The 129,190-nt window shown below is 34.3% G+C and overlaps 2 protein-coding genes, 1 long non-coding RNA gene, 1 other non-coding gene and 2 pseudogenes across 4 annotated transcripts; all 6 read left to right on the forward strand.

Moving 5' to 3' along the window:
* Positions 1-18,105: 18,105 nt before the first annotated feature.
* Positions 18,106-43,272, forward strand: LOC131036528 (auxin response factor 24-like; annotated as a pseudogene).
* Positions 43,273-57,095: 13,823 nt separating this feature from the next.
* On the forward strand, positions 57,096-100,398 carry LOC131036527 (auxin response factor 2-like; annotated as a pseudogene).
* On the forward strand, positions 69,237-69,891 carry LOC131036526 (uncharacterized). Its single transcript, XR_009369722.1, has 3 exons — positions 69,237-69,489; positions 69,668-69,743; positions 69,860-69,891. It is a non-coding gene; the product is annotated as an uncharacterized LOC131036526 (transcript).
* LOC131871507 (auxin response factor 9-like) lies at positions 71,293-77,978 on the forward strand. Its single transcript, XM_059215988.1, has 3 exons — positions 71,293-71,368; positions 77,465-77,555; positions 77,641-77,978. The coding sequence occupies exons 1-3, from the start codon at positions 71,356-71,358 to the stop codon at positions 77,906-77,908; spliced, it is 372 nt and encodes a 123-aa protein (XP_059071971.1). The 5' UTR covers positions 71,293-71,355; the 3' UTR covers positions 77,909-77,978.
* Positions 100,399-100,588: 190 nt separating the features above from the next.
* LOC131871506 (auxin response factor 9-like) lies at positions 100,589-107,686 on the forward strand. Its single transcript, XM_059215987.1, has 3 exons — positions 100,589-101,063; positions 107,175-107,265; positions 107,351-107,686. Exons 1-3 carry the CDS (start codon positions 101,051-101,053, stop codon positions 107,616-107,618), a joined length of 372 nt encoding a protein of 123 aa, XP_059071970.1. The 5' UTR covers positions 100,589-101,050; the 3' UTR covers positions 107,619-107,686.
* An 8,827-nt stretch (positions 107,687-116,513) lies between these two features.
* On the forward strand, positions 116,514-117,052 carry LOC131036524 (uncharacterized). Its single transcript, XR_009369721.1, has 3 exons — positions 116,514-116,660; positions 116,785-116,841; positions 116,918-117,052. It is a non-coding gene; the product is annotated as an uncharacterized LOC131036524 (long non-coding RNA).
* The last annotated feature ends 12,138 nt before the right edge of the window (positions 117,053-129,190 follow it).

Here is a 129,190-nt window from a genome sequence, read left to right on the forward strand (position 1 = left end):
TGTGTGTGTGTATAAATGTGTACAAATCCAACTACTTGGAGCAAATCTCGTAAGGGATTACTGCAATACTATGAGTACACTCTGCGAATCCATTTGCTTGCAACAGATCTCGTAAGGGATTACTGCAACTTTGTGACTCTTCTCTACACACACCTACACTCATATATCATATTCCACTGTTTGCACTATATACTGCTCTCTAGTCCATAACTTTGTTACTCACATACTTCATACTCTACTACTTGTAATACGGACACACTCTATTGCTCATCCTATTACTCATCCACACAAACACACACATACTAGTAATCACATAAACCGAATGATATGTCGACCAAGCAAAAATGATTTACACAATAATACATTCCTCGAATCAACCTGTTACAAAAAAATAAGAGTAACCAAGTTGGCCTTCATTGATCTTCTACACAGTTCATTTACACGCTTTATTTATTGAAGCATACACCTTAATTACCGACACAATACAAGGGTCTACTGGACCCATGGATACACATCCATAAGCACAAATTCCAAGCACAATGACTTCCATCCTCATGATACAAATGCCATAGATTTTGGAACATAGAACACAATACAATAGACACAACTGTTACCGAAACTGGTCACAAACCATGATAAACAAAACACAAGATTTTGGAGAAGAGGATCTTCAGGAAATAACTCTAGTGGATCATACATACTTTAGTTGCTCAATGCCATTGCTCTACTTACTGCATACATTATATGTTCATTACCACTGCTCTACTCAATATTCACACAAATCTAACAAATTTAACAAGAAATTTTGACATTACTTAGGATGATATATTTTGGGTAACTATAGGCATGACACTATACCTTGTACCACACTATAGGAATGACTAATGGCTCTTGAGATTGTACAATAAAGGTTCATAGTGAGGAATACCCTATGAATATAGATCCCATCTTTATATAGAATGCTAGAAAATCTATTTGAGGTTAAAGAAAATGGTAATGAAATCCCAATCAGACCTCTCTAGTAAAAAATGAAAGAAGAATGTTGATGTTTCTCTTGTGCCCAAATTTACATGAGCACACGAGGAGAGGAGATGCACACACAACACCATTGGAAAAATAGAAAGCGTACAAGAACACAATATACAACAAAAAAGGTTGTTTCCTTTAGAAAATTGTAGTGTTATATAAGATAGAAATTGAAGTAGGTAATCTCAAGATCAAGGTCTCCTCTCAGTGATTGCCAAGTAGTTGCATATATTATATCAGTTGCCAAATCCACAATAAGATTTGGTAAAAAAGGATAATGTGAAAATCATATAACACATCCTATAAATGGATTTCGTATGATTTTCTCATAGAAATAAACAAAAGTCATTTAAAGATGATTTCATATTAAAAAGCTATGAGAATTTGAAGATTTGAAAAGAAGAGGTGACTTTGAATGAATTTAGCAATTTTTTTATGAAAGATCTAGAAAAATGAATTAGACCACAACATTAGTCGTCAAACTAGCTTTGCAATATATAACCATGAGAACCAATCATTGTCGCTATAATACAAAATGTTATTTTTTTAATATTTCAACATTGTATTAGTTGATGGAGAGAAGAGGTGTTAACGGGTGTGGAGTTAAGGTTTCTGTGGGATATGCAGATACAGATGAAGATAAAGGTTTTGATGAGGGTTCTAATCCTAGTCGCCCGGTTAGATCTAGCCTATTTTTAGTTTGGGTTTCCGTACTTTGGCTCCCTTGTGTGCGGGAAAAGTGTTTTTTATCCTCCTGTTTCATTTTTGTGGGTTGTTGTTGGGTCCTTTTGATATCTCCTCTCCCTTTTTTCAGCTGGGGGAGTTCTATCCCAGGGCTGTGATGGATTGGTGCTTGGACATCCCTATTCCTGGGTGTTTCATTTTGGTTCAACAAGTGGTTCTTTTTTCTCTTGGCTAAGGCTTTTCTATGTATTATGGTTGCTACTATGTGGGCCTATACTACACATATTGGACTTTGATCTACTTTGTTTTTTGGGTTCGTTGTTGTTGTGGTTGGTCTTCGATCTTCTTTATCTTATTGGGTGTCCCCCATGGCGCTTGGTGCTCTATGCCTCCTGATGGCCCTTCGTTGGGGTTTCCTCCAGTTCCTACGAGCTTCTTAGCTCTACGATGGGGCTTTTTCTCTTGTGTGGACTTCTAGGTATCTATGTTGCCTTTGTCATGGCATCCCCTGGATCCATTTTCTTTGTTCGCAGACTTTGTTCTCCCCCCTCCCCTTTCATTGCTACTGTTGAATGGTAGTTATTGTGCGTTGAGTATCGAGGTCTTCATTCCTATCGTGACATGGATGTGCTCGGTGCATATGTCAATTTACCACCGCACTCTCTACATGTTGTGGTTGGGTTTGCCTGAATTTTTGGTGGTGTTTGTGTTGGGATACCATATCTCTGTGGTCGGTTGTGGATATTCTTATTAGCTTCCAAATGTTGCTTCTCTGTATTGAGGATTCCTTTGTTTTGTGGTTCTCGTCCTATGGAGGGGGGCATTTTGCTTTGGATGATGGGTTCTTTCGGTGCCTAGGTCTCCGTGAGAATGAATTCTTATTTTTTCTATTTTGTGTGTCTTTCTCTTTACTCTCCTCTCCTACTTGATGAGGGGCCAAGAAGTGTTTGTTTCCTTCTCCCTTCTGGTAACCCTCTAGTGGTTGGTCGTGAAGGTGTTGTGTTCTTAAAGATGTATTATGATGCTATGAGCTAGTGGGGTGTTCTCTTTATTTTTGGTAAAGGAACAATTTCCTTTTGTAGTGGGTTTCCTTATGTTGTGGTGAATGGACCTAGAATGAATGTTGGTGGCTGGTTACCTTGTGGGTGCCTAACCAAATAAGGTTCTATTTTTTATGATTCTGCTACAATGTTGGATCCTTATTGTTTCTGGAGGTTGTTGTCTTCATGGAGGACATCTACTTTCACTCCGTCCCCTCCCTATCATTTGTGCCTTTTTGGCTTGTCCCATGGATCTTGTGCCTATGGTAGATTTTGTGATCTTTGATTCTCTATTTTTTTTGGTTGGGGGCTCTTCTCAGGTTATCCTTCTTTCTAGGTTTTTCCTCCTAAGAATTTATGTTGTGAGGTGGCTTATTGAGGGGCTTTTGACCATGCTAGGGCTAGTAAATTCAATTTTATATTATGTTTTGATGGAATGGCTAGATGTTCCTTTAATGTTTCGAGGTGCCTTTCAAAACTTGTTATTACTTTTTAGTTTTCTTGATTTTTCTTTGGTGCAAGAATTTTTTCTATGGTTATGGTTCAAGTTGCTTTCTAAAACCCCTATGTTCTAAGAGTGAAGCCTTACTAAGGGCTCGAGACTTTTTTTCTCACTTGTAAGGTGCTTTTGTATTTAGCATTGTTTTTTAAAAAGGGGATTCCTCCTTTTGGTGTCTGGGGGTTTTACTACTTGTGAGCTTCTCCTGGTTATGTAAAGGGTATGGGCCCTCTCCTACTTTTATTAATCAAAAACTAGCTTTGCAATGCTTTTGAATTTTGAAAATGAAATATGTTAATACAAAATTTATGGTCAATTTTATAAAACTACATTTTTATCTCATCATATGTGTGACATAATACCAAAGTTGTAGTGTTTAAATCCTCAAATACATCATTTTAAGCCACAAATATGTTATTTAAAGCTTCAATTGTGTCACTTTACTAATCATTAGTTTTTTTGCGCATAGGTGTGTTCTTTAAAGTTACAAATGTGATTTGTCAAAATGTATGAGATTAGAAATGAAATATAGTGTGAATATATAGGTAAGCACAAACTGTGCAAAACACACTATTGTCTCAATCTCAAAATAATTAGAGTAATATATGTATGCAATGCAAGAAATCAAATTAAAAAAAAACAGTCATGCCTTTCGAACATGCACCAAAGTTACCTTCATTTCTCTTCTCACTTTTTGAGTATGGGAAATATGTTTCTCTCAAATTTGTATTCTACCACTATTTCAGTAGCGTGATCACACAAAATCTCAAAGGCTATGGTTATTTAGGATTTATGAGACAGGTTGTTTTTATAGATTTTTTGATATTGATCAATAGTGATGATTTGATGATCATGGATGAGATTTGACGAGAAAAATCAATTGGCATAATTGATTGCATGATGGAGATAGACAAAATTTATTGATCAGTTGAACTTAATACAAGTGTTATATTTGAGTAATTGAGATGAAGAGTTAATGTTCACAATGGAAGAAAATTAAAATAATTAAACAATAAACATTATCTAATTATGTATGCAAGAAAGAATTGGTTAAGTAATGAAAAACCATTTAATTAATGTTACAAAAAATTGAAAATAATAAATAATTAAAAATTATTTAATTTATGATAAAAGAGGAAAAAATGATTTTTGAAAATTATTTAAGGGATTGATGTTTTTTATTAAGATAAAATAGGTTTTTAAGGGGCCCCGAAAACCTTACAATCAAAGATTTGTCATCAAATAATGGACTAGACTACCTAGAAGTGAACAACAGGTTTTAGAAAGGACCTGAAACCTTCTGCAGTTTTGAGTGTCTAGATCCCAAATTCCAAAGGGTACAAAAAACATAAATAAAAAATCAGAGCAACTACAACCAACCAAACAACAACCAAATATCAAGTGTAAAACATTACAAACCAGGCTAGCAAAAGAAGAGGGTCTAAGTTAGAAAACAATAGACCTCCAGAAATAGAGAACAAGGGTTTTATCAGGCACGCTTAGCTAACCAAAAATAGAAAATCCTGAACCTAACCAAAAAAAATCACTGACCAAACTAGGCCCCTAAAAATTGCTAGCATCTAGCCTTTCCCTGAGAGGAACAAAAAACATAGGGTTTTTCAAGGCTCCCTCAATATTGAGAGTGGGTTTTACAAGGCTCCCACAAAATGTGAGAGTGGGTTTTACAAGGCTCCCACAACATGTGAGAGTGTGTTTTACAAGGCTCCCACAACCAGTCAAGGCCCAACCAACAATAGCTCATCTTGAAGGCACATTCTAGGACATATGGTTTTGACAAGGCATACGAAACCTTCTACAAATCATTCCATCAGGGTTTTGATAGGCTCTCTCAACCAACAACACAAACAAGTACAATATAAAAAATCCCTTGCACCATCTCTCCACCTCAATATGAGACAAAGCCACCTCAATAGGACAAGAAAGAGAGAAAACTGACTACCTAGATAGCTCACTCTCAACAAAAACAAAACCCATGCAACCTCTCCACCTCTATAGGAGAGAAAATCTCCTTAATTAGAGATCCATGAGAATGGGCAAGAGGAGCAGAAGAAATCCTCACCAAGTAACAAGCAAGGAGAGAACAAGGAGTCCACACAAAAGAAACAGGCCCCTCATAGGCAAAAACTATCTTCACCTTCAAAGAATCAACCCCCACCTCAATAGGGGAAGAAGAGAAAGGATCCAACTAAAGGAGAAGCCAAATGATATGCAACCCAACTCCAGAGAAGTTGTTGCCCAACAACAAAGCCTCTGAACAAGAGAAACCATCTCTTCCCACAAAGGATATCTCCACCTCAATAGGAGAGTCTCCCAGTTTGACAACCACAGAGAACGAGGATGTCACAAAGTCACCCAAATCCTAGACTTTTCCACCACAATCCAATCCACCTCCATAGGAAGGGACATTAGTTCCATAGGAGTACCAGAGACAAAATCCAAGGGAAAGACAACAGAAGCCCACACAGAAAACATCCTAAGCATAGATCTCAGGACTACCCAGAGACAAACGTGGCAAAATAGTAGATTAAAATCGCACCAGAAACCTCAGATAGAGGAAGGCAATCGAAACACCACAATAGCCTTTGGACCCATTGTCATCAATCTCGAGCTATCCAACCAGACAAGAAGCCACTCTACACCCTCGTATTGGGAGGTAGCATCTACAAAGGACCCTCCATCCAACAGCACATCAATAGAGCCTTCTTCCCAAACGACCAAGTGAGATGGGTCAGCTTCATCTCCTAAATCCTCCCCATCCTCTACAACTTTAAAATCCCTAGTGCCTGCACAACACCCACACCCGCCCTTTCGCTCCATTGAAATATTTAGTGGATTGATGTTGGATTAATTAATATTAAAATTATTTAATTAAATTAAAAGAATAATTAGTAAAAATATCGTTTGTAGTTGTAGACAATTTTGAGTGGCTAGAGATCCCCCTATTGATCCCATTGTTGTAAACCCCCCTTGTGTGCATATTTCTATTTATACAAATATTATGATAAAATTTATTGGTCAAAATTTCATCATTTCTCATTAATGCAATCGGCTCTCACAATTTTTTAACCAACTCTTTTTCATCAAAGGCATCAAATCTTGCACGAATCCAAGAAAATCATTTGCCACCTAGTAATACACTTTTTTTTCTAATTATTACATACCATTTGCATGCAATTAGCACATACCTTATCCTTGATGTTAAAATAGTGTGACTCAAGTCATGCTTAAACCCCTTACTCCAAAGTACGTAGACATTTACAATAGAGATGTTTGTCACCAGACAATACATGTTGTTAAGCATTGAGTATAAGACCTTCATGAATGCTCAAAATTTGTGTTATACACTACCACCATACCACCTACAATTGTCATTTCTGCACCACAACTGAAATAGTTTCACTTATCTAGATTTTCTTCATCCCTAAATGCTTCCATCATCTTGCACTAATCTTAGAATTTGGGAAAAAATCATAAGATAAACACAAATGTTTATAATTTTTTAATGATCTACTTAAAGCTTATAGAATTTAAGAAACAAATTTGACCTTTTTAAATCATCAAACAGCTTAGAAAAAAAATCTCTTGATGAATATAAATGGTGATGAATTAGAAGATTAAATGATTAACTTTAAGAGAGTGAATTCAAGAAGCTTTTGCAATCAACTTGTATGGAGACGCACACATCTTTCACCTAATAATCCCTAATTTGAGATAAAGGTAGGAGAATAAGGCACAAGAAATAATCGACAAGATTCTTTTTCTTTATGTTTTGGAAAGAATCAACAACACTTGCCATTATCACAATGTTTTTTGTATTGAGGTTTATCTTTTGTCAGGTTTTCATTATTGCTTAAATCATTGCCTTAGAACCATTTCCACAAAATAGCATGTTCAATTCCATACACTTGCACACAAATTCACTTACACATGTAGTATGTTTTCATTGCCTTTTAAGAGCTTTTCACAAATTAACTCAAGTTTTATTCTTTTTGGAGACATGGCCATATACATCTAATCAATGAACTATGACACATATGTAGTTACGAAATTGCAGATTTTTAAAATATCTTATTTTTTTAAAACTTATTTTAGATGGCTAAAGATCATCCTAGTATCAAATTTCAAAGGTAATATATTCATTTCTTTTTTTCTACCTTCTATGATATATCATAAAAAGTCAAAATTTGGGTCTAATAAATTTAAAGTGTTTGAATATTAGACAATGGATAATCAATTGGTTGGATAATTAATTGGTTCTTATTAGAGTTTTCAATCATTAATTTTTATGGGTATGCTCCAGTTGATTACCAACAATATCATGTTATGTTTGCAATATGTGGACAAGGAGATCAATTTATATATAAATAAGTAGGAAAAGAGAGAGGAGAGAGAACTAGGGAGATATAAAAGAAGCAATTGATAGTGAGAGAGAGAGGGAGGGATACATAGGGATAAAGAGAAGGAGAGATAAGGATATAAAGGAGAGTTAGAGATATAAATGTAAGTTGGAAAATATTGAGGGTGAGAGGGTGTGAGAGGGAGAGTGTGGGAGATGGAGAGAGAGTGAGAGATAGGGGGGAGATGGAGACATAAAAGGAGAAAGATACAAGAAGTGATATAGAGATAGGGAGGGAGAAATAGGGAGCATATTGAGATAGATATGGGTAGTGAGACATATTCAGATAGATATGAGTAGGAGTAGCAAGGAGTGTTTGAGTGAGAAAGATGGATAGAAGAATAGGGGATAATAAAATAAAGAGATATAGAAAGAGGAAGTAGCCAACATAGAAAGGGGAAGATTCATATCCTTAAAATAATTTGTGTATTGAATTTTGGCGAAATGGCGGCACTGGATGGCAACAGGATCAATGCTAGCGAGAAGAGCAGGGTTACTAATGTGTGTTATTCTGTCACCCAGTCTACGAAGGTTGGATCTTGGAGTGATGAAGCAGACATTGCCTTCCCCATTGAGACAGGTAGACTACATGTTGTCCACAAACTGACTAAAGTTGGGAAGGCAGATAGGTTCCAGGGCACCAAATACTCCAGTCCGCTGTTAAACTATGGAAATCCTTATTCAACTGGTAACCAGTGCCCTATTGACTCGCATAAGTGGAAGGAGAATGGTTTCATTTGGAATAATAAAGCTTGGTTTCACAAGGCTAAGAATCCCACATCCGAGGGCCCCCGAAACTGGTATCCACCACCTGAACCTAGCACTTCTGATGTGCCACTTGAGAGAGGCAATCCGCACACTGATTCTTTTTTGGTTCCCCCGACTGGTCATGGTAATTTCCAAAAGTGGAATGGGCGCTTCAGGCAAGATATGTCAAGGGTGGACCATGCCAAGTTTTGGAGATCCAAGTTTCATCCTAAAAATTGGAACCCTCGATTGAATCATGAAAGACGCCCTGACTTTGGAAGAGTAGTTTGTCTCACTTAGTGAACCCGTTTTCATAAACCGGTAAGAAAAACCTCAAGACCCACTATCTTTTTGGATGAGAATAAAATTAATTCTGCTAGGTCAAATTTGCTTGAGTCTTGCCTTTTCATCAAGTGGGGTGGTGGAAAGCGGGTTAAGGACATCTTTTAATCCTTGTGTAGAGCACAGTGGGTATAGGATATTAACATTAATCTTCTCCCGAATGATTCTATATGATTGAATTTATGAGAAATGAGGAGAAATGGCAAGCTAAAAATAAAGGTCCATATATCTTAGATGGCATTGAGGTTCACATCATTGATTGGCAGCCCAATTTCAATCCCCGAACATATGTATTGCCAGAGATCAAGGTATGGATAAGACTATATAATTGTCCCTCAGATTATTGGCATATTGATGTCATTAAAGATATATGTAAAAACCTTGGTACCTTTGTATCGGCAGACGACATCTTGGAGGATAAAATTATGGGGAAGCTTTCTAAGAATTTGTATAAGCATAGACCAAATCAACAAGATCCCCGATGAAGTTAGAATTATTGGGGCAGTGAAGATCTGGATCCAAAAGATTGATAGGGAAGATTAGCTGCATATTCATTCTAAATGCTTCTCCTTGTATCATACCAGTATTAGTTGTGATGTTTCGGCTACGATACAATGAAGTTATTCCTGTATACAATCTCCTATTGAGGAAAAACTACATCCAGAACCTCCCATTGCCTTTGACGTCGGGGAAGCCCTTTGCAACGATACTCTTGATAAGGAGAATGTTACACTCATGGAGGCAACCCCTTTAGTCATATTTCCCCTCTCCTCTGGTCAAAGCAAGAGCCAACAAGATCTTCTCACACTTCTGGAGAAGACCAAATCCCTACAGGCAGACATTGAATCCAAGTTAGCGGACTCACTTCCACCCTCCCCTTTTGTGCCTAGCAATCAACTTGAAATTGAAGATGGCAATTTGCACTCTCAGGGTATGGAGACTAGCACTATAGGGGAGATGGGAGGGCAGATCTGCTCCTCGATAGGCATTGAACTAGAAGATGGTAAAATTGAAACCTCCTCCTCGGAGGGGGAGGAAGACTTTGAACCTGACTCAAAGTTTATATTGGAGGGTACTTCAAAAGGTTTTGGAAACTTAGATTTGACTATTGACAAACCAAATTTTAAGCCAAAAGGTGTGCGGGGGTGCAAATCCAAAAAAGTTATGCTAGCAGTAGCCGGTGCTGCTAGTGGTCAAACCAAACTTAATTTAGGGAAGGGAAATACCCTTCCTGAGGAGCTATGAGACTCCTATCTTGGAATGTCAGGGGCCTCAATGCCCCTGACAAATGGCACTTGATTAAGCGCTAGATTGATGACACCAAAGGAGATATTTGGCTACTATACGAAACCAAATGGAGCAAGGCTGAGATTGATGCTAAAATGAGAGTTTAGAAATAGTGGAGTGGGCGTTTTAGGCAATCATATGGAGCCTCTGGTGGCTTGGGTATCATTTGGAACCCCATGATTATTAAGGTCTCACTTGTGGGGGAAGATAAGTATTAGCAACATTGCTTGGTCACTATTCTTGGACGGAATGAGAACTTCAATCTCTTCAATGTGTATGGACCAACTACTGTCGGTGATAAACGGGCTCTCTGGGATCTCTTATCCATCAAGCTAAATAGTATTACCGATGGTACTTTTGTGGTAGCTAGGTATTTCAATGCGATCCTTTCTGGCATTGAGAAAAGTGGGGGTATTCATAGGACTGGTACGTCCCAAAAGGACTTCTTGGATTTTGTTGAGAAGAATCACCTTTAAGACATTGTTCTAAAACAATGGAATTTCCACATTGATGAACTGGAGAGTGGGTTTTACTAATATTGCTGAACGGCTTGACAGGTTTCTTGTTTATGGTGAGTGGTTAGGACAAAAATCTAACCTTAGAATCATCGATTCTCTCACTCATCAGATCAGATGACTTCCCGATCTGTCTGGAGGTCACCTTGGCTCAACCAGAGGGAGTTACCCCATTCTGGTTTGAGAAAATGTGACTTAGAGTGCCTAAACTATATGATCTTATAGCGGCTTGGTGGAATGAACTAGTTTTTGAGAATCATTCGAGACTTCTCATTCTCAATAAGAATCTCAAGTATATTAAGGCCAAGATCAAAGAATGGAATAAGAGCCATTTCAGGAATATTCATATGGAGAAATTAAGAATTAAGGCTGAACTGGCAGACTTAACTAACTCTGTTACATCTTTAGGAATGACTAAGGATCTATTTATCAAAGAAAATACTCTCAAATCTGATCTAAATGAAATCCTTCGATGTGATGAAATCCACTAGCATCAAAATTCAAGGGAGTTATAGTTAAAGAAAGGTGATAAAAATACCAAATTATTCCACTGGTCAGCCTTTGCCAATTGAAATAGAAACAAAATATCAGAGATTATGAGACCAAATGGAGTCACTGTTAGGAATTACAAGGACATTGTGCAGGAATTTGTAAGATTCTTTGACTCTTTGTTGAATGGTGACCATCAAGTCAACCATGAAGCAAGAGCCAGAATTTTGAACTCAATCCCATCTATTATTTCCGTTAATCAAAACACAACTCTTTGTACTCCTATTTCAATTGATGAAGTAAGGAATACCACCCTCCAGCTGAAACGGGATAAGACTCCTGGCCCGGAAGGCTTCCCTGCTGCTTTCTTCCATCATTTCTAGGATATCATTGCCCACAATTTACATCTTGCAGTAGAAGAATCAAGAAAGAAGATGACCATGTTAGGGGCCATCAATCACACCTTTTTTACTCTAATCCCGAAGAAGAAAAAACCACAACAGATGAGTGACTTTAGGCCTATCACTCTATGCAACACTATATATAAGATTTTAATAAAGATCATAGCTAACATATTGAAGCCCCTCCTTAAACATGTCATATCAGATGAATAAAGTGGGTTTTCCCCTGGAAGATCCATTCTGGAAGGCATCATCGTTGCTCATGAAACACTTCACACAGCTAGGAAGACCAAGGACTCTTGTATGATTTTAAAACTGGACATCCTAAAAGCTTATGACATGGTGAACAAGGATTTCTTATTTGATGTTCTTAATAAATTTGGCTTCTACAAGGAATGGCTCTCATGGGTCACGAGTTGTCTAACTTCCCCCAAATTCTTTGTTCTGGTTAATGGCTCATCCCATGGTTTCTTCTCTTCGACAAGAGGAATCAGACAAGGTGATCCTTTATCACCTTTTTTGTTTATCATAATGGCTGAAGCTTTAGGTCGATCCATAAGAGCTCTTCAACAAGATGTTCATTGGGTTGGAGTTAACGTGGCAATAGGGGTTGAAAAAATGACTCATCTTCAATTTGTTGATGACACCATTCTATTTGGTTCACCCTAGAGGAGGGAAGCTAGAACAATCAAAACTTGCCTTAACGATTACTGTATGGCTTCCGGTCAAAAAATCAACTGGCACAAATCTGAAATGTTTTTTGCCAACACTTTGCTTAACTTGCAGGCTGTATTATCAAGGATTCTTAATCTCAGAGTTTCTAACTTCCCAGTGAAGTTTCTTGGAACCCCCCTCTTCATTGGTAGTAACAAAACTCTCTAATGGAAGCATCTCATTAATAAGTGCAAATCCAAGCTTGCAACTTGTAAAGGCAAGTGGTTATCCTCTGCTGGGAAGCTCACTATGATAAAGTTGGTCCTTTCAGTGCTACCGGTCTTCTCCATGGCTTCCCTAAGATTACCAGTGGCAATTGAAGATGAATTGATTTCTCTAATGAGGAATTTCCTTTGGAATGGTTCGGATGACAAAGGTAAATTTCCCCTAATAGCTTGGAAAAAGATCTGCCAACCAAAAAAGGTAGGTGGTGCTTGTATTCGCCAAATCTCGATTATGAATTTAGTAATGGGTGCTAAATTGGTTTGGGAAATTTGTTGCGAAGAGAAGCAAAAATGGGAAAGGCTCCTAAAATATAAATATCTAGACTCCGTAGAGCCTAAAACGATTCTGGCTATCAACAACCCTCCTAGAGGTTTGGCTATTTGGAATTTTATTATGGATAGTAGGGAAATAATAAGCAATTGGGTTACCTAGGATGTCAAGAATGGAAGGGATGCCTCCTTTTGATTTGATTCTTGGTCTGGTGAAGCTGCCCTATATCACAACCCCTCTTTGTAGCCTGTTATGGAGGAAACCTGTCGCCTCAGGGGGCACAATATCTGTGATTATGGTTATCCAATCCTAGAAAATGGTATTGCTAAATGAAAATGGAACTCCTTGGATCAGCTGGACTTGGACCAGCGTCAGAAAGACTTATTTGCTAACATTCTCAACAAAAGGATTATTTTCCCTTCCCCTCATAAGGATATTATTAGGTGGTGCAGCTCCTCCGATGGAAAATACAAGTTATGCTTTGGTTACAAGTTGAAAGAAGTGGCTATAGACAAAAAATACTAGCCTGTTAATCTTATTTGGCATCAACACCTCCTTCCCAAAGTGGGCTCCTTTGCCTGGTCAGCTTGCTAGAGAAAAATCTTAACTCAAGAAAGACTCCATTCAATGGGTATCAATGGACCCAGTAGATGTCCTTTATGTCTAGATCAGGAAGAGACTACAAATCATCTTCTTCTCCACTGCAAATTCTCCAGTCACTGTTGGTGGCATTTCATGGGAAAACTGAGAATCTTCGGCCCCTTCCCACCAGGGCTGGGGAAGTGGTTTTTGCAATGGCCTAAACTAGTAGGAAAGGCAATTTTTTTCTGATTTTTTTTTCATCCTCCCATCACTTCTGATTTGGGAAATTTGGAAAGAAAGGAACCACATAATCCTCCAGGGTAAAGAAATGAGCCTTATGTCTCTTTTTGGGAAAATTGAGAACCACCTGATTGAGCTCCTAAATGTGGTGGCCCAATCCAAAACACTTAAGAAAAATTTGTTCATGGACTGGGATTGTAAGATTAAGCTAGCTCTTCCAAACCTACTCATCCCTCTGATTTTCAGACTGGGCACTTTGGTGGATCAGACCAATCCAAGAGTGGGGGTGAATTGGGATGCGCCAGAGGTTGGGTGGAGCAAGGTAAAATTTGATGGTGCTTCTGCAGGAAATCTTGGCCAAAGTGGTATTGGTTGCATTCTAAGGGACTCTAATGGTCTCTGTATAAAAGAAATATTTGAAAAGATTGGAGTGGCTACTAATAATGAAGCAGAATTCAGAGCGGGCATTAAGAGGTCTTCAGCTAGGGAAGGAACTAGGGGTGTAAAAAATTCATTTGGAGGGAGACTCATTAAATGTCATTAATGCAATCTGCTACAATAGCATCCCTAGTTGGCACCTTAACCAGTGGCTCCAACCGATCCTGACACTCCTAGCTACATTTGATGAATTTTGGGTTAGCCATATTTACAGAGAAGGTAATGGTGAAGCTAATAGACTTTCTAAATTGGAAATTGTAGTTAGTGACCCCACCTGAATATCCTTTGATGATGATTTTCTGTTGGGCCGGTTCACATGCTCTCCTCACCCTCTAGCTAGATCTATTGATAGTTGGAGCACTCTGGTTGGGCCTATTGATAGTTGCACACTCTTTGGTTCTTTGCACAACTTCTGGTTATGAAGCAAACTGGTGCTCTGCTCCCCGGTAGCCGCAGTTCCCCCTCTCCACTTTATGGTCATGGTTTCTGATGGAGAGATCAACCGTCTACCCTGTTAACCTGTCAAGGTCTCTTCTTATCAACGTGATGTGATGCATTGCTGCCACTAATTATTAGTGTCAGTTTTTGGTTCATGGATATTAAATATAAGTGTACTTTAATATCTAGTTATGACTAGATCCTCTCAAGATTCTTTTATGATCACTTGATGCTTAAAGTTGGTCGACACCAAGTTGAGGAGCTTTGGAGCAGATGGTTAGTTGGATACCGACAGTTCATGTGTGTGGTTGTTTAATGGATATGTATTGTTTGCAGAGTGTCATATTCTGTGGTTTGATGCATTGTTATTTAACAATCGAATACCCTCTCTTCCACCAAAAATTGCTTTCCTTTCTTGGCGACTTGTTATGGAGACCCCAATCCTCCTTGAAGCTACTTGTTGCCAGATGGCTTTCCTGGGCGAAATCACGGACATACGTCTGCAAGAGGTCCTATTCTCTCGACATCCTCTTATTCTCCATAGCCTAAAGAGGATACTAGGAAAGGAATTTCTTATGGCTTACCACAGGTACAGAGCCAATGTTGATATCCCAAACTTTTTTCTTGCAATGATAATCTACATGGGGACTAGTAAGCAGAAAGAAAAACTGCTAACTCAAATGATGTTTAAGCACCACCTTTTGGGGGAAATAGATGTTGTATTGGACAATATTGATGCCAATATTAGAATTCCACATACCCAAAATCACTATATGTCACTTAGAAATGGAGCAAAGGTGAAGAATCTTGTGATTGTTAATTCCCTGGATTTCAAGTCCCTCCAAGAAACCTAGCCTGTCATCTCTAGGAATATTGATTTCCTTCTGAAAGTGGCTGGTATACAAAGCAGTTTCACATCGGATTGGAGGGCAAAATTCCTCTGTGATGAAGATCTAGCAGGGACTGATGACTTCAGGATATTGGAGAATGGAGTTCCGGTGGATGGAAATGACTGGGGTTTTGAGTTGGGTGAAGAATGGTTTCCAAAGGACTACCGACTCCCTAAGGAGAAGGCAGAATCGGCTGCTCATTTGAACTATGGCACTAATTGTCCCATTGTCCTAGATATGGCTAATGCGCTTGTGGATGATACTTCTGAAGACTCTCTTTGACTCTAGTTGTCACTAGGCCCTCCGGTCTCTCTATTTTTTGAGATTGTTTTCTTTTTGTCTTAAAACCTCTGCTTCTTTAAGAGGTTGGTATATAGTTGTACTCATCCAGCCTTCAGGGCTGGCTTCTCTTGTCTAGGGACTAGAGCTAAGGTAGGGGTTTTAATCCTTATCCTTTCCCCCTACCTCTCTTTTTGAATCAGGCCTTGTGTGTTGATGTTTTAGGTAATCCATGAGATCTAGGTGATGTTGGTAAGTTGGCCAAACACATGGGTTCCAAAGAGTATTCTCCCATGCCTTGTTCTTTGATTTTCATTTTCTACTTGAAATCCCTAAATAATGATTTAGACTTTTCTTGTTGAAGATCTGGTGCTGAGGAATTTTGTTCCTCTCTATTATGTGGAACCAAGCTATCTTGGGCTGCCCCCATAGCATTACAATGCTGAAAAGGATTATGATCAGCTGATATAGAAACCTCCTGCCCATTGTAGGGGAATTTAACACACTGGTGATAAGTGGACGGTATTGCTTGCATTTCATGTATCCAGGGTCGACCCAATAAGATATTGTATGTGAGATCTATGTCTAAGACCTAGCACATGGTATCTTTTGTATTGGTCCTACCTGAATTGGCAACACCACTGTTCCTTTAGAGGATCTTTCCTCATCATTGTATGCCTTTATAGTGATCTTTTTGCATGGATCAATAAACTCCTCAGAGAATCCTAATGCATGGATAAGTTTTAAGGTACAAATATTAAGTCCAACTCCTCCATCTATTAATAATTATTTAACTCGGTGTTTCTAGACCATGACTTCAATATGGAGTGGAGTATTGTGTGGATGGTTCAATGAGATATTATCATTCTCAGAGAAAGTGAGGCTATGAGGCCCTGTCATATGACTGACCATGGTTTGTAATTTGTCAGCATCCAGACCTTGAGGTACATTTGTTTCTAGTAATGCTTGTTCCAATATGTCTTTGTGTTTTGGCGAAAGTTTCAGCAACTCAAGTATAGATATTTGAGTAGGAGTTTTGCGTAGTTTACTGACTAGATCATATTGAATTCTGGGTATGGGGTTTTTTGTTGACATATGTCCCTTCAAGACATATTTTTGAGCTATGGTTGTTACGTTGACGAATTCATGTTCATGCCTATCTTTCATTGTGATAACATTGACTTGATTGTCCTCAGCTGATATGTGATTGATGGTGTTATTGTATATGTGATTGATACAAGCTCCACGTGTATCATTTGAGGTTGAAGCTCCATCCTTGTTGTGGTTTGGAAGAGGATTCTTGAAAGCTCTATGGTCACCATTTGTCTTGAGACCATCGACTATTAAATCACCTCTATCAATCATGTCCTGAATAAGGTTTTTCAGCCTGATGCAATCATTTGTTTGATGACCTTTGTTGCGATGAAAATCACAAAAGTGTGAGTCATTCCACCAGGGTGGTTTGATTTGTGGTTCAAAGTTGTTGATTGCGGGTAAAGAGATAATTTTGTTCGTCAGGAGTTCTCTGAATGCTAACTCCAGTGATTGCCCTAGTGGTGTATAAATATGTTTCAGAAATTTGTTTGTATTATCCCGTGAGTTTGGATTAGGTCCCCTACTGGTGTTATTGTTTTGGGTATTGTTGGTGTTGTTTGCGTTGAGTTGATCTTGATTGGTATTTGGTGCATAAGTGTTAGTGCCTAGGTTAGCACCTTTGGGATTTTTTGTAGCTTGAGGATTACCTGATAATGCGAGCACGGGCTGCTTTGATTTTGGATCATTTGATTCAATTCCTCCTTCATTTCCATTATTTTTGTTTCTGGTCCAAAATCTGGTTTTGTCCAAGTTGTTGTTGTTGTAATTGGATGAACTTGTTCCTTCTTTGAAAAATTTCAATGTTCCTTTCTTGACACATGCTTCTTCTACTTGGATGCCATTCTCAATCAATTTAGCAAAATATGGTATGCATTGGAGTTTGAGTCTGTGACTCATCTCACTATTCAAGTTGTCGATGAAAAATTCCATCTTTTCCTTTTCAGATACATCATGAGGATATCTCGAAACAATATGCCGCCAATGTTTAAGGAAGACCATGAATGTTTCATTGTTTTTCTGTTTGGTGTTACAGACATCTAACATGGTGATAGCATGTTGAATGTTATAGGAATATTGAGTTATGAATTTGTTGACTAGTTCATCGAATGATCTGACGGGAGGTGTGATTTTGGATAACCATTCCATTGTTTTCCCTCCCAAGCTTCTTGGGAATAACCTCATCAAATAGTTGTCATCATGAGAAAATTCAAGACTCATTGTACAAAATTCTTGAACATGATCATGGGGATCACTTTTCCCATCATATTTGTCAAATTTGGGAACGTCTGAGTTTGGAGGAAAAGGTACCATGTTCAATCTTCTGTCAAATGGATGACAAATTTTAGTTAATGAATACCGTACTGTTGTCCCTTGTTGCATGTCTTGCATTTGTCTTTGTAACATTTGCATTTGTTGAGTAAGAGCAATCAAAGGTGCATTATTTTGTCAAGGGAAGAATTCTTCCCTTGCATTAATTCTAGGCTAAAATGGTGTCTGGAATGGTATGTTTTACTCGGGGATGTTTTGCTTAGGTATATTTTGTTCTGGTAGATTTTGTTTAGGAATATCTTTCTCAGGGTCACGTCCCTCTTCCTCTCATTTTCATTCTTGATATTCATAATTTTGAGACCTTGTTCTAAAAATGTCCGTGTCAAAGTCTTCAAGAAGTTTAACTCCTTTGCTTGTGAGCATGAGTAGGTATTTTTCCTTGTCATTTTCCATGAGTCTTTCCACAAGTGTTTGAAATGAAGTGCTCTCTTGACATTCCTTTAAGAAGTTCTTCATAAATTTTGGTGTCCTCTAGATTCAAATGCTCGAAAGGATTTGATAATCTTGAATTCATGCTGGATTCTAGTTGCATTTTTCTTTGTTTTCTTCATTGAGATCGAGTAACAATAGGCATCTAGTAGAATCTTTCTATCACAAAAAGGAACAAACTCTTCTTCAATGTTTTGTTTAGGGGTTGGTGGTTCAAATTGTGGTATGTTGTAAGTGATGCACTCGTCGAGAAAGAATGCTGGATTGATCTTTCCTCCATGATTTATTTCTTGGCTGAATGCTGACTTTTGACAAAATACTTGACTCCTCAATAGTTCCTTGTCAAATTCATTTGTTTTGTTTTGAATATATAATCGTATATGACGAAGGAATGTTCAATGAGATTTGAAGAGTTGACGATTGATGTATAAAAATTTATTTCTTTTGGAAAGTTTCGAAGAACTCGGTTGTTGTTTCTTCAACTTTGTGTTATGATAAATATTCTTTCTTCTCAGAATATGAGGATTAGTCATGCACAAGCGATCAATGGTTTCCTTTGATTTGTTTTGGATTTAGTTTAGCTTGTTTTACTTTATCAAAGTGAAGGTTTAGATGCCCCCTCATGACAAAGTGCATCAAATGATATGGAATACAAGCTTTCCCGATATGGAAACTCAATTTGACAACTCAAAGTTTTAAACAAGTGTGTTTTGGGATAAAAATTTGTTTGATTTTAAAGGACCTATTTGCCACTTGTGATGATGTTTCCTGATTTTGATAGGATAGATATGTTTATCTTGCGACTAGTTTCTGATTTCAGAGAACTTTGCTGGATGGAAATTTACTTTTAGAAATAGATTTTGATACTTTGTTTTTTGGTTTTTTGATTGATGAAGTTCAGGCTGATGAAGGGAAGCTTCTAAAATTGTTCTCAAAATTTTCAAAATTGACCTCTGTTTTGCCCCCTGTTTTTCTAGTTTTGACAACATGCAAAAATAGAGACGCAATGCGCTATGAAAACTTCTCTATGCGCTAGACAAAAGACTCTACACGCTACGCTGCCCCATGATACACACTAACTGGTTAATTTTGTTTAACTTTCATTCAAATTTGGTTTAAAAGGCCATGCGCTAATATGGGCCACCTATGTGCTAACAATTAAACCCTACGCGCTAAAGTTTGACTTCCACGCGCTAAGTTGATGCTTCAATGTGCTAAACTGTTTTTAAAATGCACTAACTGTCACTGTTTGTTTTTAGATTCTGGTGAAGCGCTACTATTAAGACTTGACACATAAAAAGAAGGTTTAATGTGCTGAAAGATGCTTCCTATGCACTAAGAAGTTGCTCTCATGTACGAAATTGCCCTGAAATATATTGACTTGGTTGTTTTCAGGAATTTTGAAATTTTGCCTTGAGTTTCTAGTATTGATAGATGATTTTCTGAAGTAACAAATGAAAGCACGGCACCAAAGAGACAACCATTTTTCTTAATCTAAACAATAAGTGTATGCTCTACAAGGATGTGTTCAAATCCTCAATGTTTTACCAAGTTTAGATACAACATGCATTTCAATCAAAATCTTTAATCAAGGGTCATAAGCAATATCATAGCCTGCTAGTCTTGATACTCTGTTAACTCAAACAGTCCTGTCACCCCTGAGGGGGCGTCCATTTTTTTGCCTTTTACCAGAAATTAGCCCAAAGTGAATTGCTTCACAATTGAGTAGTTATCTTGGGAGATATATGGTGAGCGAACTTGGGGGTGGATTCTTCCCCACCCTTGCACTATGATATTGTAAATGTCTGGTTACCGACTCGGCTCAAATTTTCTATGCTAAGGTTCGTAATCAAGCTCCTTGTTTGGCCGTCAGTAATAAACTATTAATGGTCCTAAAATTGAGCTCCTATCTGCAAGAAATTTGTTAGAACCCTACAAAATAACAAGTAAAATTGTTAGACAATCTATGGACTTCAACAAGTCTAATTTTTTTTACATTCGGTTATAGTTTTTGGTTTTGCCTCTTTCTGTGATGCACTACAGAACAAACTATATGCGCTACTGTATAGTCAAAATGCACTAAATGATCCACCAGATGTGCTAAGCTACTTTCCAAATGCGCTAAGTTGTTATTCTTCCATGCCAAGACCTACCGGAAAAAAAGGTTAACGAGGATGATGTGCTACAATATGAACTTTACACATTGGGAAATGAGTCCCACGCTCCAAATAGTGAGCTAGATGCACTAAAAGGTCTACCAGATGGGCTAAGGGATGTTCCCTATGCGTTGATTTCTATTTCCCGCGTACCTGTACAAGTGTTTATTTTTAAAAACTGATTTGATTAATGGGGTAGAGCCCCATAGTGGGCGCCAGAAATGTATGTGGGAAAAGCGGAGCGATGAAACTTAAAATGTGAAAAATGAAGCTCAAAGAGGCTTGTCCACACACCCACATGACTTCTTGGTGCAAGTTATGGAGTCGTGAAGAATAACTCAAATTCCCAAGGATGGTTCCATGGTTCTCTATCTCACAAGGTCCCTCAAGACAATGCCTTTGCTCTCAGATCACTGAGCAAAGTGGCTTAGGCATGACAAATGCAAGAACAAGGGATGTTTATGATTAATTTAGTTATGAAAATGCATCCTATCTATGCATGATTCTACAAATGTAATAAACTAGATAATAAGATGACAAGTTTAGTAGCAAAACTATCCTAACATGATATACTAGTTTATGAGTTAAGCTAATGATAAAGGAAATAGTCTAAAATGCTTATTAGATTAATTCCTATTACAAAGAGAAGCTAGATGTGTTAATAAAATTGAGCATAAATGAGATACTAAAAGCTTGCATGGATCTAAAATGGAGGAATGAGAGCTCTATTTATAGCAAAAATAGGGCAATGGATGGTCAGGATTGAAAGAGATAATCAAGGGTCAAGTTTAAAAGTTGTGAATCCATGTTTTCAATTTTCACCAATGAAATGGTGATAATTGTCAAAATAAGGCTGGTTGAGAGGAGAGGTAAGAAGCATTAAATGCTTGAGAAGACCTCATGGTTACCCTAGGAGGTAAGGGTTAAGGTTAGGTTAGGGTTATCCATTGGATAAAGCTTTTACCCAAGAGGTAAACTCTTGTTCAAAGGTTAAAGGAATAACCATGGTCAAAGCAATAAATGCTTGATGAGACCCTTGGGTTAGATGGAGGTTAAGTTAGTCACAAAGTCTCTAACCATGCCACTAAGGGTTAGTTAACCATTAATGGTTTGAAGACTTTGGGGATAAATTTGTAAGAGTCCTTCCAAATTTGGGGGTATTCAACAAGTTAGCTTTTTGAATGGATAAAGGCTTTAATGCCTTTTAAAGACTTTACTCCAAATTTGAGAAGTGACCTTCTCAAATTTAGGGAATTTAGGGATAATGGATGGGTTTGGGGCTAGTTGATTAGGATTAGATGGATTCTAGAAAAAATTAGGAATATGGTTTAGGATGCAAGTGGAGGATGTAGGAAAATGCAAGTGGGTGAGGGAAAATAGAATTAATTAAAATAAATTACTTTATTTCAATTTGGTTGCAATTTGGGAAATTGAATAAATTAGATTTATTCAATTTGGGGTAAACTATTAATTAAATGTAAATTTAATTAAAAAGTTAGAAGAAGGGATTTAATTAAATAAAATGATTTATTCAATTAAATGACATAAAGGACTTAAGTGAATTTAACTAAATAAATTGAATAATTTACTTAATTAAATAGGGGAATGTGGGTAATTTAGTTAAATTAGATTTAACTAAAATAGAGGAATGAACATAAAATATTCATTTAGGAATATGGTCATTTTTATATGTCTACATATATAAACATTAAATATCGTGCACATGAAACACTAAATATGATGTGGAAAAACCGAGAAGGAAAAAACCATAGAAAATGTTAGTTCTGGATATGAAAACATTTATTAGGGTGACACCAGTTAAGGTGGTTTTTACAAAGATGGATCACTGTCAGAATGCTCACTCTAGGTGGGCTCCCTACCTGACTAAAATCACTAGAAAAAGAAAGAAGGGCTCAGTACCGAGAAGAAGAATGAATGAATGAAAGAAATAATCCACCACTGAAGCACATAACTGCTTGTTGGAAGAGACCTTAGGATCACTACAATTGATACCAAACAACATCAATAGACAACCATAGGGATCATTTGAAACAAAACATAACCTTTCACAAATCAACAAGAGATAGATCTTATTTTCAATCCAAAATATTTTATATCTTTCTATCATATTTCTTATTACAATCATTCTTTATGTATACTAATCTTTAAAATAGAAATTTCAAGTCTTCTAGGAAGATAAAGAAACATAATTCAAAATAGGTCACCTTCGTAAGGTGGAAAGAAATGAGAAGTGAATCATACTGCGATGCAACAATACGTTATCCAAATGTTGCAATCATCGGAGAAAACGATAGAGCATTTGGGTCAACTAGACATGAAATGATCATATCCAAAACCACAACTCTAAAGTACACCAACACGTGCTAAATTAAAATAACAAAGATAAATATATGAATAACATAAATTTAAAATCTCATCAGCACAAATAGAAATATGGAGGAATGTGGAGTTCTACAACTCCTCAAAGAAAACATCATTAATGTAAATAATTCTAGAGCACAAATTTTTGACCTCCAAAACATGAGAGTAATACCTCAAGACAATATACAACAGTTGGATCAAATTATCATGAACACATTTGCAACATATCAACAACATCGTGCAAAACCAAACACTAAAATACACAATTAGTATGCTAACATCAATGACAACCATATTGACACACCAAACATCTTCACATTTGTAACAATATACCTGTTTGTTATTGATGGCAACATTCATCAATGACAAACTCAGACTTCAACTTTCAAATCTCTCCCCCTTAGAAAAATGACTATATTTTTTCCATTAACTCCAAAACTTCTCCAAAATTATCCCCTTTTGACATCAAAGACAAAAGTGAATAGTGATTTAGCTCAGAAATCACATAGCTTGCCCTTAGAGGAAGCCTCAAACATTAGCCCAGACTGAAATATACATGAAGTTCCCTAGACCAATGCATTGCAAAATGCACTTAGTTCAAACTAAGAATGGGTATGACCCTCAACATCTATTAGAGATACTCAAAATAATCTTTGCACAAATCCTTAGTAAAGATATTTGCAACTTTCTATTTTGTAGGAACTTATTCAAGTTTTAATTCATTGTCCAAAACCTTCTCCTTTAAGAAATGATACCAAATAAAAATATTCTTTTTTATGGAATGCAGTATTGGTTTCTTAGAGATATTGGTTACACTTGTATTATCAAATATGATTGAGATCATTTCATCAAACATCACACCAATATCCCTCAATTTCTTTTTCATCTAAAGTACTTTAGTGCAACATGAAGCAACTACAATATACTTAGATTATGCGGTTGATAAAGATACAAAATCCCACTTCTTATTTAACCATGCAACTGACCAAGAGTCGGGGAAAAATGCTCCACCACTAGTACTCTATTTTTCATAAACACTAACTTCCTAATCTGTATTAGTATAAGCTTTTAGAGTAAAGTTTGATCCTCATCCGAAATCTTTTGTTCTTTTCAAATATTTGAATATCCTCTTCACTGCCACAACATGAGATTCTTTCGATTCTTGCTGTAATCTAGATGCATGAAAAACAACATACATGATATCTATCTTGGCAGCAATCAAGTTTAACAATCCTCCAATCATAGATCTATACATGCTTTCATCAACTTTAGGAGATTTATCATCATTAGTCAACTTGCATCTGGTAGTCATAAGAGTACACAGTGGTTTGGAATTCTCCATTCCAAACTTCTTCAATAGTTCTCTAGCATTCTTTGACTAAGAAATGAAAATACCTTTACTGCTTTGATTTACTTGCAATCCAAGAAAGAAATTTAATTCACCTATCATAAACATTTCAAATTACTTTTTCTTTTCACTAGGAAACATTTTGAACATTTCATCATTACCTTCAAAGATAATATCATCTACATACATAAAAATAATTATGATCTTACTTGGTTCAACTTTAAAGTAAATATTGTTGTCAGATGAACTTTTTTTTAAAACTTGATTCAGTAGATACTTGTCTAACCTTCCATACCAAGCTCTAGGTGCTTTCTCCAACCCATATGACACCTTCTTCAATTTGCAAACAACATCTGGATCATCTAATAGCTTGAATCCTTCTGATTGTTCAATGTAAACTTCTTCTTTTAACTCTCCATTTAGAAATATTGACTTCACATCCATTTAATAGACTTTGAAATCCTTAAATTTTGTAAAATCCAAAAATGTCATGATAGCCTCCATTATAGAAAACATGAGCGTATGTCTCTTCAAAATCAATTATTTCAGCTTGTGTGTATCCTTTGCATACTAAATTTGCTTTGTTTCTTACTACATTACCATTTTCATCAAACTTTTTCTAGAACACCTATTTTATTCCAATAACATTCTTATTTGCTAGTCTAGGGACTAGTTTCCAAGTCTAGTTCTTCTTAGTTTGATCTAGCTCTTCCTTCGTCGCCTTCATCCAGTTCTGATTTTTACAAGCTTCTTCAACTATCTTTGATCCATCTTTAGATAGTAAACATAAAAGAAATTGTTCTTCAACAACTTAACTTCTTGTGATAACTCCTCTATTTTTGTCTCTTATTATTTGATTCTTATAAGAATGAACTTTTTTCACATACCTAGTTTCTAGAGAACCTTGAATTTCTTTATACATGTCTTCATCCCTATTCTTGTCTTCTTTTCTACTTCTAGACTCATCAGATTCATAACCTACTTGTATACTAGTTTATTTTGAAACGTTTTCATCAACCTTCACATTTGTACTTTCAACAATTTTATTCAACCTGTTTTTATAACATCTATAAGCTTTTCTCTTTGTAGAGTAACCAATAAATATACCTTCATCAGCTCTTCTATCAAACTTTCCAAGATTTCCTTCATCTCTTCTGATATAACATTTGCTTCTGAAAAAATTGAAATACCTTATTAAGGGAATCCTTCCAAGCCATAAGTCATATGATGTCTTCCCATACTTCTTCCTGAATAGAAATTTGTTAAGGGTATACACAGTAGTGTGTTCAACTTCTCTCCAGTAAACTTTTGATAGGTTTGCTTCTTTGATCATAGTTCTTGTTGCCTCTTGAATAATCTTATTAATTCTTTCCACTACTCCATTTTGATGAGGTGTCTTTAGAGAAGATAAATATCAAGTATCAAATACATAAAAATTAAATTGTCCTCCTCTATTAGATCTTAAACATTTAATCCTTATAACAACTTCATTCTCAACTCTAGCTTTGAATATATTAAACTTTTCAAATGCCTCTGAATTTTCTCTTAGAAATGCAACCCAAGTCATTCTAGAATGATCATCTATTAAGAGCATGAAATACCTCTCACCTTGTAAACTCCTTGTTTTGGTCAAACCACAAAGATTTGTGTGTACCAAATCTGATAATCCAGTAGAATATTGTTCTTTTCCTTTGAATGTTCCTTTTGTCTCCTTTCCCACTTGAAATTCTTCGCAAATATTGTTATCTAGTTTAGTTAGTCTTGGTAAATCTATTACAACTCTTGTCATACTAATATTTATCAAATTATCAAAGTTGATGTGATACATCCACCAGTGTCAAAGCCAACTTTAATTGATCTAATATAATAAGCAATTTCTAGTAGCATCTTCCTATTGATACAAGTTTCCACCTCTCTTTTTCCCCACAATAATACCAGTTCTAGATCTCTTTCGGATTTGACAACCACCATCCTCAAAATAAAGATTGTAACCATTTTCACACATCTATCCAACACTCAAGAGATTATGATGTAATCTTCTTACGTAGTAAATATTATCAGTGTTATGCTTTCCATCAAAAGTAATAGAACCAATTCAAACAATCTGGGTAGTTTGATCATCACCAAATCTAATAGAACTACCATCATACTTTTCAAGATTTACAAATTTACTTATGTCATTGTTCATATAATTTGAACATCCACTATCAATCAACCATTAATTTCTATATCTTCTAACATGCAATGTTGAAGTAACAGTCATAAAATCCTTAGAATTATTACTAGGTTTAGGTCCATCCCTCTCTACCAAGAATAAACAATCACCATCCTCATAATATGATTCATCATCTGAAATAACAACATCATCTCTAACATAGCAGGCTTTCTTATTGAACTTTCCTTCTTTTTTCTTAAATTATTTTTTTGATCCTCTTTCCGTACATCTAGATGCATAATGACCAATCTTTCCACACTTAAAAAATTTAAGAGGTAACATACCTTTATACTTGTTGGTTCCTCTCTTCATCTTTCTCACAAAGATTGCTTCTATTTCAACTAGGCTCTCATCATCTGAATCTTCATCTACTATCTTTGATGCTTTGAATATTGTCTCAGTTTTTTTTTTTTTTACAGAACTTCATCAGCTTGAATGTTGTTAAGGTGCCATAAATTTGTTCTCTAGTAAATTTTGATAGATCATAAATTTCTTCAATAGCTGAAATCTTATCATTGTAATATTCTGGTAAAGTCCTTATTATCTTCTCTATCACATCCTTATCATACAAGGTAGCAACAAGATATTTCATCTCATTCATGAAACTATCAACCTTCTAAAAATAGCATGTTATATCTTCACCTTCTTCCATTCTCAAATTCTCATATCTGCCTTTAGCATTCTAAATCTTATCTATCTTAACTATATCATTTCCGTCATAGATATTCTTCAATCTTTCCCAAACTTAATAAGCAATATCTAATGCAACAACTTTTGCCAATTCACTTTTAGATACGGCACTAAAGATAGAATACCTTTCTCACTCATTCTCTTTAGAGGCTTCAATCTCATCTAGTGTAGTAGGTCCATTTGCTGGCTACACATACTTGGTCTCAACAACTTTCCAAGTCTTTAACTCAGAGAAATTAGGTAACTTTGCATATTCACTCTCTAGAAACTATAGTCAAATCCTTCAAAAGTAGGAATAGTGAATTTATGTGTCATTGGATCTCATTGAGCGATTAGTATCACTTTCTAGGAATCAAAACTCTAATAATAATTGTTGAATATCCGAACAAACAAGATAGGGGTTAATCAGTTGTTTATTAAAATTTAGTTTTCTTTTCCGCAGAAACAAATTTGGTAAAGTAATATCTTATTAATTAACCAAGAGAAGATATAAACATGAAAGATCATACACATGAAACACCAGATATGATGTGGAAAACACAAGAAGGGAAAAACCACAGAAAATGTTAGTTCTTAATATGAAAACACTTGTTAGGGTGACACCGATTAAGGTGATTTTTAAAAAGATGGCTCACTGTCTGGCTCAAATCTCTTGGAAAAGAAAGAAGGGCTCACTACCCAGAAGAAGAAGAAAGAAAAAAATAATCCACAGCTAAAACACACAACTCGCTTGTAGTAAGAAACCTTAGGCTAACTGGCACCAATACCAAACAACATCAAGACACAACCATACTATTCATCTGCAACCAAACATAACCTAGCACAAATTAATAGGAGATGGATCTTCTTTTCAATTCAAACTCTTCTACATCTTTCTATTATATTTCTCATTACAATTATGTTTCATTTATACTGGTCTCTAAAATAGAATTTTCAAGTTTGCCAAGGAGATAAAAAAACAAAATTCAAAATAGGTCTTCACTAAGAATTCCCATGATGGAAAGGAATGATAAGTGAACCTTACAATGATGCAACAACACCTTATCCAAATGCCACAACCACTAGAGCAAAAGATAGAGCATCTGAGGTCAACCAAACCTAAAATGATCATATCCAAAACCATGCAACTCCAGAGTACACCAACATGTACCAAATTACAATAACAAAGATAAGTTCATGAATAACATAAATTTGAAATCTCATCAACAAAACTGGCAATGGAGAGGAATGTGGATCTTTGCAACTTCTGTCTAAAAACATCATTATTGCAAAGACTTCTGAAGCACAATATTGAGACCTCTAAAATATGAGTGTTATATCTCAAGGAAATATCCAACAATCATATCAACTTATCATGAACACATCTACAACATATAAACAATACGGAGAAAAACCAAACATTGAAACACATAATCAGTACATTGACATCAATGACAACCATACTGACACACCAAACATATTTGCATTTGCAACATTATCATTTGTCGATATTATTTCATTATTTCATACCAATCCATCTTCAATCACCTCTCTTTATCAATCTAATTAAGTAATTTTGTTAATTTATCCTCTTGGCATTAGGTCCTTCCTAGGGTCAAATAATTTAATTATTTGAGTCTCTTATACTAACACATCTTCTAAGATAAATAAATAATATTTATTTAATTATCCCTTTATATATCAATTAAATAAATCTATTTTCTTTAATTGCATAATTGATAAATATAAGGAACAAGTATATTAATTATATTTACTAAATTATCATATGTATCTTCTTCTACTTGCTAATTTTAGCTAACAGTAGAGATAATTAATAAATTTTATTTATCAATTTCACCATTTATCCTCTTCTTAAGTGGAGATAATTAATAAATTTTATATATTAATTTTACCATTTATCCTCTTCTAATGTGAAGATAATTAATAAATCTTATTTATTGATTTCACCATTTATCCTCTTCTCATGTGGAGATAATTAATAAATTTAATATATTATTTTAACTATTTAACCTCTTCTCATGTGGAGTAATTAATCAATTTTATGTATTAATTTCACCATTCAACCTCTTCTCATGTGGAATAATTAATGAATTTTATTTATTAGTTCTACCTTTTTCCCTCTTCCTCCAGATAATAATGAATTTTATTATACCTCCATTTATCCTCATCTTCATGATATGCTTGATCTCTCCATCTTTTTCCATTTTAGCTCATCTTATCCCTTTCTTTGAAATAACAACTTTGAGTTGTATTCAATTATGTTCGTTCAACTTCCTAAAAATTAATTAGATCCTAGCCATTAAATAGAATTTAAATTTTTATAAATTAAGGGCTCAGTCTTCATGTGAAACAATCGTGATTTATAGTATTCTCACTATCTTTCTGTCTAAATTGTCCTTAGTTTAATTCATATTTGTGCGCTTTACAATTTGAGAGTGATATATCCACATTAGAGAAGAAAGAAGAAACAATGAGGCTTCATCAAAGGAATGTGGAACTTATGGTTTGATTTGTCTTCAATTACACTTTGTTTCGATGGTCTTATTAGTTAGATTAAGTTAATTTTCATGATTTTATGAGCTTTGTGATTCACTTTTGATCATGTTTATCTTTCATCCTAATTTCCTAGTCGATAATACTCTTTTGATTATAAGAATACTTGTTTTTGACTTTAATAACCATTTTTTCCAACATTTTTATAATGTTTGTTTATGGATTTTAGAATACGATTTGGTATGTCTTTATTTTTATTTCTTGTATGTTTATGTATAGGCCTTATTTTAAGTTCTAGGATCTTATGATAATAATGAAAATCTAAGCCAATTGAATCATAGAGTGTCGTAGATGCATCGCATGATGTCTCAAATGCATCATAAAATTCAGCTCAAATGCATCCCATAATAGCTTAGAGGAATCATAAGATGTCTCAAATGTGTGACAAAATGGCTTAAATTTGTCTGTGTTAGATGTATCATAGGATATCTCATTAATAAATTAAATAAGATTTCTTAAATACAATATTCTAACTATTAGTACTTTTTGTCTCTAAGGTAGTTTTTTATTTTATGTGAATGTTTGATGTTTTAGATATTGCAAGAAGAATCTAAATACAAATAGAAAAACAATGGCTATTTGACTCTTGACTTTAGGGTAGTAAGGCTAACGACCAAAAAGGGTCAATACATTCATTGGTATATAATTTTTCTTAGATAGTTGTGATGAAGGACAACCTAATTATTGAAGTCGGTGTATTTCCATAGTGTACTCCTAAGCAATAAAATAATGTAGGATTGTACATGCATGCTCCATTCTCAAGAGGCTGTGGCTAGGATCCAGAGGTACAAGTTCTCACCATTCCTCTTACCCAATGGTTTGAGAACCTTTTAACTAAGGGATGTTGAATGGTTGAATGAACCAAAATACTTAGAGGGTGGGTGAATTAGTATTCCCACACTTTTGAAACTTTTATTGTTAAATTAACCTTATTAATCAATCTCATCAACATGAATAAACAAATGCATAATAAGTAAACAACATAACCATAAATTGAACACTTAATTTTTATACGTGGAAAAATCAAATAGGAAAAACCATAGAGAAGGTTAACTCTCAAGATAATATAACTAGTTATATGGTGCTTACAAAAAGGATGGCTCACTGTTGAACGGTTCACTGTGAGATTACAAAGCTGCTCATTGCCAAAATGCTCACTACAATAGAACTAAATGAAATAAGGAAAGTTGCATCTCCAAATGCATGAAGTTAGTTCTAAGATAAGCTCAAATATCAACTCATAGAAACTCACAACAAACCTAGTAAAGGGTCTTCCCAAACTATCCATAACTTCTTGTAACAAATTCATTAAGGGATTATTGCAACACTATGACTACACTTTGCTAATCCAATTGCTTGTAACAAATCTTGTAAGGGATTACTGCAACACTGTGACTACACTATGATAATCCAACTTCTTGCAATAGATCTCGTAAGGGATTACTACAACATTGTGACTCTTCTACACACACCTACACTCATATATCATATTCCACTATTTGCACTATATACTGCTCTCATACTACTACTGCTCTCTAGTCCATAACTTTGTTACTCACATACTTCATACTCTATTATCTATAATAGAGACACACTTTGTTTCTCATCCTATTACTCATCCACACACAAACAAACACACATACTAGTAATCATATAAAATGAATGATATGTCCACCAAGCACAAATGATTTACACAATAATATATTTCTTGGATCAACACGTCACCAAACAAAAAGAATAACCAAGTTGGCCTTCATTGATATTCTACACACTTCATTCACACACTTTATTTATTGAATAATATACCTTAATTACCTAAACAATACAAGGGTATACTAGACCCATGCATACACATCCATAAGCATAAATTCCAAGCACAACAAAATTCTAACCTCATGATACAGATGCTATAGATTTCGTAACATAGTACCATAAATCATAATGCAATATAACTATACAAATAACAATACAATAGACACAACTGATACTGAAACTGGTTACAAACCATGATAAGCAAAACGTAAGATTCTGGAGAAGAGGATCTTTAGGAAAAAACTCTAGTGGATCATACATACTTTAGTTGCTCAATGTCACTGCTCTTCTTACTGCATACATTATATGTTCATTACCACTACTCTGCTCAATATGCTACATCTAGTCAAATTGGATCACCAAGTTTGACATCAATGACAACAATGACAATAGTCACACAAATCAGAAAAGGGATTTCGACATTAATTAGGATGATATATTTTGGGTAACAATAGGCATAATACTATACCTTGTACCACAGCATAGGAATTACTAATGGCTCTTGAGATTCTACAATAAAGGTTCATAGTGAGGCATACCCTATGAACATAGATCCTTCTCCAAGCATGATACCTATGTTCAAGAGAATTTATCTTCACCTTGTGTCTAAAATAACTAAAGGCCCCAAGGATGCACAAAACATAATGTGACTAGATTGACGTACAAGAAATTTTTTTATGCCATCTTTATATAGCATGCTAGAAAATCTATTTGAGGTTAAAGAAAATGGTAATGAAATCCCAATCGGGCCTCTCTACTAAAAAATGAACAAGAATGTTGATGTTTCTTTTGTGCCCAAATTTGCATGAGCACATGAGGGGAGAGGATGCACACACAACACCGTTGGGAAAATAGAAAGCGTACAAGAACAGAAGATACAACAAAAAGGGTTCTTTCCCTTAGAAAATTGAATTGTTATATAAGATAGAAATTGAAGTAACATAATCCTTCGAAAAAAATTGTTGGTAATCTAAAGATCAAGGTCTCCTCTCAATGATTTCCAAGTAGTCGCATATATTATATCATTTGCCAAACCCAAAATAAGATTTGATAAAAAAGGATAATGTCAAAATCATATAACACATCCTATAAATGAATTTCATATTATTTTCTCATATACTTAAAAAAAATCCATTTAAAGATGATTTCATAATAAAATTCTATGAGAAATTGAAGATTTGAAAAGAAGAAGTGACTTTGAATGAATTGAATAAATTTTTGATGAAAGATATAGAAAAATGAATTATCCCGCAACATAAGTCATCAAACTACCTTTGCAATATATAACCATGACAACCATCTTCACCTTCAAAGAATAAACCCCCACCTCATTAGGGGAAGAAGAGAAAGGATCCATCTGAAGGAGAAGCCAAGCCATATGCAGCCCAACTCTAGAGCAGCTGCTGCCCAACAACAAAGCCTCGGAACAAGAGCAACCATCTCTTCCCACAAAGGATGTCTCCACCTCAATAGGAGACTCTTCCAATTTGACAACCACAAAGAACAAGGATGTCAAAATTTCATCCAAACCCTAGACTTCTCCACCAAAATCCAATCCACATCTATAGGAAGGGACACCAACTCCGTAGGAGTAGAAGAGGGAAAAGCCAAGGCGAAGACAGTAGCAGAGGGAAAAGCCAAGGGAAAGACAACTGAAGCCCACATAGAAAACGTGCTAACCATAAATCTCAAGGTTACCAAGAGATAAACATGGCAAAACAGTAGATTAAAATCACACCAAAAATGTGGGATAGAGGAAGGTAATCGAAATGCCACAATACCTTTTGACCCATTGTCATCAATCTCAAGCTATAGAGCTAGAAAACAAGCCACTCCACACCCCCGTATTGGGAGGTAGCATCTATAGAGGACCCTCCATCCACCAACAGATCAATAGAGCCTTCTTCCTAAATGACCAAGCGAGATGGGTCGTCTTCATCTCCTTCTAAATCCTCCTCGTCCTTTGCAAATTCAGAAACCCTAGCGCCTGCACGACACCCACTACCACCCTTTCACTCCATTGAAATATTTAGAGGATTGATGTTAGGTTATTAATATTAAAATTATTTTAATTAAATTAAAATAATAATTAGTAAAAATATTGTTTGTAGTTGTGGACAATTTTGAGTGACTAGAGATCCCCTTATTAACCCCATTATCATAAACCCCCCTTGTATGCATATTTCTATTTATACGAATATTATGATAATATTTTACTGGCCAAAATTTCATAATTTCTCATTAATGCAATCGGCTCTCACATTTTAATTAACCAACTCCTTTTCATTAAAGGCATCAAATCATCCACCAATCCAAGAAAATCATTTGCCAGCTAATAATACACTCTTGTTTTCTAATTACTACATAGCATTTGCATGCAATTATCACATAGCTTATCCTTGATGTTAAAATAGTGCGACTCAAGTCATTCTTAAACCCCTTACTCCAAAGTATATGCACATTTACCATAGAGATTTTGTGTGTCAATAGACAATCCATGTTGTTAAGCATTGAGTATAAGACTTTCATCAATGCTCAAACTTTGTGTTATACACTACCACCATACCACCTACAATTGTCATTTATGCACCACAACTCAAATAGTTTGGTTTCTCTAGATTTTCTTCATCCCTGGATGCTTCCATCATCTTGCACTAATCTTAGAATTTGGGTAAAAGTCAAAAGATAAACACAAATATTTATAATTTTTTAATGATCTACTTAAAGCTTATAGAATTTAAGAAACCAATTTAACCTTTTTAAATTTTCAAACAACTTAGAAAAAAAATCTCTTGATGAATTCAAATGGTGAAGAATTAGAAGAATAGACTATTATCATTAAGAGCATGAAGTCAAGAAACTTGTGCAATCAACTGCACACATCTTTCACCTAATAATCCCCAATTTGAGGTAAAGGTAGGAAAAGAAGACACAAGAAATAATCAACATGTATAAAAATTTCATTTCTTTATTTTTTGAAAGAATCAATAACACAAGAGATATAGAAAGAGGAAGTAACAAACATAGAGAGGGAGAGATAAGAGAGAGATAAGGATATAAAGCAGGAGTTATATAGAGATATGCCAAGTTAAATTAAATGTATTACATTAATTAAAAGAAAAAGGCAAAATATAATTGTTATACAATAATTTAAAGTTTTTAAGAAGATAAATAATTTTAAATTAAATTATTATAATAAATTTTAATTAGTATTTGTAATATCACAAAAGATAAATAATTAAAAATAAATTTCAAGATTGAATATTAATTAAAAATTAAAATAGAATTCAAATATTAATAAAAAGTGTACAATTACAAACAACATTAACATTAAAATTATTTAAATTAGATCTTATATTTTGTATTATGTTATTAACTTAATGATTATTTTGGCATTCATAATACATACTTATAAAAAAGATAAGTATTGGATTAAGTAGTATTTGATTTAAAATTATTAATCAAATCACAACAATTTTTTTAAAGTTTACAATTAATTTTAAAATTATAATGGATCATAAATTTTAAAATTTATAAAATATTTATTATCTAATATAATTAAATTAAACAAAATTAAATTTTAAAATAAATCAACAATGATTAATTTTAATTTTAGGTTATGATAAAACAAAAATCTAGATTGAAAAGAAAGTTTCTATTCTATTTTATTCATTTTTCCAAGCAAGTCATCAAATATCAAATAGAAATATATTAAATCACTTTTAACAAGTTGAACCCTAACCATAATACTAAAGTAAATTAATTTGATCCAAATTAAATAGTAAGCCAAATTTTACTCAAATTGAACTATTAAATTTATAAAATCCTAACATAACATGAATCCTAATTCTTATTGAACCCTAGCCCAAATTGAACCATAATCCTAACTATAATTCCTATATGTAATCTTATTGAACCCTAACTATAATTCCTTTATGTAATCTTATTGAACCCTATGCCTAAACTAAATTTTATCATAACCTCAAAAATAAAATAAAAATTAAACCAAATGAATTCACAATGTTAAACAACAAAATTGAACAATAAACAAAACCAAGTTAAACCTAGCCCTAAGAATAAAGTAAATTAATATATTACCATGAACAAAATTAAATAGTAAGCCGAATTATACTTAAACCTTAACCTTGACTCTAAACCATATTGATCCCTACACCTAAACCTAAATAAACATTTAACAGAAATGAATCCTAACCATAAAGCTAAATTAAACTCAACACTTACCCTAAAGTTAATTGAACATTATAATAAAACTAAACTCCAAGCTTAATTTCATTAGGTTTTTTGAGTTGAATTTAGACATTAATTGAGCTACCCTAAACATAATTGAATATTATAATAAAAACTAACTCCAAGCCTAGTTTCATTAGATTTTTTTAGTTGAATTTAAACATTAATTTACACTTTCGTTCAACTATAATTAGAGCTAAAATAAGGGCAAATTTGATTATGATTACTATTGCATTAACATTAAAATTAGGATTATACTTTAATAATGGCTAAATTTCAATTGAACAATAAACCAAATAAAACACTAACCCTAAATCAAATCATATGCTAATCTAAACACTATACCTAATCTAACCCTAACCCTAAACCAAATTAGGTCCTAACTCTAACACCAAACAAAATCAAATTATACACCTTACACTAAATTAGAGGTTAATATTTTAATCCCAACCCAACCTATAATTATATATCTAATATTATTTCACCCATGATTAGACCCTAATTGAATCCTAATTAAACTATCCATAATCCTAAGTTAAAAATAATTATAACTAAACCCTAACTATAATTGTAATTAAACCTTAACCCTAACCCTAATTTTAATTGAAAAATGAAATTCTCTCGGCTTTCTTTATATATATAATTTAACATATATATAATCTAGTTTAAATTTATGGTAAAATGAATTTGTGGACCAACTTTACTTAAAAAGAAAGCTTACGCATGAAAAATAGTTAAAAATAGCTGGCACAAATGGGGCACTTTCAATTTTATTTTACCCATCTTCATTTTTCAATGAAATATTTTTATTAGATCTTAAAAGTAACAAATCATGTGATTCAATACAAAACACTTAATACTTTTTTTCATTTCACCAAATTTCTTCATCCCTAAATGCCTCCATCACTTTTTATTAATCTATACAATGAAAAAAATCAAAAGAGAAACACATATCTTTATAATTTTCAATGATCTACTTAAAAGTTTATAGAATTTAAGAACATTTAAATCTTTTTAAATCTTCAAACCAATTAGAAAAAAAAATTGATTAGAAATTCAAATGGTGAAGTATTCGAAGATTAAACTATTAATATTGAGAGAGGGGAGTCAAGAAGCTTGTGCAATCAACTTGTATGGAGAAGCACACATCCCTCACCTAATAATCTCTGTTTTGAGAGGAAGGTAGGAAAAGAGGAAAGAAGAAATAATCAAGAATTTTGAAAAAATTAAAAATTAGCTATTGTTTGTCGTTTATTTGTTTGAATGTGTTTCTTTGGGAATGGGAGGTCAAAATAAGGACTTGCTAAGCAATAGGCATGCATTAATTGATTTGATTTAAATTTAAGTTAAAATGAATTTGTGGACCAACTTCTATTAAAAAAAAATAGGATGAAAAACAGTTAAAAAATTGTTGGTGCCACTTTAGCACATTCAATTTTATTTACCCATCTTCATTTTTGAATCAAATATATCTATTATATCTAAAGGGTAACAAAACATATGATTTGGTACACAAGTATCAAGAGATTTTGAGAAACACCAAATTAAAATGCGTAACTACTAAGTGGTTTACTAAGACTCCATCTGAGCTCATTTTGAGATGCATGGCTGCTGATCCTAGGACTCCCTCTGATTCATCTTGTTGCACAGATGAGTGGTGTTATACATTGTGTGGTTTCTTTTGTGTGTTAGGATCTTTGTTCTTGTTCAGCGAGTTGGGTTTGAAGCAATCAGCTTTTGCTTTGTTTTGTGATAACAACAGTGCAATTTTTATGACTAAACATCAAACATCTCAACCGAGGTCAAAACATGTTGATATTCGCAGTCATTATGTTCGCCTTATGGTTGAAGAAGGCAAGTTTCATGTAGACAAGATTCATACCGATCTGAATATTCAGCTGATGTACGATTTCTGCCCAGCTTCTCTCAGCCTTTCCAATAATTGATAGCAGAATTAAGTGGGGGAATTCCTTCCCTGTTTGCCGCCAAAACTCTTACCTATTCATATTCTAAGCTCTATAAGAGCTGATTGTAATTCATTTTCTAAAGTTGATTGCCAAAGCTGATTGCAGCTGTGTAGATGTAAACCAGATTGGTGAATAATATAGTGATTCCCCTGCTTCAAGTGTGGATGTAGGCAATTGCCGAACCACGATAAATCTGTGTGTTCTTGTTGTTTGTGTTGTGTATATTTAATTGTGTTTATCTGCTGTTTTCAATTTGATTTCTTCATCCTAACATAAGTACTATACCACTTTGATTATTTATTTCGTAGTCAATGCGTCTTTACCTAGACATCGATTGAAATGAATGTTTGTACAAATTCGATGTTGTATTGCAGATTGAAGCATCAATAACCAAATACCTAGACATCAATAACCAGGAAGCTGAACAACAGGTGCCTTTGTATGACCTGCCCTCCAAAATTCTTTGCCTGGTGCAGGTAAATTAATATCAATTCTTTCGTGCTTATGTCGGTTGATTGACCTCATTTTGCATGGTTCAAGGCTATGGAGCTTAGCTTCCCATTCTTTGTCATTCTATTTAGCTTATGAAATTCATTACAAGTTGAACAAGATACCGATGAAGTGTTTGCTCATATTACTTTGGTTCCCGATACAGAGGTATGCTCTACAATCCTTCTTATATCTCAGACCTAAATTCACAGGAGGATGAGTGCTCATATTGTTCCATTCACAGCAGGATGACTGCTCCACCGATATGGATCCTCCGCGTCCACCCCTTCCAAGACCACCTGCGCATTCCTTTCGTAAGACTCACAGTTTCTGAGACAAGTCCACGTGGATTTTTATCTGTTCCCAAGAGACAGGCTGATCGATGCCTCGCACCTCTGGTTAGTTTTCCAAGTACACAATAGTATAAGTATTTATATTTAATTTTATATTACCTTGGGAGCTTTTTGAAGATAGTATTGATTATATTATATTCATTTATGTAATAAAAATTTTCTGCGCCGTTTTTTATAGGACAAGAGTCAACAACCTCAAGAATTAGTTGCCAAAGATCTACATGGAAATGACTGGCGTTTTCGGCATATATATCGTGGTGGGTTGCTTGTCATATTCTCTCGTAGCTTTTATTAAACTAGATTTCAAATTTAGGAAGACATGTTCAATTTTTCCGTCCAAAGTCTTATTCAATATAACCCATATAATGAAAAGATGGATGCATCTGTTTTCAGGCAATCATATTCTAGGATATGTTGTTGGTTTTCTTAGATAAACCCCAGGATCTGGATTTGGGTGTGTTTTATTCTTGGTCTGTCATGTTCCTGTCCTCGGCTGAAGGCAGCATGGTTTTCAGCCTAGATTCGAACCCTCTGTGAACTGCCCTTTTAGAAAAGCAATTCTCTGATTTTGTTTTTGTGATCACATTCCATGAAAGAATAAATAATTTTCCAAATGATATTTCTTCATTAATGGCGGAACACTTGCAGCAATGACATCATTATAATTAGGAAGCCGAGAAGAATGTGGCATTCTCTACGTTGTCAACTGCTGGATACACCTCCTATGCTTCCGCCATAGCCAGATAAACAGAGAAGCTGGGGGTTTTACGGCTTAAAAGATAATTTAGGTTTTAACTTGGAAAATGTTATAATTGTACAGCTTAGGTGGTTTTAGGTTTTGACTTTTAAATTAAGAATATTTACTAGAAATATTATTTATAGTTGTTTTGTTTATTATCTATATAATGTTATGTGGACTAGTTTCCATTTTTAGACTTATTTTTATGTGTGTTTTTCCCAATACTTGCTAATCAATAACAGTCTACTTCTATTTTGATCTTTAAATTGGATGACATTTATATGCAATGACTTCAACAGAAACAATTTTTTTTGTCTACTGAAACCAGCTGGTTCAGACATTGTTTCCAGTTTATATAGTGAAATATTGGAGTCCTGCTTTAGACTGTAAATCATTTCTCATTAATATCATTGAGTTTTTGAGTGTTTTAATTTAGTGAATTAAGAATATGTGAAAGAAGCTTTAGTGATTAATCAATGCTAAGGAGTTTTTTTGGAAAGAAAATTGTTTTAATTACTAAAACATTTTAATTTTGTTTGGTTGCAAAACATAGATGAGAAAAGGAGGCATTTGCTGACAGTTGGGTGGAGAGTCTTTGTTAACTCCAAAAGGCTTGTAGCAGGAGATGCGTTCATCTTTCTCAGGTTTCTAGGCTTGGCCATAGTCATCTGTATGGAGCTTTCGTAAAATATTATATTTTGTGTATTCTTGTCATTTATATAAGATGTTTTTGGCTTCAGGGATGAAAATGGCGAATTACGTGTAGGGGTCAGGATGCCATCTGTCAGCAAAGTAACATTCCATCCTCAATTATATCCAGTCGCAGAATGCAGATTGCTGTCCTTGCAGCTGCGTCACATGCCATTTCAAGGACGACTAATTTTAGTGTCTACTACAAGCCAAGGTGAAAACTGATGATATTTCCTGCTAGGATCTTACCACTCGATTTTTTTTCTGAAAAAATCAAAAGGACGCTGAGTAACTTTTAATATCCATGAAATTATACTGTATATATATTCAAATATACACCAATCTAATCCAGAAGCATCCAGGTAACCTGTCAAATTGTACGAACGTACAAAGCCCTGATAGATTTATGATTTGGGATGGGATGCATTTTAGTACTTTACAAAGATATCCATATTAAATACACATGGTTGCAGTAAGTACTAGGCACACGCCTGTCCTTTAGGTTATGAGATAGTTGCATGGTTGTTTAAACAAAATTTTATGAGTTTATGGGGTTCCCAAAGTAGTAGTACGTTGTACTATCACAAAATAGAGAAATGGGCACCAATTTGTTTCTTATTTCCATTTTATGAGTATTTTTCTTATAAGACATGCTTAAGTGTTGGACAGCTGCACTCCTCGTTTTCCCAGGAGCTTCCTATATTTTCTAGATTACATTGTTAAAGGAACAGTATGTTACTTGAATCTGCTTATATCATTTGCCTGTTTTAAATTTTTATTTCATCCTTTCTGATGTATGGATTTGTACATATTATGCAGAACCAACCCGTCAGAATTCATTATTCCTTATGACCAATACATGGAGGCCACGAACAGTATGGAGGCCATGAACAGTAATTTCTCAGTTGGCACGAGATTCAGGATGAGAATTGAGGGAGAAGCAGCCCCGGAGCAACGGTCTTCATATTCATCACTTTTAACTTTAAAATGGATGGATTATGATTTAATAGATAGCAAAGCATTCAATAATCGTTCTATGTTGGATTAGGATACAGTGAATTTTGAAATATGCCCAGCGCTGTAAGTTTATAAAATAGATATGTGATGTTCATTGTACTGTATTAGAGATTAGTAACTAGCAGTTGTTTGATGGCTATACACATAAGATAAATGCAATTGCATAGTAACAGGAATTTCCTTTCAAAGATGATGTATTTGTTACAGTGTGGTATGCCTGATATGTGTTTCCGTTGGACAGATTTACTGGTACTATCATTGAAATAGGTGATTCTGATCCCCTGAGGTGGCCGGGTTCAAAGTGGAGATGCCTCAAGGTATTTATGGAACAGAAGAAAGTCTTTCTTCAGTTTTAATTATCATCATCATATAATCAATACAGAACTGTGCATCTTCTTGCTTATAATCACTCTTCTAATTTTGTGAACTTCAGGTACAATGGGACGCAACATCAGCTGTTCCACGACCAGAGAAGGTCTCATCATGGAAAATAGAACCTGCCTTGACCCTGTCAGAAATTAATCCTCTGCCCCGAAAGCCAACAACAAGAGGTCCCGGCCAAAGATACTGTCTCCAGAACAAGATTTGTCAGTTCTCGGTAAGTAGTATACTTTTAATCACACATAACCAAAGAATCGTTATTAAAGTGACATTGTTGCTTTTTTTTCTCAAAAGTTCTTCTTTTGTCTGATTTTCGTCTCAGATAAGGCATTAGTTAATTTTACACAGTTGCAAAGATTTAATACAATGGTCTTGCAAGGTCAACAAGTCATGAGCTCGGGAGGATCTTTGGGTGAAAATAACATTGACAGTGTTCCGGGGACAGTTGTGTGGTGGCCAAAACTAGATGATGTCAAAACAAAAGGTGTATTCTCTCAAGGAAGATTGGTTTCTGTAAATTGGATCCCACTGCAAGGGCGTGACTCCACATATGGAAACTCGTTTCCCAGTTCTCAGGGCTTTAGTGAAATGCAAGAACTTCGTGGATCATATACTAATCGTATTGTGGAAGATCCACAACAAATGAAGCTTTCCAGAAAACCATTCCAGGAAATGAATGAGTCTAATCAGAAACAATATCTAACATCAGTGGCGCCATCTCCCAAAACCAGTGGACATATGAATTGGAATGGCTTCAATGGGTACCCACATTTGTCAAACTTGAGAATGGAAGCATCGGGAAAATGGAAAATGCATATGATGCCATGCCATTCAGAAGTTTCAGGGGCACATGGTGGTGTGGACATAAATTTAATGAGAAACATGCAAGCTAATAAACAGGGAACAACAGAGCATCAGCCTGGTTTTCCTTCACGGGAAGCTTCTAAGGATAAGAGAGTTGATGTCGTTTCAGGCCGTGCAGACAATAATCGCAAATTATCTGGTCGTCATATGATTGACTTTTTCTCAAGCAGTGAGCCAAATCCGTCAAAAAATATAGTTTCTGTCAACGAGAAAGACCTACAAGTTTCTGCTCATACCCCAAAAGAATTTCTTTCACAATTCTCCGAGGTTGACCAACAATTGGAGCCAACAAGGTTGATCAAGTCTGATACATCTGCTATGAGCTGTGAGCAAGAAACATCATCTTGGAGACCACTACAAGAAATACAATGCAGAGCTCAGAAAAGGAGCTGTACTATGTAGTAATCATTTACATTTCTGTACGACAGAGATTAGAATTTTGTAAATTTAATATATTGTTGGAAAGATTCTGACAGTTCAGAACCATATTTTTCATCACAATGAAGGTACATAAGCAGGGTAGTGATCTTGGGCGACTTCTGGATCTTACAAAATTTGTAGGATACAAAGAGCTCTTCCATGACCTTGAGGTGATGTTCAATTTTGAAGGACAACTGGAGGATCCAAACAAAGGCTGGCAAGTTGTCTACACAGATGATGAGGGAGATATGATGCTTGTAGGAGATGATCCGTGGCAGTAAGTATCAATGTCCAATATTCCACCCAAAAAAAATAGCTTGCTTCTCAATGGGTGATTCTGTTATAACGTGTCTATGTTGTAATTATTTTCTATGAACTCTTTTTTTTTTTAAATCAGGGAGTTTTGCAGCATTGTACGTAAGATTTATATATATAAACGAGACGAGGTTGAGAAAATGACTCCCGGTGGCCCTAATTTGGAGTTCAGGAGAGAGTGTGAAGAACAACCAATCACAAGCGAAATCTCTACTCTTGCAGCCACTGATGCTCACGTCGAGTCTCATCACATGTGAATTTCATGCTGTAGCCAAACGAATCTATTTTTAGAGCCGTTCATAGTTCTACTCTTAGTTCCGTAATTTTCAAATAGTTCATAGCATTGTTTAACTGCCAGTACTAATGCTGGCCGAATAATCCAAAGAGCAAGCAGAGTTTTGATTAGCCTATATTTAGCTTGCAAGAGTAGTAAACTTTCTTAGAAATTTTGCAAAATTTCTACTCCAGCAAATAAAGCATGATGTGCATGCTCCAGTAGCTACGATTTGTTTTTGATAGCAAACTGCTGTTTTCTCTTAGTCTTCGATTGTTTGCTGAGATGGAAGGATGTGTTCAGCTTCTCTGTTTTTTTGTTAAAGATTCAATAAAATTATATTGAGACTTGCGTCATTGAGTTTTACGTTGAATGCTTCTTTTTCACGAATGTTTCGGTTGGTACATCCAAGTTTTCTTATTTTATTTATTGTTTATTATTTGCCGTTACAATGCTTGATTGATTAGATAATGAAGGAATTGGATCTGGTTAAATTTTACAATAGGTATCAAAGTCCGTATTTCTTTTAGGTTAAAAATTTAGTAGTCCGAATTTTGTCAAAAAATTTATTATGTTGAATTCTTAACTCCTTGACCATCTGAGAATTTGATGGAAATGAGTATGACTATTGGTGCATTAAGAAAGATATATTTTTTTAAACAGATAGATTTGTGCAAGATTGTTGAATCAGGTTATGTAGAGTCAATTGATTAGAATACCCTCACAACCAATGATTAAACAGCCATGAAGAAGAATGTTCAAGCCTTGTTTAAGATTCAAATAGCTATTGATAAGAGCTTATTTTAAAGAATTACAAATGCAAAGACAATTGAAGGTCTATCTAGAAGACTCTAAGAGAAGTCTACCTAGGTAGTGTTCAAATCAAAGTTGTCAAGCTATAGACATTGAAGAGAGAATTCAAGAATTTGAAGATGCAAAAAGTTAGAAGTGTGAATGAATATTGTGTCAGCATAAAAGATGTGGTCAATAAGACGGCAAAAGTTGGAGAAATTGTGAACAATGAGGTTTTGAGTAGAAAGGTGTTGAGGACTCTTACCCAAAGGTGGAACCTTGTTGCTTTAACCATAAAAGAAAGGAAAAAATTGTCTACCCTTTAGTTTGATTACCTAGTGGATCTTTGATGTCTTGTAAAGAAAATTTGAGAGATTCTTTTAGAGAAAGTGACGAGAAAGATTTTTTTTCCAAATTAAAAATTACAAAGAATGAAGATGCCAAGAGTATCACCAAAAGCAATCAACGCCAAGGTAGTGGTAAAAATCAGAATCATTCAATAGGAAATAAAGGTGGATGTGGTCTAAGAGGAAGAGGTGGAGGCTGATTTTATAAAAACAAATATCCAATGTTACTATTATAACAAGTATGGACACATTGAGGGGATGACCCTTTGGTGAAATGGTGGGGCTTCTTGCTTGTAGTTCCTACAACCTATGTTCAAACCCCACGGGTTCGTCTCTACCGTGTTAACAATGAAGCATACTTTACCATGGGGAGAACCTTAGAGAAATGGTGGGGCTTCTTGCCTATAGAGCCTACATCCTCGGTTCAAACCATAAAGTTTTGGGGATGACCCTTTGGTGAAATGGTGGGGCTTCTTACTTGTAGTGCCTAGAGCCTAGGTTCAAACCCCATGGGCTACTCTCCATCGTGTTAACAATGGAGCATGCTTTACCATGGGAATAACCTTGGAGAAATGGTGGGGCTTCTTCCTTGTAGAGCCTACATCCCTAGTTCAAACCATAAAGTTTTTTAGGGATGACCCTTTGGTGAAATGGTGAGGCTTCTTGCCTATAGTGTCTACTACATAGGTTCAAACCTCGTGGGTTCATTTCTACCACTAATACATTTGGCCTAAAATTCTGACGGAGAAGGTATATTGTCATCAAATTTGATTTTTTTTGAAAAAATGCTTGATTTTGTCGGAATTTCGACAATAATGCAACATTTGGTTTCGACGGAGAAGGAATTGGCAATGACATTTGTGGTTTTTTAGAAAAAGTGCCCGCGTTCGTCAAAATTCTGACGATGTCAAGCATTATTTTAAAAAAAAAAAAAGACCAAGTCATTTCATAAATCCTGCCTCTTCATCTCGTCGACCTCTGCCATTACAAAATCCTGCCTCTTCGTCTCACCTTTGCCATTCCAAAATACCAGCTATCCTAGCTATACAACTAGTGTATGGCCCAATCAAGATGCATTCGATGGATATGTCGATGCACTCAACTAAACAAAGAGATCAGGTCAGGTGCTCTTTCTTGTATGAAAAGGGATAGGTCATTTATGCTCTCATTGGATGACTGCGGTACAAAGAGATCGGATCAGGTCATTTATGTGCTCGATCGACCGGGGAGAAAGAATAATTCCAATTCACATGACATTAGGGCTCGACCTCCTAATTGCAATCACTGCTCAGATGTCTGAAAGAGATAGCTTCTTATCATAATGCATTGTGTTCCTTGCCTACATCTCAGTTTTGGACATCCCCTGATGAACACGAAGGAGGGAGGCAGACATAGGTTCCCTGTGTCGGTTTAATCGCTGCAAGAATGTGTTTGTCAGGGTGGCCATTTCAATTATCATTGTTTCACTCTAAATTGGGCATTACAAGATCTGGTTGAAGAAAAAAGGAAGGGTATAATCAGAAAATTCATTGTTATACATATTCAAATATTTAGATTCAAATTTTATTATAGATTTATCCGATTAATTGAAAATAGCAGAGATGGTGAGAGGTTTTTGTAATATAATATGATCGATTTAAAAGAAGAATTTCTTACAAGACCTAAACCATTGAACAATCCTACAATCATGTATTAATTAAACAATGCATTTTAAATAATGAACAATATAGTAAGCTTGAAACATATTAACACTACTTTCCATATTTAAAATATATCCTAATTAAGGAGAGGGATGACCTAAACCTGCGTGATAGTTGATATGTGGGTCTTTACCCTCCCAACCACTCAACATATACCACCATGGGTCTTTACCCTCCCAAAAACACAAAGGCCAAAGGAAGATTCACCGCTGCAACACTCACTTTTTTGTGACATTCCTTACACGTTGAACAAGACACCGATGAAATGTTTGCTCATATTAGTTTGGTTCCCGAGGCATAGGTATGCTCTACAATCCTTCTTATATTAAGGCCTCTCTGGCATGTATAGGCCCATATGACCCTATATCTCAGACCTAAATTCTTAGATCTACATAATATATAGAACACCTATGCTGATATTGTTCCATTCACAGCATAATATATAGAACACCTATGCTGATATTGTTCCATTCACAGCAGGATGACTGCTCCACTGATGAATGCCTTGCACCTGTTCCCAAGAGAGAGGCTGACGAATGACTGCACCTGTGGTTAGTTTTCCAAGTATACAATTGTTCAAGCACTGTTAGTTTTCCAAGTATACAATTGTTCAAGCAGTGTTAGTTTTCCAGGTTTACAATTGTTCAATCATTGATACATTTTTATATTAAATAGTATTGAGCATACTGTTTCTTTTATGTGAAGAAAATTGTCTCGGCTGTCTTTTTATAGGACAAGAGTCAACAACCTCAAGAATTAGTTGCCAAAGATGTACATGGAAATGATTGGTGTTTCCCGCTCATCTATCGTGGTGGGTTGGTTGCCATATTATCTGGTAGCTTGTACTAAACTAGATTTCAAATTTAAGAAGAACTGTTAAATTTTTCAGTCTATTATGAAAAGATGGATGCATATGTTTTCAGCAAAAATGATGTAGGATAAGTTATTGATTTTTTCAGATAAACCCCAGGATCTGGATTTGGGTGTGGTTTTTTCTTGGTCCGGCATGTTCCTATCCTCATAACATTATTTAAATTTCAATAGTATTGAATTAATTAATTTTTTATAGTTATTTTTTTTTTATCTATATATAATGTTATGTGGACTAATTTCCATTTTTAGGCTTATATATTGTATGATTTTTATATAATCAACCCAGTTTTTTTACATTTGAACCATATTAGTAAACCTGAACCTGTCGCTTAGACTTTATAGTCATATTTGTGTAGATGATTGTGATTGAGGTGCTTGTTCTAGGGCAAACTGTTAAGCTAATTTATGTAAATTTTTTTCTCATAATCGTTAACATTCTACTTCTTTTTAATTTTTGTAATTTAATGATATTTAGCAATGACTTCAAACAAAAATGATTTTTTTTTTCTGCTGAAACCATTAGGTTCAGACATTGCTTCTAATTTTTATGGTAAAATATTGGAGTCCTACTTTAGACTGTAAATCATTTCTCATTAATATCATTGAGCTTTTGAGTGTTTTAATTTAGTGAATTAAGAATATATAAGCTTTAATGATTAATCGTTGCTAAGGATTTTTTTTGGAAAGAAATTTTTTTTTAATTACTAACACATTTTAATTTGGTATGATTAAAAAAAACACTAGGTGAGAAAAGGAGGCATTTGCTGACAGCTGGGTGGAGTCTTTGTTAACTCCGAAAGGCTTGTAGCAGGAGATGCATTCATCTTTATGAGGTTTCTAAACTTGCCCATTTTATTTACTCCAAAATGTTATATTTGGTGTATTTTTATCATTTATATAAGACGGTTTTGTCCTTAGGGATAAAAATGGCGAACTACATGTAGGGGTCGGCGTGCCATGCATCAGCGAAGTAACATTCCTGTCCGTAGTTATATCCAGTCGCAGAATGGAGATTTTTGTCCTTGCTGCTGCGTCACATGCCATTCCAGGGAGGGCTATGTTTAGAGTCTACTACAAGCCAAGGCAAAAACTGATGATATTTCCTAGTAGTCTCTTACCACTCAAATTATTTTCACATTCAACATCTAAATATCTTTTAGTGTTAATAAAATTCTACAATCCATGAAATTAGACTGTGGTAACTGCTTTTAGATTAGATTGGGTGTATATTATTTTAATATACAATCTAATCTAATCTAGAACTGATCAAATTGTACAAAACGTTTGATAATTTTATGATTGAAGATGGGATGCATTTTAGTACTTTACCAAGATATTCAAAAAATGGTAGAATATAAAATATGCAGGGCTGCAGTAATTACTAGGCGCCCGCAAGCCTTTCCTTTAGGTTATGGGATAGTTGCATTGTTATTTAAACAATTTTTTATCAGTTCATCGGGTTCCCAACTTCCCAAAGCAGTTGTACGATGCAGTCACAAAATACAGAAATGGGCAGCACTTTTGTCTTTTATTTCCATTTAATCAGCATTATTTTTATTAGCCATGTTACTTGAATCTGCTTATATTTTTCGCTTGGTCTAAAGTTTTGTTTCATCCTTTCGGATGTTTGGATCTGTACATATTAATCAGAACCAGCCCGTCAGAATTCATAATGAACAGTAATTTCTCAGTAAGCATGAAATTCGGGATGAGATTTGAGGGCCTATTGAGCACTTTATACTTTAAAATCTGATGTAGTTTAAGCAAGACAAGTATGGATAGATGGATTATGATTCAATAACCTTTTTATGTTTGATTAGGATATGGTGCATTTTGAAATATGCCTATCGTTATAAGTTTATAAAATAGATATGTGATATTCTTATGAAATTTTCTGGATTGGATTGTACGTATTTTTTTCCTATAGACATTTCGAATCACACTCCGTGATTCATGATCAGAATGAAAAGATATGTGATGTTCAGCCTACTGTATAAGAGATCAGTAATTAGCAATTGTTTGATGCCTATAGATAGCAATTGCATACTAACAGGAATTTCTTTTCAAAGATAATGTAGTTGTTTCTTTTCAAAGATAATGTAGTTGTTACAGTGTGTTATGCCTGATATGTGTGTTTCTGTTGGCCAAATATACTGGTACTATCATTGAAATAGGTGATTCTGATACCTTGAGGTGGTGTTGGCAGATAAATTAATTCTCCTCTGTGTTTATGTTTCTTTTCATGGTATCAGAGCTAATGGTATACGATCTTGAAGAGCTTGGAGAGGCAGATGAATCTGAAGGAATGTTGGTTTGAAGACAAGCTGCTTAGGAGCTGCCCAAATTGCAGGATATTGCAAGAAGAATCTAAATACAAATAAAAAAACAATGGTTATTTGACTCGACTTTAGGGTAGTAAGTCTAACGACCAAAAAGGGTCAATACATTCATTGGTATATAATATTTTTTAGATAGTTGTGATGAAGGACAACCTAATTATTGAAGTGGGTGTATTTCCATAGTGTACTCCTAAGCAATAAAATACTGTAGGATTGTACATGCATGCTCCATTCTCAAGAGGCCGTGGCTAGGATCCAGAGGTACAAGTTCTCACCATTCCTCTTACCCAATGGTTTGAGAACCTTTTAACTAAGGGATGTTGAATGGTTGAATGAACCAAAATACTTAGAGGGTGGGTGAATTAGTATTCCCAAACTTTTGAAACTTTTATTGTTAAATTAACCTTATTAATCAATCTCATCAACATGAATAAACAAATGCATAATAAGTAAACAAAATAACCATAAATTGAACACTTAATTTTTATACGTGGAAAAATCAAATAGGAAAAACCATAGAGAGGGTTAACTCTCAAGATAATATAACTAGTTATATGGTGTTTACAAAAAGGATGGCTCACTGTCGAACAGTTCACTGTGAGATTAAAAGCTGCTCATTGCCAAAATGCTCACTACAATAGAACTAAATGAACTAAGGAAAGTTGCATCTCCAAATGCATGAAGTTAGTTCTAAGATAAGCTCAAATATCAACTCATAGAAACTCACAACAAACCTAGTAAAGGGTCTTCCCAAACTATCCATAACTTCTTGCAACAAATTCAGTAAGGGATTATTGCAACACTATGACTACACTTTGCTAATCCAACTGCTTGCAACAAATCTCGTAAGGGATTACTGCAACACTGTGACTACACTATGATAATCCAACTTCTTGCAACAGATCTCGTAAGGGATTACTACAACATTGTGACTCTTCTACACACACCTACACTCATATATCATATTCCACTATTTGCACTATATACTGCTCTCATACTACTACTGCTCTCTAGTCCATAACTTTGTTACTCACATACTTCATACTATATTATCTATAATAGAGACACACTTTGTTTCTCATCCTATTACTCATCCACACACAAACAAACACACATACTAGTAATCATATAAAATGAATGATATGTCCACCAAGCACAAATGATTTACACAATACTATATTTCTTGGATCGACACATCACCAAACAAAAAGGGTAACCAAGTTGGCCTTCATTGATATTCTACACACTTCATTCACACACTTTATTTATTGAATAATATACCTTAATTACCTAAAAAATACAAGGGTATACTAGACCCATGCATACACATCCATAAGCATAAATTCCAAGCACAACAAAATTCTAACCTCATGATACAGATGCTATAGATTTCGTAACATAGTACCATAAATCATAATGCAATATAACTATACAAATAACAATACAATAGACACAACTAATACTGAAACTGGTTACAAACCATGATAAGAAAAACGTAAGATTCTGGAGAAGAGGATCTTCAGGAAATAACTCTAGTGGATCATACATAATTTAGTTGTTCAATGTCACTACTCTTCTTACTGCATACATTATATGTTCATTACCACTACTCTGCTCAATATGCTACATCTAGTCAAATTGGATCACCAAGTTTGACATCAATGACAACAACGACAATAGTCAAACAAATCAGAAAAAGGATTTCGACATTAATTAGGATGATACATGTTGGGTAACAATAGGCATAATACTATACCTTGTACCACAGTATAGGAATTACTAATGGCTTTTGAGATTCTACAATAAAGGTTCATAGTGAGGCATACCCTATGAACATAGATCCTTCTACAAGCATGATACCTATGTTCAAGTGAATTTATCCTCACCTTGTGTCTAAAATAACTAAAGGCCCCAAGGATGCACAAAACATAATGTGACTAGATTGAGGTACAAGAAAATTTTTTATCCCATCTTTATATAGCATGCTAGAAAATCTATTTGAGATTAAAGAAAATGGTAATGAAATCCCAATCAGGCCTCTCTACTAAAAAATGAACAAGAATGTTGATGTTTCTTTTGTGCCCAAATTTGCATGAGCACATGAGGGGAGAGGATGTACACACAACACCGTTGGGAAAATAGAAAGCGTACAAGAACACAAGATACAACAAAAAGGGTTCTTTCCCTTAGAAAATTGAAGTGTTATATAAGATAGAAATTGAAGTAACATAATCCTTCGAAAAAAATTGTCAGTAATCTGAAGATCAAGGTCTCCTCTCAATGATTTCCAAGTAGTTGCATATATTATATCATTTGCCAAACACAAAATAAGATTTGATAAAAAAGGATAATGTCAAAATCATATAACACATCCTATAAATGAATTTCATATTATTTTCTCATATACTTAAAAAAAATCCATTTAAAGATGATTTCATAATAAAATGCTATGAGAAATTGAAGATTTGAAAAGAAGAAGTGACTTTGAATGAATTGAATAAATTTTTGATGAAAGATATAGAAAAATGAATTATCCCGCAACATAAGTCATCAAACTACCTTTGCAATATATAACCATGACAACCATCTTCACCTTCAAAGAATAAACCCCCACCTCATTAGGGGAAGAAGAGAAAGGATCCATCTGAAGGAGAAGCCAAACCATATGCAGCCCAACTCTAGAGCAACTGCTGCCCAACAACAAAGCCTCGGAACAAGAGCAACCATCTCTTCCCATAAAGGATGTCTCCACCTCAAAAGGAGACTCTTCCAATTTGACAACCACAGAGAACATGGATGTCAAAAATTCATCCAAACCCTAGACTTCTCCACCAAAATCCAATCCACATCTATAGGAAGGGACACCAACTCCGTAGGAGTAGAAGAGGGAAAAGCCAAGGCGAAGACAGTAGCAGAGGGAAAAGCCAAGGGAAAGACAACTGAAGCCCACATAGAAAACATGCTAACCATAAATCTCAAGGTTACCAAGAGATAAACATGGCAAAACAGTAGATTAAAATCACACCAAAAATGTGGGATAGAGGAAGGTAATCGAAATGCCACAATACCTTTTGACCCATTGTCATCAATCTCAAGCTATAGAGCTAGAAAACAAGCCACTCCACACCCCCGTATTGGGAGGTAGCATCTATAGAGGACCCTCCATCCACCAACAGATCAATAGAGCCTTCTTCCTAAATGACCAAGTGAGATGGGTCATCTTCATCTGCTTCTGAATCCTCCTCGTCCTTTGCAAATTCAAAAACCCTAGCGTCTGCACGACACCGACTACCACCCTTTCACTCCATTGAAATATTTAGAGGATTGATGTTAGGTTATTAATATTAAAATTATTTAATTAAATTAAAATAATAATTAGTAAAAATATTGTTTGTAGTTGTGGACAATTTTGAGTGACTAGAGATCCCCCTATTGACCCCATTATCATAAACCCCCCTTGTATGCATATTTCTATTTATACGAATATTATGATAATATTTTACTGGCCAAAATTTCATAATTTCTCATTAATGCAATCGGCTCTCACATTTTAATTAACCAACTCCTTTTCATTAAAGGCATCAAAAAATCCACCAATCCAAGAAAATCATTTGCCAGCTAATAATACACTCTTGTTTTCTAATTACTACATAGCATTTGCATGCAATTATCACATAGCTTATCCTTGATGTTAAAATAGTGCGACTCAAGTCATTCTTAAACCCCTTACTCCAAAGTATATGCACATTTACCATAGAGATTTTGTGTGTCAACAGACAATCCATGTTGTTAAGCATTGAGTATAAGACTTTCATCAATGCTCAAACTTTGTGTTATACACTACCACCATACCACCTACAATTGTCATTTATGCACCACAACTCAAATAGTTTGGTTTCTCTAGATTTTCTTCATCCCTGGATGCTTCCATCATCTTGCACTAATCTTAGAATTTGGGTAAAAGTCAAAAGATAAACACAAATATTTATAATTTTTTAATGATCTACTTAAAGCTTATAGAATTTAAGAAACCAATTTAACCTTTTTAAATTTTCAAACAACTTAGAAGAAAAATCTCTTGATGAATTCAAATGGTGAAGAATTAGAAGAATAGACTATTAACATTAAGAGCATGAAGTCAAGAAACTTGTGCAATCAACTGCACACATCTTTCACCTAATAATCCCCAATTTGAGGTAAAGGTAGGAAAAGAAGACACAAGAAATAATCAACATGTATAAAATTTTCATTTCTTTATTTTTCGAAAGAATCAATAACACAAGAGATATAGAAAGAGGAAGTAACAAACATAGAGAGGGAGAGATAAGAGAGAGATAAGGATATAAAGCAGGAGTTATATAGAGATGTGCCAAGTTAAATTAAATGTATTACATTAATTAAAAGAAAAAGGCAAAATATAATTGTTATACAATAATTTAAAGTTTTTAAGAAGATAAATAATTTTAAATTAAATTATTATAATAAATTTTAATTAGTATTTGTAATATCACAAAAGATAAATAATTAAAAATAAATTTCAGGATTGAATATTAATTAAAAATTAAAATAGAATTGAAATATTAATAAAAAGTGTACAATTACAAACAACATTAACATTAAAATTATTTAAATTAGATCTTATATTTTGTATTATGTTATTAACTTAATGATTATTTTTGCATTCATAATACATACTTATAAAAAAGATAAGTATTGGATTAAGTAGTATTTGATTTAAAATTGTTAATCAAATCACAACAATTTTTTTAAAGTTTACAATTAATTTTAAAATTATAATGGATCATAAATTTTAAAATTTATAAAATATTTATTATCTAATATAATTAAATTAAACAAAATTAAATTTTAAAATAAATCAACAATGATTAATTTTAATTTTAGATTATGATAAAACAAAAATCTAGATTGAAAAGAAAGTTTCTATTCTATTTTATTCATTTTTCCAAGCAAATCATCAAATATCAAATAGAAATATATTAAATCACTTTTAACAAGTTGAACCCTAACCATAATACTAAAGTAAATTAATTTGATCCAAATTAAATAGTAAGCCAAATTTTACTCAAATTGAACTATTAAATTTATAAAATCCTAACATAACATGAATCCTAATTCTTATTGAACCCTAGCCCAAATTGAACCATAATCCTAACTATAATTCCTATATGTAATCTTATTGAACCCTAACTATAATTCCTTTATGTAAAGGAATTGAAACCTATAATCTTATTGAAACCTAACCCTAAGAATAAAGTAAATTAATATATTACCATGAACAAAATTAAATAGTAAGCCGAATTATACTTAAACCTTAACCTTGACTCTAAACCATATTGATCCCTACACCTAAACCTAAATAAACATTTAACAGAAATGAATCCTAACCATAAAGCTAAATTAAATTCAACACTTACCCTAAAGTTAATTGAACATTATAATAAAACTAAACTCCAAGCTTAATTTCATTAGGTTTTTTGAGTTGAATTTAGACATTAATTGAGCTACCCTAAACATAATTGAATATTATAATAAAAACTAACTCCAAGCCTAGTTTCATTAGATTTTTTTAGTTGAATTTAAACATTAATTTACACTTTCCTTCAACTATAATTAGAGCTAAAAAAAGGGCAAATTTGTTTATGATTACTATTGCATTAACATTAAAATTAGGATTATACTTTAATAATGGCTAAATTTCAATTGAACAATAAACCAAATAAAACACTAACCCTAAATCAAATCATATGCTAATCTAAACACTATACCTAATCTAACCCTAACCCTAAACCAAATTAGGTCCTAACTCTAACACCAAACAAAATCAAATTGTACACCTTACACTAAATTAGAGGTTAATATTTTAATCCCAACCCAACCTATAATTATATATCTAATACTATTTCACCCATGATTAGACCCTAATTGAATCCGAATTAAACTATCCATAATCCTAAGTTAAAAATAATTATAACTAAACCCTAACTATAATTATAATTAAACCTTAACCCTAACCCTAATTTTAATTAAAAAATGAAATTCTCTCGGCTTTCTTTATATATATAATTTAACGTATATATAATCTAGTTTAGATTTATGGTAAAATGAATTTGTGGACCAACTTTCCTTAAAAAGAAAGCTTACGCATGAAAAATAGTTAAAAATAGCTGGCACAAATGGGGCACTTTCAATTTTATTTTACCCATCTTCGTTTTTCAATGAAATATTTTTATTAGATCTTAAAAATAACAAATCATGTGATTCAATACAAAACACTTAATACTTTTTTTCATTTCACCAAATTTCTTCATCCCTAAATGCCTCCATCACTTTTTATTAATCTATACAATGAAAAAAATCAAAAGAGAAACACATATCTTTATAATTTTCAATGATCTACTTAAAAGTTTATAGAATTTAAGAACATTTAAATCTTTTTAAATCTTCAAACCAATTAGAAAAAAAAATTGATTAGAAATTCAAATGTGAAGAATTCGAAGATTAAACTATTAATATGGAGAGAGGGGAGTCAAGAAGCTTGTGCAATCAACTTGTATGGAGAAGCACACATCCCTCACCTAATAATCTCTATTTTGAGAGGAAGGTAGGAAAAGAGGAAAGAAGAAATAATCAAGAATTTTGAAAAATTAAAAATTAGCTATTGTTTGTCGTTTATTTGTTTGAATGTGTTTCTTTGGGAATGGGAGGTCAAAATAAGGACTTGCTAAGCAATAGGCATGCATTAATTGATTTGATTTAAATTTAAGTTAAAATGAATTTGTGGACCAACTTCTATTAAAAAAAATAGGATGAAAAACAGTTAAAAAATTGTTGGTGCCACTTTGGCACATTCAATTTTATTTACCCATCTTCATTTTTGAATCAAATATATCTATTAGATCTAAAGGGTAACAAAAGATATGATTTGGTACACAAGTATCAAGAGATTTTGAGAAACACCAAATTAAAATGCGTAACTACTAAGTGGTTTACTAAGACTCCATCTGAGCTCATTTTGAGATGCATGGCTGCTGATCCTAGGACTCCCTCTGATTCATCTTGTTGCACAGATGAGTGGTGTTATACATTGTGTGGTTTCTTTTGTGTGTTAGGATCTTTGTTCTTGTTCAGCGAGTTGGGTTTGAAGCAATCAGATTTTGCTTTGTTTTGTGATAACAACAGTGCAATTTTTATGAGTAAACATCAAACATCGCAGCCGAGGTCAAAACATGTTGATGTTTGCAGTCATTATGTTCGCCATATGGTTGAAGAAGGCAAGTTTCATGTAGACAAGATTCATACCGATCTGAATATTCAGCTAATGTACGATTTCTGCCCAGCTTCTCTCGGCCTTTCAAATAACTGATAACAGAATTAAGTGGGGGAATTCCTTCCTTGTTTGCCGCCAAAACTCTTAGCTATTCATATTCTTCCTGGAAGCTCTTTAAGAGCTGATTGTAATTCATTTTCTAAAGTTGATTGCCAGAGCTGATTGCAGCTGTGTAGATGTAAACCAGATTGGTGAATAATATAGTGATTCCCCTGCTTCAAGTGTGGATGTAGGCAATTGCCGAACCACGATAAATCTGTGTGTTCTTGTTGTTTGTGTTGTGTATATTTAATTGTGTTTATCTGCTGTTTTCAATTCGATTTCTTCATCCTAACATAAGTACTATACCACTCTAATTATTTATTTCGTAGTCAATGCGTCTTTACCTAGACATCGATTGAAATGAATGTTTGTACAAATTCGATGTTGTATTGCAGATTGAAGCATCAATAACCAAATACCTAGACATCAATAACCAGGAAGCTGAACAACAGGTGCCTTTGTATGACCTGCCCTCCAAAATTCTTTGCCTGGTGCAGGTAAATTAATATCAATTCTTTCGTGCTTATGTCGGTTGATTGACCTCATTTTGCATGGTTCAAGGCTATGGAGCTTAGCTTCCCATTCTTTGTCATTCTATTTAGCTTATGAAATTCATTACAAGTTGAACAAGATACCGATGAAGTGTTTGCTCATATTACTTTGGTTCCCGATACAGAGGTATGCTCTAAAATCCTTCTTATATCTCAGACCTAAATTCACAGGAGGATGAGTGCTCATATTGTTCCATTCACAGCAGGATGACTGCTCCACCGATATGGATCCTCCGCGTCCACCCCTTCCAAGACCACCTGCGCATTCCTTTCGTAAGACTCACAGTTTCTGAGACAAGTCCACGTGGATTTTTATCTGTTCCCAAGAGCCAGGCTGATCGATGCCTCGCACCTCTGGTTAGTTTTCCAAGTACACAATAGTATAAGTATTTATATTTAATTTTATATTACCTTGGGAGCTTTTTGAAGATAGTATTGATTATATTATATTCATTTATGTAATAAAAATTTTCTGCGCCGTTTTTTATAGGACAAGAGTCAACAACCTCAAGAATTAGTTGCCAAAGATCTACATGGAAATGACTGGCGTTTTCGGCATATATATCGTGGTGGGTTGCTTGTCATATTCTCTCGTAGCTTTTATTAAACTAGATTTCAAATTTAGGAAGACATGTTCAATTTTTCCGTCCAAAGTCTTATTCAATATAACCCATATAATGAAAAGATGGATGCATCTGTTTTCAGGCAATCATATTCTAGGATATGTTGTTGGTTTTCTTAGATAAACCCCAGGATCTGGATTTGGGTGTGTTTTATTCTTGGTCTGTCATGTTCCTGTCCTCGGCTGAAGGCAGCATGGTTTTCAGCCTAGATTCGAACCCTGTGTGAACTGCCCTTTTAGAAAAGCAATTCTCTGATTTTGTTTTTGTGATCACATTCCATGAAAGAATAAATAATTTTCCAAATGATATTTCTTCATTAATGGCGGAACACTTGCAGCAATGACATCATTATAATTAGGAAGCCGAGAAGAATGTGGCATTCTCTACGTTGTCAACTGCTGGATACACCTCCTATGCTTCCGCCATAGCCAGATAAACAGAGAAGCTGGGGGTTTTACGGCTTAAAAGATAATTTAGGTTTTAACTTGGAAAATGTCATAATTGTACAGCTTAGGTGGTTTTAGGTTTTGACTTTTAAATTAAGAATATTTACTAGAAATATTATTTATAGTTGTTTTGTTTATTATCTATATAATGTTATGTGGACTAGTTTCCATTTTTAGACTTATTTCTATGTGTGTTTTTCCCAATACTTGCTAATCATTAAAAGTCTACTTCTATTTTGATCTTTTAATTGGATGACATTTATATGCAATGACTTCTGTTGCTCTTTGATACTTTTGTCCTCGATGACAAGAAAATAAAAAAGGGGAAGTTGGTGTTGTTTAAGTTTCATACTTTGAGGCAAGTATATTAAGCATGTGGTTATATATTTAAAAAGCCTTTCTCACGGGCCAGTCTAGTGACACGGATACATTGATTTAGCTAACGTGTTATATGTTTAAAACGCCTTTCTCTCGAGCCAGGCTGGTGACACGAATACAGTGAATATCACTGACTTGGCATTTATTGAACAGCATCTTTGGTTTATATTATGTTTAATTTGTCTACGGACTAATAGCATATTCTTCAGAATACACTTTGTGACCGATAGATTAAAAGTTTTCTTTGGAAGCATCGTTTTTGTGTTTCATTTTTTGAACAAGTTTGAAGTCCGTCTCAAACCCTAAAACGCCATGAGAGATGCAGCCCTGTAGCTAAGGAGCTCGAGTTAGTTTGTTCGGTTGAAAAGAATGATGCAAAAGTGGACTTAACAGTGAGCTTAATGGATTTCTGGTTAGTTTGTTTTCAGTTATCAATGAGGTTGCGTTTCACAGGTATTATTCTTGTTCATATGTTTAAAAGATTCAGATTTTTCGAATCAGGTTTTTTAGTTATGCAAAATGGAAATAAGGAAACAGACCTTGCTTTATTTTTATTTTTCATGATTGGGAAATCAAGCATCTTTAGATTATCTCTCAGTTTTCTCTTTCCGTTGCACAGTTAATCAGTTATTTGGTTTCAGTTTGCATATTCCTGTAAGATTTTGGTAACCCTATACGAGGGTTATTCAGGAAGACATTTTGTGTTTTTGAGGAATAAAACAGTTTAAATACAGAACAGTTTATTCGGAAATGAGATAGAGGAGTGTGAATAAAGGGAAACACAAAGATTGTGTTGAAAGAAAAAAGAAAGTGCTATGTATAAAAAGACTATCAGAGATCTTAGATAGTCGAGGGTTTTGAGAGTTTTTACTCTGTTTTGTTGCAGAGTACATGAGACTATAATGGTTGAAGTTATTTTGTTCAGAGATTGAGTTTTTCTCTTTGATAGTGTTTGATTCCTTTAAAAGAATGTTATTATTTTATGTTTATGATTCAAAGCCTTGAAGAATATTGTTGCCAAAATCTTTTAGAGAAAATCATTTGTACAGACTGATAAAATATACTTGCTCCAACCACTGATGGTTTTGTGACTACAGAATTAAGTGCATTCATATAATTACCAGTGACTGTAGCTCGAGTTGGAATGTTTCATTGGATAAGAAAGAGGGGTTGGTGCTCCTTGAGACCTTGTGGTTTCTAAATCTTGTGAGCTGAGTTGGTGCTCTTTGAAATAATATAAGGGATCTTACCGAGTGGTTTTTCTACCCCAGGAGGGTTTTCCACTCATGAAAACTATGGTGTTATGTGCATTGTCTTGTCTCATTTTGTCTTACTGGTTTATGCTTTGATACATCATATCTTTAGCTCTTTTCATTTCGTACTCTGTTTTGTTGAATTTATGTGATGCAACCTTTGAAATACTCGTTTAGATGTTTCATGTTTTTGTAAAAGATTCAATAACATTTTATTTTCTGAAAAGTTTGAATCAAGTTTTTCAGTTGGTTCTATTGTATATTTCATGCTTCGTTAAAAGTATTATATCAAGGTGTTAAGTCTCATTTGTTCAGTCTTTTCAACTTTCAGTCATCTGTGCTTATTGTGAATCAAAAATTGTCAAGTTTATAAAAGAAGTTCTTGTTAAAAAATTTACACTCTGATTCACCCCCCCCCCCCCTCTCAGACTGTCTCCACTTCCAACAAGTGGTATCAGAGCATAGGGTCCCTCATATAGGTCTATCCTAGGGATTGTTCCTGGTCATTTGGAAGTTTTTTTATGGCTCATTCTCAAGAAGGTGCACCTTTATCAAGAGCTCCTCTTTTTGATGGCACAGATTATGTGTTCTGGAAGATCAGAATGGAAACATACTTGATTTCAGTTGATGTAAATGCGTGGAACATTGTTACTACAAAATATGTTGTTCCTACATCTATTCCTTCAGATTCTGATGCTAAAACTCAATATGAATTAAATGCTAGAGCTAAGCATGCTCTGTTATGTGGTCTCACCAAGGATGTGTTTGTTAAAGTTATGCATTGTGCATCTGCTAATGAAATATGGAGTAAGCTAGAAACCATTTATCAAGGTGATGCAAAGGTCAAGGAATCTAAAATTCTCACACTCAAGAATCAGTTTGAGTCATTGAGAATGAAAGAAGATGAGACTATTGCAAACTATTTTCTTAGAATTGATGAAGTTGTGAATTCTAGAAGGGGTCTTGGTGAAAATGTTGATGAAAAAGATGTTGTCAGAAAAGATATTAGAACATTACTTCCTAAATATGAAACTAAGGTGTCCACTTTAGAAGAAAAGAAAAGTTTTTCTACTATGTCTCTTGACAGCCTTCAAAGCATTCTTACAGCTTATGAAATGAGAATTGGTAGTAATTCATCTAATTCTAAAAAAACTTCTTTTAAGGTAGAAATGAAAGAGGAACCAGATAATGAGTCTGAACTTTTAGATGCTATAGAAGCCCTGCTAGTAAGAAAGTTAAAAAAGAAATATAAGGGAAAACTACCCTTCAAATGCTTTAATTGCGGTAAAGCCGGACACTTTGCTACTAAATGTCCCTTGAGTGATCAAAACAGTGAAGAAGAAAAATCAGAAAAAGTTTTAGAAAGAAAAAATGGAACCCTAAAAAGAAATTCAATCCATTTCAGAAAAAGAAGAGTCTTTTTATAAAAGAAGATTCTGAAAATGATTCAGATGACTCACCTTGTGAAGGTGATGAAACTTTGTTTATGGCTGAAATAGAAACTTCTTCAAAGAAAGATATAATGAACATATCAGAAGATAAATCTGATGACTTAGATCAAGGTGAAATTGATCTTGAAGGAGAATTGCTTTGTGCTCTTAAGGAAATCAAAAGACTAAAGAAGCTTGTAGTTTCTCATGAAAGTGAAATTCAAATTTTGCAAATTGAATTGAAAGATTCAAAGCAAACAGTTGAAGATTTAAAAGTTTTACTTGCTGATAGTGAATTGAAAGTTAATACTTTGGAACAGCAAACTAATTCTTTGCATAAGCAGATTGAGCAGTATGAAAGTACCTTGCATTTAAATGGAATTTTAAACAAACAAAAACTATGCAAGAATATGACAGGTGTAGGCTTTGAGAGTGCTAAATCAGCAAATCAGATTACTAAACCTACAAATAGAAACCAATTTCAGGCTTATAACAGAGTGACATCTTTTAGGTTTGGATTCTTTCATGGTTACTGTTTTTACTGCAACAAGTTTGGCCATAAGGTTAACACTTGCAGATTTTTACAACATAGAACTTCTATGATTGGATACAATCAAACCTATGGCTTTCCAAACACCGTGAAGTGCATTAAGTGTAACACCTTTGGACATAATTCTTCTCAATGCAAATCAAAGGCAAATATTCATAAGTTATGGAAACCAAAGTTTGTCCCTAGTGTTGAACAGTCTATGATAGTGCAATCTGCACTCTTTTCAAGTAAGAAGTCACTGTGGGTGTTGGACAGTGGTTGTTCACATCATATGACAGGAGACAAAAATAAATTTATTCATTTTGAAGACTTTGATGGAGGTTTTGTAAGATTTGGTGATAATTCAAGAGCTTTCGTCAGAGGTAAGGGTACATTATTACTGAATGATGATACTCCAATACATGATGTGTATTTTGTTGAAGGATTGAAACACAACCTTCTTAGTGTTAGTCAGATTTGTGATAGTGGTTATAATGTGTCCTTCACTTCTCATGGTTGTACTATAAAAACTAAGTCTGGTAAAATTGTAGCTGCTGGGTTGAGAACAATTGGCAATGTTTACAACCTGCTTGACTCCACAAACTATGAAATCAATGAAGGCATGTGTCTTATGGGTCAAGTTGAGGAAAATTGGTTGTGGCACAAACGTTTGGGACATGTGAACTTTGATAATCTGGTTCGAATCAACAAGAATTAGAATGTTAGAGGCTTACCTATCTTGAGTAAACCTGAAAACTCTGTGTGCAAAGAGTGTCTTAAAGGTAAACAAACAAAAACAACTTTTAAGTCTAAAGAACACTCTTCTACTAGACCGTTACAACTTGTTCACACAGATTTATGTGGTCCAACCAGGACACAATCCATCAACGGTGAAAAATACTTCATGCTTTTTGTGGATGATTATACAAGAATGATATGGGTTACTTTTCTCAAACATAAATTTGAAGCATTTGTCAGATTTAAAATTTTCAGGAAAATGGTTGAACGTGAAACTGATTTAAAGCTCAAATGTTTAAGATCAGACAAAGGTGGTGAGTTTACATCACAAGAGTTTATAGATTATTGTGAGAAACATGGCATTAAAAGACAATATGCTGCTACCCGAACACCTCAACAAAACGGGGTGGTTGAAAGAAAAAATAGAATAGTTAAAGAGATGGCTCGTACAATGTTGAATGAAGCAAATCTACCTGACAAATATTGGAAAGAAGCTGTTCACACAACAGTTTACATTTTGAATCGTGTGCAAATCAGGGTAAAATCCACTTTTACTCCTTATGAACTTTGGTATGGTAAAGCTGCATCAATTAAATACTTCAAAATTTTTGGTTGCAAATGTTATATAAAAAGAGATGAAGAAAATCTAGGTAGTTTTGATGCTAAGACTGATGAGGGTATCTTTCTTGGATACTCTACTCATAGCAAAGCTTATAGATGTTTCAATAATAGATTGAACAAGATTGTTGAAACTATTAATGTAAGATTCGATGAGCAATTTCTTCTAAGTGATGGTATGTAGGATGTTGAAGAGGATATTTCAATAAGACTGGAACAAGTTCCTAAATCCGCTGAAGCAGAAATTTCAAATGAAAAGAGTCCTCCACCAAGTCCTAAAACTGAAATTCCTTTACATACACCTTCTAGAATCATTACTAAAAGACATCCTCAAAGTCAGATTATTGGTGAAATGGATGATGGAATCTTGACTAGGAGAAGAGCACAAACTGGTGAACAAGCTCAAATGGCTGAGCATTACTGTCTGGTAACTGATTCTGAACCTAAGTCTGTTTCTGAAGCTCTTGTTGATGATTGTTGGCTGCATGCTATGCAAGATGAAATCAGTCAAATAGAAAAGAATAAAACCTGGGAACTTGTGCCTAGACCAGATGATAAAAATGTTATAGGGGGTAAATGGATTTTTAGAAATAAACTTGATGAATCTGGTAAAGTTGTTAGGAATAAAGCACGCTTTGTGTGTAAAGGCTATGCACAGCAAGAAGGTGTAGATTTTGGTGAAACATTTGCACCTGTTGCTAGGCTGGAGTCAATACAAATATTTCTGGCATATTCATGTTATAAAAACTTTAAAGTGTATCAAATGGATGTTAAAACAACATTCCTTAATGGTTATCTTGATGAAGAGGTATATATGGAACAACCAGAAGGGTTTATCTCTGCAGATAAACCTGATTATGTATACAAGTTGAAAAAGGCTCTTTATGGCCTTAAACAAGCTCCAAGAGCTTGGTACTCCAGGTTAGATGCCCATCTTACAACAAATGGATATACTAGAGGTGGTGTTGATAGTAACCTATATGTTAAAATTGAAGGTAATGATACTTTGGTTGTTGAAGTCTATGTGGATGACATTATATTTGGCTGTCATAATGATGCCGTATCCAAAAAGTTTTCAAAACTCATGGAATCTGAATTTGAAATGTCCATGTTAGGTGAATTAACCTTCTTTCTTGGGCTTCAAGTAATGCAGCTTGAACAAGGCATTTTTCTCTCACAAACCAAATATGCTAAAGAGATGCTTAAAAAGTTCAATATGACAGATTGCAAAACTGTTAGTACTCCAATGGAGACTGGTTGTAAATTGACCAAGTCAGATGACTCACCTGAGGTAAATCAATCTGAGTATAGATCAATGGTTGGCAGCCTACTGTATTTAACTGCATCTAGGCCTGATTTGATGCATGCAGTTTGTTTGGTTTCACGTTTTCAGTCTGCTCCCAAACAATCTCATTTGATTGCTATAAAAAGGATATTCAAGTATATTCAAGGTACTTTAGACTTTGGCTTGTGGTATTCACGAAATAATGATTTTACTCTTGTTGGTTTTACGGATGCTGACTGGGCTAGCTGTATAGATGATAGAAAAAGCACCAGTGGTGCAGCTTTCTTCTTAGGAGATCGCCTTGTTGCCTGGCACAGCAAAAAGCAAGAATGTGTCACTTTATCAACTGCAGAATCTGAATATATTGCAGCAACAACTTGTTGTACGCAATTAATCTGGATGTCTCATCAACTTGCTGATGTGGGTATTATAGTTGACAAACCCATCTCCATCTTCTGTGATAACACTAGTGCCATCAGTCTTTCAAAGAATCCTGTGATGCACTCTCGCACTAAACATGTTGCTATTAAATTGCTATTTCTACAAGAACAAGTGTTGGCTAATGAATTTCAAGTTATATATGTACCTTCTCAGGCACAAGTAGCGGATATTTTTACAAAAGCTTTGTCTAAAGAAGTCTTTGAACGGTTAAGGGATAGATTGGGAGTGATTTCTCAATCTGCTCTTATCTCCACCTAAAGCAGGATTTGAGGGGGAGTGTTGCTCTGTTGATTTACTTTCTTTTTTGTCCTTGTGTTTTAAAAAAAAGAAGAAAAAAGGGGGAGAAATTGATTTCACAGTCAGTGACATTGGTATTTCATATTGGCATTTCACAGTGACTTTGGTATTTCATATTGGCATTTCACAGTGACATTGGTATTTCATTTCACTGTGACATTGGTATTTCTTTTTCACAGTCAGTGACATTGGTATTTCATATTGGCATTTCACAGTGACTTTGGTATTTCATATTGGCATTTCACAGTGACATTGGTATTTCATTTCATAGTGACATTGGTATTTCTTTTCACAGTGACATTGGTATTTCTTTTTGGCATTTCAGACTTGGCATTGGCATTACAGTGACATTGGTATTTTTGGTATTTCAGTTGATATTACAGTGGTTTCAGTGATATTATAGTGACATTGGCATTTTTGGTATTTCAGTTGATATTACAGTGGTTTCAGTGATATTACAGTGACATTGGCATTTCAGGCATTGGTATTTCATTACAGTGGCATTGGCATTTCAGGTATTGGTATTTCATTACAGTGGCATTGGCATTTCATGCATTGGTATTTCATTATAGTGGCATTGGCATTTTTATTTTGGTATTTGATACAGATCAGTTTGGGAGTTCATTATTCTGACAGTATTCATTCTTTTTACAGAATTGCATATTACAGTTTCAGAGGATGTTGTTTTTCTTATAGGTTTGCATATGACAAGATTCAGTGTTGATTGTATATGTTGTATTTGTTGACAGTGAAATTCCTTACATTATTTTTTGGTCCTTTCAGTTGACAACATATTTCATGGCAACGATGGTTTGAGTTTTTTTGCTTTTTTAATTTTTTTTGCCATCAAGGACAAAGGGGGAGTTTGTTGCTCTTTGATACTTTTGTCCTCGATGACAAGAAAATAAAAAAGGGGAAGTTGGTGTTGTTTAAGTTTCATACTTTGAGGCAAGTATATTAAGCATGTGGTTATATATTTAAAAAGCCTTTCTCACGGGCCAGTCTAGTGACACGGATACATTGATTTAGCTGACGTGTTATATGTTTAAAACGCCTTTCTCTCGAGCCAGGCTGGTGACACGAATACAGTGAATATCACTGACTTGGCATTTATTGAACAGCATCTTTGGTTTATATTATGTTTAATTTGTCTACGGACTAATAGCATATTCTTCAGAATACACTTTGTGACTGACAGATTAAAAGTTTTCTTTGGAAGCATCGTTTTTGTGTTTCATTTTTTGAACAAGTTTGAAGTCCGTCTCAAACCCTAAAATGCCATGAGAGATGCAGCCGCCGCTGTAGCTAAGGAGCTCGAGTTAGTTTGTTCGGTTGAAAAGAATGATGCAAAAGTGGACTTAACAGTGAGCTTAATGGATTTCTGGTTAGTTTGTTTTCAGTTATCAATGAGGTTGCGTTTCACAGGTATTATTCTTGTTCATATGTTTAAAAGATTCAGATTTTTCGAATCAGGTTTTTCAGTTATGCAAAATGGAAATAAGGAAACAGACCTTGCTTTATTTTTATTTTTCATGATTGGGAAATCAAGCATCTTTAGATTATCTCTCAGTTTTCTCTTTCCGTTGCACAATTAATCAGTTATTTGGTTTTAGTTTACATATTCCTGTAAGATTTTGGTAACCCTATACGAGGGTTATTCAGGAAGATGTTTTGTGTTTTTGAGGAATAAAACAGTTTAAATACAGAACAGTTTATTCGGAAATGAGATAGAGGAGTGTGAATAAAGGGAAACACAAAGATTGTGTTGAAAGAAAAAAGAAAGTGTTGTGTATAAAAAGACTATCAAAGATCTTAGATAGTCGAGGGTTTTGAGAGTTTTTACTCTGTTTTGTTGCAGAGTACATGAGACTATAATGGTTGAAGTTATTTTGTTCAGAGATTGAGTTTTTCTCTCTGATAGTGTTTGATTCCTTTAAAAGAATGTTATTATTTTATGTCTATGATTCAAAGCCTTGAAGAATATTGTTGCAAAAATCTTTTAGAGAAAATCATTTGTACAGACTAATAAAATATACTCGCTCCAACCACTGATGGTTTTGTGACTGCAGAATTAAGTGCATTCATAAAATTACTAGTGACTGTAGCTTGAGTTGGAATGTTTCATTGGATAAGAAAGAGGGGTTGGTGCTCCTTGAGACCTTGTGGTTTCTAAATCTTGTGAACTAAGTTGGTGCTCTTTGAAATAATATAAGGGATCTTACCGAGTGGTTTTTCTACCCCAGGAGGGTTTTCCACTCATGAAAACTATGGTGTTATGTGCATTGTCTTGTCTCATTTTGTCTTACTGGTTTATGCTCTGATACATCATATCTTTAGCTCTTTTCATTTCATACTCTGTTTTGTTGAATTTATGTAATGCAACCTTTGAAATACTCGTTTAGATGTTTCATGTTTTTGTAAAAGATTCAATAACATTTTATTTTCTGAAAAGTTTAAATCAAGTTTTTCAGTTGGTTCTATTGTATATTTCATGCTTCATTAAAAGTATTATATCAAGGTGTTAAGTCTCATTTGTTCAGTCTTTTCAACTTTCAGTCATCTGTGCTTATTGTGAATCAAAAATTGTCAAGTTTATAAAAGAAGTTCTTGTTAAAATTTTTACACTCTGATTCACCCCCCCCTCTCAGAGTGTCTCCACTTCCAACAACTTCAACAGAAACAATTCTTTTTTGTCTACTGAAACCAGCTGGTTCAGACATTGTTTCCAGTTTATATAGTGAAATATTGGAGTCCTGCTTTAGACTGTAAATCATTTCTCATTAATATCATTGAGTTTTTGAGTGTTTTAATTTAGTGAATTAAGAATATGTGAAAGAAGCTTTAGTGATTAATCAATGCTAAGGAGTTTTTTTGGAAAGAAAATTGTTTTAATTACTAAAACATTTTAATTTTGTTTGGTTGCAAAACATAGATGAGAGTCTTTGTTAACTCCAAAAGGCTTGTAGCAGGAGATGCGTTCATCTTTCTCAGGTTTCTAGGCTTGGCCATAGTCATCTGTATGGAGCTTTCGTAAAATAGTATATTTTGTGTATTCTTGTCATTTATATAAGATGTTTTTGGCTTCAGGGATGAAAATGGCGAATTACGTGTAGGGGTCAGGCATGCCATCTGTCAACAAAGTAACATTCCATCCTCAATTATATCCAGTCGCAGAATGCAGATTGCTGTCCTTGCAGCTGCGTCACATGCCATTTCAAGGACGACTAATTTTAGTGTCTACTACAAGCCAAGGTGAAAACTGATGATATTTCCTGCTAGGATCTTACCACTCGATTTTTTTTCTGAAAAAATCAAAAGGACGCTGACTAACTTTTAATGTTAATAGATTTTCATAATCCATGAAATTATACTGTAATTGTTGCTTTTGGATTAGATTGCATATATATATATATATATTCAAATGTACACCAATCTAATCCAGAAGCATCCAGGTAACCTGTCAAATTGTACGAACTTACAAAGCCCTGATAGATTTATGATTTGGGATGGGATGCATTTTAGTACTTTACAAAGATATCCATATTAAATACACATGGTTGCAGTAAGTACTAGGCACCCGCCTGTCCTTTAGGTTATGAGATAGTTGCATGGTTGTTTATACAAAATTTTATGAGTTTATGGGGTTCCCAAAGTAGTAGTATGTTGTACTATCACAAAATAGAGAAATGGGCACCAATTTGTTTCTTATTTCCATTTTATGAGTATTTTTCTTATAAGACATGCTTAAGTGTTGGACAGCTGCACTCCTCGTTTTCCCAGGAGCTTCCTATATTTTCTAGATTACATTGTTAAAGGAACAGTATGTTACTTGAATCTGCTTATATCATTTGCCTGTTTTAAATTTTTGTTTCATCCTTTCTGATGTATGGATTTGTACATATTATGCAGAACCAACCCGTCAGAATTCATTATTCCTTATGACCAATACATGGAGGCCACGAACAGTATGGAGGCCATGAACAGTAATTTCTCAGTTGGCATGAGATTCAGGATGAGAATTGAGGGAGAAGCAGCCCCGGAGCAACGGTCTTCATATTCATCACTTTTAACTTTAAAATGGATGGATTATGATTTAATAGATAGCAAAGCATTCAATAATCGTTCTATGTTGGATTAGGATACAGTGAATTTTGAAATATGCCCAGCGCTGTAAGTTTATAAAATAGATATGTGATGTTCATTGTACTGTATTAGAGATCAGTAACTAGCAGTTGTTTGATGGCTATACACATAAGATAAATGCAATTGCATAGTAACAGGAATTTCCTTTCAAAGATGATGTATTTGTTACAGTGTGGTATGCCTGATATGTGTTTCCGTTGGACAGATTTACTGGTACTATCATTGAAATAGGTGATTCTGATCCCCTGAGGTGGCCGGGTTCAAAGTGGAGATGCCTCAAGGTATTTATGGAACAGAAGAAAGTCTTTCTTCAGTTTTAATTATCATCATCATATAATCAATACAGAACTGTGCATCTTCTTGCTTATAATCACTCTTCTAATTTTGTGAACTTCAGGTACAATGGGACGCAACATCAGCTGTTCCACGACCAGAGAAGGTCTCACCATGGAAAATAGAACCTGCCTTGACCCTGTCAGAAATTAATCCTCTGCCCCGAAAGCCAACAACAAGAGGTCCCGGCCAAAGATACTGTCTCCAGAACAAGATTTATCAGTTCTCGGTAAGTAGTATGCTTTTAATCACACATAACCAAAGAATCGTTATTAAAGTGACATTGTTGCTTTTTTTTCTCAAAAGTTCTTCTTTTGTCTGATTTTCGTCTCAGATAAGGCATTAGTTAATTTTACACAGTTGCAAAGATTTAATACAATGGTCTTGCAAGGTCAACAAGTCATGAGCTCGGGAGGATCTTTGGGTGAAAATAACATTGACAGTGTTCCGGGGACAGTTGTGTGGTGGCCAAAACTAGATGATGTCAAAACAAAAGGTGTATTCTCTCAAGGAAGATTGGTTTCTGTAAATTGGATCCCACTGCAAGGGCGTGACTCCACATATGGAAACTCGTTTCCCAGTTCTCAGGGCTTTAGTGAAATGCAAGAACTTCGTGGATCATATACTAATCGTATTGTGGAAGATCCACAACAAATGAAGCTTTCCAGAAAACCATTCCAGGAAATGAATGAGTCTAATCAGAAACAATATCTAACATCAGTGGCGCCATCTCCCAAAACCAGTGGACATATGAATTGGAATGGCTTCAATGGGTACCCACATTTGTCAAACTTGACAATGGAAGCATCGGGAAAATGGAAAATGCATATGATGCCATGCCATTCAGAAGTTTCAGGGGCACATGGTGGTGTGGACGTAAATTTAATGAGAAACATGCAAGCTAATAAACAGGGAACAACAGAGCATCAGCCTGGTTTTCCTTCACGGGAAGCTTCTAAGGATAAGAGAGTTGATGTCGTTTCAGGCCGTGCAGACAATAATCGCAAATTATCTGGTCGTCATATGATTCACTTTTTCTCAAGCAGTGAGCCAAATCCGTCAAAAAATATAGTTTCTATCAACGAGAAAGACCTACAAGTTTCTGCTCATACCCCAAAAGAATTTCTTTCACAATTCTCCGAGGTTGACCAACAATTGGAGCCAACAAGGTTGATCAAGTCTGATACATCTGCTATGAGCTGTGAGCAAGAAACATCATCTTGGAGACCACTACAAGAAATACAATGCAGAGCTCAGAAAAGGAGCTGTACTATGTAGTAATCATTTACATTTCTGTACGACAGAGATTAGAATTTTGTAAATTTAATATATTGTTGGAAAGATTCTGACAGTTCAGAACCATATTTTTCATCACAATGAAGGTACATAAGCAGGGTAGTGATCTTGGACGACTTCTGGATCTTACAAAATTTGTAGGATACAAAGAGCTCTTCCATGACCTTGAGGTGATGTTCAATTTTGAAGGACAACTAGAGGATCCAAACAAAGGCTGGCAAGTTGTCTACACAGATGATGAGGGAGATATGATGCTTGTAGGAGATGATCCGTGGCAGTAAGTATCAATGTCCAATATTCCACCCAAAAAAAATAGCTTGCTTCTCAATGGGTGATTCTGTTATAACGTGTCTATGTTGTAATTATTTTCTATGAACTCTTTTTTTTTTTAAATCAGGGAGTTTTGCAGCATTGTACGTAAGATTTATATATATAAACGAGACGAGGTTGAGAAAATGACTCCCGGTGGCCCTAATTTGGAGTTCAGGAGAGAGTGTGAAGAACAACCAATCACAAGCGAAATCTCTACTCTTGCAGCCACTGATGCTCATGTCGAGTCTCATCACATGTGAATTTCATGCTGTAGCCAAACGAATCTATTTTTAGAGCCGTTCATAGTTCTACTCTTAGTTCCGTAATTTTCAAATAGTTCATAGCATTGTTTAACTGCCAGTACTAATGCTGGCCGAATAATCCAAAGAGCAAGCATAGTTTTGATTAGCCTATATTTAGCTTGCAAGAGTAGTAAACTTTCTTAGAAATTTTGCAAAATTTCTACTCCAGCAAATAAAGCATGATGTGCATGCTCCAGTAGCTACGATTTGTTTTTGATAGCAAACTGCTGTTTTCTCTTAGTCTTCGATTGTTTGCTGAGATGGAAGGATGTGTTCAACTTCTCTGTTTTTTTGTTAAAGATTCAATAAAATTATATTGAGACTTGTGTCATTGAGTTTTACGTTGAATGCTTCTTTTTCACGAATGTTTCGGTTGGTACATCCAAGTTTTCTTATTTTATTTATTGTTTATTATTTGCCGTTACAATGCTTGATTGATTAGATAATGAAGGAATTGGATCTGGTTAAATTTTACAATAGGTATCAAAGTCCGTATTTCTTTTAGGTTAAAAATTTAGTAGTCCGAATTTTGTCAAAAAATTTATTATGTTGAATTCTTAACTCCTTGACCATCTGAGAATTTGATGGAAATGAGTATGACTATTGGTGCATTAAGAAAGATATATTTTTTTAAACAGATAGATTTGTGCAAGATTGTTGAATCAGGTTATGTAGAGTCAATTGATTAGAATACCCTCACAACCAATGATTAAACAGCCATGAAGAAGAATGTTCAAGCCTTGTTTAAGATTCAAATAGCTATTGATAAGAGCTTATTTTAAAGAATTACAAATGCAAAGACAATTGAAGGTCTATCTAGAAGACTCTAAGAGAAGTCTACCTAGGTAGTGCTCAAATCAAAGTTGTCAAGCTATAGACATTGAAGAGAGAATTCAAGAATTTGAAGATGCAAAAAGTTAGAAGTGTGAATGAATATTGTGTCAGCATAAAAGATGTGGTCAATAAGACGGCAAAAGTTGGAGAAATTGTGAACAATGAGGTTTTGAGTAGAAAGGTGTTGAGGACGCTTACCCAAAGGTGGAACCTTGTTGCTTTAACCATAAAAGAAAGGAAAAAATTGTCTACCCTTTAGTTTGATTACCTAGTGGATCTTTGATGTCTTGTAAAGAAAATTTGAGAGATTCTTTTAGAGAAAGTGACGAGAAAGATTTTTTTTCCAAATTAAAAATTACAAAGAATGAAGATGCCAAGAGTATCACCAAAAGCAATCAACGCCAAGGTAGTGGTAAAAATCAGAATCATTCAATAGGAAATAAAGGTGGATGTGGTCTAAGAGGAAGAGGTGGAGGCTGATTTTATAAAAACAAATATCCAATGTTACTATTATAACAAGTATGGACACATTGAGGGGATGACCCTTTGGTGAAATGGTGGGGCTTCTTGCTTGTAGTTCCTACAACCTATGTTCAAACCCCACGGGTTCGTCTCTACCGTGTTAACAATGAAGCATACTTTACCATGGGGAGAACCTTAGAGAAATGGTGGGGCTTCTTGCCTATAGAGCCTACATCCTCGGTTCAAACCATAAAGTTTTGGGGATGACCCTTTGGTGAAATGGTGGGGCTTCTTACTTGTAGTGCCTACAGCCTAGGTTCAAACCCCATGGGCTACTCTCCATCGTGTTAACAATGGAGCATGCTTTACCATGGGAATAACCTTGGAGAAATGGTGGGGCTTCTTCCTTGTAGAGCCTACATCCCTAGTTCAAACCATAAAGTTTTTCAGGGATGACCCTTTGGTGAAATGGTGAGGCTTCTTGCCTATAGTGTCTACTACATAGGTTCAAACCTCGTGGGTTCATTTCTACCACTAATACATTTGGCCTAAAATTCTGACGGAGAAGGTATATTGTCATCAAATTTGATTTTTTTTGAAAAAATGCTTGATTTTGTCGGAATTTCGACAATAATGCAACATTTGGTTTCGACGGAGAAGGAATTGGCAATGACATTTGTGGTTTTTTAGAAAAAGTGCCCGCGTTCGTCAAAATTCTGACGATGTCAAGCATTATTTAAAAAAAAAAAAAAGACCAAGTCATTTCATAAATCCTGCCTCTTCATCTCGTCGACCTCTGCCATTACAAAATCCTGCCTCTTCGTCTCACCTTTGCCATTCCAAAATACCAGCTATCCTAGCTATACAACTAGTGTATGGCCCAATCAAGATGCATTCGATGGATATGTCGATGCACTCAACTAAACAAAGAGATCAGGTTAGGTGCTCTTTCTTGTATGAAAAGGGATAGGTCATTTATGCTCTCATTGGATGACTGCGGTACAAAGAGATCGGATCAGGTCATTTATGTGCTCGATCGACTGGGGAGAAAGAATAATTCCAATTCACATGACATCAGGGCTCGACCTCCTAATTGCAATCACTGCTCGGATGTCTGAAAGAGATAGCTTCTTGTCATAATGCATTGTGTTCCTTGCCTACATCTCAGTTTTGGACATCCCCTGATGAACACGAAGGAGGGAGGCGGACATAGGTTCCCTGTGTCGGTTTAATCGCTGCAAGAATGTGTTTGTCAGGGTGGCCATTTCAATTATCATTGTTTCACTCTAAATTGGGCATTACAAGATCTGGTTGAAGAAAAAGGGAAGGGTATAATCAGAAAATTCATTGTTATACATATTCAAATATTTAGATTCAAATTTTATTATAGATTTATTCGATTAATTGAAAATAGCAGAGATGGTGAGAGGTTTTTGTAATATGATATGATCGATTTAAAAGAAGAATTTCTTACAAGACCTAAACCATTGAACAATCCTACAATCATGTATTAATTAAACAATGCATTTTAAATAATGAACAATATAGTAAGCTTGAAACATATTAACACAACTTTCCATATTTAAAATATATCCTAATTAAGGAGAGGGATGACCTAAACCTGCGTGATCGAGTGCCATTATGTAAGATATATCCTAATTATGGAGTGCCATTAGGTAGGTGAAGTAAAAGTAAGTGTGTATGAGGTTAAGGTTTACGATAGGATGTAGGAAAGTGGAGGAGGTTAAGATAGGGTATATGAAAGGTAGATGGAAGGTAATAATGACAGGAAGTGAGGTAAAGGTTATGAGGTGTGGGTTAGAAAATAGGGTGTAGGAAATGGAAGGAAGGGTCATATCACTTTGAGAGTTTTCACCAAGATGAGTAGCCCAAGTATGGACCTTAAATCTTACAAGCCATGAGGATCCACTTGTAGTAGAGGAGCATATACTTGCATCTTGGGAGCTTATTAGGAGTTCGCCTTGAATTTGGGAAATACACACAGAGGAGATAGAATATTGATCAATAGACATTACCTAGCCTCATCATGCATAAATATAAGAGGTATAGACTATATCAAGCACATATCATGAGCCAAAGGATCATATTCGAGAGTTGCTTCATCTCCAATCCTCTACATTTTTAAGATCCACAAATGGGGTTGAGGATAAGTCCTGGTTACTTAGCTTGGACTTATGATTTGGGTTGCATCTATATGTGAGCAACCTAAACTTGTAATTTTAAATGCAATTTTTGAGAGGACTTGATTCCACCTTGTGGTACTGGGAGGATAAAATGCACCAACTCACATTGGAAACCCTCTCCAAATACCATTTTGGAGTGCTTCAAACTGTGTTCTATTTCAAAATATTTTTGACAGAGATGCATAGATGAGTTTCACCATTTACATAATAAGGTTTCATAGTGGCTCAACATGAGAGTTAGTTTTCGGAGTTCTTGTAGTTTGTAGATTACATTCAAGACAAGTTACTTCTCAATTTTTTCATTAGGGGTGGAAAGCCCAAAATTTCAGTTTTCCTACACATGGCCAATCCAAATGACTTTAGGGTTGCTATGGAAAAGGAGGTACATGGGAGGACACAAGAGGCATGAGAGAAGTTTGTAACCTTGATGAATGGACTAAAGTGTCCATAGGCCTCCCCATCCTTCAAAGGATAATTTAGAAAAACCTAATAGTATCAATATTAGGGACAAAGGTCTAGAGCATAGTAGGGGCCATAGGGTAGTCACATGTGACCATCATCAACACAAGGATATTTTAGGTATGAGAGACTATAGGGCTATCAAGCTAGGCCTTCTATGATTCAACAACCTTTTAGGGGAGAATCTAGTGTTTTTAGTAGTTAGGATCTTCTAATTATGGTGGAGCCTAGCCAACATAGAGTTATATGAGAGGCACACGTTATGTATATGTTAATATCAGAGAGTGCCTACAAGGTTTTAGAGTAGGTGGACACCATCCTAGGATGTCAAAGTAGATAGTTGATATGTGGGTCTTTACCCTCCCAACCACTCAACATATACCACCATGGGTCTTTACCCTCCCAAAAACACAAAGGCCAAAGGAAGATTCACCACTGCAACACTCACTTTTTTGTGACATTCCTTACAGGTTGAACAAGACACCGATGAAATGTTTGCTCATATTAGTTTGGTTCCCGAGGCATAGGTATGCTCTACAATCCTTCTTATATTAAGGCCTCTCTGGCATGTATAGGCCCATATGACCCTATATCTCAGACCTAAATTCTTAGATCTACATAATATATAGAACACCTATGCTGATATTGTTCCATTCACAGCAGGATGACTGCTCCACTGATGAATGCCTTGCACCTGTTCCCAAGAGAGAGGCTGACGAATGACTGCACCTGTGGTTAGTTTTCCAAGTATACAATTGTTCAAGCACTGTTAGTTTTCCAAGTATACAATTGTTCAAGCAGTGTTAGTTTTCCAGGTTTACAATTGTTCAATCATTGATACATTTTTATATTAAATAGTATTGAGCATACTGTTTCTTTTATGTGAAGAAAATTGTCTCGGCTGTCTTTTTATAGGACAAGAGTCAACAACCTCAAGAATTAGTTGCCAAAGATGTACATGGAAATGATTGGTGTTTCCCGCTCATCTATCGTGGTGGGTTGTTTGCCATATTATCTGGTAGCTTGTACTAAACTAGATTTCAAATTTAAGAAGAACTGTTAAATTTTTCAGTCTATTATGAAAAGATGGATGCATATGTTTTCAGCAAAAATGATGTAGGATAAGTTATTGATTTTTTCAGATAAACCCCAGGATCTGGATTTGGGTGTGGTTTTTTCTTGGTCCGGCATGTTCCTATCCTCATAACATTATTTAAATTTCAATAGTATTGAATTAATTAATTTTTTATAGTTATTTTTTTATTATCTATATATAATGTTATGTGGACTAATTTCCATTTTTAGGCTTATATATTGTATGATTTTTATATAATCAACCCAGTTTTTTTACATTTGAACCATATTAGTAAACCTGAACCTGTCGCTTAGACTTTATAGTCATATTTGTGTAGATGATTGTGATTGAGGTGCTTGTTCTAGGGCAAACTGTTAAGCTAATTTATGTAAATTTTTTTCTCATAATCGTTAACATTCTACTTCTTTTTAATTTTTGTAATTTAATGATATTTAGCAATGACTTCAAACAAAAATGATTTTTTTTTTCTGCTGAAACCAGTAGGTTCAGACATTGCTTCTAATTTTTATGGTAAAATATTGGAGTCCTACTTTAGACTGTAAATCATTTCTCATTAATATCATTGAGCTTTTGAGTGTTTTAATTTAGTGAATTAAGAATATATAAGCTTTAATGATTAATCGTTGCTAAGGATTTTTTTTGGAAAGAAATTTTTTTTTAATTACTAACACATTTTCATTTGATATGATTAAAAAAAACACTAGGTGAGAAAAGGAGGCATTTGCTGACAGCTGGGTGGAGAGTCTTTGTTAACTCCGAAAGGCTTGTAGCAGGAGATGCATTCATCTTTATGAGGTTTCTAAACTTGCCCATTTTATTTACTCCAAAATGTTATATTTGGTGTATTTTTATCATTTATATATGACGGTTTTGTCCTTAGGGATAAAAATGGCGAACTACATGTAGGGGTCGGCGTGCCATGCATCAGCAAAGTAACATTCCTGTCCGTAGTTATATCCAGTCGCAGAATGGAGATTTTTGTCCTTGCTGCTGCGTCACATGCCATTCCAGGGAGGGCTATGTTTAGAGTCTACTACAAGCCAAGGCAAAAACTGATGATATTTCCTAGTAGTCTCTTACCACTCAAATTATTTTCACATTCAACATCTAAATATCTTTTAGTGTTAATAAAATTCTACAATCCATGAAATTAGACTGTGGTAACTGCTTTTAGATTAGATTGGGTGTATATTATTTTAATATACAATCTAATCTAATCTAGAACTGATCAAATTGTACAAAACGTTTGATAATTTTATGATTGAAGATGGGGTGCATTTTAGTACTTTACCAAGATATTCAAAAAATGGTAGAATATAAAATATGCAGGGCTGCAGTAATTACTAGGCGCCCGCAAGCCTTTCCTTTAGGTTATGGGATAGTTGCATTGTTATTTAAACAATTTTTTATCAGTTCATCGGGTTCCCAACTTCCCAAAGCAGTTGTACGATGCAGTCACAAAATACAGAAATGGGCAGCACTTTTGTCTTTTATTTCCATTTAATCAGCATTATTTTTATTAGCCATGTTACTTGAATCTGCTTATATTTTTCGCTTGGTCTAAAGTTTTGTTTCATCCTTTCGGATGTTTGGATCTGTACATATTAATCAGAACCAGCCCGTCAGAATTCATAATGAACAGTAATTTCTCAGTGAGCATGAAATTCGGGATGAGATTTGAGGGCCTATTGAGCACTTTATAGTTTAAAATCTGGTGTAGTTTAAGCAAGACAAGTATGGATAGATGGATTATGATTCAATAACCTTTTTATGTTGGATTAGGATATGGTGCATTTTGAAATATGCCTATCGTTATAAGTTTATAAAATAGATATGTGATATTCTTATGAAATTTTCTGGATTGGATTGTACGTATTTTTTTCCTATAGACATTTCGAATCACACTCCGTGATTCATGATCAGAATGAAAAGATATGTGATGTTCAGCCTACTGTATAGGAGATCAGTAATTAGCAATTGTTTGATGCCTATAGATAGCAATTGCATACTAACAGGAATTTCTTTTCAAAGATAATGTAGTTGTTTCTTTTCAAAGATAATGTAGTTGTTACAGTGTGTTATGCCTGATATGTGTGTTTCTGTTGGCCAAATATACTGGTACTATCATTGAAATAGGTGATTCTGAGACCTTGAGGTGGTGTTGGCAGATAAATTAATTCTCCTCTGTGTTTATGTTTCTTTTCATGGTATCAGAGCTAATGGTATACGATCTTGAAGAGCTTGGAGAGGCAGATGAATCTGAAGGAATGGTGGTTTGAAGACAAGCTGCTTAGGAGCCGCCCAAATTGCAGATATTGCAAGAAGAATCTAAATACAAATAAAAAAACAATGGTTATTTGACTCTTGACTTTAGGGTAGTAAGGCTAACGACCAAAAAGGGTCAATACATTCATTGGTATATAATTTTTTTTAGATAGTTGTGATGAAGGACAACCTAATTATTGAAGTGGGTGTATTTCCATAGTGTACTCCTAAGCAATAAAATACTGTAGGATTGTACATGCATGCTCCATTCTCAAGAGGCCGTGGCTAGGATCCAGAGGTACAAGTTCTCACCATTCCTCTTACCCAATGGTTTGAGAACCTTTTAACTAAGGGATGTTGAATGGTTGAATGAACCAAAATACTTAGAGGGTGGGTGAATTAGTATTCCCAAACTTTTGAAACTTTTATTGTTAAATTAATCTTATTAATCAATCTCATCAACATGAATAAACAAATGCATAATAAGTAAACAAAATAACCATAAATTGAACACTTAATTTTTATACGTGGAAAAATCAAATAGGAAAAACCATAGAGAGGGTTAACTCTCAAGATAATATAACTAGTTATATGGTGTTTACAAAAAGGATGGCTCACTGTCGAACAGTTCACTGTGAGATTACAAAGCTGCTCATTGCCAAAATGCTCACTACAATAGAACTAAATGAACTAAGGAAAGTTGCATCTCCAAATGCATGAAGTTAGTTCTAAGATAAGCTCAAATATCAACTCATAGAAACTCACAACAAACCTAGTAAAGGGTCTTCCCAAACTATCCATAACTTCTTGCAACAAATTCAGTAAGGGATTATTGCAACACTATGACTACACTTTGCTAATCCAACTGCTTGCAACAAATCTCGTAAGGGATTACTGCAACACCGTGACTACACTATGATAATCCAACTTCTTGCAACAGATCTCGTAAGGGATTACTACAACATTGTGACTCTTCTACACACACCTACACTCATATATCATATTCCACTATTTGCACTATATACTGCTCTCATACTACTACTGCTCTCTAGTCCATAACTTTGTTACTCACATACTTCATACTCTATTATCTATAATAGAGACACACTTTGTTTCTCATCCTATTACTCATCCACACACAAACAAACACACATACTAGTAATCATATAAAATGAATGATATGTCCACCAAGCACAAATGATTTACACAATACTATATTTCTTGGATCGACACATCACCAAACAAAAAGGGTAACCAAGTTGGCCTTCATTGATATTCTACACACTTCATTCACACACTTTATTTATTGAATAATATACCTTAATTACCTAAACAATACAAGGGTATACTAGACCCATGCATACACATCCATAAGCATAAATTCCAAGCACAACAAAATTCTAACCTCATGATACAGATGCTATAGATTTCGTAACATAGTACCATAAATCATAATGCAATATAACTATACAAATAACAATACAATAGACACAACTAATACTGAAACTGGTTACAAACCATGATAAGAAAAACGTAAGATTCTGGAGAAGAGGATCTTCAGGAAATAACTCTAGTGGATCATACATAATTTAGTTGCTCAATGTCACTGCTCTTCTTACTGCATACATTATATGTTCATTACCACTACTCTGCTCAATATGCTACATCTAGTCAAATTGGATCACCAAGTTTGACATCAATGACAACAACGACAATAGTCAAACAAATCAGAAAAAGGATTTCGACATTAATTAGGATGATACATGTTGGGTAACAATAGGCATAATACTATACCTTGTACCACAGTATAGGAATTACTAATGGCTTTTGAGATTCTACAATAAAGGTTCATAGTGAGGCATACCCTATGAACATAGATCCTTCTACAAGCATGATACCTATGTTCAAGTGAATTTATCCTCACCTTGTGTCTAAAATAACTAAAGGCCCCAAGGATGCACAAAACATAATGTGACTAGATTGAGGTACAAGAAATTTTTTTATCCCATCTTTATATAGCATGCTAGAAAATCTATTTGAGATTAAAGAAAATGGTAATGAAATCCCAATCAGGCCTCTCTACTAAAAAATGAACAAGAATGTTGATGTTTCTTTTGTGCCCAAATTTGCATGAGCACATGAGGGGAGAGGATGTACACACAACACCGTTGGGAAAATAGAAAGCGTACAAGAACACAAGATACAACAAAAAGGGTTCTTTCCCTTAGAAAATTGAAGTGTTATATAAGATAGAAATTGAAGTAACATAATCCTTCGAAAAAAATTGTCAGTAATCTGAAGATCAAGGTCTCCTCTCAATGATTTCCAAGTAGTTGCATATATTATATCATTTGCCAAACACAAAATAAGATTTGATAAAAAAGGATAATGTCAAAATCATATAACACATCCTATAAATGAATTTCATATTATTTTCTCATATACTTAAAAAAAATCCATTTAAAGATGATTTCATAATAAAATGCTATGAGAAATTGAAGATTTGAAAAGAAGAAGTGACTTTGAGTGAATTGAATAAATTTTTGATGAAAGATATAGAAAAATGAATTATCCCGCAACATAAGTCATCAAACTACCTTTGCAATATATAACCATGACAACCATCTTCACCTTCAAAGAATAAACCCCCACCTCATTAGGGGAAGAAGAGAAAGGATCCATCTGAAGGAGAAGCCAAACCATATGCAGCCCAACTCTAGAGCAACTGCTGCCCAACAACAAAGCCTCGGAACAAGAGCAACCATCTCTTCCCATAAAGGATGTCTCCACCTCAAAAGGAGACTCTTCCAATTTGACAACCACAGAGAACATGGATGTCAAAAATTCATCCAAACCCTAGACTTCTCCACCAAAATCCAATCCACATCTATAGGAAGGGACACCAACTCCGTAGGAGTAGAAGAGGGAAAAGCCAAGGCGAAGACAGTAGCAGAGGGAAAAGCCAAGGGAAAGACAACTGAAGCCCACATAGAAAACATGCTAACCATAAATCTCAAGGTTACCAAGAGATAAACATGGCAAAACAGTAGATTAAAATCACACCACAAATGTGGGATAGAGGAAGGTAATCGAAATGCCACAATACCTTTTGACCCATTGTCATCAATCTCAAGCTATAGAGCTAGAAAACAAGCCACTCCACACCGCCGTATTGGGAGGTAGCATCTATAGAGGACCCTCCATCCACCAACAGATCAATAGAGCCTTCTTCCTAAATGACCAAGTGAGATGGGTCATCTTCATCTGCTTCTGAATCCTCCTCGTCCTTTGCAAATTCAAAAACCCTAGCGTCTGCACGACACCGACTACCACCCTTTCACTCCATTGAAATATTTAGAGGATTGATGTTAGGTTATTAATATTAAAATTATTTAATTAAATTAAAATAATAATTAGTAAAAATATTGTTTGTAGTTGTGGACAATTTTGAGTGACTAGAGATCCCCCTATTGACCCCATTATCATAAACCCCCCTTGTATGCATATTTCTATTTATACGAATATTATGATAATATTTTACTGGCCAAAATTTCATAATTTCTCATTAATGCAATCGGCTCTCACATTTTAATTAACCAACTCCTTTTCATTAAAGGCATCAAAAATTCCACCAATCCAAGAAAATCATTTGCCACCTAATAATACACTCTTGTTTTCTAATTACTACATAGCATTTGCATGCAATTATCACATAGCCTATCCTTGATGTTAAAATAGTGCGACTCAAGTCATTCTTAAACCCCTTACTCCAAAGTATATGCACATTTACCATAGAGATTTTGTGTGTCAACAGACAATCCATGTTGTTAAGCATTGAGTATAAGACTTTCATCAATGCTCAAACTTTGTGTTATACACTACCACCATACCACCTACAATTGTCATTTATGCACCACAACTCAAATAGTTTGGTTTCTCTAGATTTTCTTCATCCCTGGATGCTTCCATCATCTTGCACTAATCTTAGAATTTGGGTAAAAGTCAAAAGATAAACACAAATATTTATAATTTTTTAATGATCTACTTAAAGCTTATAGAATTTAAGAAACCAATTTAACCTTTTTAAATTTTCAAACAACTTAGAAAAAAAATCTCTTGATGAATTCAAATGGTGAAGAATTAGAAGAATAGACTATTAACATTAAGAGCATGAAGTCAAGAAACTTGTGCAATCAACTGCACACATCTTTCACCTAATAATCCCCAATTTGAGGTAAAGGTAGGAAAAGAAGACACAAGAAATAATCAACATGTATAAAAATTTCATTTCTTTATTTTTCGAAAGAATCAATAACACAAGAGATATAGAAAGAGGAAGTAACAAACATAGAGAGGGAGAGATAAGAGAGAGATAAGGATATAAAGCAGGAGTTATATAGAGATGTGCCAAGTTAAATTAAATGTATTACATTAATTAAAAGAAAAAGGCAAAATATAATTGTTATACAATAATTTAAAGTTTTTAAGAAGATAAATAATTTTAAATTAAATTATTATAATAAATTTTAATTAGTATTTGTAATATCACAAAAGATAAATAATTAAAAATAAATTTCAGGATTGAATATTAATTAAAAATTAAAATAGAATTGAAATATTAATAAAAAGTGTACAATTACAAACAACATTAACATTAAAATTATTTAAATTAGATCTTATATTTTGTATTATGTTATTAACTTAATGATTATTTTGGCATTCATAATACATACTTATAAAAAAGATAAGTATTGGATTAAGTAGTATTTGATTTAAAATTATTGATCAAATCACAACAATTTTTTTAAAGTTTACAATTAATTTTAAAATTATAATGGATCATAAATTTTAAAATTTATAAAATATTTATTATCTAATATAATTAAATTAAACAAAATTAAATTTTAAAATAAATCAACAATGATTAATTTTAATTTTAGATTATGATAAAACAAAAATCTAGATTGAAAAGAAAGTTTCTATTCTATTTTATTCATTTTTCCAAGCAAGTCATCAAATATCAAATAGAAATATATTAAATCACTTTTAACAAGTTGAACCCTAACCATAATACTAAAGTAAATTAATTTGATCCAAATTAAATAGTAAGCCAAATTTTACTCAAATTGAACTATTAAATTTATAAAATCCTAACATAACATGAATCCTAATTCTTATTGAACCCTAGCCCAAATTGAACCATAATCCTAACTATAATTCCTATATGTAATCTTATTGAACCCTAACTATAATTCCTTTATGTAAAGGAATTGAAACCTATAATCTTATTGAAACCTAACCCTAAGAATAAAGTAAATTAATATATTACCATGAACAAAATTAAATAGTAAGCCGAATTATACTTAAACCTTAACCTTGACTCTAAACCATATTGATCCCTACACCTAAACCTAAATAAACATTTAACAGAAATGAATCCTAACCATAAAGCTAAATTAAATTCAACACTTACCCTAAAGTTAATTGAACATTATAATAAAACTAAACTCCAAGCTTAATTTCATTAGGTTTTTTGAGTTGAATTTAGACATTAATTGAGCTACCCTAAACATAATTGAATATTATAATAAAAACTAACTCCAAGCCTAGTTTCATTAGATTTTTTTAGTTGAATTTAAACATTAATTTACACTTTCCTTCAACTATAATTAGAGCTAAAAAAAGGGCAAATTTGTTTATGATTACTATTGCATTAACATTAAAATTAGGATTATACTTTAATAATGGCTAAATTTCAATTGAACAATAAACCAAATAAAACACTAACCCTAAATCAAATCATATGCTAATCTAAACACTATACCTAATCTAACCCTAACCCTAAACCAAATTAGGTCCTAACTCTAACACCAAACAAAATCAAATTGTACACCTTACACTAAATTAGAGGTTAATATTTTAATCCCAACCCAACCTATAATTATATATCTAATACTATTTCACCCATGATTAGACCCTAATTGAATCCGAATTAAACTATCCATAATCCTAAGTTAAAAATAATTATAACTAAACCCTAACTATAATTGTAATTAAACCTTAACCCTAACCCTAATTTTAATTAAAAAATGAAATTCTCTCGGCTTTCTTTATATATATAATTTAACGTATATATAATCTAGTTTAAATTTATGGTAAAATGAATTTGTGGACCAACTTTCCTTAAAAAGAAAGCTTACGCATGAAAAATAGTTAAAAATAGCTGGCACAAATGGGGCACTTTCAATTTTATTTTACCCATCTTCATTTTTCAATGAAATATTTTTATTAGATCTTAAAAATAACAAATCATGTGATTCAATACAAAACACTTAATACTTTTTTTCATTTCACCAAATTTCTTCATCCCTAAATGCCTCCATCACTTTTTATTAATCTATACAATGAAAAAAATCAAAAGAGAAACACATATCTTTATAATTTTCAATGATCTACTTAAAAGTTTATAGAATTTAAGAACATTTAAATCTTTTTAAATCTTCAAACCAATTAGAAAAAAAAATTGATTAGAAATTCAAATGTGAAGAATTCGAAGATTAAACTATTAATATGGAGAGAGGGGAGTCAAGAAGCTTGTGCAATCAACTTGTATGGAGAAGCACACATCCCTCACCTAATAATCTCTATTTTGAGAGGAAGGTAGGAAAAGAGGAAAGAAGAAATAATCAAGAATTTTGAAAAATTAAAAATTAGCTATTGTTTGTCGTTTATTTGTTTGAATGTGTTTCTTTGGGAATGGGAGGTCAAAATAAGGACTTGCTAAGCAATAGGCATGCATTAATTGATTTGATTTAAATTTAAGTTAAAATGAATTTGTGGACCAACTTCTATTAAAAAAAATAGGATGAAAAACAGTTAAAAAATTGTTGGTGCCACTTTGGCACATTCAATTTTATTTACCCATCTTCATTTTTGAATCAAATATATCTATTAGATCTAAAGGGTAACAAAAGATATGATTTGGTACACAAGTATCAAGAGATTTTGAGAAACACCAAATTAAAATGCGTAACTACTAAGTGGTTTACTAAGACTCCATCTGAGCTCATTTTGAGATGCATGGCTGCTGATCCTAGGACTCCCTCTGATTCATCTTGTTGCACAGATGAGTGGTGTTATACATTGTGTGGTTTCTTTTGTGTGTTAGGATCTTTGTTCTTGTTCAGCGAGTTGGGTTTGAAGCAATCAGATTTTGCTTTGTTTTGTGATAACAACAGTGCAATTTTTATGAGTAAACATCAAACATCTCAGCCGAGGTCAAAACATGTTGATGTTTGCAGTCATTATGTTCGCCATATGGTTGAAGAAGGCAAGTTTCATGTAGACAAGATTCATACCGATCTGAATATTCAGCTAATGTACGATTTCTGCCCAGCTTCTCTCGGCCTTTCCAATAACTGATAGCAGAATTAAGTGGGGGAATTCCTTCCTTGTTTGCCGCCAAAACTCTTAGCTATTCATATTCTTCCTGGAAGCTCTTTAAGAGCTGATTGTAATTCATTTTCTAAAGTTGATTGCCAGAGCTGATTGCAGCTGTGTAGATGTAAACCAGATTGGTGAATAATATAGTGATTCCCCTGCTTCAAGTGTGGATGTAGGCAATTGCCGAACCACGATAAATCTGTGTGTTCTTGTTGTTTGTGTTGTGTATATTTAATTGTGTTTATCTGCTGTTTTCAATTCGATTTCTTCATCCTAACATAAGTACTATACCACTCTGATTATTTATTTCGTAGTCAATGCGTCTTTACCTAGACATCGATTGAAATGAATGTTTGTACAAATTCGATGTTGTATTGCAGATTGAAGCATCAATAACCAAATACCTAGACATCAATAACCAGGAAGCTGAACAACAGGTGCCTTTGTATGACCTGCCCTCCAAAATTCTTTACCGGGTGCATGTAAATTAATATCAATTTTTTCGTGCTTATGTCGGTTGATTGACCTCATTTTGCATGGTTCAAGGCTATGGAGCTTAGCTTCCCATTCTTTGTCATTCTATTTAGCTTATGAAATTCATTACAGGTTGAACAAGATACCGATGAAGTGTTTGCTCATATTACTTTGGTTCCCGATACAGAGGTATGCTCTACAATCCTTCTTATATCTCAGACCTAAATTCACAGGAGGATGAGTGCTCATATTGTTCCATTCACAGCAGGATGACTGCTCCACTGATATGGATCCTCCGCGTCCACCCCCTCCAAGACCACCTGCGCATTCCTTTCGTAAGACTCACAGTTTCTGAGACAAGTTCACGTGGATTTTTATCTGTTCCCAAGAGACAGGCTGATCGATGCCTCGCACCTCTGGTTAGTTTTCCAAGTACACAATAATATAAGTATTTATATTTAATTTTATATTACCTTGGGAGCTTTTTGAAGATAGTATTGATTATATTATATTCATTTATGTAATAAAAATTTTCTGCACCATTTTTTATAGGACAAGAGTCAACAACCTCAAGAATTAGTTGCCAAAGATCTACATGGAAATGACTGGCGTTTTCGGCATATCTATCGTGGTGGGTTGCTTGTCATATTCTCTCGTAGCTTTTATTAAACTAGATTTCAAATTTAGGAAGACATGTTCAATTTTTCCGTCCAAAGTCTTATTCAATATAAGACATATTATGAAAAGATGGATGCATCTGTTTTCAGGCAATCATATTCTAGGATATGTTGTTGGTTTTCTTAGATAAACCGCAGGATCTGGATTTGGGTGTGTTTTATTCTTGGTCTGTCATGTTCCTGTCCTCGGCTGAAGGCAGCATGGTTTTCAGCCTAGATTCGAACCCTGTGTGAACTGCCCTTTTAGAAAAGCAATTCTCTGATTTTGTTTTTGTGATCACATTCCATGAAAGAATAAATAATTTTCCAAATGATATTTCTTCATTAATGGCTGGACACTTGCAGCAATGACATCATTATAATTAGGAAGCCGAGAAGAATGTGGCATTCTCTACGTTGTCAACTGCTGGATACACCTCCTATGCTTCCGCCATAGCCAGATAAACAGAGAAGCTGGGGGTTTTACGGCTTAAAAGATAATTTAGGTTTTAACTTGGAAAATGTTATAATTGTACAGCTTAGGTGGTTTTAGGTTTTGACTTTTAAATTAAGAATATTTACTAGAAATATTATTTATAGTTGTTTTGTTTATTATCTATATAATGTTATGTGGACTAGTTTCCATTTTTAGACTTATTTCTATGTGTGTTTTTCCCAATACATGCTAATCATTAACAGTCTACTTCTATTTTGATCTTTTAATTGGATGACATTTATATGCAATGACTTCAGTTGCTCTTTGATACTTTTGTCCTCGATGACAAGAAAATAAAAAAGGGGAAGTTGGTGTTGTTTAAGTTTCATACTTTGAGGCAAGTATATTAAGCATGTGGTTATATATTTAAAAAGCCTTTCTCATAGGCCAGTCTAGTGACACGGATACATTGATTTAGCTAATGTGTTATATGTTTAAAATGCCTTTCTCTCGAGCCAGGCTGGTGACACGAATACAGTGAATATCACTGACTTGGCATTTATTGAACAGCATCTTTGGTTTATATTATGTTTAATTTGTCTACGGACTAATAGCATATTCTTCAGAATACACTTTGTGACCGATAGATTAAAAGTTTTCTTTGGAAACATCATTTTTGTGTTTCATTTTTTGAACAAGTTTGAAGTCCGTCTCAAACCCTAAAACGCCATGAGAGATGCAGCCCTGTAGCTAAGGAGCTCGAGTTAGTTTGTTCGGTTGAAAAGAATGATGCAAAAGTGGACTTAACAGTGAGCTTAATGGATTTCTGGTTAGTTTGTTTTTTCAGTTATCAATGAGGTTGCGTTTCACAGGTATTATTCTTGTTCATATGTTTAAAAGATTCAGATTTTTCGAATCAGGTTTTTTAGTTATGCAAAATGCAAATAAGGAAACAGACCTTGCTTTATTTTTATTTTTCATGATTGGGAAATCAAGCATCTTTAGATTATCTCTCAGTTTTCTCTTTCCGTTGCACAGTTAATCAGTTATTTGGTTTCAGTTTGCATATTCCTGTAAGATTTTGGTAACCCTATACGAGGGTTATTCGGGAAGACGTTTTGTGTTTTTGAGGAATAAAACAGTTTAAATATAGAACAGTTTATTCGGAAATGAGATAGAGGAGTGTGAATAAAGGGAAACACAAAGATTGTGTTGAAAGAAAAAAGAAAGTGCTATGTATAAAAAGACTATCAGAGATCTTAGATAGTCGAGGGTTTTGAGAGTTTTTACTCTGTTTTGTTGCAGAGTACATGAGACTATAATGGTTGAAGTTATTTTGTTCAGAGATTGAGTTTTTCTCTTTGATAGTGTTTGATTCCTTTAAAAGAATGTTATTATTTTATGTCTATGATTCAAAGCCTTGAAGAATATTGTTGCCAAAATCTTTTAGAGAAAATCATTTGTACAGACTGATAAAATATACTTGCTCCAACCACCGATGGTTTTGTGACTACAGAATTAAGTGCATTCATATAATTACCAGTGACTGTAGCTCGAGTTGGAATGTTTCATTGGATAAGAAAGAGGGGTTGGTGCTCCTTGAGACCTTGTGGTTTCTAAATCTTGTGAACTGAGTTGGTGCTCTTTGAAATAATATAAGGGATCTTACCGAGTGGTTTTTCTACCCCAGGAGGGTTTTCCACTCATGAAAACTATGGTGTTATGTGCATTGTCTTGTCTCATTTTGTCTTACTGGTTTATGCTTTGATACATCATATCTTTAGCTCTTTTCATTTCTTACTCTGTTTTGTTGAATTTATGTGATGCAACCTTTGAAATACTCGTTTAGATGTTTCATGTTTTTGTAAAAGATTCAATAACATTTTATTTTCTGAAAAGTTTGAATCAAGTTTTTCAGTTGGTTCTATTGTATATTTCATGCTACATTAAAAGTATTATATCAAGGTGTTAAGTCTCACTTGTTCAGTCTTTTCAACTTTCAGTCACCTGTGCTTATTGTGAATCAAAAATTGTCAAGTTTATAAAAGAAGTTCTTGTTAAAAATTTTACACTCTGATTCACCCCCCCCGCCTCTCAGAGTGTCTCCACTTCCAACAAGTGGTATCAGAGCATAGGGTCCCTCATATAGGTCTGTCCTAGGGATTGTTCCTGGTCATTTGGAAGTTTTTTTATGGCTCATTCTCAAGAAGGTGCACCTTTATCAAGAGCTCCTCTTTTTGATGGCACAGATTATGTGTTCTGGAAGATCAGAATGGAAACATACTTGATTTCAGTTGATGTAAATGCGTGGAACATTGTTACTACAAAATATGTTGTTCCTACATCTATTCCTTCAGATTCTGATGCTAAAACTCAATATGAATTAAATGCTAGAGCTAAGCATGCTCTGTTATGTGGTCTCACCAAGGATGTGTTTGTTAAAGTTATGCATTGTGCATCTGCTAATGAAATATGGAGTAAGCTAGAAACCATTTATCAAGGTGATGCAAAGGTCAAGGAATCTAAAATTCTCACACTCAAGAATCAGTTTGAGTCATTGAGAATGAAAGAAGATGAGACTATTGCAAACTATTTTCTTAGAATTGATGAAGTTGTGAATTCTAGAAGGGGTCTTGGTGAAAATGTTGATGAAAAAGATGTTGTCAGAAAAGTTATTAGAACATTACTTCCTAAATATGAAACTAAGGTGTCCACTTTAGAAGAAAAGAAAAGTTTTTCTACTATGTCTCTTGACAGCCTTCAAAGCATTCTTACAGCTTATGAAATGAGAATTGGTAGTAATTCATCTAATTCTAAAGAAACTTCTTTTAAGGTAGAAAAGAAAGAGGAACCAGATAATGAGTCTGAACTTTCAGATGCTATAGAAGCCCTGCTAGTAAGAAAGTTAAAAAAGAAATATAAGGGAAAACTACCCTTCAAATGCTTTAATTGCGGTAAAGCCGGACACTTTGCTACTAAATGTCCCTTGAGTGATCAAAACAGTGAAGAAGAAAAATCAGAAAAAGTTTTAGAAAGAAAAAATGGAACCCTAAAAAGAAATTCAATCCATTTCAGAAAAAGAAGAGTCTTTTTATAAAAGAAGATTCTGAAAATGATTCAGATGACTCACCTTGTGAAGGTGATGAAACTTTGTTTATGGCTGAAATAGAAACTTCTTCAAAGAAAGATATAATGAACATATCAGAAGATAAATCTGATGACTTAGATCAAGGTGAAATTGATCTTGAAGGAGAATTGCTTTGTGCTCTTAAGGAAATCAAAAGACTAAAGAAGCTTGTAGTTTCTCATGAAAGTGAAATTCAAATTTTGCAAATTGAATTGAAAGATTCAAAGCAAACAGTTGAAGATTTAAAAGTTTTACTTGCTGATAGTGAATTGAAAGTTAATACTTTGGAACAGCAAACTAATTCTTTGCATAAGCAGATTGAGCAGTATGAAAGTACCTTGCATTTAAATGGAATTTTAAACAAACAAAAACTATGCAAGAATATGACAGGTGTAGGCTTTGAGAGTGCTAAATCAGCAAATCAGATTACTAAACCTACAAATAGAAACCAATTTCAGGCTTATAACAGAATGACATCTTTTAGGTTTGGATTCTTTCATGGTTACTGTTTTTACTGCAACAAGTTTGGCCATAAGGTTAACACTTGCAGATTTTTACAACATAGAACTTCTATGATTGGATACAATCAAACCTATGGCTTTCCAAACACCGTGAAGTGCATTAAGTGTAACACCTTTGGACATACTTCTTCTCAATGCAAATCAAAGGCAAATATTCATAAGTTATGGAAACCAAAGTTTGTCCCTAGTGTTGAACAGTCTATGATAGTGCAATCTGCACTCTTTTCAAGTAAGAAGTCACTGTGGGTGTTGGACAGTGGTTGTTCACATCATATGACAGGAGACAAAAATAAATTTATTCATTTTGAAGACTTTGATGGAGGTTTTGTAAGATTTGGTGATAATTCAAGAGCTTTCGTCAGAGGTAAGGGTACATTATTACTGAATGATGATACTCCAATACATGATGTGTATTTTGTTGAAGGATTGAAACACAACCTTCTTAGTGTTAGTCAGATTTGTGATAGTGGTTATAATGTGTCCTTCACTTCTCATGGTTGTACTATAAAAACTAAGTCTGGTAAAATTGTAGCTGCTGGGTTGAGAACAATTGGCAATGTTTACAACCTGCTTGACTCCACAAACTATGAAATCAATGAAGGCATGTGTCTTATGGGTCAAGTTGAGGAAAATTGGTTGTGGCACAAACGTTTGGGACATGTGAACTTTGATAATCTGGTTCGAATCAACAAGAATCAGAATGTTAGAGGCTTACCTATCTTGAGTAAACCTGAAAACTCTGTGTGCAAAGAGTGTCTTAAAGGTAAACAAACAAAAACAACTTTTAAGTCTAAAGAACACTCTTCTACTAGACCATTACAACTTGTTCACACAGATTTATGTGGTCCAACCAGGACACAATCCATCAACGGTGAAAAATACTTCATGCTTTTTGTGGATGATTATACAAGAATGATATGGGTTACTTTTCTCAAACATAAATCTGAAGCATTTGTCAGATTTAAAATTTTCAGGAAAATGGTTGAACTTGAAACTAATTTAAAGCTCAAATGTTTAAGATTAGACAAAGGTGGTGAGTTTACATCACAAGAGTTTATAGATTATTGTGAGAAACATGGCATTAAAAGACAATATGCTGCTACCCGAACACCTCAACAAAACGGGGTGGTTGAAAAAAAAAATAGAATAGTTAAAGAGATGGCTCGCACAATGTTGAATGAAGCAAATCTACCTGACAAATATTGGAAAGAAGCTGTTCACACAACAGTTTACATTTTGAATCGTGTGCAAATCAGGGTAAAATCCACTTTTACTCCTTATGAACTTTGGTATGGTAAAGCTGCATCAATTAAATACTTCAAAATTTTTGGTTGCAAATGTTATATAAAAAGAGATGAAGAAAATCTAGGTAGTTTTGATGCTAAGACTGATGAGGGTATCTTTCTTGGATACTCTACTCATAGCAAAGCTTATAGATGTTTCAATAATAGATTGAACAAGATTGTTGAAACTATTAATGTAAGATTCGATGAGCAATTTCTTCTAAGTGATGGTATGTAGGATGTTGAAGAGGATATTTCAATAAGACTGGAACAAGTTCCTAAATCCGCTGAAGCAGAAATTTCAAATGAAAAGAGTCCTCCACCAAGTCCTAAAACTGAAATTCCTTTACATACACCTTCTAGAATCATTACTAAAAGACATCCTCAAAGTCAGATTATTGGTGAAATGGATGATGGAATCTTGACTAGGAGAAGAGCACAAACTGGTGAACAAGCTCAAATGGCTGAGCATTACTGTCTGGTAACTGATTCTGAACCTAAGTCTGTTTCTGAAGCTCTTGTTGATGATTGTTGGCTGCATGCTATGCAAGATGAAATCAGTCAAATAGAAAAGAATAAAACCTGGGAACCTGTGCCTAGACCAGATGATAAAAATGTTATAGGGGGTAAATGGATTTTTAGAAATAAACTTGATGAATCTGGTAAAGTTGTTAGGAATAAAGCACGCTTTGTGTGTAAAGGCTATGCACAGCAAGAAGGTGTAGATTTTGGTGAAACATTTGCACCTGTTGCTAGGCTGGAGTCAATACAAATATTTCTGGCATATTCATGTTATAAAAAATTTAAAGTGTATCAAATGGATGTTAAAACAACATTCCTTAATGGTTATCTTGATGAAGAGGTATATATGGAACAACCAGAAGGGTTTATCTCTGCAGATAAACCTGATTATGTATACAAGTTGAAAAAGGCTCTTTATGGCCTTAAACAAGCTCCAAGAGCTTGGTACTCCAGGTTAGATGCCCATCTTACAACAAATGGATATACTAGAGGTGGTGTTGATAGTAACCTATATGTTAAAATTGAAGGTAATGATACTTTGGTTGTTGAAGTCTATGTGGATGACATTATATTTGGCTGTCATAATGATGCCGTATCCAAAAAGTTTTCAAAACTCATGGAATCTGAATTTGAAATGTCCATGTTAGGTGAATTAACCTTCTTTCTTGGGCTTCAAGTAATGCAGCTTGAACAAGGCATTTTTCTCTCACAAACCAAATATGCTAAAGAGATGCTTAAAAAGTTCAATATGACAGATTGCAAAACTGTTAGTACTCCAATGGAGACTGGTTGTAAATTGACCAAGTCAGATGACTCACCTGAGGTAAATCAATCTGAGTATAGATCAATGGTTGGCAGCCTACTGTATTTAACTGCATCTAGGCCTGATTTGATGCATGCAGTTTGTTTGGTTTCACGTTTTCAGTCTGCTCCCAAACAATCTCATTTGATTGCTATAAAAAGGATATTCAAGTATATTCAAGGTACTTTAGACTTTGGCTTGTGGTATTCACGAAATAATGATTTTACTCTTGTTGGTTTTATGGATGCTGACTAGGCTAGCTGTATAGATGATAGAAAAAGCACCAGTGGTGCAGCTTTCTTCTTAGGAGATCGCCTTGTTGCCTGGCACAGCAAAAAGCAAGAATGTGTCACTTTATCAACTGCAGAATCTGAATATATTGCAGCAACAACTTGTTGTACGCAATTAATCTGGATGTCTCATCAACTTGCTAATATGGGTATTATAGTTGACAAACCCATCTCCATCTTCTGTGATAACACTAGTGCCATCAGTCTTTCAAAGAATCCTGTGATGCACTCTCGCCCTAAACATGTTGCTATTAAATTGCTATTTCTACAAGAACAAGTGTTGTCTAATGAATTTCAAGTTATATATGTACCTTCTCAGGCACAAGTAGCGGATATTTTTACAAAAGCTTTGTCTAAAGAAGTCTTTGAACGGTTAAGGGATAGATTGGGAGTGCTTTCTCAATCTGCTCTTATCTCCACCTAAAGCAGGATTTGAGGGGGAGTGTTGCTCTGTTGATTTACTTTCTTTTTTGTCCTTGTGTTTTAAAAAAAAAGAAAAAAAAAGGGGGAGAAATTGATTTCACAGTCAGTGACATTGGTATTTCATATTGGCATTTCACAGTGACTTTGGTATTTCATATTGGCATTTCACAGTGACATTGGTATTTCATTTCACAGTGACAATGGTATTTCTTTTTCACAGTCAGTGACATTGGTATTTCATATTGGCATTTCACAGTGACTTTGGTATTTCATATTGGCATTTCACAGTGACATTGGTATTTCATTTCATAGTGACATTGGTATTTCTTTTCACAGTGACATTGGTATTTCTTTTTGGCATTTCAGACTTGGCATTGGCATTACAGTGACATTGGTATTTTTGGTATTTCAGTTGATATTACAGTGGTTTCAGTGATATTATAGTGACATTGGCATTTTTGGTATTTCAGTTGATATTACAGTGGTTTCAGTGATATTACAGTGACATTGGCATTTCAGGCATTGGTATTTCATTACAGTGGCATTGGCATTTCAGGCATTGGTATTTCATTACAGTGGCATTGGCATTTCAGGCATTGGTATTTCATTATAGTGGCATTGGCATTTTTATTTTGGTATTTGATACAGATCAGTTTGGGAGTTCATTATTCTGACAGTATTCATTCTTTTTACAGAATTGCATATTACAGTTTCAGAGGATGTTGTTTTTCTTATAGGTTTGCATATGACAAGATTCAGTGTTGATTGTATATGTTGTATTTGTTGACAGTGAAATTCCTTACATTATTTTTTGGTCCTTTCAGTTGACAACATATTTCATGGCAACGATGGTTTGAGTTTTTTTGCTTTTTTAATTTTTTTTGCCATCAAGGACAAAGGGGGAGTTTGTTGCTCTTTGATACTTTTGTCCTCGATGACAAGAAAATAAAAAAGGGGAAGTTGGTGTTGTTTAAGTTTCATACTTTGAGGCAAGTATATTAAGCATGTGGTTATATATTTAAAAAGCCTTTCTCACGGGCCAGTCTAGTGACACGGATACATTGATTTAGCTGACGTGTTATATGTTTAAAACGCCTTTCTCTCGAGCCAGGCTGGTGACACGAATACAGTGAATATCACTGACTTGGCATTTATTGAACAGCATCTTTGGTTTATATTATGTTTAATTTGTCTACGGACTAATAGCATATTCTTCAGAATACACTTTGTGACTGACAGATTAAAAGTTTTCTTTGGAAGCATCGTTTTTGTGTTTCATTTTTTGAACAAGTTTGAAGTCCGTCTCAAACCCTAAAATGCCATGAGAGTTGCAGCCGCCGTTGTAGCTAAGGAGCTCGAGTTAGTTTGTTCGGTTGAAAAGAATGATGCAAAAGTGGACTTAACAGTGAGCTTAATGGATTTCTGGTTAGTTTGTTTTCAGTTATCAATGAGGTTGCGTTTCACAGGTATTATTCTTGTTCATATGTTTAAAAGATTCAGATTTTTCGAATCAGGTTTTTTAGTTATGCAAAATGGAAATAAGGAAACAGACCTTGCTTTATTTTTATTTTTCATGATTGGGAAATCAAGCATCTTTAGATTATCTCTCAGTTTTCTCTTTCCGTTGCACAGTTAATCAGTTATTTGGTTTTAGTTTACATATTCCTGTAAGATTTTGGTAACCCTATACGAGGGTTATTCAGGAAGATGTTTTGTGTTTTTGAGGAATAAAACAGTTTAAATACAAAACAGTTTATTCGGAAATGAGATAGAGGAGTGTGAATAAAGGGAAACACAAAGATTGTGTTGAAAGAAAAAAGAAAGTGTTGTGTATAAAAAGACTATCAAAGATCTTAGATAGTCGAGGGTTTTGAGAGTTTTTACTCTGTTTTGTTGCAGAGTACATGAGACTATAATGGTTGAAGTTATTTTGTTCAGAGATTGAATTTTTCTCTCTGATAGTGTTTGATTCCTTTAAAAGAATGTTATTATTTTATGTCTATGATTCAAAGCCTTGAAGAATATTGTTGCAAAAATCTTTTAGAGAAAATCATTTGTACAGACTAATAAAATATACTCGCTCCAACCACTGATGGTTTTGTGACTGCAAAATTAAGTGCATTCATAAAATTACTAGTGACTGTAGCTCGAGTTGGAATGTTTCATTGGATAAGAAAGAGGGGTTGGTGCTCCTTGAGACCTTGTGGTTTCTAAATCTTGTGAACTAAGTTGGTGCTCTTTGAAATAATATAAGGGATCTTACCGAGTGGTTTTTCTACCCCAGGAGGGTTTTCCACTCATGAAAACTATGGTGTTATGTGCATTGTCTTGTCTCATTTTGTCTTACTGGTTTATGCTCTGATACATCATATCTTTAGCTCTTTTCATTTCATACTCTGTTTTGTTGAATTTATGTAATGCAACCTTTGAAATACTCGTTTAGATGTTTCATGTTTTTGTAAAAGATTCAATAACATTTTATTTTCTGAAAAGTTTAAATCAAGTTTTTCAGTTGGTTCTATTGTATATTTCATGCTTCATTAAAAGTATTATATCAAGGTGTTAAGTCTCATTTGTTCAGTCTTTTCAACTTTCAGTCATCTGTGCTTATTGTGAATCAAATATTGTCAAGTTTATAAAAGAAGTTCTTGTTAAAATTTTTACACTCTGATTCACCCCCCCCTCTCAGAGTGTCTCCACTTCCAACAACTTCAACAGAAACAATTCTTTTTTGTCTACTGAAACCAGCTGGTTCAGACATTGTTTCCAGTTTATATAGTGAAATATTGGAGTCCTGCTTTAGACTGTAAATAATTTCTCATTAATATCATTGAGTTTTTGAGTGTTTTAATTTAGTGAATTAAGAATATGTGAAAGAAGCTTTAGTGATTAATCAATGCTAAGGAGTTTTTTTGGAAAGAAAATTGTTTTAATTACTAAAACATTTTAATTTTGTTTGGTTGCAAAACATAGATGAGAGTCTTTGTTAACTCCAAAAGGCTTGTAGCAGGAGATGCGTTCATCTTTCTCAGGTTTCTAGGCTTGGCCATAGTCATCTGTATGGAGCTTTCGTAAAATATTATATTTTGTGTATTCTTGTCATTTATATAAGATGTTTTTGGCTTCAGGGATGAAAATGGCGAATTACGTGTAGGGGTCAGGCATGCCATCTGTCAGCAAAGTAACATTCCATCCTCAATTATATCCAGTCGCAGAATGCAGATTGCTGTCCTTGCAGCTGCGTCACATGCCATTTCAAGGACGACTAATTTTAGTGTCTACTACAAGCCAAGGTGAAAACTGATGATATTTCCTGCTAGGATCTTACCACTCGATTTTTTTTCTGAAAAAATCAAAAGGACGCTGAGTAACTTTTAATATCCATGAAATTATACTGTAATTGATGCTTTTGGATTAGATTATATATATATATATATATATATATATTCAAATATACACCAATCTAATCCAGAAGCATCCAGGTAACCTGTCAAATTGTACGAACTTACAAAGCCCTGATAGATTTATGATTTGGGATGGGATGCATTTTAGTACTTTACAAAGATATCCATATTAAATACACATGGTTGCAGTAAGTACTAGGCACCCGCCTGTCCTTTAGGTTATGAGATAGTTGCATGGTTGTTTATACAAAATTTTATGAGTTTATGGGGTTCCCAAAGTAGTAGTATGTTGTACTATCACAAAATAGAGAAATGGGCACCAATTTGTTTCTTATTTCCATTTTATGAGTATTTTTCTTATAAGACATGCTTAAGTGTTGGACAGCTGCACTCCTCGTTTTCCCAGGAGCTTCCTATATTTTCTAGATTACATTGTTAAAGGAACAGTATGTTACTTGAATCTGCTTATATCATTTGCCTGTTTTAAATTTTTGTTTCATCCTTTCTGATGTATGGATTTGTACATATTATGCAGAACCAACCCGTCAGAATTCATTATTCCTTATGACCAATACATGGAGTCCATGAACAGTAATTTCTCAGTTGGCATGAGATTCAGGATGAGAATTGAGGGAGAAGCAGCCCCGGAGCAACGGTCTTCATATTCATCACTTTTAACTTTAAAATGGATGGATTATGATTTAATAGATAGCAAAGCATTCAATAATCGTTCTATGTTGGATTAGGATACAGTGAATTTTGAAATATGCCCAGCGCTGTAAGTTTATAAAATAGATATGTGATGTTCATTGTACTGTATTAGAGATCAGTAACTAGCAGTTGTTTGATGGCTATACACATAAGATAAATGCAATTGCATAGTAACAGGAATTTCCTTTCAAAGATGATGTATTTGTTACAGTGTGGTATGCCTGATATGTGTTTCCGTTGGACAGATTTACTGGTACTATCATTGAAATAGGTGATTCTGATCCCCTGAGGTGGCCGGGTTCAAAGTGGAGATGCCTCAAGGTATTTATGGAACAGAAGAAAGTCTTTCTTCAGTTTTAATTATCATCATCATATAATCAATACAGAACTGTGCATCTTCTTGCTTATAATCACTCTTCTAATTTTGTGAACTTCAGGTACAATGGGACGCAACATCAGCTGTTCCACGACCAGAGAAGGTCTCACCATGGAAAATAGAACCTGCCTTGACCCTGTCAGAAATTAATCCTCTGCCCCGAAAGCCAACAACAAGAGGTCCCGGCCAAAGATACTGTCTCCAGAACAAGATTTGTCAGTTCTCGGTAAGTAGTATGCTTTTAATCACACATAACCAAAGAATCGTTATTAAAGTGACATTGTTGCTTTTTTTTCTCAAAAGTTCTTCTTTTGTCTGATTTTCGTCTCAGATAAGGCATTAGTTAATTTTACACAGTTGCAAAGATTTAATACAATGGTCTTGCAAGGTCAACAAGTCATGAGCTCGGGAGGATCTTTGGGTGAAAATAACATTGACAGTGTTCCGGGGACAGTTGTGTGGTGGCCAAAACTAGATGATGTCAAAACAAAAGGTGTATTCTCTCAAGGAAGATTGGTTTCTGTAAATTGGATCCCACTGCAAGGGCGTGACTCCACATATGGAAACTCGTTTCCCAGTTCTCAGGGCTTTAGTGAAATGCAAGAACTTCGTGGATCATATACTAATCGTATTGTGGAAGATCCACAACAAATGAAGCTTTCCAGAAAACCATTCCAGGAAATGAATGAGTCTAATCAGAAACAATATCTAACATCAGTGGCGCCATCTCCCAAAACCAGTGGACATATGAATTGGAATGGCTTCAATGGGTACCCACATTTGTCAAACTTGAGAATGGAAGCATCGGGAAAATGGAAAATGCATATGATGCCATGCCATTCAGAAGTTTCAGGGGCACATGGTGGTGTGGACATAAATTTAATGAGAAACATGCAAGCTAATAAACAGGGAACAATAGAGCATCAGCCTGGTTTTCCTTCACGGGAAGCTTCTAAGGATAAGAGAGTTGATGTCGTTTCAGGCCCTGCAGACAATAATCGCAAATTATCTGGTCGTCATATGATTGACTTTTTCTCAAGCAGTGAGCCAAATCCGTCAAAAAATATAGTTTCTATCAACGAGAAAGACCTACAAGTTTCTGCTCATACCCCAAAAGAATTTCTTTCACAATTCTCCGAGGTTGACCAACAATTGGAGCCAACAAGGTTGATCAAGTCTGATACATCTGCTATGAGCTGTGAGCAAGAAACATCATCTTGGAGACCACTACAAGAAATACAATGCAGAGCTCAGAAAAGGAGCTGTACTATGTAGTAATCATTTACATTTCTGTACGACAGAGATTAGAATTTTGTAAATTTAATATATTGTTGGAAAGATTCTGACAGTTCAGAACCATATTTTTCATCACAATGAAGGTACATAAGCAGGGTAGTGATCTTGGGCGACTTCTGGATCTTACAAAATTTGTAGGATACAAAGAGCTCTTCCATGACCTTGAGGTGATGTTCAATTTTGAAGGACAACTAGAGGATCCAAACAAAGGCTGGCAAGTTGTCTACACAGATGATGAGGGAGATATGATGCTTGTAGGAGATGATCCGTGGCAGTAAGTATCAATGTCCAATATTCCACCCAAAAAAAATAGCTTGCTTCTCAATGGGTGATTCTGTTATAACGTGTCTATGTTGTAATTATTTTCTATGAACTCTTTTTTTTTTTAAATCAGGGAGTTTTGCAGCATTGTACGTAAGATTTATATATATAAACGAGACGAGGTTGAGAAAATGACTCCCGGTGGCCCTAATTTGGAGTTCAGGAGAGAGTGTGAAGAACAACCAATCACAAGCGAAATCTCTACTCTTGCAGCCACTGATGCTCACGTCGAGTCTCATCACATGTGAATTTCATGCTGTAGCCAAACGAATCTATTTTTAGAGCCGTTCATAGTTCTACTCTTAGTTCCGTAATTTTCAAATAGTTCATAGCATTGTTTAACTGCCAGTACTAATGCTGGCCGAATAATCCAAAGAGCAAGCATAGTTTTGATTAGCCTATATTTAGCTTGCAAGAGTAGTAAACTTTCTTAGAAATTTTGCAAAATTTCTACTCCAGCAAATAAAGCATGATGTGCATGCTCCAGTAGCTACGATTTGTTTTTGATAGCAAACTGCTGTTTTCTCTTAGTCTTCGATTGTTTGCTGAGATGGAAGGATGTGTTCAACTTCTCTGTTTTTTTGTTAAAGATTCAATAAAATTATATTGAGACTTGCGTCATTGAGTTTTACGTTGAATGCTTCTTTTTCACGAATGTTTCGGTTGGTACATCCAAGTTTTCTTATTTTATTTATTGTTTATTATTTGCCGTTACAATGCTTGATTGATTAGATAATGAAGGAATTGGATCTGGTTAAATTTTACAATAGGTATCAAAGTCCGTATTTCTTTTAGGTTAAAAATTTAGTAGTCCGAATTTTGTCAAAAAATTTATTATGTTGAATTCTTAACTCCTTGACCATCTGAGAATTTGATGGAAATGAGTATGACTATTGGTGCATTAAGAAAGATATATTTTTTTAAACAGATAGATTTGTGCAAGATTGTTGAATCAGGTTATGTAGAGTCAATTGATTAGAATACCCTCACAACCAATGATTAAACAGCCATGAAGAAGAATGTTCAAGCCTTGTTTAAGATTCAAATAGCTATTGATAAGAGCTTATTTTAAAGAATTACAAATGCAAAGACAATTGAAGGTCTATCTAGAAGACTCTAAGAGAAGTCTACCTAGGTAGTGCTCAAATCAAAGTTGTCAAGCTATAGACATTGAAGAGAGAATTCAAGAATTTGAAGATGCAAAAAGTTAGAAGTGTGAATGAATATTGTGTCAGCATAAAAGATGTGGTCAATAAGACGGCAAAAGTTGGAGAAATTGTGAACAATGAGGTTTTGAGTAGAAAGGTGTTGAGGACGCTTACCCAAAGGTGGAACCTTGTTGCTTTAACCATAAAAGAAAGGAAAAAATTGTCTACCCTTTAGTTTGATTACCTAGTGGATCTTTGATGTCTTGTAAAGAAAATTTGAGAGATTCTTTTAGAGAAAGTGACGAGAAAGATTTTTTTTCCAAATTAAAAATTACAAAGAATGAAGATGCCAAGAGTATCACCAAAAGCAATCAACGCCAAGGTAGTGGTAAAAATCAGAATCATTCAATAGGAAATAAAGGTGGATGTGGTCTAAGAGGAAGAGGTGGAGGCTGATTTTATAAAAACAAATATCCAATGTTACTATTATAACAAGTATGGACACATTGAGGGGATGACCCTTTGGTGAAATGGTGGGGCTTCTTGCTTGTAGTTCCTACAACCTATGTTCAAACCCCACGGGTTTGTCTCTACTGTGTTAACAATGAAGCATACTTTACCATGGGGAGAACCTTAGAGAAATGGTGGGGCTTCTTGCCTATAGAGCCTACATCCTCGGTTCAAACCATAAAGTTTTGGGGATGACCCTTTGGTGAAATGGTGGGGCTTCTTACTTGTAGTGCCTACAGCCTAGGTTCAAACCCCATGGGCTACTCTCCATCGTGTTAACAATGGAGCATGCTTTACCATGGGAATAACCTTGGAGAAATGGTGGGGCTTCTTCCTTGTAGAGCCTACATCCCTAGTTCAAACCATAAAGTTTTTTAGGGATGACCCTTTGGTGAAATGGTGAGGCTTCTTGCCTATAGTGTCTACTACATAGGTTCAAACCTCGTGGGTTCATTTCTACCACTAATACATTTGGCCTAAAATTCTGACGGAGAAGGTATATTGTCATCAAATTTGATTTTTTTTGAAAAAATGCTTGATTTTGTCGGAATTTCGACAATAATGCAACATTTGGTTTCGACGGAGAAGGAATTGGCAATGACATTTGTGGTTTTTTAGAAAAAGTGCCCGCGTTCGTCAAAATTCTGACGATGTCAAGCATTATTTAAAAAAAAAAAAAAGACCAAGTCATTTCATAAATCCTGCCTCTTCATCTCGTCGACCTCTGCCATTACAAAATCCTGCCTCTTCGTCTCACCTTTGCCATTCCAAAATACCAGCTATCCTAGCTATACAACTAGTGTATGGCCCAATCAAGATGCATTCGATGGATATGTCGATGCACTCAACTAAACAAAGAGATCAGGTTAGGTGCTCTTTCTTGTATGAAAAGGGATAGGTCATTTATGCTCTCATTGGATGACTGTGGTACAAAGAGATCGGATCAGGTCATTTATGTGCTCGATCGACCGGGGAGAAAGAATAATTCCAATTCACATGACATCAGGGCTCGACCTCCTAATTGCAATCACTGCTCGGATGTCTGAAAGAGATAGCTTCTTGTCATAATGCATTGTGTTCCTTGCCTACATCTCAGTTTTGGACATCCCCTGATGAACACGAAGGAGGGAGGCGGACATAGGTTCCCTGTGTCGGTTTAATCGCTGCAAGAATGTGTTTGTCAGGGTGGCCATTTCAATTATCATTGTTTCACTCTAAATTGGGCATTACAAGATCTGGTTGAAGAAAAAAGGAAGGGTATAATCAGAAAATTCATTGTTATACATATTCAAATATTTAGATTCAAATTTTATTATAGATTTATCCGATTAATTGAAAATAGCAGAGATGGTGAGAGGTTTTTGTAATATGATATGATCGATTTAAAAGAAGAATTTCTTACAAGACCTAAACCATTGAACAATCCTACAATCATGTATTAATTAAACAATGCATTTTAAATAATGAACAATATAGTAAGCTTGAAACATATTAACACTACTTTCCATATTTAAAATATATCCTAATTAAGGAGAGGGATGACCTAAACCTGCGTGATCGAGTGCCACTATGTAAAATATATCCTAATTATGGAGTGCCATTAGGTAGGTGAAGTAAAAGTAAGTGTGTATGAGGTTAAGGTTTACGATAGGATGTAGGAAAGTGGAGGAGGTTAAGATAGGGTATATGAAAGGTAGATGGAAGGTAATAATGACAGGAAGTGAGGTAAAGGTTATGAGGTGTGGGTTAGAAAATAGGGTGTAGGAAATGGAAGGAAGGGTCATATCACTTTGAGAGTTTTCACCAAGATGAGTAGCCCAAGTATGGACCTTAAATCTTACAAGCCATGAGGATCCACTTGTAGTAGAGGAGCATATACTTGCATCTTGGGAGCTTATTAGGAGTTCGCCTTGAATTTGGGAAATACACACAGAGGAGATAGAATATTGATCAATAGACATTACCTAGCCTCATCATGCATAAATATAAGAGGTATAGACTATATCAAGCACATATCATGAGCCAAAGGATCATATTCGAGAGTTGCTTCATCTCCAATCCTCTACATTTTTAAGATCCACAAATGGGGTTGAGGATAAGTCCTGGTTACTTAGCTTGGACTTATGATTTGGGTTGCATCTATATGTGAGCAACCTAAACTTGTAATTTTAAATGCAATTTTTGAGAGGACTTGATTCCACCTTGTGGTACTGGGAGGATAAAATGCACCAACTCACATTGGAAACCCTCTCCAAATACCATTTTGGAGTGCTTCAAACTGTGTTCTATTTCAAAATATTTTTGACAGAGATGCATAGATGAGTTTCACCATTTACATAATAAGGTTTCATAGTGGCTCAACATGAGAGTTAGTTTTCGGAGTTCTTGTAGTTTGTAGATTACATTCAAGACAAGTTACTTCTCAATTTTTTCATTAGGGGTGGAAAGCCCAAAATTTCAGTTTTCCTACACATGGCCAATCCAAATGACTTTAGGGTTGCTATGGAAAAGTCCCTTATGGAAAAGGAGGTACATGGGAGGACACAAGAGGCATGAGAGAAGTTTGTAACCTTGATGAAGGGACTAAAGTGTCCATAGGCCTCCCCATCCTTCAAAGGATAATTTAGAAAAACCTAATAGTATCAATATTAGGGACAAAGGTCTAGAGCATAGTAGGGGCCATAGGGTAGTCACATGTGACCATAATCAACACAAGGATATTTTAGGTATGAGAGACTATAGGGCTATCAAGCTAGGCCTTCTATGATTCAACAACCTTTTAGGGGAGAATCTAGTGTTTTTAGTAGTTAGGATCTTCTAATTATGGTGGAGCCTAGCCAACATAGAGTTATATGAGAGGCACACGTTATGTATATGTTAATATCAGAGAGTGCCTACAAGGTTTTAGAGTAGGTGGACACCATCCTAGGATGTCAAAGTAGATAGTTGATATGTGGGTCTTTACCCTCCCAACCACTCAACATATACCACCATGGGTCTTTACCCTCCCAAAAACACAAAGGCCAAAGGAAGATTCACCACTGCAACACTCACTTTTTTGTGACATTCCTTACAGGTTGAACAAGACACCGATGAAATGTTTGCTCATATTAGTTTGGTTCCCGAGGCATAGGTATGCTCTACAATCCTTCTTATATTAAGGCCTCTCTGGCATGTATAGGCCCATATGACCCTATATCTCAGACCTAAATTCTTAGATCTACATAATATATAGAACACCTATGCTGATATTGTTCCATTCACAGCAGGATGACTGCTCCACTGATGAATGCCTTGCACCTGTTCCCAAGAGAGAGGCTGACGAATGACTGCACCTGTGGTTAGTTTTCCAAGTATACAATTGTTCAAGCACTGTTAGTTTTCCAAGTATACAATTGTTCAAGCAGTGTTAGTTTTCCAGGTTTACAATTGTTCAATCATTGATACATTTTTATATTAAATAGTATTGAGCATACTGTTTCTTTTATGTGAAGAAAATTGTCTCGGCTGTCTTTTTATAGGACAAGAGTCAACAACCTCAAGAATTAGTTGCCAAAGATGTACATGGAAATGATTGGTGTTTCCCGCTCATCTATCGTGGTGGGTTGTTTGCCATATTATCTGGTAGCTTGTACTAAACTAGATTTCAAATTTAAGAAGAACTGTTAAATTTTTCAGTCTATTATGAAAAGATGGATGCATATGTTTTCAGCAAAAATGATGTAGGATAAGTTATTGATTTTTTCAGATAAACCCCAGGATCTGGATTTGGGTGTGGTTTTTTCTTGGTCCGGCATGTTCCTATCCTCATAACATTATTTAAATTTCAATAGTATTGAATTAATTAATTTTTTATAGTTATTTTTTTATTATCTATATATAATGTTATGTGGACTAATTTCCATTTTTAGGCTTATATATTGTATGATTTTTATATAATCAACCCAGTTTTTTTACATTTGAAGCATATTAGTAAACCTGAACCTGTCGCTTAGACTTTATAGTCATATTTGTGTAGATGATTGTGATTGAGGTGCTTGTTCTAGGGCAAACTGTTAAGCTAATTTATGTAAATTTTTTTCTCATAATCGTTAACATTCTACTTCTTTTTAATTTTTGTAATTTAATGATATTTAGCAATGACTTCAAACAAAAATGATTTTTTTTTTCTGCTGAAACCAGTAGGTTCAGACATTGCTTCTAATTTTTATGGTAAAATATTGGAGTCCTACTTTAGACTGTAAATCATTTCTCATTAATATCATTGAGCTTTTGAGTGTTTTAATTTAGTGAATTAAGAATATATAAGCTTTAATGATTAATCGTTGCTAAGGATTTTTTTTGGAAAGAAATTTTTTTTTAATTACTAACACATTTTCATTTGATATGATTAAAAAAAACACTAGGTGAGAAAAGGAGGCATTTGCTGACAGCTGGGTGGAGAGTCTTTGTTAACTCCGAAAGGCTTGTAGCAGGAGATGCATTCATCTTTATGAGGTTTCTAAACTTGCCCATTTTATTTACTCCAAAATGTTATATTTGGTGTATTTTTATCATTTATATATGACGGTTTTGTCCTTAGGGATAAAAATGGCGAACTACATGTAGGGGTCGGCGTGCCATGCATCAGCAAAGTAACATTCCTGTCCGTAGTTATATCCAGTCGCAGAATGGAGATTTTTGTCCTTGCTGCTGCGTCACATGCCATTCCAGGGAGGGCTATGTTTAGAGTCTACTACAAGCCAAGGCAAAAACTGATGATATTTCCTAGTAGTCTCTTACCACTCAAATTATTTTCACATTCAACATCTAAATATCTTTTAGTGTTAATAAAATTCTACAATCCATGAAATTAGACTGTGGTAACTGCTTTTAGATTAGATTGGGTGTATATTATTTTAATATACAATCTAATCTAATCTAGAACTGATCAAATTGTACAAAACGTTTGATAATTTTATGATTGAAGATGGGGTGCATTTTAGTACTTTACCAAGATATTCAAAAAATGGTAGAATATAAAATATGCAGGGCTGCAGTAATTACTAGGCGCCCGCAAGCCTTTCCTTTAGGTTATGGGATAGTTGCATTGTTATTTAAACAATTTTTTATCAGTTCATCGGGTTCCCAACTTCCCAAAGCAGTTGTACGATGCAGTCACAAAATACAGAAATGGGCAGCACTTTTGTCTTTTATTTCCATTTAATCAGCATTATTTTTATTAGCCATGTTACTTGAATCTGCTTATATTTTTCGCTTGGTCTAAAGTTTTGTTTCATCCTTTCGGATGTTTGGATCTGTACATATTAATCAGAACCAGCCCGTCAGAATTCATAATGAACAGTAATTTCTCAGTGAGCATGAAATTCGGGATGAGATTTGAGGGCCTATTGAGCACTTTATAGTTTAAAATCTGGTGTAGTTTAAGCAAGACAAGTATGGATAGATGGATTATGATTCAATAACCTTTTTATGTTTGATTAGGATATGGTGCATTTTGAAATATGCCTATCGTTATAAGTTTATAAAATAGATATGTGATATTCTTATGAAATTTTCTGGATTGGATTGTACGTATTTTTTTCCTATAGACATTTCGAATCACACTCCGTGATTCATGATCAGAATGAAAAGATATGTGATGTTCAGCCTACTGTATAGGAGATCAGTAATTAGCAATTGTTTGATGCCTATAGATAGCAATTGCATACTAACAGGAATTTCTTTTCAAAGATAATGTAGTTGTTTCTTTTCAAAGATAATGTAGTTGTTACAGTGTGTTATGCCTGATATGTGTGTTTCTGTTGGCCAAATATACTGGTACTATCATTGAAATAGGTGATTCTGAGACCTTGAGGTGGTGTTGGCAGATAAATTAATTCTCCTCTGTGTTTATGTTTCTTTTCATGGTATCAGAGCTAATGGTATACGATCTTGAAGAGCTTGGAGAGGCAGATGAATCTGAAGGAATGGTGGTTTGAAGACAAGCTGCTTAGGAGCCGCCCAAATTGCAGATATTGCAAGAAGAATCTAAATACAAATAAAAAAACAATGGTTATTTGACTCTTGACTTTAGGGTAGTAAGGCTAACGACCAAAAAGGGTCAATACATTCATTGGTATATAATTTTTTTTAGATAGTTGTGATGAAGGACAACCTAATTATTGAAGTGGGTGTATTTCCATAGTGTACTCCTAAGCAATAAAATACTGTAGGATTGTACATGCATGCTCCATTCTCAAGAGGCCGTGGCTAGGATCCAGAGGTACAAGTTCTCACCATTCCTCTTACCCAATGGTTTGAGAACCTTTTAACTAAGGGATGTTGAATGGTTGAATGAACCAAAATACTTAGAGGGTGGGTGAATTAGTATTCCCAAACTTTTGAAACTTTTATTGTTAAATTAATCTTATTAATCAATCTCATCAACATGAATAAACAAATGCATAATAAGTAAACAAAATAACCATAAATTGAACACTTAATTTTTATACGTGGAAAAATCAAATAGGAAAAACCATAGAGAGGGTTAACTCTCAAGATAATATAACTAGTTATATGGTGTTTACAAAAAGGATGGCTCACTGTCGAACAGTTCACTGTGAGATTACAAAGCTGCTCATTGCCAAAATGCTCACTACAATAGAACTAAATGAACTAAGGAAAGTTGCATCTCCAAATGCATGAAGTTAGTTCTAAGATAAGCTCAAATATCAACTCATAGAAACTCACAACAAACCTAGTAAAGGGTCTTCCCAAACTATCCATAACTTCTTGCAACAAATTCAGTAAGGGATTATTGCAACACTATGACTACACTTTGCTAATCCAACTGCTTGCAACAAATCTCGTAAGGGATTACTGCAACACCGTGACTACACTATGATAATCCAACTTCTTGCAACAGATCTCGTAAGGGATTACTACAACATTGTGACTCTTCTACACACACCTACACTCATATATCATATTCCACTATTTGCACTATATACTGCTCTCATACTACTACTGCTCTCTAGTCCATAACTTTGTTACTCACATACTTCATACTCTATTATCTATAATAGAGACACACTTTGTTTCTCATCCTATTACTCATCCACACACAAACAAACACACATACTAGTAATCATATAAAATGAATGATATGTCCACCAAGCACAAATGATTTACACAATACTATATTTCTTGGATCGACACATCACCAAACAAAAAGGGTAACCAAGTTGGCCTTCATTGATATTCTACACACTTCATTCACACACTTTATTTATTGAATAATATACCTTAATTACCTAAACAATACAAGGGTATACTAGACCCATGCATACACATCCATAAGCATAAATTCCAAGCACAACAAAATTCTAACCTCATGATACAGATGCTATAGATTTCGTAACATAGTACCATAAATCATAATGCAATATAACTATACAAATAACAATACAATAGACACAACTAATACTGAAACTGGTTACAAACCATGATAAGAAAAACGTAAGATTCTGGAGAAGAGGATCTTCAGGAAATAACTCTAGTGGATCATACATAATTTAGTTGCTCAATGTCACTGCTCTTCTTACTGCATACATTATATGTTCATTACCACTACTCTGCTCAATATGCTACATCTAGTCAAATTGGATCACCAAGTTTGACATCAATGACAACAACGACAATAGTCAAACAAATCAGAAAAAGGATTTCGACATTAATTAGGATGATACATGTTGGGTAACAATAGGCATAATACTATACCTTGTACCACAGTATAGGAATTACTAATGGCTTTTGAGATTCTACAATAAAGGTTCATAGTGAGGCATACCCTATGAACATAGATCCTTCTACAAGCATGATACCTATGTTCAAGTGAATTTATCCTCACCTTGTGTCTAAAATAACTAAAGGCCCCAAGGATGCACAAAACATAATGTGACTAGATTGAGGTACAAGAAATTTTTTTATCCCATCTTTATATAGCATGCTAGAAAATCTATTTGAGATTAAAGAAAATGGTAATGAAATCCCAATCAGGCCTCTCTACTAAAAAATGAACAAGAATGTTGATGTTTCTTTTGTGCCCAAATTTGCATGAGCACATGAGGGGAGAGGATGTACACACAACACCGTTGGGAAAATAGAAAGCGTACAAGAACACAAGATACAACAAAAAGGGTTCTTTCCCTTAGAAAATTGAAGTGTTATATAAGATAGAAATTGAAGTAACATAATCCTTCGAAAAAAATTGTCAGTAATCTGAAGATCAAGGTCTCCTCTCAATGATTTCCAAGTAGTTGCATATATTATATCATTTGCCAAACACAAAATAAGATTTGATAAAAAAGGATAATGTCAAAATCATATAACACATCCTATAAATGAATTTCATATTATTTTCTCATATACTTAAAAAAAATCCATTTAAAGATGATTTCATAATAAAATGCTATGAGAAATTGAAGATTTGAAAAGAAGAAGTGACTTTGAGTGAATTGAATAAATTTTTGATGAAAGATATAGAAAAATGAATTATCCCGCAACATAAGTCATCAAACTACCTTTGCAATATATAACCATGACAACCATCTTCACCTTCAAAGAATAAACCCCCACCTCATTAGGGGAAGAAGAGAAAGGATCCATCTGAAGGAGAAGCCAAACCATATGCAGCCCAACTCTAGAGCAACTGCTGCCCAACAACAAAGCCTCGGAACAAGAGCAACCATCTCTTCCCATAAAGGATGTCTCCACCTCAAAAGGAGACTCTTCCAATTTGACAACCACAGAGAACATGGATGTCAAAAATTCATCCAAACCCTAGACTTCTCCACCAAAATCCAATCCACATCTATAGGAAGGGACACCAACTCCGTAGGAGTAGAAGAGGGAAAAGCCAAGGCGAAGACAGTAGCAGAGGGAAAAGCCAAGGGAAAGACAACTGAAGCCCACATAGAAAACATGCTAACCATAAATCTCAAGGTTACCAAGAGATAAACATGGCAAAACAGTAGATTAAAATCACACCACAAATGTGGGATAGAGGAAGGTAATCGAAATGCCACAATACCTTTTGACCCATTGTCATCAATCTCAAGCTATAGAGCTAGAAAACAAGCCACTCCACACCGCCGTATTGGGAGGTAGCATCTATAGAGGACCCTCCATCCACCAACAGATCAATAGAGCCTTCTTCCTAAATGACCAAGTGAGATGGGTCATCTTCATCTGCTTCTGAATCCTCCTCGTCCTTTGCAAATTCAAAAACCCTAGCGTCTGCACGACACCGACTACCACCCTTTCACTCCATTGAAATATTTAGAGGATTGATGTTAGGTTATTAATATTAAAATTATTTAATTAAATTAAAATAATAATTAGTAAAAATATTGTTTGTAGTTGTGGACAATTTTGAGTGACTAGAGATCCCCCTATTGACCCCATTATCATAAACCCCCCTTGTATGCATATTTCTATTTATACGAATATTATGATAATATTTTACTGGCCAAAATTTCATAATTTCTCATTAATGCAATCGGCTCTCACATTTTAATTAACCAACTCCTTTTCATTAAAGGCATCAAAAATTCCACCAATCCAAGAAAATCATTTGCCACCTAATAATACACTCTTGTTTTCTAATTACTACATAGCATTTGCATGCAATTATCACATAGCCTATCCTTGATGTTAAAATAGTGCGACTCAAGTCATTCTTAAACCCCTTACTCCAAAGTATATGCACATTTACCATAGAGATTTTGTGTGTCAACAGACAATCCATGTTGTTAAGCATTGAGTATAAGACTTTCATCAATGCTCAAACTTTGTGTTATACACTACCACCATACCACCTACAATTGTCATTTATGCACCACAACTCAAATAGTTTGGTTTCTCTAGATTTTCTTCATCCCTGGATGCTTCCATCATCTTGCACTAATCTTAGAATTTGGGTAAAAGTCAAAAGATAAACACAAATATTTATAATTTTTTAATGATCTACTTAAAGCTTATAGAATTTAAGAAACCAATTTAACCTTTTTAAATTTTCAAACAACTTAGAAAAAAAATCTCTTGATGAATTCAAATGGTGAAGAATTAGAAGAATAGACTATTAACATTAAGAGCATGAAGTCAAGAAACTTGTGCAATCAACTGCACACATCTTTCACCTAATAATCCCCAATTTGAGGTAAAGGTAGGAAAAGAAGACACAAGAAATAATCAACATGTATAAAAATTTCATTTCTTTATTTTTCGAAAGAATCAATAACACAAGAGATATAGAAAGAGGAAGTAACAAACATAGAGAGGGAGAGATAAGAGAGAGATAAGGATATAAAGCAGGAGTTATATAGAGATGTGCCAAGTTAAATTAAATGTATTACATTAATTAAAAGAAAAAGGCAAAATATAATTGTTATACAATAATTTAAAGTTTTTAAGAAGATAAATAATTTTAAATTAAATTATTATAATAAATTTTAATTAGTATTTGTAATATCACAAAAGATAAATAATTAAAAATAAATTTCAGGATTGAATATTAATTAAAAATTAAAATAGAATTGAAATATTAATAAAAAGTGTACAATTACAAACAACATTAACATTAAAATTATTTAAATTAGATCTTATATTTTGTATTATGTTATTAACTTAATGATTATTTTGGCATTCATAATACATACTTATAAAAAAGATAAGTATTGGATTAAGTAGTATTTGATTTAAAATTATTGATCAAATCACAACAATTTTTTTAAAGTTTACAATTAATTTTAAAATTATAATGGATCATAAATTTTAAAATTTATAAAATATTTATTATCTAATATAATTAAATTAAACAAAATTAAATTTTAAAATAAATCAACAATGATTAATTTTAATTTTAGATTATGATAAAACAAAAATCTAGATTGAAAAGAAAGTTTCTATTCTATTTTATTCATTTTTCCAAGCAAGTCATCAAATATCAAATAGAAATATATTAAATCACTTTTAACAAGTTGAACCCTAACCATAATACTAAAGTAAATTAATTTGATCCAAATTAAATAGTAAGCCAAATTTTACTCAAATTGAACTATTAAATTTATAAAATCCTAACATAACATGAATCCTAATTCTTATTGAACCCTAGCCCAAATTGAACCATAATCCTAACTATAATTCCTATATGTAATCTTATTGAACCCTAACTATAATTCCTTTATGTAAAGGAATTGAAACCTATAATCTTATTGAAACCTAACCCTAAGAATAAAGTAAATTAATATATTACCATGAACAAAATTAAATAGTAAGCCGAATTATACTTAAACCTTAACCTTGACTCTAAACCATATTGATCCCTACACCTAAACCTAAATAAACATTTAACAGAAATGAATCCTAACCATAAAGCTAAATTAAATTCAACACTTACCCTAAAGTTAATTGAACATTATAATAAAACTAAACTCCAAGCTTAATTTCATTAGGTTTTTTGAGTTGAATTTAGACATTAATTGAGCTACCCTAAACATAATTGAATATTATAATAAAAACTAACTCCAAGCCTAGTTTCATTAGATTTTTTTAGTTGAATTTAAACATTAATTTACACTTTCCTTCAACTATAATTAGAGCTAAAAAAAGGGCAAATTTGTTTATGATTACTATTGCATTAACATTAAAATTAGGATTATACTTTAATAATGGCTAAATTTCAATTGAACAATAAACCAAATAAAACACTAACCCTAAATCAAATCATATGCTAATCTAAACACTATACCTAATCTAACCCTAACCCTAAACCAAATTAGGTCCTAACTCTAACACCAAACAAAATCAAATTGTACACCTTACACTAAATTAGAGGTTAATATTTTAATCCCAACCCAACCTATAATTATATATCTAATACTATTTCACCCATGATTAGACCCTAATTGAATCCGAATTAAACTATCCATAATCCTAAGTTAAAAATAATTATAACTAAACCCTAACTATAATTGTAATTAAACCTTAACCCTAACCCTAATTTTAATTAAAAAATGAAATTCTCTCGGCTTTCTTTATATATATAATTTAACGTATATATAATCTAGTTTAAATTTATGGTAAAATGAATTTGTGGACCAACTTTCCTTAAAAAGAAAGCTTACGCATGAAAAATAGTTAAAAATAGCTGGCACAAATGGGGCACTTTCAATTTTATTTTACCCATCTTCATTTTTCAATGAAATATTTTTATTAGATCTTAAAAATAACAAATCATGTGATTCAATACAAAACACTTAATACTTTTTTTCATTTCACCAAATTTCTTCATCCCTAAATGCCTCCATCACTTTTTATTAATCTATACAATGAAAAAAATCAAAAGAGAAACACATATCTTTATAATTTTCAATGATCTACTTAAAAGTTTATAGAATTTAAGAACATTTAAATCTTTTTAAATCTTCAAACCAATTAGAAAAAAAAATTGATTAGAAATTCAAATGTGAAGAATTCGAAGATTAAACTATTAATATGGAGAGAGGGGAGTCAAGAAGCTTGTGCAATCAACTTGTATGGAGAAGCACACATCCCTCACCTAATAATCTCTATTTTGAGAGGAAGGTAGGAAAAGAGGAAAGAAGAAATAATCAAGAATTTTGAAAAATTAAAAATTAGCTATTGTTTGTCGTTTATTTGTTTGAATGTGTTTCTTTGGGAATGGGAGGTCAAAATAAGGACTTGCTAAGCAATAGGCATGCATTAATTGATTTGATTTAAATTTAAGTTAAAATGAATTTGTGGACCAACTTCTATTAAAAAAAATAGGATGAAAAACAGTTAAAAAATTGTTGGTGCCACTTTGGCACATTCAATTTTATTTACCCATCTTCATTTTTGAATCAAATATATCTATTAGATCTAAAGGGTAACAAAAGATATGATTTGGTACACAAGTATCAAGAGATTTTGAGAAACACCAAATTAAAATGCGTAACTACTAAGTGGTTTACTAAGACTCCATCTGAGCTCATTTTGAGATGCATGGCTGCTGATCCTAGGACTCCCTCTGATTCATCTTGTTGCACAGATGAGTGGTGTTATACATTGTGTGGTTTCTTTTGTGTGTTAGGATCTTTGTTCTTGTTCAGCGAGTTGGGTTTGAAGCAATCAGATTTTGCTTTGTTTTGTGATAACAACAGTGCAATTTTTATGAGTAAACATCAAACATCTCAGCCGAGGTCAAAACATGTTGATGTTTGCAGTCATTATGTTCGCCATATGGTTGAAGAAGGCAAGTTTCATGTAGACAAGATTCATACCGATCTGAATATTCAGCTAATGTACGATTTCTGCCCAGCTTCTCTTGGCCTTTCCAATAACTGATAGCAGAATTAAGTGGGGGAATTCCTTCCTTGTTTGCCGCCAAAACTCTTAGCTATTCATATTCTTCCTGGAAGCTCTTTAAGAGCTGATTGTAATTCATTTTCTAAAGTTGATTGCCAGAGCTGATTGCAGCTGTGTAGATGTAAACCAGATTGGTGAATAATATAGTGATTCCCCTGCTTCAAGTGTGGATGTAGGCAATTGCCGAACCACGATAAATCTGTGTGTTCTTGTTGTTTGTGTTGTGTATATTTAATTGTGTTTATCTGCTGTTTTCAATTCGATTTCTTCATCCTAACATAAGTACTATACCACTCTGATTATTTATTTCGTAGTCAATGCGTCTTTACCTAGACATCGATTGAAATGAATGTTTGTACAAATTCGATGTTGTATTGCAGATTGAAGCATCAATAACCAAATACCTAGACATCAATAACCAGGAAGCTGAACAACAGGTGCCTTTGTATGACCTGCCCTCCAAAATTCTTTACCGGGTGCATGTAAATTAATATCAATTTTTTCGTGCTTATGTCGGTTGATTGACCTCATTTTGCATGGTTCAAGGCTATGGAGCTTAGCTTCCCATTCTTTGTCATTCTATTTAGCTTATGAAATTCATTACAGGTTGAACAAGATACCGATGAAGTGTTTGCTCATATTACTTTGGTTCCCGATACAGAGGTATGCTCTACAATCCTTCTTATATCTCAGACCTAAATTCACAGGAGGATGAGTGCTCATATTGTTCCATTCACAGCAGGATGACTGCTCCACTGATATGGATCCTCCGCGTCCACCCCCTCCAAGACCACCTGCGCATTCCTTTCGTAAGACTCACAGTTTCTGAGACAAGTTCACGTGGATTTTTATCTGTTCCCAAGAGACAGGCTGATCGATGCCTCGCACCTCTGGTTAGTTTTCCAAGTACACAATAATATAAGTATTTATATTTAATTTTATATTACCTTGGGAGCTTTTTGAAGATAGTATTGATTATATTATATTCATTTATGTAATAAAAATTTTCTGCACCATTTTTTATAGGACAAGAGTCAACAACCTCAAGAATTAGTTGCCAAAGATCTACATGGAAATGACTGGCGTTTTCGGCATATCTATCGTGGTGGGTTGCTTGTCATATTCTCTCGTAGCTTTTATTAAACTAGATTTCAAATTTAGGAAGACATGTTCAATTTTTCCGTCCAAAGTCTTATTCAATATAAGACATATTATGAAAAGATGGATGCATCTGTTTTCAGGCAATCATATTCTAGGATATGTTGTTGGTTTTCTTAGATAAACCGCAGGATCTGGATTTGGGTGTGTTTTATTCTTGGTCTGTCATGTTCCTGTCCTCGGCTGAAGGCAGCATGGTTTTCAGCCTAGATTCGAACCCTGTGTGAACTGCCCTTTTAGAAAAGCAATTCTCTGATTTTGTTTTTGTGATCACATTCCATGAAAGAATAAATAATTTTCCAAATGATATTTCTTCATTAATGGCGGGACACTTGCAGCAATGACATCATTATAATTAGGAAGCCGAGAAGAATGTGGCATTCTCTACGTTGTCAACTGCTGGATACACCTCCTATGCTTCCGCCATAGCCAGATAAACAGAGAAGCTGGGGGTTTTACGGCTTAAAAGATAATTTAGGTTTTAACTTGGAAAATGTTATAATTGTACAGCTTAGGTGGTTTTAGGTTTTGACTTTTAAATTAAGAATATTTACTAGAAATATTATTTATAGTTGTTTTGTTTATTATCTATATAATGTTATGTGGACTAGTTTCCATTTTTAGACTTATTTCTATGTGTGTTTTTCCCAATACATGCTAATCATTAACAGTCTACTTCTATTTTGATCTTTTAATTGGATGACATTTATATGCAATGACTTCAGTTGCTCTTTGATACTTTTGTCCTCGATGACAAGAAAATAAAAAAGGGGAAGTTGGTGTTGTTTAAGTTTCATACTTTGAGGCAAGTATATTAAGCATGTGGTTATATATTTAAAAAGCCTTTCTCATAGGCCAGTCTAGTGACACGGATACATTGATTTAGCTAACGTGTTATATGTTTAAAATGCCTTTCTCTCGAGCCAGGCTGGTGACACGAATATAGTGAATATCACTGACTTGGCATTTATTGAACAGCATCTTTGGTTTATATTATGTTTAATTTGTCTACGGACTAATAGCATATTCTTCAGAATACACTTTGTGACCGATAGATTAAAAGTTTTCTTTGGAAGCATCATTTTTGTGTTTCATTTTTTGAACAAGTTTGAAGTCCGTCTCAAACCCTAAAACGCCATGAGAGATGCAGCCCTGTAGCTAAGGAGCTCGAGTTAGTTTGTTCGGTTGAAAAGAATGATGCAAAAGTGGACTTAACAGTGAGCTTAATGGATTTCTGGTTAGTTTGTTTTCAGTTATCAATGAGGTTGCGTTTCACAGGTATTATTCTTGTTCATATGTTTAAAAGATTCAGATTTTTCGAATCAGGTTTTTTAGTTATGCAAAATGGAAATAAGGAAACAGACCTTGCTTTATTTTTATTTTTCATGATTGGGAAATCAAGCATCTTTAGATTATCTCTCAGTTTTCTCTTTCCGTTGCACAGTTAATCAGTTATTTGGTTTCAGTTTGCATATTCCTGTAAGATTTTGGTAACCCTATACGAGGGTTATTCGGGAAGACGTTTTGTGTTTTTGAGGAATAAAACAGTTTAAATACAGAACAGTTTATTCGGAAATGAGATAGAGGAGTGTGAATAAAGGGAAACACAAAGATTGTGTTGAAAGAAAAAAGAAAGTGCTATGTATAAAAAGATTATCAGAGATCTTAGATAGTCGAGGGTTTTGAGAGTTTTTACTCTGTTTTGTTGCAGAGTACATGAGACTATAATGGTTGAAGTTATTTTGTTCAGAGATTGAGTTTTTCTCTTTGATAGTGTTTGATTCCTTTAAAAGAATGTTATTATTTTATGTCTATGATTCAAAGCCTTGAAGAATATTGTTGCCAAAATCTTTTAGAGAAAATCATTTGTACAGACTGATAAAATATACTTGCTCCAACCACTGATGGTTTTGTGACTACAGAATTAAGTGCATTCATATAATTACCAGTGACTGTAGCTCGAGTTGGAATGTTTCATTGGATAAGAAAGAGGGGTTGGTGCTCCTTGAGACCTTGTGGTTTCTAAATCTTGTGAACTGAGTTGGTGCTCTTTGAAATAATATAAGGGATCTTACCGAGTGGTTTTTCTACCCCAGGAGGGTTTTCCACTCATGAAAACTATGGTGTTATGTGCATTGTCTTGTCTCATTTTGTCTTACTGGTTTATGCTTTGATACATCATATCTTTAGCTCTTTTCATTTCTTACTCTGTTTTGTTGAATTTATGTGATGCAACCTTTGAAATACTCGTTTAGATGTTTCATGTTTTTGTAAAAGATTCAATAACATTTTATTTTCTGAAAAGTTTGAATCAAGTTTTTCAGTTGGTTCTATTGTATATTTCATGCTTCATTAAAAGTATTATATCAAGGTGTTAAGTCTCACTTGTTCAGTCTTTTCAACTTTCAGTCATCTGTGCTTATTGTGAATCAAAAATTGTCAAGTTTATAAAAGAAGTTCTTGTTAAAAATTTTACACTCTGATTCACCCCCCTCGCCTCTCAGAGTGTCTCCACTTCCAACAAGTGGTATCAGAGCATAGGGTCCCTCATATAGGTCTGTCCTAGGGATTGTTCCTGGTCATTTGGAAGTTTTTTTATGGCTCATTCTCAAGAAGGTGCACCTTTATCAAGAGCTCCTCTTTTTGATGGCACAGATTATGTGTTCTGGAAGATCAGAATGGAAACATACTTGATTTCAGTTGATGTAAATGCGTGGAACATTGTTACTACAAAATATGTTGTTCCTACATCTATTCCTTCAGATTCTAATGCTAAAACTCAATATGAATTAAATGCTAGAGCTAAGCATGCTCTGTTATGTGGTCTCACCAAGGATGTGTTTGTTAAAGTTATGCATTGTGCATCTGCTAATGAAATATGGAGTAAGCTAGAAACCATTTATCAAGGTGATGCAAAGGTCAAGGAATCTAAAATTCTCACACTCAAGAATCAGTTTGAGTCATTGAGAATGAAAGAAGATGAGACTATTGCAAACTATTTTCTTAGAATTGATGAAGTTGTGAATTCTAGAAGGGGTCTTCGTGAAAATGTTGATGAAAAAGATGTTGTCAGAAAAGTTATTAGAACATTACTTCCTAAATATGAAACTAAGGTGTCCACTTTAGAAGAAAAGAAAAGTTTTTCTACTATGTCTCTTGACAGCCTTCAAAGCATTCTTACAGCTTATGAAATGAGAATTGGTAGTAATTCATCTAATTCTAAAGAAACTTCTTTTAAGGTAGAAAAGAAAGAGGAACCAGATAATGAGTCTGAACTTTCAGATGCTATAGAAGCCCTGCTAGTAAGAAAGTTAAAAAAGAAATATAAGGGAAAACTACCCTTCAAATGCTTTAATTGCGGTAAAGCCGGACACTTTGCTACTAAATGTCCCTTGAGTGATCAAAACAGTGAAGAAGAAAAATCAGAAAAAGTTTTAGAAAGAAAAAATGGAACCCTAAAAAGAAATTCAATCCATTTTAGAAAAAGAAGAGTCTTTTTATAAAAGAAGATTCTGAAAATGATTCAGATGACTCACCTTGTGAAGGTGATGAAACTTTGTTTATGGCTGAAATAGAAACTTCTTCAAAGAAAGATATAATGAACATATCAGAAGATAAATCTGATGACTTAGATCAAGGTGAAATTGATCTTGAAGGAGAATTGCTTTGTGCTCTTAAGGAAATCAAAAGACTAAAGAAGCTTGTAGTTTCTCATGAAAGTGAAATTCAAATTTTGCAAATTGAATTGAAAGATTCAAAGCAAACAGTTGAAGATTTAAAAGTTTTACTTGCTGATAGTGAATTGAAAGTTAATACTTTGGAACAGCAAACTAATTCTTTGCATAAGCAGATTGAGCAGTATGAAAGTACCTTGCATTTAAATGGAATTTTAAACAAACAAAAACTATGCAAGAATATGACAGGTGTAGGCTTTGAGAGTGCTAAATCAGCAAATCAGATTACTAAACCTACAAATAGAAACCAATTTCAGGCTTATAACAGAATGACATCTTTTAGGTTTGGATTCTTTCATGGTTACTGTTTTTACTGCAACAAGTTTGGCCATAAGGTTAACACTTGCAGATTTTTACAACATAGAACTTCTATGATTGGATACAATCAAACCTATGGCTTTCCAAACACCGTGAAGTGCATTAAGTGTAACACCTTTGGACATACTTCTTCTCAATGCAAATCAAAGGCAAATATTCATAAGTTATGGAAACCAAAGTTTGTCCCTAGTGTTGAACAGTCTATGATAGTGCAATCTGCACTCTTTTCAAGTAAGAAGTCACTGTGGGTGTTGGACAGTGGTTGTTCACATCATATGACAGGAGACAAAAATAAATTTATTCATTTTGAAGACTTTGATGGAGGTTTTGTAAGATTTGGTGATAATTCAAGAGCTTTCGTTAGAGGTAAGGGTACATTATTACTGAATGATGATACTCCAATACATGATGTGTATTTTGTTGAAGGATTGAAACACAACCTTCTTAGTGTTAGTCAGATTTGTGATAGTGGTTATAATGTGTCCTTCACTTCTCATGGTTGTACTATAAAAACTAAGTCTGGTAAAATTGTAGCTACTGGGTTGAGAACAATTGGCAATGTTTACAACCTGCTTGACTCCACAAACTATGAAATCAATGAAGGCATGTGTCTTATGGGTCAAGTTGAGGAAAATTGGTTGTGGCACAAATGTTTGGGACATGTGAACTTTGATAATCTGGTTCGAATCAACAAGAATCAGAATGTTAGAGGCTTACCTATCTTGAGTAAACCTGAAAACTCTGTGTGCAAAGAGTGTTTTAAAGGTAAACAAACAAAAACAACTTTTAAGTCTAAAGAACACTCTTCTACTAGACCGTTACAACTTGTTCACACAGATTTATGTGGTCCAACCAGGACACAATCCATCAACGGTGAAAAATACTTCATGCTTTTTGTGGATGATTATACAAGAATGATATGGGTTACTTTTCTCAAACATAAATCTGAAGCATTTGTCAGATTTAAAATTTTCAGGAAAATGGTTGAACGTGAAACTAATTTAAAGCTCAAATGTTTAAGATCAGACAAAGGTGGTGAGTTTACATCACAAGAGTTTATAGATTATTGTGAGAAACATGGCATTAAAAGACAATATGCTGCTACCCGAACACCTCAACAAAACGGGGTGGTTGAAAGAAAAAATAGAATAGTTAAAGAGATGGCTCGCACAATGTTGAATGAAGCAAATCTACCTGACAAATATTGGAAAGAAGCTGTTCACACAACAGTTTACATTTTGAATCGTGTGCAAATCAGGGTAAAATCCACTTTTACTCCTTATGAACTTTGGTATGGTAAAGCTGCATCAATTAAATACTTCAAAATTTTTGGTTGCAAATGTTCTATAAAAAGAGATGAAGAAAATCTAGGTAGTTTTGATGCTAAGACTGATGAGGGTATCTTTCTTGGATACTCTACTCATAGCAAAGCTTATAGATGTTTCAATAATAGATTGAACAAGATTGTTGAAACTATTAATGTAAGATTCGATGAGCAATTTCTTCTAAGTGATGGTATGTAGGATGTTGAAGAGGATATTTCAATAAGACTGGAACAAGTTCCTAAATCCGCTGAAGCAGAAATTTCAAATGAAAAGAGTCCTCCACCAAGTCCTAAAACTAAAATTCCTTTACATACACCTTCTAGAATCATTACTAAAAGACATCCTCAAAGTCAGATTATTGGTGAAATGGATGATGGAATCTTGACTAGGAGAAGAGCACAAACTGGTGAACAAGCTCAAATGGCTGAGCATTACTGTCTGGTAACTGATTCTGAACCTAAGTCTGTTTCTGAAGCTCTTGTTGATGATTGTTGGCTGCATGCTATGCAAGATGAAATCAGTCAAATAGAAAAGAATAAAACCTGGGAACTTGTGCCTAGACCAGATGATAAAAATGTTATAGGGGGTAAATGGATTTTTAGAAATAAACTTGATGAATCTGGTAAAGTTGTTAGGAATAAAGCACGCTTTGTGTGTAAAGGCTATGCACAGCAAGAAGGTGTAGATTTTGGTGAAACATTTGCACCTGTTGCTAGGCTGGAGTCAATACAAATATTTCTGGCATATTCATGTTATAAAAACTTTAAAGTGTATCAAATGGATGTTAAAACAACATTCCTTAATGGTTATCTTGATGAAGAGGTATATATGGAACAACCAGAAGGGTTTATCTCTGCAGATAAACCTGATTATGTATACAAGTTGAAAAAGGCTCTTTATGGCCTTAAACAAGCTCCAAGAGCTTGGTACTCCAGGTTAGATGCCCATCTTACAACAAATGGATATACTAGAGGTGGTGTTGATAGTAACCTATATGTTAAAATTGAAGGTAATGATACTTTGGTTGTTGAAGTCTATGTGGATGACATTATATTTGGCTGTCATAATGATGCCATATCCAAAAAGTTTTCAAAACTCATGGAATCTGAATTTGAAATGTCCATGTTAGGTGAATTAACCTTCTTTCTTGGGCTTCAAGTAATGCAGCTTGAACAAGGCATTTTTCTCTCACAAACCAAATATGCTAAAGAGATGCTTAAAAAGTTCAATATGACAGATTGCAAACCTGTTAGTACTCCAATGGAGACTGGTTGTAAATTGACCAAGTTAGATGACTCACCTGAGGTAAATCAATCTGAGTATAGATCAATGGTTGGCAGCCTACTGTATTTAACTGCATCTAGGCCTGATTTGATGCATGCAGTTTGTTTGGTTTCACGTTTTCAGTCTGCTCCCAAACAATCTCATTTGATTGCTATAAAAAGGATATTCAAGTATATTCAAGGTACTTTAGACTTTGGCTTGTGGTATTCACGAAATAATGATTTTACTCTTGTTGGTTTTACGGATGCTGACTGGGCTAGCTGTATAGATGATAGAAAAAGCACCAGTGGTGCAGCTTTCTTCTTAGGAGATCGCCTTGTTGCCTGGCACAGCAAAAAGCAAGAATGTGTCACTTTATCAACTGCAGAATCTGAATATATTGCAGCAACAACTTGTTGTACGCAATTAATCTGGATGTCTCATCAACTTGCTGATATGGGTATTATAGTTGACAAACCCATCTCCATCTTCTGTGATAACACTAGTGCCATCAGTCTTTCAAAGAATCCTGTGATGCACTCTCGCACTAAACATGTTGCTATTAAATTGCTATTTCTACAAGAACAAGTGTTGGCTAATGAATTTCAAGTTATATATGTACCTTCTCAGGCACAAGTAGCGGATATTTTTACAAAAGCTTTGTCTAAAGAAGTCTTTGAACGGTTAAGGGATAGATTGGGAGTGCTTTCTCAATCTGCTCTTATCTCCACCTAAAGCAGGATTTGAGGGGGAGTGTTGCTCTGTTGATTTACTTTCTTTTTTGTCCTTGTGTTTTAAAAAAAAGAAAAAAAAAGGGGGAGAAATTGATTTCACAGTCAGTGACATTGGTATTTCATATTGGCATTTCACAGTGACTTTGGTATTTCATATTGGCATTTCACAGTGACATTGGTATTTCATTTCACAGTGACATTGGTATTTCTTTTTGGCATTTCAGACTTGGCATTGGCATTACAGTGACATTGGTATTTTTGGTATTTCAGTTGATATTACAGTGGTTTCAGTGATATTATAGTGACATTGGCATTTTTGGTATTTCAGTTGATATTACAGTGGTTTCAGTGATATTACAGTGACATTGGCATTTCAGGCATTGGTATTTCATTACAGTGGCATTGGCATTTCAGGCATTGGTATTTCATTACAGTGGCATTGGCATTTCAGGCATTGGTATTTCATTACAGTGGCATTGGCATTTTTATTTTGGTATTTGATACAGATCAGTTTGGGAGTTCATTATTCTGACAGTATTCATTCTTTTTACAGAATTGCATATTACAGTTTCAGAGGATGTTGTTTTTCTTACAGGTTTGCATATGACAAGATTCAGTGTTGATTGTATATGTTGTATTTGTTGACAGTGAAATTCCTTACATTATTTTTTGGTCCTTTTAGTTGACAACATATTTCATGGCAACGATGGTTTGAGTTTTTTTGCTTTTTTAATTTTTTTTGCCATCAAGGACAAAGGGGGAGTTTGTTGCTCTTTGATACTTTTGTCCTCGATGACAAGAAAATAAAAAAGGGGAAGTTGGTGTTGTTTAAGTTTCATACTTTGAGGCAAGTATATTAAGCATGTGGTTATATATTTAAAAAGCCTTTCTCACGGGCCAGTCTAGTGACACGGATACATTGATTTAGCTGACGTGTTATATGTTTAAAACGCCTTTCTCTCGAGCCAGGCTGGTGACACGAATACAGTGAATATCACTGACTTGGCATTTATTGAACAACATCTTTGGTTTATATTATGTTTAATTTGTCTACGGACTAATAGCATATTCTTCAGAATACACTTTGTGACTGACAGATTAAAAGTTTTCTTTGGAAGCATCGTTTTTGTGTTTCATTTTTTGAACAAGTTTGAAGTCCGTCTCAAACCCTAAAATGCCATGAGAGATGCAGCCGCCGCTGTAGCTAACGAGCTCGAGTTAGTTTGTTCGGTTGAAAAGAATGATGCAAAAGTGGACTTAACAGTGAGCTTAATGGATTTCTGGTTAGTTTGTTTTCAGTTATCAATGAGGTTGCATTTCACAGGTATTATTCTTGTTCATATGTTTAAAAGATTCAGATTTTTCGAATCAGGTTTTTCAGTTATGCAAAATGGAAATAAGGAAACAGACCTTGCTTTATTTTTATTTTTCATGATTGGGAAATCAAGCATCTTTAGATTATCTCTCAGTTTTCTCTTTCCATTGCACAGTTAATCAGTTATTTGGTTTTAGTTTACATATTCCTGTAAGATTTTGGTAACCCTATACGAGGGTTATTCAAGAAGATGTTTTGTGTTTTTGAGGAATAAAACAGTTTAAATACAGAATAGTTTATTCGGAAATGAGATAGAGGAGTGTGAATAAAGGGAAACACAAAGATTGTGTTGAAAGAAAAAAGAAAGTGTTGTGTATAAAAAGACTATCAGAGATCTTAGATAGTCGAGGGTTTTGAGAGTTTTTACTCTGTTTTGTTGCAGAGTACATGAGACTATAATGGTTGAAGTTATTTTGTTCAGAGATTGAGTTTTTCTCTCTGATAGTGTTTGATTCCTTTAAAAGAATGTTATTATTTTATGTCTATGATTCAAAGCCTTGAAGAATATTGTTGCAAAAATCTTTTAGAGAAAATCATTTGTACAGACTGATAAAATATACTCGCTCCAACCACTGATGGTTTTGTGACTGCAGAATTAAGTGCATTCATAAAATTACCAGTGACTGTAGCTCGAGTTGGAATGTTTCATTGGATAAGAAAGAGGGGTTGGTGCTCCTTGAGACCTTGTGGTTTCTAAATCTTGTGAACTAAGTTGGTGCTCTTTGAAATAATATAAGGGATCTTACCGAGTGGTTTTTCTACCCCAGGAGGGTTTTCCACTCATGAAAACTATGGTGTTATGTGCATTGTCTTGTCTCATTTTGTCTTACTGGTTTATGCTCTGATACATCATATCTTTAGCTCTTTTCATTTCATACTCTGTTTTGTTGAATTTATGTAATGCAACCTTTGAAATACTCGTTTAGATGTTTCATTTTTTTGTAAAAGATTCAATAACATTTTATTTTCTGAAAAGTTTAAATCAAGTTTTTCAGTTGGTTCTATTGTATATTTCATGCTTCATTAAAAGTATTATATCAAGGTGTTAAGTCTCATTTATTCAGTCTTTTCAACTTTCAGTCATCTGTGCTTATTGTGAATCAAAAATTGTCAAGTTTATAAAAGAAGTTCTTGTTAAAATTTTTACACTCTGATTCACCCCCCCCTCTCAGAGTGTCTCCACTTCCAACAACTTCAACAGAAACAATTCTTTTTTGTCTACTGAAACCAGCTGGTTCAGACATTGTTTCCAGTTTATATAGTGAAATATTGGAGTCCTGCTTTAGACTGTAAATCATTTCTCATTAATATCATTGAGTTTTTGAGTGTTTTAATTTAGTGAATTAAGAATATGTGAAAGAAGCTTTAGTGATTAATCAATGCTAAGGAGTTTTTTTGGAAAGAAAATTGTTTTAATTACTAAAACATTTTAATTTTGTTTGGTTGCAAAACATAGATGAGAGTCTTTGTTAACTCCAAAAGGCTTGTAGCAGGAGATGCGTTCATCTTTCTCAGGTTTCTAGGCTTGGCCATAGTCATCTGTATGGAGCTTTTGTAAAATATTATATTTTGTGTATTCTTGTCATTTATATAAGATGTTTTTGGCTTCAGGGATGAAAATGGCGAATTACGTGTAGGGGTCAGGCATGCCATCTGTCAGCAAAGTAACATTCCATCCTCAATTATATCCAGTCGCAGAATGCAGATTGCTGTCCTTGCAGCTGTGTCACATGCCATTTCAAGGACGACTAATTTTAGTGTCTACTACAAGCCAAGGTGAAAACTGATGATATTTCCTGCTAGGATCTTACCACTCGATTTTTTTTCTGAAAAAATCAAAAGGACGCTGAGTAACTTTTAATATCCATGAAATTATACTGTAATTGATGCTTTTGGATTAGATTATATATATATATATATATATATATATATTCAAATATACACCAATCTAATCCAGAAGCATCCAGGTAACCTGTCAAATTGTACGAACTTACAAAGCCCTGATAGATTTATGATTTGGGATGGGATGCATTTTAGTACTTTACAAAGATATCCATATTAAATACACATGGTTGCAGTAAGTACTAGGCACCCGCCTGTCCTTTAGGTTATGAGATAGTTGCATGGTTGTTTATACAAAATTTTATGAGTTTATGGGGTTCCCAAAGTAGTAGTATGTTGTACTATCACAAAATAGAGAAATGGGCACCAATTTGTTTCTTATTTCCATTTTATGAGTATTTTTCTTATAAGACATGCTTAAGTGTTGGACAGCTGCACTCCTCGTTTTCCCAGGAGCTTCCTATATTTTCTAGATTACATTGTTAAAGGAACAGTATGTTACTTGAATCTGCTTATATCATTTGCCTGTTTTAAATTTTTGTTTCATCCTTTCTGATGTATGGATTTGTACATATTATGCAGAACCAACCCGTCAGAATTCATTATTCCTTATGACCAATACATGGAGGCCACGAACAATATGGAGGCCATGAACAGTAATTTCTCAGTTGGCATGAGATTCAGGATGAGAATTGAGAGAGAAGCAGCCCCGGAGCAACGGTCTTCATATTCATCACTTTTAACTTTAAAATGGATGGATTATGATTTAATAGATAGCAAAGCATTCAATAATCGTTCTATGTTGGATTAGGATACAGTGAATTTTGAAATATGCCCAGCGCTGTAAGTTTATAAAATAGATATGTGATGTTCATTGTACTGTATTAGAGATCAGTAACTAGCAGTTGTTTGATGGCTATACACATAAGATAAATGCAATTGCATAGTAACAGGAATTTCCTTTCAAAGATGATGTATTTGTTACAGTGTGGTATGCCTGATATGTGTTTCCGTTGGACAGATTTACTGGTACTATCATTGAAATAGGTGATTCTGATCCCCTGAGGTGGCCGGGTTCAAAGTGGAGATGCCTCAAGGTATTTATGGAACAGAAGAAAGTCTTTCTTCATTTTTAATTATCATCATCATATAATCAATACAGAACTGTGCATCTTCTTGCTTATAATCACTCTTCTAATTTTGTGAAGTTCAGGTACAATGGGATGCAACATCAGCTGTTCCACGACCAGAGAAGGTCTCACC

The sequence above is a fragment of the Cryptomeria japonica genome, unplaced genomic scaffold (genome assembly GCF_030272615.1).
Source record: "Cryptomeria japonica unplaced genomic scaffold, Sugi_1.0 HiC_scaffold_417, whole genome shotgun sequence".
Lineage (NCBI taxonomy): Eukaryota > Viridiplantae > Streptophyta > Pinopsida > Cupressales > Cupressaceae > Cryptomeria > Cryptomeria japonica.

Bases quoted from the DNA above. Each gene is read 5' to 3' on its own strand.
- LOC131871507 (XM_059215988.1), top strand. The intron at 77,556-77,640 runs GTTTCTAAACTT...TTTTGTCCTTAG, and splicing joins GATGCATTCATCTTTATGAG to GGATAAAAATGGCGAACTAC.
- LOC131871506 (XM_059215987.1), top strand. The intron at 107,266-107,350 runs GTTTCTAAACTT...TTTTGTCCTTAG, and splicing joins GATGCATTCATCTTTATGAG to GGATAAAAATGGCGAACTAC.